Genomic DNA, 140,921 nt, shown 5'->3' with positions numbered 1-140,921 from the left:
GCATGATCAAATGCTAACCTTATACCCTCCTGTTACCTCCAATATGAAATCGGTGACTATCATATGGCTACATCCTTTACGGACTAACCTAACCTTCCACTTGTGAGGAGCTACCAGGCCAGAGTTAACTCGCTCGCTTGTGTAATTCAGTTTTTCCAAATACTAACAACCATAGGGTGTTGTACCTCTAATCTAGCCTTCTCATGAATCAATGGAGACTAGTTAGGTTTGAGTCTCTCATAGAATAAGTGAGACAGTCCCGAATCAACTATGAGATAAAGGCTACCTCCAGATTTCAACAGTTAGTGCCAAGACAAGTTTTCAATTCTAATGGTCACTACCAATACTACATGAATTTACCAAATATTTTTCTCCCTAGGCGAACTCTCGTCAATGATCATGATATGCATATGCCATATATAAATGCAAATATGACCCAATTCAAAACCAACACAATTTCATATCTATCTCTCACTTATAATAAGCCACGATCAATATATTGCATATAGAGTATTTTCAAAATATCACATTTATTGCTTTCACTTCACTATACTACTAACCAAATCATCAATCACAATAAATGGCATGCAAAAGATTTCCCTTTCTAAAACCATTTTACAATTTAAACACATTGCTAAATTGCATCATTAATTTAAACTATCAACCATGTTTCACAAATACAATTAATATTCAACTATAAATATTAAATTTTTCCCAATTACTTCAAACTTTTGAGAGGTTAAAGGTTTACCTCTCTAAATACCAACTTTTAAAGCTTCACATAAGCTTGAATGGTATCAGAATGATTCACATTACAATCATAATACAAGGATATCATCATTATCCCATTATGTGAGTTTTCCAACATTAATCTCTACACACTCTATTCTATTAATCTATAAATTATACCTATTTATACCCAATGGGTTCATTAGGTTCTATTGATTTACATTACTGCCACTGAATCTTTAAACCACCAATAATGAGCCTTAACTCTCCCAACGACCATATTAATGGCAATTTTCGCATAAAAATACCTAACCCTAACTAACTCTCGATAAAATCATCAATATAGGGTTTATTTATCACAAATAACTCCCAATATATCCATAGTATTCAATGAAATTGGACACATAACTTCTATGGATCAAAAATCAATCTTATAACTTAAACTCTAACTTAAACCTTCATAAATGAGGGAGAGAAAGGAAGAAGAGAGTATAGATTGCTTATCTTGAGTGTTTGAGAGCTTCAGACTATCACTAATGTGATCTAATAATGTGCCCTAATAAAGCTTAATCGTGTTCTTTACCTCCTCTCTTATGTTCTCACAAGCAAAGATGAATAGATTTAACTAGATTTTTTATCATGTGCCGTGATGCACGCTACTTTTTACCACGGTGCATAGCACATAAAGGCCCGTTACATTTAAATCTACCTTCATGCACCATGGCAAATTGACCACACGCTGTGGCATGTGGCACAAAAGAGTATTCTTTCACTTTTTCTTCCTCTTCCCATGCTCAAGTAGCCCGCCATCAATCTGGACCCATGTTTAGGACTGAAATCATAATTAATTATACTAATTAGATTCTTCTAGCCATATACCTCATTAATTCATTGATCACACTCATTAGGTCTACTAATCAAGCTTAATTTTCTCAAATGTTACAGTTTGGGTGGTCGAGAAACCATTAATGTAAAATTGAAATTTTTAAAAGTTCTGTTAAATGGTTGTAAATAATATGCGTGTTCTACATGTGTGAAATTATTTTGAAAAAATGAAGAACCCTATGTATGATGCATATATGATATTAATGATTAAGTTTGATAGCGTTCATTATAAAAATTGATGAAAATGTGGTAATTGATATGTGGAATATGATGAGTATATGAGTGAGGATTTGGTGAATTCATATGAGATGAATTATTGACTAGATTGCATAATATGTGTAAGTTGTACATAACATGATCCTTAGTAGGAGTTTGTCTAGGGAGAGGAATAGATTGATAAACTCATATAGGTACTAGCAACTTTCTGTTGGAATCATAAGTTTGCTTTGGCACCAACCATTGGAATCAGGAGACAATTCTTGTCCCATGGTTAATTTGAAACTATCCCACTTGTTCTATGAGGAACTCGAACCTAATTAGTCTCCATCAGTTTATAAGGAGGCTAGCTTAGGGGTATGACACCCCATGGTTGTTAGTATTAGAGAAAACCATGGTACATAAGTGAATAAGTTAATTCTAACTTGGTAGCTCCTTATAAGTGGAAGGTTGGGTTAATCCATGTCATGGATATAGCTACTTATAGCCATCGGTTTCATGTTAGAGGTAAGAAGAGGGTACAAGATTGGCATTGATAATGCATTTAGATCTGACCACATGGTTGCTATTATTATGGTCTGACATGTTTTTATTAAGGGGTGCATAGTTGTTATCATTTTGTCCCCAAGATATGCATTTTTGACATAAATGTGATAATATATATTAGTGTCTGATCATATGATTGTTAGTTTTATGGCTGAGGCTATAATTGTAAAATATATATGTGATGCTTGTAAATTTATTTAATTGCCATTTGCATAAATAATTAATTAATATGCAATTGTGTAGGCTAAATTGACCTTGGTTACTAAATAGTTGTACTCACCCCTTTTATTTAACATTTTACAAGTGCTAGCTCTGGTCAGGATAAGGGAAGGGCATATGAGGTTTAAGAATTAAATTTCCTACTATAATGCCTCAATTACTCTTGATTAATGTATAATTGTCATGATATTGCCAACTAAGATGTTCATATTTTATTATACTTGCACCATTGAATATTGAGTATCGAAATGTGTATTTTGGGCCCTAGTGCATGTAATATCTTTTTAATTGAGATATATGTGAAAGGCCAAAATATTTATGTAAGTAGGAGTGAGTATATTTGTAAATGATGGTGATTTAGATGTGGAATTACATATTTTGGCTCCCCTTTATGTTTTTTGTGATCAAAGGATTGAGTAATGAAAATATGATATAGGTATTGTTTGAATGTTGTGGTGTATTGCACGAATCCGTTATAGTCTATTGAGTATGGTCTAAGAGTTGATGTGGGCTTTTAGCACTGACATTGAGTTTTGGACACATTAGCTATGTTTTGAAAATATAGAAGAGTGAGTTTGCTTTTTGGTATCCAACTTTTGATTAAGAAATTATTTGAATGTACAATTCCATTAGTTAGAGCTTAGAGAAAGCTCTCTATAAGCATATAAATTTTCTTAATCGAATGTTGGACAGAGATTTAGTGCATGTCAAAAGTTTGACCAAGAAATCTGCCTTTGCTTTCATGGGTTTTGCAATTTATGCTGCAGCGTAATTGTGCCAAAATTAGTTTTTTGCTATTTTGACCCTAATTTGATATTATTTTACCTTGTAAGATGTCTATGCTTTCGTATACATTTTTTGTTTTAATTTTATTTTTTAAAAATGATTTCATATAATTTTATAGTATTATAAGTTTTGAAAACTTGGGATTCCATTTATATAAATTTTACAAATTTGGTAATTTATTTGGGTTATTCTTATGATTACCTTAATTTTGAGGGTTAATTGTGGATTAGTAAGGGAGACCTTATACTTTTCATCAAGCCTCAACCTCCCTTTTTTGATAGCAAGGGATGCCTAAATGGTACTAAGCTTCTCTCGACCTTAGTCAAAGAAATCGGAGTAGCTCGGGTATATATCAAAGCTACCCAATGTACACCACATGAAGGCAAGTACGTGATCACAGTTCATCTTTATTTTCTCAATTAAACCCACAACCTATAGCCACCTTATAACAATAGAGTCCCAACATATTCAAGATCAAATTACAATTTTCACAAGAAGTATGTCTCAAAATTTTCAACATTTATTATTTTATAGACACTATCAAATTTCATATATTATATCAATTCAAACAACTTGATCAAACTCCAACCAATCAAATTACAATCAATACAAATCTATTCAGTTTTAAAAATTCCAAACAAGCAATTATAAAATTTCCAAGGGTTTCATACTAACCATAGTTTCACATAAAAGTTCTTAAAAATTTACTTTGTTAACCATTAGGCTGAGTTTTCAAAGAATGCTATTATAGGCATGGTATTTAGGTTTAATTCGATATTAATACACAAAAAGATTCAACTATTTACTCACATTAGTATACAAGATAACCTAAAAAAAGTGTTACCTGGGCTTGAGTTCATTCAGAGAACTCAAAGTCTCTCCGTAAGAGATCCTCCAACAAACTCAAATGTCAAAGTAAAAATTAAGGAGTTCCTTAAGAAATTCCTAACTACTCTACAAACGATAATTTAAAAAATTAGAGTCATTAAAAATTTATATTTAATTACTTATTACTCTTGAATTATCCTAAAATATTTGTGGAGGCTATATATAGCTCTAGAATTATTCTCATCAAACCCTTCTCATTTTATTTTACATATTTCTAACCTTAAAGCTTCCTAAAGATTCCAAAAAATAACTCCAAATCATATTAATCATTACTTTTTAACTTTAAAGAATTAAAGTACTCATGATCACATTATATAAGTCCTAAACACCCAATAAGTAAAATTTTCATCCCAAAATAATTAAAATAAATTTCAATTAGTTATAATTTATTTCGTAGATCCACTTTTAACTTATAAGTTGTTCTAAATAGTTTTAAAATAATTTCAACAGCTCTCAAAGTTGCTCAAAATTACCTGGAATTCTCTAAAGCTATTTTCTATTATTTTGAAATTGTCTTAGAGTTCCTACTCAACAACTTTATTCAGTTTCTACTATCTCTCTTCAATTTTAAATCAACTTAAATCTAATAATCTTAGGTATAATAAAAATCTTAGAATACTTACTCAGTCTTAAAAAGATTCAATCCATTCTGAAAATTCCTTAATACGACTAATAAAAAATGTTTCCTAGCTTGCTCTTGCGTTCTCTCGTGATTTCCTTTGGCCCCAGGGACGCCTCGCTTTCCTACGCTCATTGAATTTGGATGAGGGGATTGGGTATTCGTAATTTATATTATTAAAGGTGAACAAAATTGACAAAACAAATCCAATTAAAATCGAAGAAAATCAATCATTATTGAAGTTTGGTTTTATAAATTAAAAAATTGAATGCTTCAGTTCAAGTTTCAATTTTTTTTCCTTTAAAACCTTAACAAAACCCGAACCATACCTTTTTATTTTTTTAAGTGTATTTTTTATAATTAATATTAAACTAGTAATTAGTGTTTATTATTTTTAAATGTTAACCTCAACTAAAGTCCAATCCATGTCCAAAACACTTTAATAGAATTCCTAAGCTTACTTTTAATTTTGCTAATTGTTTTTAGAGTAAAAAATGATCCAGATTAAGGAGAGGTGTATTGCCGTTACTGACTAAGGAGAGTTAAATATTTCACTACATCCTAATTTGTAATGAAATTTAACCAGTGTTATTTATAAAGCACATACTCTAATGTTTATTAATAACAAGTGTGATTATGTTATTCATTTCTATTCATAAAAAATAAAGTTGGGATTGTGACTTGATTTTGGAATATGAAAGGAAAAAAAGAGTCAAAAAATTTTGAAACTTGATTTATGTATAAACCAAACTACCTAAAAACCAAACTAAATCAACCTTAATAAAAACTGATCATCCAAAGCCCACCATGGTTATAATTTTATATATATATATATATATATATATATATTTTGTTTCTTTTTTCCTTTTAAATATAATTATTAATTTTTTATAAACTATTATTATTTCTTTTTCCTACTTATTTCTTTGTCATTTGTTATATTTTTTCTCTCATCTCCTCCTTTTTTTTATCTTGTAGATGCTTTAAGTTCTCTATCATAATTTATTTATAATTAATCAAATTTTTTGTTTTTAAAAAATAAAAATTAGATCTTAACAGTTTCAACATTATTTAAACAATATTTAAGTAAAGGTAATTTTTTCAAAATTTAAGAGCCTATTTGTTTAATATCTCTCAATCTTATAAATTTCTCCTTCAGTGAAAAATATGTCATGAAATTAAATCCTCAAAATATATCATGATGAATTCAAATTATCATGGAATAATTTCTTCCTGGTACAAATTAAGTCCTAGAACTTGAAGAGGTTATGATTTTGTTATAAACTCAAACTGCTTTAAACTATCTTAAACGCAATCTTATTTTTTTTAAGTCTAAAAATAATTTCGGAGGGGATTGATATTACACCTTAGCTGAGAATTCTCTTTCACCATAAGATCAAGAAATGAGTCCAAAATGTCACCACAAACCTTGAAAACTCTTCATTGTATTTGTTCATACACCTCATTGTGGATTTTGGTGAACCACTCCTACACTCGGTCACACCCCTCATGATCTATGTTTCTAAGGGAAAAAAAACAAGGAAGAACAATGACAAACAATCAGAGCTCAACACCCAAAAAGAGGAGAAGACTATACGATTTTGCAAGCAATCTTAAGTCTAGACATGGCGATCTTGTTTTCTACTACAATGTGTGGGCTTGGTGGTACCCTAATGGTGGGGAACAAAAAACAATCTAAGCCAAGTAGGGATAGCTTTAAGGTACTTGCCACACAACATAACATAATTCGTGTCTGTCGCGCTCAATCCGGAATTTTTCAAGAAGGAAACTTGAATAAAAAATAAATGTTTAGGAGTCATCATCAAAATTTTACAGGTAATTTCAAAAAAAATTTTAATGCGTGGTCTACATAAAGAGAAAAGGATAAGAGAGTTAATTGTGTGTAGGGAAGATGTTAGGCACCCCACAACACCCATTCATATGAATGGTTACCTTAAGTTAATTGTATAAATTTAAATGGCTTAAAAAAATATTAATTATGCTTAAAAAATAAGATTAAAAAAATAAAATTTAAAAAGAAAATTTTTTATTTATTTATAAGTTAGATTTGATGTAGGATAAAATTCTAAGGCCTACATACCCTTTTGAGGGATCAAAATCCATGTAATTCAGGGTAAAATTGCTTGTCTATTAGTTGGAAAATTTTTTAAGAAAAAATAATTATTAATTTTTTTATGAAATAATTTTTAGTGTTGGTTTGTAGTTTTTTGTTTGATTTATAAATCTATAAGGACTTTAAAAGTCTCACGCAACTGGTAATTTTTAAACTTTGTACATGCGATAATTCATCGCAATGGAAAATTATAAATTAATAAACTTATAAACTTACATGGACTCTGAAAGCCTTACACAATCAAAAGGATATTAAACACTTTTAATAATACATTGTGATAATTTATCACCACACATGATAAATTAATTAATTTAAATAATTCACGAGGACTCTGAAGGTCTCTCGTGACAAACAGATTAGGAAAAATTTAATAGATGTAATGAGGAATCAATACACATAGATTTGAGATTTAAATCTTAAAATTTCTTTTGAATACCTTCCCCCATTTAATCATGACATTCACATAATTATTTAAAATGTAGAAATTCATCAAAAAAATTATGTTAAAGTTCCACACTCATATGATGTTATTATAACATGAAAGAAGAGAACTTTAAAGAGTAAGGCTCATGTGTAAAGATTCAAGACGAAGAAGAATAAAATAATAGCTATTGGAAATCATCTCTCGCACACTATATTCAATCACAAGAAGACAAAAATTTGCCATTCAATTAGAGGACAGGTCACATATAAAAGCTCAAAAAGATTATAGACTCAATCTTAAGGCTCTTTTATGAAACACTTGATCAATGTGAAAGCATGTTAGGTGAACATACCTTTAAAAATTTCTATTAATTTCTGTCTCCTATCCTCTCTCTTACACAGTTTTCTTGAGTCTTTCTAATTATCTTATATTTTATCTTTGCTTTCTTTTATATAAATCCATTCACTTAGATTTTTTCTAATATCTCAATCATATTGTGATCAATATTAATATTTTATATATTCTTGTATTATTATTATTATCATTACTTAGAGATTGAATATTAATTGTTATCTTTTCTATTATTATATCCTGATTATTATATTATTTTAAAATTTTTAAATCTTAATATTAGATATTAGATTATCTTAAAATTTAAATAAGATTAGACTATATTCTGATTATTTTAATTAGTATGTTGTGATTTAGTTTGAATATTTTTTTTTATTATCTTTGTACCCAACTCATACACACACACATATTTGTTGTAAAATATTATTTTTTTATTCTTATTATTTTTATTTTTTATTTATTTTATAATAAATATTACCTTATTTATTTATTAGGATTCAAATAAAATATGATGTTCACACCGCTAAAGGCGATATAGATCAATCAGGGGAAGATTGCTCGAGGGGTGAACTCAGAGTTCATAGTTACAAAGCTCAAGTCCCGATACCCTTCATTCTTCCATCAATTCTTGTGGCTTTCAACAACCCGTTATGTCTCTAATGGCCATCTTCTCGTGTCCCTTTATGCCTGGGGCACGTGTATTTATGCAGGTGGGTGCTTGAGTGCATGCAACAACCCTCTCTTCTTCTGCATTTTGTGGCTGCTCAAACTCCCAACAAGGTCCGATCACTGTTGTTGCGCGGACTTTGTGCAGAGGTAGTGAAGGACGAGGAGTAGAGAGAGGGAGGGTGAGAAAAGGGGGAGAGAGAAAGTGGGAGAGGAGAGAGAGATAATATTTTCTATATTATTAAAATTATAAAAAATGGTGAGACCTACTATATATATATATTTTGTGATAAAAAATATTAAAAAATTTAAATGTAAGACTCACATAACAAGCAGCGAATCATAAGAGTACCAAACAACAAATTTTTAATGTTAAAAGATAAAATTAATTTATAATTAAATTTAGAATACTCATAAACTCTTTGGATAAAATTGAAGAAAAAATAACACTCAATCTACAAATTTAATATGATGTGAGCCAAATATTCTTTTTTTAGTTACTTATAAATATTTCTCAATTGAAGTCAATTTTATTTGAGATATTGTCAATTATTAAATGTGAGTATTTTTTTTAATGAGAATTCAAATTTCAATATGTTTTAAAAGACTTGCTCCTTTTACCGAATTCAATTTCGGTTGGTGTATCAGATACATTCTCAGCCAAGTAGCCGAAGCTTCTCTTGATATTTTTAAGGCCCTCAAACCATCGGAATTTGGGCCATAACCGCCAACCCTAACCTCTCTACCCTCAAAACATCAGCGATGGAATTGTCGGCCTTTGGAGAGCCTTCAAGAGTGGACACGGACCCAATAATGACGATCAATATCTACAAAATTGACCAATCGGCGTTGCAGGAGATTTGAAGGCTCTCTTCAACTGCTCTATTTCCTGCGTCATTCGTACGGGTCTTCGGAAATGTCCGGTCCGCCCCTTTGAGTGCTTTATGGTTTTGGCCTTGCATTTATAAGATATTAATATCGCACCATATTCCTTAGAATTGTTTAGGATTGATGGTAATATGTGATTCTAGTACATTGTCGAGTATTAACAGAACAACTGCTAGAGCGCTCTCCAGGTCTCCCCATTTTTTCTTTATTAGCTTTCTTACACTCAATTTTTAGCACCTTTGGCCAATTTTTTTTTTTCGACCAACTGTGCTATCCGGTCCTCTTTTTGGTTACGGGATAAATAACGAGGAAACCGCTAGCACAATATGGACAGACATTTTTGATCCTGGCTTTATACCCTCTGGATAAAGTATGACTGTGAAGAGGCACAGAAGACAATACGGCTACCCAAATTTCCTGAAATATTAATCCTATTCCTAACTGAAAAATTACAAAAAAGGCCAAAACCATAATGTTCCTATACTTGGACTACGCTTCTACATATCCTACTAACTCTGGGAAATACCCTCATTACATAAACAAAGGGCAAACCATCTTTACATTGCATAATAAAAATGACTCTAAGAAACTAAGATTAACAAGAAAAATGTTAGCTATACGATGATCTGACTGTGTTATCCTGCTATCTTAATAGTCTTTGTCGCCCCATTTTAAGCAAAAACAGATCCACAAGACAGGGCCATCAAGCAGAAGGCAGCTTGTTCCACTTCCCCTAACTCCCTCCTCCTCCTCTGCCACCTCTGTTTCTTCACCACAGAATTTGACCGTTGCAGCAAAACTTCCTCGCCTAATGCCATCAGCTTCATCTTCACAAGCTCCTTCAAATCATCCCCATCATCACCAACAGCTTCACCACCAACCCGACTCTGTGTTTTCTCCCTCTTCTTTTCCCGTCCTTTGTTCAATCTCAATCCCACTGTTGAAACCCTTCTCTTCCTGTATCTTATCCCGCAAGCATTGCACAGGGTCTGCGTAATTAAATAATTTCCCGTTGACCGAGATAAAGCAACAGAAAAGTAAGACAAGGGAAAAAGCAATGAAGGGTAGCTCATGCTTATAAGAAATTATATTTAAGAATTGAAGGGAACAAAAGGCAAAAATTAAAGATTGTACATGCACGACCTCTGAAAACACTATCACAGTCAACACCACTACTAAGCCGACATGGCGACAATGTACAATAGCACATTAGCACCTGAAAACAGCGACGCTCAAAGAGGGGGTGAGTTTCTCTCTTTTACTTTTTTTTTCCCCAACTTTCTCTTCACTGTAAATTTAAATCATTTAAATTAAATCTATACTTCTAGAAATTATTAAATTTAAAAATTCAAAATTTAATTTAAACGTCCAAATCTGTATTGATTTTTCTATGCTCTCATTTGCTGTGGAGAAAATCCAACTCCCAAAGGGAGCACGTGGTAAATGGGGATCTGCTGGGTATTTGATATTCGCGCAACAGAAAAAAAGTGGGAAAACCAACTCAAATCCCGCAAATTGCAAATGATGAAGGGGAAGCAATGGCAAAAATTGCCCCAAATAAGAGTATAGAATACACGTACAAGATGAAATATACCAAAACGAACTGAAAAGACCGGGCAAGTAGTGAAAAAGCATCGTAAAATCACCAAGGCGAAGAGAGAATTAAAAGATAATGCAGTAGAAGAAGGCGGTGGGGATCACCTTGGGCCCAGCAGGTCCCCCTCTCCAGAGTGGGGTCTTAGTGGTTTTGCAATCAGTGCAGCACTTCTTGTTATCCATCAATTCCTTATAAGACGTGTCCTGAAATAGAATCAAAGCACAGAACCATTTGATGACGCAAAGAATCACCACAAATGAAACAGTAGAAGGCCATAATTTGCTCAGAAGCCCACCTTTTCCTGGAGATCCATCGTGATCATCAACCCACTGAATGAAGGGTTCAAGCAACCAAACAAACCTGGGGGACAGCAACTGACCAATGGGTCGTCTGTAAAATTTTCTCCAGAAGCAAGAAAAGGAGTCGAAAGGCGAAGCCAAACAACAAGGAGCTGAGAATAAAGAAGACTCACCGAATCACGGAGACGAGAATGTCAGTGTGCGCAGGTCGTGGAAAAAAGCAACCCAGCAATCCTCATGCGCATACTGCTGAGAGTACAGTACAGAGCAAAGGAGGTGGATAATAGACGCGAACCAGCGAGCCTGGGAAACCGACAGTGTGAATGTACATAAAACCCTAGCGCGGTGGCATCCAAATGACGATAATGCCCTCGTTCTCCCCAATAATCCAATACACTAACAACCCTTCAATGGCATCAATCTTGCGAAGTTGGAGCACCCACATGTCACTTAGTAAGCATCTAATAATGATCATCATAGCCCCCGGGAGCCTATCAAACGAGCTTAAAGTGGATAAAAGAAAATTATCTCTTCATGTCGTTTTACTAAGCCACAATCCCAATAATCCGACATCATTTTTTTATTAATATTTGTCATCACTTAACAAGTGCCTTACTTAAAGTAGAGGGTTAGATAATTTATTTATTAAAAAAAAATTTTAGAAAATTTTTTTAATTATATATTAAAAAACAAAAAATATCTTATGTTTTAAAAATCTAACTTCAAAAAAAATGTTTTATATTTTTGAATGAATATAATTTTAAGGATAAACTTTTTATCTTTTATGGGACATGTGGAATATTCATTATATTTTTATATATTATTTTTATTTGATATTGTTTTTTTTTTCCAAAATTGCATCACTTGAGTTTAAAATAGAAAGAAAAGTTGAAGCTCCCCCCCCCCCCCCAAGAGAGCGTCAATAAACTTCAAGCTTTTTATTGATTTTGGTGACCGCACTAAATTTTCCTTACAAAAACTAAAAAAAACTGAAAGAATACTCTACTAAATCATATTGATCACTTGGAGGCAGATAGTTACACGAAGAATCAGAAAATAAAATCAAACTAAAGAACAGTAAAAACCAATAGTGTAATATAGCAGACAATGAAGAGTTCGTACATTTCTTGGATTCACAAAAAAGCGTGAGATCTAAGTGTACAATTTAACGATGCATAATTGTTCGCCGTGCAGTTTTGATATTCATTCTCCCGAAAACTCTCGTTTTAATGTACTTATGGCTGTTGGAGTCATCATATTCAGCGAACTAATGTGACGAGAAAACGCTCACCAACGAAAGCACTCTCTCGAGTCTTTGGAAGGAATGCCAGATGAGGTGTGTTTGGTGTCATTGACTAAAAAGAGCTGCACTTACGTAGCAGACAAGAAGTGCTGCCAAAGGAAGGACAGCAAAGCTTCAGGCTCTAATGAGGATCTCTCTTTTTTTTTTCCTGCTCTCCACAATAAAGCAAAACTTTATTCTATTTTTCTCGAACTCAAGATTCAATCACAAAAACCACGAACATCAAAACATGAGAAGGCACCTATGAACTTTGAAAGCATCGTTCCATTTTCCACTGTAAAATAAAATATTGATGTTCCGAGGAATATTATTACATCTGAAACATATACCACTACACCATGACCTTGCAAAGGGTAACTAAATGTCAAAGCAAAAGGGTCAACAACCACACTCAGGCCAATCATGTTGATTGTCTTCAGATATAAATCGAACAATAAATAAATAAATCAAGGGGATGATCAGAGAACCACGGTTCTTGAATGGTAATCTCTGATTAACTAATCATAAAGGTATATTAGCTCAGCTTATGAGTCCCTGAACAGATCACAATAGTAGTTACTAGTGAGTTGGATGTTTGGCCCAATACATAATTGGACTGTAATAGGGACAGTATTGGGAGCTAGATTTTAAGCGGGGACAAGCTTAACTTTTCTTTTGGGTTGAGATAGATACAGCCAGGTCTCTCTAAGAGCACTTCGAATTTGACTCCAAAATGTTGTGCCACTGCCTCTGTTTGTTTTGTACACACTAGAACTTGGCCACGAAGGCTGATAGTTACTATCTCCATCACGAGCAGAAGAGTTGAAGAACTCGGCCAGAAAGTTAAAGTCCATGTCACCCCCTGCATAACTCACTCCCTCTAGTTGTCCAACATGTACTGCTTTCACCGAAATGCGATGTAGAGGCGGACAGGACGCTCAAACCTGAAGACGAAGATAGGTTATGTAAGAGTCAAGACAAGGAATATTGAGAAACACAGAACAAAACTTTGCAATACCTTGGGAAGCGAGAGGTAGAAGTTCATGTTGTGGCAGGCCCTGCCTAGCTTGAAGATTTTCAGCACTCCCCACCAAATGCTGCAGCCCAAAAAACAGGGGACTCAGTCACTTCTAATTCAAAGGTGTCATTATTATTGTAGCATGTTCATATTAATCATGATAATGTGTACATGAACCATGAACGAACCACTAATATGAAGAATCCAAGAATCAATCAACGAAAATAGACACATGCCTGTGGTTCTGAGACAAGAGGACCTGTGGAAAGAAACGGTTGCGTAGCATCGTGTCTGGCACAGGCTTTAGCAGCATGGAGGATAAGCTTTTTCCACGTCTTCTCTCCAATTTTGCCAAGGTCCTATTATTCGAAATGTAATAAAATCAGAAACATAAACGTTAGAAGAGAATTATCAGCAAATTAATATGACCTGTTTCAGTTGATTTGGGTCTGTATTAAGCCGATTCAAGAAAGCCTCGACCGTCGTTACTCCTTTGGATTGCAGCTCATTATGTCTTTTCCCACCTTTTGCTATGCCTTCCAAACGCCAAATCTCATCATTTAATGATGGGATGTCATATTTCTGGTAGCCTGGAATCACAAAATCAGACGTCAGTCTACCCTTACCTTCACCCTTCCTTCACATGAATAAACAAAACAGTGATGATAGACCATCAAAACGCATACTCAGTCCACGGCCATCCTTGACCTTAAAAGGCTGGCTCACACCTTCCCTAACGTTTGCTGCATTGGGATTTGGTTCCGCAACTCTGGCTCCTAATCTGAATTTTCCGGTTCTATCGTATTTCGAGCCATCGGTGACACGAAGGTTGGTGAGAATACCCACTCCATTTTTTAGTCTCAAGAACCTATCCCCATCAAGTAAAAGGCCACCTCTTCTTCTATCTCTTAATATGCTGTCACGGAAATCCTCTGAGCTCCAATCCTCACGACCGTCGGAACCGAAGCTGCCCTGCAAAACGCACAACTCTATCCTTGTGTTGGATAGAGGACCTTCCGTGACTATGCGGTCCTGAACTCCGGCACCATCACACTGATACAGAGCAACTTCAAGTGAAGCCCCGTTCTTGGCCCCAAGCCTAGAGCCTGTATAAGCCTCGCTAGGCGATTCCTTGAAACGCAATTGGAGATCTTTCCGTCTTCCTTCAGGCGCTGCTCTCTGATCAAGATTTTGTCTGCTAAATGTTGGGATATAAAGTTTTAGATGGATACCCTGGAGGGAATTTATATAATGATGTTAGGATAAGAATAAGATAAACAGAAACAAACCTTGGCAATCGGAGAAGGTGCCGCTCCAGTACAGTCGTAACTTCTTCTCCTACCTGATTGAGGAAACACGCACAAATTAAAACAATAGACACTCTAAAGAGTTGCAATGCGAGATGGAATACTGGTCCTTTAGACCATTCCCCTGATGGAGGTGGCAATCAGATCAACCATATAAGCTAAAACGCGTTTTTGTAAAATCTTAACTGGTTTTCATCCTGTAAATACGTGATGCACGGCCCTCCCATTCTACATACTCAGACTGAGACCGGTACCTAATATAATTAAGCACTAGCCAAAAACACCAGACATATATGGCTGAAAAGGGCATTCCTTTTAGTCTTCCACCACTTTCTCAAATTAGGAACAAATAAATGAGGGAACTAAAGCTTGTGTTTTAGTACGCATACTAAAAGCAGGCACACCTGGTAAATAAACAGGGAGTCGCTACAATAAACGGAAAAGGCTCAATTTCTTTCAAAACCATAGCATCGCTCGAAGAGTAATGAGATTGGAATTTCGTTCCTACCATATTCCTAATCCTTGGTTCTAAAATTTTTTTCACCAAGCGGTCTTCTTTGATTGTGTCACCCATGGCTCTGCAAATCAAGCATAACGCAACATTTAGTGCTGTCGAACGACCCAGCAAGCATAAAGAAACAAACAAAAAGTCAACATGTACCCGATCAGTGTTGGAACTGAGCCGCCTGGTCTCCTCTTGGACATGTTACAGGGAGCTTCACCATCCCTGTCGATCCATGGGTTGTGGTGGCCTTTTCGATGCTGCCATCGATACAACACTTGACTATACGGCGACAAGGACTCCTCAAGCTGAACAAGAAGTTGACTATGAAGTATGAACAAAATTTCAGAACTCAGGTTACTGTAACAGGTATCACTCAAGCTTAAAATAAGAAAGCTTCTATCTATAAACAACAACCCAGATGATATAACAATGACCCCTCAAGAAAAAAACAAGAAAGCATGTATCGATAAACAGAGAGATGATATAACACTCTATGACTGCAACAGGGATTAACTCGTTACTGGTAAACTCTAAAGAGAAGTGCCGGGATCTGGCGTTTATATATCACCAGCATCTAAAACGAGAAAGAACGGGGAAAAGTTATTCTCATTACCGAGCAACTGCAATTGGTCGGTCCCACACGCTTAAAACTTGAGTTCATGAAAATTTCCAGAGCGGGTAGCAGAGAGTACGGAATAGTCAAGAAAACGAGTTTGTGTCTATATAACATGAAATTGCATACATGATCTCAAATTTATAGAGAGTGTTGACTTGTATTTTTTATATTTTATATTTATAAGCTATAAATTTACCTCAAAATTCATACAAAATGTGATTTAGTTTTAGTAGAAAGATTGGCGTGTATTTTCACAAAAAGAAAGAAAGAAAGAAAGAAAGATTTGTATGTATTACTTGAAACAACACTAAAAATCAGTATATCAAAATATAATGTAAATTTTACATGAGTTTATAAATTATTACACTAGCATGACTCATCTTAAACTAGTTTTAAAGGGACAACCACACAATAATTTTAGTGCTTCTGATCTTAGGAATGAGAAAAATTCATGCACCCAATTTTCCATGACTTCGCGTTTTGAGGGATCAAGTATTAAAAAAAAGATGAAGAGAAGTCACGACAGTATGTGTGTTGAAAACAGAAACCATTTCACACATTCATTGTGGGGAGAGAGAGAAATCATTCCGGAGTTTTGGTCTTCACTCAAGTCAAGAGCCGGGCAAAAGAAAGCCGAAATCAAGCTAAGGGGTCTGCGTTTGGCTTGATCTCCAAAAACATCCCTTTTCCCAGAATTTTTGTGGAAGTTAGGACTCACGTTCTTGGTAATTAGAAAGAATCTTCCTTCATATTTGTGCCTACGAACAAATTGCAACACGGTAATGGAATCCCATGTGAACTTAAAGTTGTCATTTAAGCGAAGTGTGTTCTTGCAGAGTTTGGGGCACTCTTAATTGTAAATTGTCTAAACTTTTTAAATGCAGCTCACCGTGCGCAAAATATTCCATTGCCTGCAAATAAATAAGGCACTCTCGGTTACATGTTTGCCCGTCCTTTTATTCGTTTGGTTTTTTAAGTAGGTGGCAAAGTAACTGCGCACGGCATTGACATTTTACCAAGAATACCCAGACTACGATATCTGTATCATTAGTTTCGTCAAGAGAAAAGGAAAAAATCATTTGTACCGAACACCGAGACTCTACTTTTTCTACCACGAAACTCCAATTTTTTGGCTCTACTCTTGTTCTCCTCCTCCCACGCTTCAATTATTAGTGGACATTAATATATGTAAGAAGATAGTCTGAATTTCTTGAATGTCAAACTATTGTCATCTTGCGGCATGGATAGTTTTTCCCCCTTTCTAGTTACAATAACTAACACATAAGCAGTTTGCTGTTTGTTTTCTTCATTCTGAAACGATGAGGAGGAGGCGGAGAAAAAAGGAAGAAGATGGGAACAATGAAATTATGAAAAATAAGGGAAACTATGATTTTTGTGTTATTATGATGGAATAGATGATACCAGCAGTATTTCTCTGTATCCGGAACCTCTGCGACAGCATTCCTCTGGTTTTATTTTTAGTATTCTTAAGATTTTGCTTAAATTTTTTTATGAATGCAGCATAGGCGCCTCAGAGAAAAGGGCAGAATCCAAATTCCTTTTCTCTGCATGGCAACAATTTCTCCACTGCAAGTGATAGTAAAAATGAATAAACGGTAATAACAGTAAAATGGGCAAGGCTGCTTTTGAACAACAACAACAAAAAAGAACTTTTTTTCACATTGATGTTTGCGCACGAAAGGCTTTTACAAGAAAAATCATCAGCAAAAACTTTATTCAACGACTTCAGAACTACTCTATTGAGTATTGACAGGACGTACTTACAAGGAGTAAAAGGACAACAATGTGTACACAGATACATTTGACACCATGTATACAAGGACTCCATCCTCTTGGTTCTCTTCCTTGCAATTGACAATGAAAAAATAATAATAAGAAGAATAAAAAGAAGCCAACATAGTTCCAAGACATCCAGGGAACTACAATCAGCCTAATAATTCTAATAGTTATAGTAAATTAGCTTTGCCATCCTCCTAGCAACTGCATCCCTTCTAACTGATATGACCCATTTGAGAGCGGTACGAATCTTGTACCACACTGCTCTTGGTTTCTCACTTCTGGCTATACCCCCGTTAGAAAGACTGCCAAGCTCTGCTCCACCATATGGATTGAAGTGTAACCCATTTTCTTGCCCCCAATTTGTGGATTGAATATGTGGGTTTTCGTATTCTGTCCAAGTTGATCCAATATGGGGCCAACTATGCCCATCAGTTTGCATTCCAGGGAACAATTCACCTTCTGCTGAACTGTTCTGCAGCATCGGAGCCAAGTCTGGAAATGGACTGGCATATACTTGGTCATTTTGCATTCCTTCAACAGCATATGGTTGATAAGAACCTGCCCATGTTTCAATTTGAGCTGCGCCAGCGATCATAAACTTAGAATCACAAAGTGGTAGAGGGAATTAAAGTAAAATGAAACAGTCAAGACCTATGTATACACCTTGCTGTGCAATTGGGAAATTAAGCTGCTGGAGACCTTGATCTGGACCACTAGCCTGCCAAGCTTGTAGATATGTCCGTGACCTTGGAAAATTTAAATGTGTCTGATCACCAACTGATTTCAAATCACCCAAATTTTTGTAAGCATGCTGCTTCATCATTTCCACCAAACCCTGCCAATGGAATAAGAAGGCAACTCACATTTAGGCGTTCAGAGATCAAATACAGCCAAATTAGAATAAGATCGGAATATACCCTCTCATTGGGTGCGAGAGCATCTGGAGAATAATAGTTTTGACCATCAAACGTCACTCCTACAAGGATGTAAATGGAATTGAAGAGCAGGCCCACTGGTTGTTCTGCTGCATGATACATGTAAAGGTTGTAATCATCTATAACACATTCCTTCGCATGTTCAGTAATTGCCACCCATGACTTCGTGGGAATTTTGCCAACTTTCTACAATTCCAGAGCCAAAACTCATATGAAAATACCAATACATGTACGAATACTCTTAAAGCACTACATAAAAGGTTAAACAGGTATTGAAAAGAGAGTGAGAAGGAATACAATCCCTTATTCACTTACCTCATGCAATGAAGATGGGTTAATGATGTAAGACCGCATAAGATCCCCGACCGTCCTTATTCCATGGTCACATAGTCGCCGGTAAATTATACCATTTTTGGCTATCTTCTCTAAACGCCATACATCATCTTCCAAATGCGGGGGGTGATGTTTCTTGTACACTGAAACGACCAACAAAAACCAAAATTTCAGTGTTAAAAACAGTAGTCTTAGTCTTCGTTCAGGTAACAGGTGAAAAGGGAGGTTATGATTATGATTCAAGACTTACGCTCTCCCCTGTTATCTTTTACCACGAAAGGTTTACTTACACCTTCCTTGATGCTTGCTCCACAGGAAGTTAGTTGCAAAGCTTTGGCTCCCAAGCTGAACTTTCTGCTTCTTGTCCAGCTCGAGTTGTCAGTGAACTTAATTTTAGAGATACAACCAACTCCATTTTTAAGAGTTAGGATCCGATCTCCATTCAGCAATGGCTCCTTACCCTCCCTTTGGGTTAGGACATTTGCATTGAATTCTTCTTCAGTACAATCCTCACACCTTTGGGAAAAGAGCTCACCATTGAGGGCGAAGATCTCTACCTTTGTAGAGGACAAAGGACCAGTGCTCACTACAGATTGAGATCTAACATCAAAAAGAGCAATCTGAAGCGGTGTCTCCTCGTCCTCAGCTATTACGTTAGAGAGCGTGAATATTGTTTCAGGCGGTTTGTTAATAAAACGCAACTCTAAGGGTTTGGCTCCAGATGTGCCACCCTGACAAGGCGATGCTCTGTAACAAATTTGACCCAAAATAGAATATAAAATAAATCAAATCATAGGCCAATAATACTTCAAATATCTGACGCCTCCGGAAGTGTAACAAGTTTATTTCTTTGACGAACAGACCAACCTTGGAATCAGGTATTCCCGTATTTTGCGTTCCACCTCTTCTCGCACCTAGCAGGAGAAACACATGAATCATCAAGCAGATAATTAAAGATTTTAATATGCAAGTTCATATATTTATTGAAGCTAGCTTTATCTAAAGCAGTGACAAAACCAGGATTTAACTAAGAGGAGATCATATTAAAAAACATATATACTATCGTAAATTTTAAGAGGAACATAATTATATAATATTATGAAAAATCTAAAAATTTGGAGGGCTGTGGCCCCCGTGTTCCTGTCGACAAGTTTCCTGGAGGAGGAAAGGACAAGATTACGAGAAGCTAAAGACTACGCAAGATTATGGAATTGACAAATAAAGAAGGAAAAGATGAACCGGCGAAAGCTCATATTCTGGAAATATTATATAGCAAGCACAAGGGAAAAATAGAGCGTGGGAATCAGAGGAATGCATTAATGAACACTTGTCGATTGCGGAAACCTGGAGAAGATTGCGGAAGGCATTCTGGATGGGTTGGCAATGGAGCTTGGTTTTGAAAGAAGATGCTCAAAACTAGCTGAGATAAACAAAAAACAAAAACAAAAACAAAAGAATCTTCTTCGACCCCGTATTCCTTTTCAAATTTAATAGAGTAAAAAACAAATGATACCAGTCTTCGCAGGAAAGGTTCCAAGCAGGAATCCAGGTCTTTCTTCAAGAATCCGTTTATAATATTTTCAAGGCCGCTGCACAAAAACCACAAAGCCAAACTTAGACCAACAACCCAAGACACGTGAATTAATGGGAAGGAATAGAATAGCAAGTACCTGATGGGAGGTTGTCTTGAATCACCATTTCTCCCTCGTCTTGACTCTCGAATTGGAACTGGATGATCCCCGCCATTACCCTCCGGCTGATGAGATTTCCTTTGAGATACCATCCAAATAATCAAGAAAATTAATCAATGACAGAGTCGCAGCACTCAAAACCCCCAATAAACTAACTTGACATTCCGTGAGAAGAACCACTCGGCTCAAAAGGCTTTTATAGGGAAAAAGAACGATAACATTGACCATAATGCAAGAAGAAGATGCAAGGAAGCATCGTGGAGCGGCGCTGAGAACCGCTAACCCGAGTCAACGTCATTTTTCACCCGCCCCCGGGGGGGGGGGGGGGAACCTCAGACATACAAATACCTAGAAGTTAAAACAATTTCCTGTGGGGAGAGGAAGGAGTGGAAGAATTGTACAACTTGGAAATTCAAGATAACTAAACGCTATCGTCCATGCGCGTCGTTGTGGAAGAATTGAAAGAAAATGGTAGGGGTCCAACCGTCCAGTTTGGACTTCAGGAATAGTGGTAGACTGGTTGTGAACGCAGAAAAGGAGAGGACAAAATGATTATTGTGGGCTTCGTTTAGATGTGAAATCCGCAATATTTGGATGTAGACGACGCATTTACGATTGGGAGTATCGTGATCCTTTCGTACGGCAGCCAGGGCATCTGAATCACCATACCCCAAAACACGTGTTAGCTTTGAGGAGCTTTCTCTTGATTTTATTGCCAAGAAGTGATACATTTTATGAGAAATAAAGTTAGGAAAAAAAGCTTCATAGCTCTCAAAGTTGATCTTGAAAAGACTTTTGACAGACTTTTTTGAGCTTTCATTGAAGATACTCTCCAAGCCATGGGCATAAATTCTCATTTTAAGAAGATCATCATGGCAGTGGTCTCTTCTCGCATGAAAGTGCTTTGGAATGGTGAACCATCTAAAGAATTCAAACCTACTCGTGGCATTAGATAAGGGGATCCTCTTTCTCCTTATCTTTTTGTACTTTGCATTGAACGCTTAAGTCATTGCATTTATAGTAGTATCGGTGACAAAAATTGGAAGCCCATTAATTTAACAACTAATGGACCTTCTATTTCACATTTATTCTTTGCTGACGATCTGTTGCTTTTTGCATATGCTTCTCTCACTCAAGCTGGGATCATTCGTAAATGTCTTAATGACTTTTGTATTGCTTCTAGACAAAAAATCAACTATGATAAATCTAAACTCTTTTGTTCCAGAAACATCAATATCAATAGAGCCTTACAACTCAGCAATGAATTGGAAATTCCCCTTACCGAAAATCTTGGCAAATATCTTGAGATTCCTAATCTTCATGAAAAAGCTTCTAAGTTAACTTTTGCTCGTTTTATTGAAAAAAAAACTAATTCCCGTTTATCTTCTTGGAAAAGCCGTTATCTCAATATTATAGGAAAATCTGTCCTTATTAAGTCTGTGCTCTATTCTCTTCTAAGTTATATTATGCAAACTATGCTCCTCCCTGATAATGTTCTCTCTGAATTAGACAAAAGCTCCTAAAACTTCCTCTGGGACTCTATCGATGGAGCAAAAAAACCACATCTTCTCTCTTGGGATAAGATCACTAAAGATAAGAAACATGGCGGGCTTGGGTTTAAGAGAATAAAAAACCAGAACATCGCTTTCATCATGAAGCTGTGTTGGGGCATTATTACTAAGACCAACTGTCTTTGGGTTCGAATTCTCCGTGATAAATACAAATGCAACAAACCCCTTATCCCTATGGTTTACAAACCAAATTCATCATCTTACACATGGACTAGTGTTTGTAAAAGTTTGGGATATTTTTAAAGCCAATGTTGGTTGGAGAGTAGGCAAAGGAGATCAAATATCTTTTTGTACGAAAGGTGGTCACCTCTCCCCGAGCCTCTTGTCATATATGCTTATCATAAAGTTGAAGCCATCCTTCATGCCAAAGTCTCTGATTTTCGCGCAGCTTCAGGAGGTTGGCACATTGATAAATTAAAGCATTACCTCCCCTCGGATGTGATTAAATCCATTTTGCTTGTCCAACTGCCTAACCCTCATGGAGATAATGATATTCTCGTTTGGAGATCTTCTTCTGACGGCAACTTCTTTATCAAGTCAGCCTACAAAGCTATTGAAAATCAGGATGGAAATTGCAACAAAAAAATTTGGGATACTATATGGAAATGGCCCACCTACGAGAAGATCAAATACTTTCTATGGAAAGCAACTTGGAATCGACTGCATATAAACTCTAATTCTTCCCATTCTGAATGCCCCTTCGGCTCCAATCTCCCTGATAACTCTATCCACATTCTGCGTGATTGCACTAAATCAAGGAAAGTATGGATGAAACTTGTAACACATTCTAAGCTTAACACTTTCTTTTCTCTTTCCTTTCAGGATTGGATTCTTTGGAATGCGAAAAATAATGTTGGTAATGCTAATACCAGAAGAATCCCTTGGAAGAATCTTTTTGCCCATATTTGTTGGAACATTTGGAAAGAGCGCTGCAAATCTATCTACTCGGAAGACCACACTCTTCAGAAAGACATCATTTTCACTTGCACACAGGACATAATCAATGACCTCTACCTTCAATCTCAAATTGGAATTATGCAGATGAATCAAGATAGATCCTTTACTAGATAGATTCCACCAAAACCTGGTTAGATCAGATTGGATACTGATGGTTTGTTCTCCCCAATAGAGATGCTTCTTGTGGTGGCCTCATTCGTGATGACTCAGGGAACTGGATTAAAGGCTTTACTAAAAGTATGGGCTATCATCCTACCACTGCTGCTGAGCTCTTGGGTATTTTTAAGGGATTAAAGCTTTGTTGGGAAAATAACTTCAAACAAGTTAATGTATACACTGATTCCTTAAAAGCCCTGACACTTGTTCAGAAGGATCATGATCCGAATCATCCTCTTGGCGATATCATTAAGAAGATCAGATGTCTCATCATGAAGGATTGGGCTGTCACCTTCAATCATGTGTTTAGAGAATGTAACAAATGTGCGGATTGGCTTGCTCGACAAGCTACGAGAGAAAATTCAAACACTTTATTTTATGACATTCCAACTCCAGGGTGTCATCGGCTCATGGGTCTTGATTTGACCTAAGTTATCCTTTGCACGGTTCATCCGTGGCCTTGTATTTAAAAAAAATTAATGGTTCAATCATTGTCCAAAAGCTTTACCCTTTTAGCTGGGTAATTTATCAACTGTCTAATAGCCCAACTTGCACACTCCACTGCCATCATCGAGGGGGAGGGGAGTAACAGAATATTCAACTTGCTTTTCTCTTGTAATTTTTCTCAGGGCACCGTTTATCGAGGTTTGCTTTATTTGCATCTAGTTTTATAGAATAACCCAAAAGTTTTGGTGGTAATTAGCACTGGACAAACAGATTACGAGCTAGCTCGCATGGGTTGATATTTTTACAAGTTAGATTAGGCTAGCCCTTCAGATAAAACAGGTTAGAAAACTCAACCTAACCCATTTTTCAGCAGGCTAGCCAACTCGCGGGCTGGCCCGCAAAAATTTATCAATTTTTTTAATAATTTAAAATTTATATAATATAAACATATATTTATTTCACATTTTAAAGTAAATTAGCAATTAAATAACTTGTACATAAATAAAATAAACATAAAATTCAACCAAGCAAATTCATTTTGTTAAATTTTTACTATCAATTATCTTCTCACTTAAGTGTGTTATCTTTCTCAATAAGAAAGAAAATTTGAATGTAAACCCATATTATTTTTTTCAATGAATTTATATTTATATTTCAATCAATAGATCTTATGAGATTAATAAATAATATATATTCAAAATATTTTTATGAAAACTAATAAATTATTGATTTACAAATTATTGTTAAAATTTTATTTACAAATTGTAAAAAGAAGTTACACTATATTTCAAATGTAAAAAATATATTTGGGGGTCATAAATTGTATATTTAAGAAATATTATCACTATTGTAGATTTATAAACAGATATAATGTGATTAAAAAATAAAAAGTTATTTATTAAAAAAATATGCTAGCTCGCAGGCCAGCCTGTTTAACCAGCAGGCTAGCCCATTTTAGCCCGCTAATTTTATGGATTAAGCTAGCCCAGCCCATTTTAAAAAATAGATTAATTTGTTCAATCTAACCCGTCAAATTTTGCGAGTTAAACGGGTTAGCCCGCAGGCTCAATTCATTTGCCCGGATGATAACTGACTAGGCAATATGATGTATTTATTTATTATTAGTTTTGATTTGATTTGGATATTGTTTAATCCGAATCTCTCCTTGGCATAAGTTTCGTTTATTTATTAGGTTTAAATCCATAGTTTACATATATCTTAATAAATACTCTCTTTGTTAAAAAATATAGGACATTTTCAATCATATCTCACTCTCAATAAAGTAATTAACTACTTTTAAACTTATCTTATCTTTTTATATTTATTCTTATTAAATACCCTACAATAAATATAAAGTTATTCATCAATATTTAAAAAAAAGCAATAATTACACCTCAAAAAATTAAAAATGTCTTACATTTTTTAATATTTAACTTCTCAAAATACACCTAACATTTTTTTACGGAGGAAGTAGATGTTAATTTTTTTCCACCACTTTTTCACTTGTTTTCTTATGAATTAGAATAGATTTTGTGTGTTATATAAGTTAGAATTAAAAAAAAAGTATTATAGACAACATTTACAAAATTTCAATTTAAAAAACACTGTTGTCTTATTAGACAAAATGAACTTTTGTTCGATATATTTTCAATTTTAAAAAGAATAAATGTGACTTAAACCATATGCTAGATCATCCATTATAACAATATTTCTAAATTGAAGAAAATTCTAACAATATATTTATTTCTTTTTTGTTCCCTTAACTTGTACTTTCCAAATCTACATCCACAATCAATATTAAAAAAATAAGATTTTATGTAAAACAAAAATCAAGGTGAAATGTTTAAAATAAACTTACTGCAGATGATCATTTTACCACCCCATCACTATCATTTAGAGTTGCACAAAGGATTAGATGAGGCTAGACTTTGACCTAACTTGAAATTTGATCTCTTTCATAAAAATGACTAAGTTTGACAACCGGTAATCCAGCCTAGTTCTGTGATAACCCGAAGATTAACAAAATTAAACTTGGTCCATAAGATTGGGAGACTGATCCTGTTAATCCAATACTCACTTAGTTTTTTCTTTTTCCCTTTTTATCTATGATAAGTAATAATCCATTTCAACCTAATAAACTCAATTAAGATAATAAAAACACTTATAATAATAATAACTCCATAATATTTTAGTTACAGTCCAAGGGATCCAGATTATTAAATTATTAATATTCTTAACTTATTATTATAAATAATTAGTAAATTAATTATAATCATGTTAAATAAATTTAATAGGACCAAATTAGACCAAGTAATTCAAATACCCAGTCTCCTATCCAGTTCAATCCAAAAAAATAGTTTGGTCTTTTTAAGTCTTTTTAGTCCTAAATGACAAATTTTTAACAGGATTGGACAGGACCAAATCTTCTCGGGTTAGACTAGGTTGAATAGGACTAGAGAACTTCTGCGCAGCCCTCCTACCATTCTTGAATATGGCTATGGTAAAAGTATCTGAATGAGAATCTATTAAATTCCTCCATTAATTAAAAAAAAACCAAAATATGATGTATGGTGCAAATGTCTCACATAGATAATGCAAGTTCTAGATCAATAAGGAGAGAATTATTTGAAAAATATTTCCACTCATTAGTGCCTTCAATAATCTCTCCTTCTCGGGCATATATGGAGGATACCTTATGGTTGAATATCCATCAAAACTTCTATATAATACGGACTTCTTATGGCTGAACCCATCAAAAGAGAATTTCCCACAGTATGATCCCATCCTGCTCTCTTCCACTCCTCCAAATCGCAATCCTTGAGTTGCAACTTGCACACATATTATGAATCTTAGATTCTTAGTGTGCACGATAACATCTGATAATGCCACAAAACTCTACCTTGTCACGTTGAAGAGAAAAAAAGAATATTTTCTTTAAAAGATTTAAATTTAGGACAATTACTTGTGGGAGGAAACCTAGACCATAATTACTTTGACAGAAGTTAAAAAATTTATCACCTTCATAAAATTCTAATCCTAGTAGGATTAAGAGCTCTTTGGCAAAGTTGGTTTTTATTTTGGTGTTACAATTAGGTAGTGTCTAGACTAAGTTACTGCCAATACGTTCATCATTCTGATTTATTCAAGACAATTCATTCATGTAGAGGCTAGGAAACAAGAAGGGAAAAAAATCTTGCAATGTGATGAGATTCATCACGATCGCCTATAAATTTTACTTTTAAATAGAATCTATTGCCAAATCAAAAACTTGATTTCCATAAAATATTGATTCTAACGTGATAAAACCCATAGTCAATATGCAAAAAGTGATGAAATTCCATTATAGAAAATGATCGAGATAAACACCTTCACATATGAAGCAAGTATACCTCCTAGTTATAATAACATTATGAGGACTAGAATGACAATGTTCCTCCAATACTATATTAGTGCCAATCATTATTTCTATGATTATTCCTCCAAGCTAACCATACCATACCATATCAGTCCATCCATCTGGCTATCTCTACCTTCACAAAATTTGCATATAATTTAACATTTAGGGTATAGGATAGCAATGCATATTAGAGAAAAAGATTTGCATGCACATTTATGTTGAAACATAGGTATATGCTAACCTGACATAAAAAATCCAATTATAAGGATTACCCCCATGCTCATCATTGTTACAATACATTTTCAATAGATAACTAACTTTAGGATTCAATTTTCTTAATAGTTGATTCCTACCTCCCAGCTGCCTCCACACCACACAAGGTGCATGAGTCTGTAGGTACAATGAAATATTTCTAACGAAGTCACATATAAATCAAATTAACATTCAGGAAGGAAATAAATGATAAGAGTGTGTGGGTAAACACCCGATTTTGAATTCCCTAATTTACTAACATTAATAAGGATAAGTAAGTAAGTTAATGTGGTGTGTGGTTAAAGGAGAGTAATAAATGTTTTTAGTTAGAATTTCATGTATAATTTAGGTCCAAAGTGAAATTGGGTCACTTAGGGACAAAAAAGTCAAGAAAAACAAGCTAAATAGCTTTAATGCCACATGCTGCGATATGTGCACGATGTGCCATGGCACACAGGGCTATCAGGCGAGAGCTTCTTTCTCTGTACCACATGTTGCGGTGCACGGTGCGAATTCTACAGAAATAATGCGTGATCTAATGTGAAAAATAGAAGGGAAGAAAAGGAAAATGAAGGAGACACGCATTTTCTCTGCCAGGGCACGACCTAGGGTGAGAAGGTTTGAAACTCTAAATCATTCAAGGTAAGATTCTTAACCCTTTCTCTCCTTTCCTCTTTCATTTTCTCAATGATTTGAGTTAGGGTTTGAATAAGGATGATGATTTCGGTCCATATAGGTTATGGGTCCAAACCCATTAACTCAAATAGAGTTAATGAGAGTAGATTAAAGTATCTAAACCTAGTATAATAAATTTTTGGTGTCTTAGATTGTTGGGCACCATTAATATTCAAAAATTGCATTAATTCTGAGTAGTTGAAAAATTATGATGCCATTGATGAAAATTTAATGGTTTACTAATATTATTGGAGACTAAAGGTAATTAATAAACCCAAGAGATAGGCTTAAACTCTTGTGGAGTGAATATTGGATGATTTAAAAGTGAAGATTGAGAGTTTAATATTTGAGTTAATGAAATTCAACTTGGTTGATTGTAGTTTTAGCTCTTGGTCACCCATTTGGCTTGAAAATTCAAGTTTGAAAGCTAGTAGATTGAGGGGTAAACTTTTGACCTCTCAAAAGTTTGAAATAATCAAGGCAACCCTACTTTAGGTGGTTATATGTTAATTGATTGTTAAATATGAATTGTAAATGTTACATGCATGGAATTGATTTTTAATGTAAAATTATGTATTAGTTTTAACGAGTGTATGAAAATTTGTATGTGCATAATGCTATTTTTGGCTTGAAATACAAAATGTAAAGTCAAGAGGGTTTTCAAAATATGAACATACTTATGCTTTTGAAAAATTGAATGTGATGTTGCGTAGAGGTAATTATGTGTTGCTGAGAAGTAGATTTTGAGATAAGTGAGAATAATGTTAAGAAAATGATAAGAATACATACTTAGGTAGTGTACGATCGTGAGCCTAACTAGATTATTGTGATAATGAGTAAATGAGAACGAAAATGTGAAAAAGAGTGAATACTGTTTATGACATGATTAATGGGGAAGAGTTCACCTAGAGATTGGGAGTAAAAAAAATTCACATAGTATTTAACTGCCTTTTGGTACACGGGGGTATAATCTTGTCCCACAGTTTGTTAAGGGACTAGAACCTAACTATCTCCACCGATTCAATAAGGAGAATAGTTTAAGGTATGAGACACCCAGAGATTCAAGAATAGAGGAAGTCATGGTCCGAGAGTAAGTCATGTGATTTTTGGCCGAATCACACCTCATGATTGATGAGCTTAAGTAGTCTAGTCACATGAACAGAGCTTTAATCAGTGTTATAGCCCATGGTTTTGGTCTGAGAAAATAAGGAGGGAATAAGGTTGGTTCATTATTGCCTAAATAAATATATTACGGGTCACACGTGTTAAGTTGTGGCAAGTTGTGTGAACAATGGATCATGGTCACATATTTGAGAATATGATGATAATGCACCTAGTATATATGAGATAAAGATGTTGTTAAATGAGAAATAATAAGTTATGATATGTGTAAACATGTTTTACGTACTTGGTTTCTTATGCATGTACTTGATTTATGATTGATATATAACTGCATAGGATAGGTTCTACTTTAGTTACTAAGTGGTTAGACTCACCCCTTTTATTTAACACTTTTTAGGCCCTAACTCTGGTGCAGAGAGGGAGAAGGCTCAAAAGGCTAGAAATTAGCAAATTTCTACTGTATGCCTCTAGTTTAGATTTATTTGTGTAATAGTATATGTTTGCTAATTTTAGGTTGTATGCCATCTTACTTGTTCTATTTTGTTAATTGCAAATATTTGATTTGTATTTTAGACCTTGCATATTTGTGTATGTTGAGATATATATGTTTATAAGGCTAAAATGCTAGTGCAAGTATAAAAATAATGATTTGAACATGTTTTGATTGATTTGGATATAATGCAATGACAAATTGTGTCCCTTTTTATTTTTGGTAAAGGGGGTTGAAGAGTGAATTTCTATTGTACTATGGTTTAAGATTGTGTGACGTATTATACTGGTAGTCTTGAGTCCAATGAATATGGTCCAGGTGTTAGGAAAGACTTTTGGCACTCGTTAAGAGTTTAGAATACTCTTTTTATGTGAAAGTGTGAAAAGTAGTCGAAATGTGTTTGGATGTCCAACTTTTTAGTGTAACTTTGTTTTAGAAGTGAAACTCATGCCACCAATTAGTTCATAGTAAAAGTTTTCCATAGACACCTAAATCATGTCAATCGAACGTTGGACAGAGAATCGAGGCGCGTCGAAAGTTCATTGATTCTGCTATCAAATGATAGCAAGATTAGCTGAATTTTCGTGCAACACGTCACGACACGTAGCGGCTGAGCAACACAACGTGGCACAGCGTGCGCAAGCCGTGGCACACTGCTCTGTCACACATTAAAAGTGTTGTTTTTCACTTGTTTTTTATTTCTTTCACTCCTCCAAGGTATCTCATGCTTCCATAACTTATTTTTACTTTGATATAAAATATCTTATTATTTTAAACTCTTTGTGATTATGAAAAATTTGGGATTCCTTGAATTTAGATTAAAGTTTGGCAATCATCTTTATGTCTTAATCTTTTGATTATCATGAGTTTTAATGTTAATTGTGTTTAGTGGAGTGAGATTTTACACAAATCACTAAGATTTGGATTATGTGATAAATAGGTTCACAGTTATTTTGAAACCTATTCAAGAAATCATACCTAAATAGATTAAAGAACATTTTAGAGCCTGTGTCAATAAAATCCATAGGAATATATAAAGGAGAATGAAAATGTCTTCTCTCTCTTTCCTCCTGACCTCTAGCTCTTTTTTTCTCTTTTTCTATCATCCAGAAAGCTGCACACCTTTGATATGGTCTCAATTCAGGGAGTAATTCTGGTATGTCTTCTTGATGCATTGGTTCTGATCTGTTCAACCAATATCCAGACAAAAAAAAATTCATGTGCTCGATTGAAACATGAAACTTACAGTACTTTGCTTCGTCAACGTGATTATCATTATTGTTAGTTTTTTGCCATCAAATAAATATTAAAACAAAATAAAATGCTAGACTTACTTTGAATGCCTAATGACTTTGTAGAAACCTGCTGGGTCAAAGTTCGTATGTTTCCAATTGTAGCATGCATCCTCCCTGATACTCATCCTTCGCTACTCAATCTTTAATCTACCTCCCATCTCCCAATTATATGTTGCCAAGACCAAACCCACATCTACCAACGCCCCTGAGGAATTGCTCACTTTGTTGCTTATTAGGGTTCTGCCGCGTAAAGAAGAAGAAAGAAGATATATATGTCTCTCTTGCTCCCTTTCTCACTTTGCACCAAATTTGAACTGTCGGGAGAGGCCCGATATTTCTTGAAGAAAGAGAGCATTGAGAGACGTGGAGATACATGGGGAAGGAGTAGCCAATAACCATGGAGCTGTGAAAATAAGCCTACATTGGAATGAAGAAAGAGTAGGCATGGGAAACAGAAGTGGACATAAATGGAGATGGCGGTTGGAGTTGATGCTCGTGTAAAAAATTGGAAGACTAAAACTGAACTTAAACAAAGTATATATATAAAGCTGATTGAGCTAATGGCAGGAAAGAATTAAAATTATACTAAAGTTTATTAACCAATGACATCATGAAAAAAATTCTGGCCAATCATAAGATTTCTACAAGAATTAAAATTATACTAAAATTTATTAACCAATGACATCATGAAAGAAATTTTGACCAATCATAAAATATTTACAAGATTTATTAATATATATTGATATTGATTGATGATTGATTATTGATGATGATATCAATCACATTAGTTGATGCCAGAATATTAGAATTTTAATGCAATTGGTATTAATCACATTGGTTAATTGATAACCCTACATTTTATAGAAAGGATGTCATATTATGTTAAAGGCTAAGAAAGTTGTATTATACCTCAAAAAGAAGGTTAACGTGATCTTTACCTCGTGATTTGAAATATTTTAAATAATAGCTGTGTTGTTTCTTTATAAATCACCTTTAAGTTTGATAAGCGTAGTTGCTTTGTTCTTGTAATACATATTATGTTTTGGTATCTTTTTATAGTGTTTCCATTTTACTTCATTTTACATTAGTTAATAATAATAATAATAATAATAATAATATATAAATTATTAAAAATCACACTGTCCACAGATTGTTTTTATGGACTCAATGAAGACGAAAAGTGGAAGGGTGAGCCAGTAATTTTCTTGTCCTAAGACATATTTCCAGGGAAACGTCGTTGAAATTTCGGGGAACTTTTCCAAATTGAAATTCATACGTAATTGAAATCTATTCCTATAATAAATTAATGATGGTACGGGGAGCGTTCCGAAATATCATGCCGGTGAAAACTTCAACGTTCAAGACATCCAATTTTTCAGACAGAAAAAAAAAAAACATCCAATTTTGAAAAACAAATTCATACACAACACACCATGACTTTCAACTTTGATTGGCTTTTCGAATGGAAAGAAAATAAAAGAAAAGGATAAAAGCCTCGTCGGATGCATGCATCCTGGACGTTGGCTTAAACAGCAGCGCATTCCCAGTTATGCGAAAAAATTGGGCCTCCAAATCTCCTCTCCATATCTTGGTTAAAGGCCTGCCTCGCCTTTACATTCTCATTGTACTAGCATTTTAAGAATCCCTTGGTTTAAAAGACATGCAAAATGACTTAGTAGGTATGACACAGATGATAGGGTGAGCCTCTTAAGCATTGCCTCTTCTGATATTATTTATAGAACATAATTTAAAACATTTATTTGATTTTCACGGTATAACTTTTTAAATAATATTTAATATGTGTTTATAAAATTACATTTCATGATAAAAATAATAATAAATTATCACCTTTTGAATTTATTATATAGGGGTATATTTAAAATTTTATACATTTTTATTCTTTCTACTTTTTAGATATTGATATTGATAAGGTTGATAAGAATTATAAAAAGACCTGAGGAGTATTTTAAAGTTTAATTCTTAAAGATATATATGAAAAGTATCATTTAAAAAAAATAATTCTTTTAAGCTTTGTTTGATTTGAGGTGAGGGGAAAGGAGGTGAGGGGAGAGAGAGAAGGGGGATCTCCTAATTTGGTGGGAGGTTTTGGAGGGAAAGAGGAGAGAAATTTTAACGTAATTAGCACGAATGAAGGTACCAGCGTTTGCTTGGTATGACACTGAGAATAATGAAATTAAATTTAAATTTTAAATTTAATTAAATACAGACAAAAATTACAGCAAGGTCATTTTACTACCACTTTAAGTTACTGAACGACACCGATGATTGTATGAAAGCATTGATATCAAGGATTACCGTTTATCTTCTTGAACTAAGGCGGTAGACATAATACTATTTTCAAAAGTTTGGATTGAGGTAAAATTTAGGTATAATAAAAATTTTAATATATCAAATTTATCTTAATTATCGATTTATTCCTTCAAATTTAATTTTTATTAATATAACTTCTTATATTTTTTAAATAAGTTTTATTAGCATGAAATAGAATACAAGGATGATCCCGTTCAGAAGCATGACAAGGATGCTTCCCAGGCATAGACCCCTTTCAATTGTTTTTTTTAATAAAAAAATACGAATGATCTCCATCCTTATCCATCTACGAAAAATACCAGCAGAAAACAAAATGCGGAGTCACGTCGTGTGATGAGAATGGTGATTTTGGAGTGGACCCAAAAATCCAGCAAAGGTAGTTTACATTCAACACGTGTCCCGTGTCACCAATGGGCGGTAACATTAGACACCGCTCGCTCATTTACCGTTATCACAAGTGTACACTGCCGCGGGCGAAGACCCAACATGGCAACAACTTTTGGCCTTTGCCATTAATGGATGATATTTGGTGGGCCTCCCCCCTCCCACTTTCCGCTTGATTTATTTTTTCCTGAGGCTTACTATATTATTTTTTTTTAAATTTCATTTTCTTTTTTCAAGCAAGCTTCCTAGTTCTTATAAGCTTAAAACAATGGATCAAATCATCGAAAGCACATACCCGGCATGGTGCCCATTTTATTATCAACCTCCATTACCTTTCGTCGCGTCTCTATTCCTGCCAAAACACGCAAACTCGGTATGGCTTCTACCTTTCTCCAACGGCCATTGCTTGAATTAGGAATTGCACTTGTTACTATCAAAAAGCCGGGTTTACGACTTTTCGATTATTATTTTTCTTAACATTTTACTGGCTTTTCGTCTGCTTATGTATATCCAAAATTTATAATTATAATATATATATGTGTGTGTGTGTGCACCTGATCGATAACAATGTGCGCTCCTAGAGCCACGCGGGTCCGAATTGCAGAGCTCGGATGGGAAGAGTGGACACGGGTGATTGGAAAAACTTGTGAAGCTTTCTACCAAATCACTAAATTAGGTAATTTTCCCTCGCCATCTCTTCTTATTGTTTCCCTGCTCCCTTATTATTTGAAGTGGCATACTGTGTTCTTCGAAATGCATGGACTTTTCGATTGTTGAATAGAGGAAAAGAAGTTAATTAATTTTGTTTCTTTTTAAAATTTGTTTTGATAGTTGAGAAATCTGGTTAGTTTTCTGAATGAGTGGAGATCTCAATTATCATGATGGTTTATTCAACTGGAATCAAACAGTATAAGAACCAATTTTCTTTTTGGGTGGGGAGGTAGATTAGCAGGGTCCTTGAAATTTTACTTCTTGAGAAATTTAGATGAAAATATATTTGTGCCGGCATGAATTCTGAAAAATGTATGTGTATTCTCTTAAGCAAGGTCAAGAGTTCAAGGCTTGTAGATAGGAGAAAAAAAAATTACGTTGTGAAAGCTACTTGATTGATGTTCGGTCAAAATTTGGATTAGTTGGTAGTTTTTTGATGCTAGATAGTTTATCAAAATGTATGTGCAGCCTAGTCTAGGAATTTCAGGATGACCCTTTAACTGGTTTTTCTTGAGAAATTAGATTCTCGACATCAACTATCAGTGATGGTTTAATTGCTCTTCGTTCAGCACTTGTGCTATAAGTATCAGGGGGCTTTTTTTTGTCTTGAAGTTTTTCTGTTTATGTTAAACTATTCTGCTTTGTTCTCCGAATGACTGCTTTTATTTTAGATGGATTTTTTTCAAGGTTATAACCTATGACTTCCCCCCTATTTAGCTATTTTCCCTGGGATTATGTTTGGAAGACTTTCAGGCTTCATGTTTCCAGAGAGTTAGTGCAGCAATCACCTGTTTGAATCTATCAGATACTAGCAAGTAGCATGTAACCACTCATACGATCCGACAACAATGGCTATAACATTACTTTTCATTATGAAAGCAAAAATACCAGTACCCAACTTTTTGTAACTTACGCACTTCTGACTGAGTTTTTGTATCATCCTATGCATTAGTTACTTCTTAGAGTACAATTAATGTTATTTGCAAAGGAATGCCTATGCTGATAGTAAACTTTTGGAGCTGAGTTGGTATGATAAATATACCACATAAGAATCATGATGCATGAGATACAGGACCATAACTTTCTTTGGATTAATTATTTAATAAGGGGCTGCTTTCATTGCAGCTTTTACTTTCTTCTTAGGATGAGTTTGGAGGAGAATGCGTTAGAGGTACCTGACAAAAAGGACCATGCTTGCCAAGCGAGCACCTTATGTACGCATGCTTTTTATGATCTAACCCATGTCTCTCCGGTGGTATTCTTATACCTTCTGAAAGAATGCTATTTTTATGGTATGATTTCTCCTCCTTGTACTACTATTATTTGCTGTTTGATTGTCTGCAAGCATGATTAAATGATGAATGCCAAGAGTTTGCTAAAGTGGTTTGAATCCACTTTTTTTAAACAGATAGACATCAATGTTCACATTCAGATAGTTGATAGTTCATTTCCCTCTATATTCTTTATCAGTGTTTGCACTTGGAGAGATTCATTCTGTCCCTCTGGTGCTTGTTGCTGATTCTTGAGGTTTGCCTTAAATGACCAAACTTACACTGATTGGTCAATTGCTCCAAGGATTTGACTGTTCTTCCACTATCCTCCTTGTGTTTTGAAATCTGCATCAGATGAAAAACTCTCTATGGTCGCCAATTTTAATTATAAGCCAGTGTCCATTAATTTGCTTGTTCCTTCACTATCCTCCTAGTGTCCATTAATTTGCTATCCTCTTTTATAAGCCAGTGCTCATTTTTCAAAGGTGGAAAAAGTGATTTTAAGAGAAATTGTGACACCTGTGCTAAAAGAATTGCAGAAAGCGATCGTGCTTAAAATAGCAGAAAGGACATATTTTCAAAAGTTTGTAGCTTACAGTTCTTAAGAGTTTCATTTTTTCATATCATGATAAGAAGTCCTTGATAAAGACAGTCTAGTATTATCTTCAAGTTTAACTTTTTGCCCATCAATAATATCTTCCTTTATTTTAATTGTCCCTGGAAATCTTTGTCAAATAGAGGATCATTTTATTAGACTTGATGTGGCTCTCTTGCAGCAAACTATATGGCATTTATTATTCCTTATGTTTCTTCTTTTCAAATGACATTGCATAGGCACATGTAAGGCAACAGCAAAGTTTCGAGCCCTTCAGCATCAGGTTTATCTTGTGCTGCACAATGATCCTAAACCTGGACCAGCAACTTTTATTGTTCAATGCCTGTATATATCACCTTTGTTTGAAGATCATAGTCGAGGCTTTAGTCACTTGGTTATATCTGCTCTTTGCCGCTTCCATAAAGTAGCAACAACCTCAGAGGACTCCTTGGCGATGAAAGACTTAGCTGCCAATCTATTCCTTGATATTGTTAGGGGGCGGGTTTATCATGACAAAAATATAATTGTGAAAATACTGGAAGTTTTTGATGTTAAACTAACTAATATTCGGAGAGCCATGAGCCATTTGAAAGAAAAGAATGATTCAAGTTTTGGCACAGCGGAAGAATTCATCAGGCAGTATATTTTTGAGTTGGTAGAGTCCCAACTGTATATGAAAGCTGTCACACTAATGGAGCGCTTCTCTATCCGCCAGTCTGGGCAGTCATTTCTCCTTAGCATGATTGATGATAATCAATTCAAAGCAGCAGAGAAGTGGGCTATATTCATGGGGAAGCCAATGTTGTGCACCCTTGTTGAGAAGTACATTCGGAGGAACATGCTAAAGGATGCCTATGAGACTATAAAGAAAAGCAATCTACAGCAAGATTTTCCTGACTTTTACCAGAGTTTTGAAGAAAGGCAATTGACTTCAACTTGTGAATATGTAGTGGATTTTCCTTCTTATTTTTTTGTAAATAAAAAATTTGGTTCCTGAAATATATGCATGCATTTAGTCCTTAGATTTATTCCTTTGTACAAAGTAATCTCTCAAAGTTTGTAACTTGCTGTGAGTGATTCTGATTTAGCCCCTTGAAGTAGAGTAAATATATTATTTGATTCAATGGAAGGACTAACATGTAGTAAGTTACAAATTTTGAGGGATTATCTTTAAGGGACCAAATTATATATTTACTCCTTTTCTTTTTCAGAGGCCCTCATTGTAGTTTGGTGGTCTCTGGAAAATCAGTATATCCACATCCAGCTAGCATGTTCCATCATATAAGTTTTTGCTTACATGAACTTCATTGATTGACAGCTCACTGAAAAAGTTAGCAGAAAAAGGATGTTGGGATGTGGCTGAGGCAAAAGCAAACAATGATAGACAGCTTGTCGAACATCTGGTTAGTAATTCTTTGGCATGATGACCATCTTTATGTGCCCGTGCTGTGAGTTGCATTATATTACATCAATGGAGACCATGTTGAGTAGTAGATCTTTATCTTTTAAACCATCCCCTCTGCAATCATAATGGCATTTGCTGATTTGCTCATACGCACTTGAATTTTAATCACTTTGGTTTGTTAGTTTTCTTGTTTACTAATACAATCCCTTTTCCTCCTCTAGCTTCATTGTGTTTTCAGCAGTACTTTCTGTTAGAGGTAGGTTTTGAGAATTGTTCCCATAATATCCAAATTAACCAGAGATCCTTGTTATTCACAATCAAAACCAGGGCAAACAATTTATCCTTTTATTACTATTGCCTTAATTCAGTGGGTAATATTAGCATTTCAATGGTACAAAAGTTTTGTATCAATATTTAATCACTAATCCAAAGGAATATTTAATGGTTTACATGACCTTGATGTTGTCTGGTTAAGACCATTTTCAGCAATTTTTTGCTGGAAGCATTCCGATGGGTATAGGGAACTTATCCTAAAAACTAACTGTTGAGGTGAGATAATTAACCCACTTAAATATTTCATTGAATATCACATACTACTCAATGTAGGATTTAGTATCTGAAGGGTACCTAAGTGGGATGGGGAACCTTACCCCAAAAGCTAGCCGTTGAAGTGGAAGAACCCACCTACTTATATACCCCATTGAACATCCCATACTACTCAATGTGGGACTTGGTATCTCATACTATCAAGTTTTCATCAATTGGCTCCCCATGAAAAGCCGACAGCCATCAGGTAACCCTATTTGGAACTGCTAACAACAAGGCTCTGATACTAATTGATGGGTACTTAAGTGGGATAGGGAACCCTACCCCAAAAGCTGGTTGTTGAAGTGGAAGAACCCACCCACTTATATACCCCATTGAGCATACCATATTGCTCAACGTGGGACTTGATATCCCATACTATCAAATCTCCATCAATATCTCATACAATCAGGTCTTTGTCAATTGGCCTCCCTTGGAAAGCTGATGTCTTGGCAGTTGCACTCTATGAAACTTACCTCTAGTTTTGCATTCTTTTGAAACGGGAGGTTTTATGAGGGTGGTCATAAATTTTCTTGAGCAATAATTGATCCTTTGTTGTCCTTTTTTTTTTTTTGGGTGGGAAAGGAGGCGGTGATAGATCCTATGCCCCAAGGCAAGTAAACGGTATTATATGTATAATAAAATTTTCATTTGTTTTTATGTATTTAAGGTTTATTTGGCAATGGAGGCTGGTTACATGGAGAAGGTTGATGAATTGTGTGATCGGTACTCCTTAGACGGGTTTTCAGATATCAAAGGTACACCATTGTTCATTGTAACTTGGAACCAACGGAAGTAAACGAGCGTAAATGATGAGCTCCAGTGGACTCAGATTTTATTTATTTGTTAAAATTTGCCGTTCTTTGATAACGGACACTAACGTTTAATGCCCTTGCAGTACCTGAAACAAGCATTAAACATGGGCGTTATTTGCATCTTGATGAACTGTTTGTTGGAGGCATCATCTGGGTTGATGAAGTAGAAGGTTTGGTTGACGCAACAAGTCATATTGAGAGATGTAAACTTATCGGAGTTGATTGTGAATGGAAACCTAATTATGTAAAAGGCGGCAAACCAAACAAGGTAATCTAATGATCCTGGTTTAACATATATGAAATTTGATATGCCAGGATAACAGACTACAATATCTATAACTATAATCTGAATTGATTCTCTGGTTTTTCTTATTCCTGTAGTGCCTGCATGTTCTGTTCTCTGTAAAATGAAAATGACAATTTTTTCCATGTTTCAGGTTTCTATCATGCAACTTGCTACTGAAGAGACAGTTTTTATCTTTGATCTTATAAAATTACATGGAGAGGTTCCTGACATTTTAGACAACTGCCTAGCCCGCATTTTGCAGTCACCTAGAATTTTAAAACTTGGTATGAAAAGTTTAATGCAATATGTGGATGGAATTTGCCAAGTGCTTTGAATAGATTTGAACAAGTTATTCGTGCTGAATAAAACCTTCTATGATTATTCTAACATGACTGAAAATGCTAATGAGGCTAAGATTTATCGTAAATATCACCGGGCAGTAGGTTTGAGGTATATTGGAAGTTGAAACTCATAACTCTTGTTTCCATTTGTTTTGTGATTTCAGGGTATAACTTCGTGTGTGATATAAAGCAGCTTGCTCACTCGTACGGAGAATTATCATGTTTCAAGCATTGTGAAAAGGTTCTGGACATTCAGAACATTTTTAAAGAAACCCGAGGAGGTTTGTCTGGGCTTGCTGAGGTATATCATCTGTAGATAGTTAATTATGTGATTAAAGCTTCTTTTTAATTTCTGTGTTTAAGCTATTCATGACAAAATGTGATTACTGGTATATTAGAAAATATTGGGGGCTGGTTTGAACAAGACGAGGCGAAACAGCAACTGGGAGCAACGGCCATTAACTCGAAATCAAGTAATTTCTCCAATGTCAATTATACATGAAAACTTTTCCTGTAATGTAGTTTTTATCATGTGTTGATTGTTAATTATGGTAGCCAACAGAATATCCAACAGTTTTTATCCAGTTTATGTTGGCTGATTCCTTCAAGTTTTGAGTCTGTGTAGTTCCCTGTTTCGAATGGCACATGCTTTGCAATCTATGTGGAATTATAGAGTTTCCATAATCTGACGTTGTACCGTATGTGAAGCTAGAATATGCTGCCCTGGATGCTGTCGTACTAATTCACATATTCTGCCATCTTCGCTGTCAGTCTCAGCCTCTAGGCGACAAATTTGAGTGGAAGTCTTGCATAGTAAGTAGCAATACCCTCAGTTTTTGCTCGACCATTGATTCTGCCACCCCACCGCCTTGCATTTATTGTTTCTAAAAGTCCATAACCACTTTTTGCGATCATTTTACTGCGATAACAGGTGACCCACACGGAAAATGTCAAGAAAACTAGCCAGCATGCCACAAATTAAAAGGAGGACCAGCAAGCATTGTGCCTCCTCACTCCTTGGCTTTCCATGTTGGAGATTTTTCTGTTGACCATTTCATGAAGTGATGGTCATTTGTTAAAAAAAATAATAATAATAATAGTAGCGTAAAATTAACAATTTACACTTCATTGTGTATATACGTCAAATTACTCAACGAATTGAACGGCGGAAACCTGCTTTCTCATTTGGCATATGAGTTGGAAAACGAGTGCGTGGTCTGGTTTGGAGTTCCGTGATGCCGCGAGACTTTATATCACATATGAAATAATTTAACATAATTATTATTTTGGTTATCATAGATATCTTCCCGTTGGAAATAATTTTTTTTATTTAAAATATTGTTGGGTACTAAATATGAATATATCTCCTAATGAAACTTCAAACCTTGATCCATTAAGTTGTAAGGGATTAATTCCTTATACTAGATCTAACCTCCATAAGTGATTTAAATAAAATTATAATATAATTATAATTACAATATAATTGTTACCAATGGGAGGTTGGGTCTGATAAAATTGTAAAATATGCTAGTATTTCATAATATGATGAATGAAAATTTAAATTTTTCATCATGTTTCATATTGGACTGTTAATAGATGTGCATAATAAAAAAATTATAATCGTTAAAGTATTTATTTATAAACGTCTCCTGCAACTTAGAAAAACCGGGAACCAAAGTTTTCCTCGCTTGAATGACGAGAGGATTGTTTTCAAAGAATCAAATGTAAAGGCGGCTATTTGGGTTAAGTAGTTGTTTTATGCTCCATAATACAAAAGCTGCCATAATTGATGGGGTTGACCAAAAGTCAAAGGTGCCATAAACTCCATCGTCAGTGTCCAATAAAAGGCCTCTACCTCTCCTTCGACATTCCCCAAATTTGGCATGGTTTCTTCATTCTCTCATGCGGGGCCCATAACCCACAGAAAGAAAAATCGAGGAGGGTGCAACACGATGAAGGTGGTCGAGGTCCGACAACGTTCCGATGCCCACTGAAATTGATGCTAACTTACGCGTGGATGTGAGGAAGTTAGAGGACAACAAAATGTGGATTGGCAATCGCAGCACCTCTTCTCCATCTTCCCATTCCGATGACTTTAATCCTCCAAAACGACGTCACAACAAGAAGCCCCACATCTCATCCCGTAATCACCAAAAGTCGTGGTGGATCCTGAGATGAAGAGAAAGTTCAGAGTGGCCAGATACGAGCTTTACGCTTCCCACGGTAGCCTCAAGTCTTCTCTTAAGGCTGGGATTCGCTTCTTCAAGCTATAAACGCATCAGATTCGTCCGCATAACCACTTCTTTCTCTGCAACGATTCATTACATTGAGACGGATACAGGCGATCATGCAAAGTGGTCGCACAAATTCCATCGACCGACAACGATTCACTGTGTCAATTAATTTAGACTTGTTCTTGATTAATCAATCGTCTTCCACATGAAGTCCGAGATGGAATCCGTTTTGAAAGATAATCCGGGCAAATCGGGGAAGCTATGAACATCTGATCAAGGCAGACGTATTCCATTAACTTCCTGCGCTCAGTGACTTCACCTTGGAAAATTATCACATATTTGGATTGGTTGGAATACTATTATTATTTTTTTTTTACTTTCCAAAAAGTTGGGTCAATTTGCTTGTGCGTGCCGTCTGACTCCCTGTTGCAAATTAATGGTTATTTTAAGATTGTAGTTTTGATTCAAAATAATTGTGACTTCGAAATTTCAATCCATTAATTTTTTTTTTTCATTTTTAATCTTTCATTAATTAAAAAATAATAATGCAGGTGCGTAGTGTTCAAGCGATAATCTTAGATTTTTTTTATAAACATACACCATTTTTTTCTGGCTAACTAATTCCCCCCCCCCCCTGAGGGAAAACGGGGAGTACTCGTAATTTGAGAGAGTATTGGATTGTGCGTCATAATAGTTCTTATGAAGCCAAAGCATCACAAATTATGGATGCATTAGTGGTGTCGCATTCAATGCCAGCTGGATGCAATTTCAAAGCCTGGGAATACCCCACACTGTAACAAGTCTGGTGTTAGTGACTGAACTGAAAACACTTGAGCATTGAAGTCCCCTGAATCTTTAGAAGCCCGATTCCTTGAATATAGAGGGGACATGCTCACAAGTGTGTCTCAAATTCATTGCTTCCTCTCTTCCCAGTCACAAACATAACCATTATTGCTCATTTCACGCTCTCACGCCTTATTCCGTTATTCTATCTCTTTGACTTCACTTTTATTCCTAGCCCCAGAAATACGCCCTCTTCCTGGTCCTCTGCTTTCTTTTTCTTCTTTCTCCTCCCCCCTGTCTGTTTCACTCTCTTCTTTCATCAGCGTGACTATCTTCGTGGAGAAACAGAGGTACCTGAGAAGCAGATTAATAGAGCTTGATTGATAAAATCATTAAATTTTAACACCAGAGAGTCTCGGTCCTAGGTGGGTGCGAGTACATGAACCGGAGCGTCGATTAGAATGGAGATCGAGAAAAGACGTTCCAGGGGAAGCTTCCTCAGCTTGTTTGATTGTAATGGAGTATCACGAAAGAAGCTGTTCCTTGACACTCCTAACTTGCCCGGTAATTTTGCGCTGCCCTTTATACTGTTAATTAATCAATCTCCTAGCTTGCCTTGTCCTTCTATTCAATCTTGTTCCAAATACAAGCTGTTCCTTTCCAAGAGTGCTATGCATGTAGTATTCTAAATATTCTGGTTCCTTAACCACAGACGAATTGAAGCAAGCGAAGGAAAATATGGGGAACATGACAGAATCACAGTTGACTACGGTACGCAATTCTTTCACCTTCTTTCAGGTCACTGTTTCTTCGTATAAACTTGACATTTTTGTGGATGTGATACTAGAATTGGCCATTGATTGATTGAATTTGTTTCAGACAAAGGCAGATGAGAGTGGAATAAATCCGAGCAACATCACGAGTTGCGATTTCAACTGTGAGCTATCAGTTAGTAGTGATATAGGATGTGAGAGCAAGGTACCATGCTTAGTAGCGAGACTAATGGGTTTGGATTCATTGCCAACTTCAACACTCAACAAGCTCTCTTTGACTTCGTCGCGTGCCTCTAACTCTCCTGTTTCTTCTCATTGTCATGAGGATGCTGTTGACCCCATGAAATCAAGGGCACATTTAGCGGAAAACAGGACAATTGAAGCAAGACGACTCAAGAATGCAACTATGAGAGTTCTTGATTCGAAACAGAAATCAGAAGCTGCACATCATGCATCCATGCATGAAAACAATGTGGATGCAAATACTTTCGAGGGTTCAAGATACTCAGAAAAGTTTGGTCCTTACAGTCATGGGAGTACAGGAAAATCGACTTTACTTGCAATACAAGCTAAGGTCCGTGTTCAATGCAGAGGTGCATTAACTTCACATGGTAACAGGGGACATAAGCAGAAAGAACAGATTGAGGCTGCATCCAACCAGTTCTTTGGGACCCAGAAACCAATCTGGCGGCAGGTTATGAAGCAGAGAGCTTGTACAAGCCAGAATAGCTGTTACGATGAGCTCGGGCAGGGGGTGCAGATGCATAGTAGTGTTACCAACAAAGTCAGATCAACTTCAATAGTAGAATCCAACAAGTCAACCATACGAAGTTCGACAAGTGGAGCAAAGAAAGTGACAAACAAGAATTTTGTAACTGACAAGGTCAGACCCAACAGTTCTGGCAGAAGAGCAAGTGGTGCCAAAAAGGAGTTTTCACTGATCAAGACAAACAGCAATTCCATGAGGAATAGGTATCCCAAAAGGGATGCTCTACCTGTTAATGTTGTTAATAGCTATGAAGGTAAGTCCATAAAATGCAATATAACAAATGATGGGAGCATGAATCAAGATGCATTAAAAAGGAACACTGGCGAGGATGTTATTTCCTTCACATTTACATCTCCTACGAAGAAAGCGTCACAATCTTCGACTCATACAAACAGCATTGATGTCAATGCTCCTGGTTTACATATGACAGATGGTGATGCTTCAAGTGACCTGTTCAACGGAAAGGCGCGAGATTTGGCATCTAGAACCAACTCACAGGAATGTACTCTGGCAACAAGGGTGCCCTCTGCTGTTTCACTATCCAGTGAGGTTAGCATCGAATCTGGGGAAGGAGACAGAAGATCTCACTCTAATCCGCCTAGCGGTGAACTGCAGGGTATGCATAACCATGGTTGTTCTTCAAGTGATGATCATATGCTTGACATGAATCAAGCTGGGGAACAAGCATACGGGCTTTCAAATTTGGAAGATTATAACAGGCCAAGGAACTTGAAGCTGGAATATGAAAAGGATATGCTTGGCAATGAAAAGTTAATGGAAGGAAATTTTGCAGATAATCAAACAATCAGAAATGATCAGGTTATAAAGACAAACGTGTTTGATATGCTGGAGAAGTGGAGCAGCGGAACAGAAAGCGATGGAGAAGAGCACTTGAAGGTGGAGAGGAATCTTTTGTTTGACTTCGTGAGTGAGTTCATGGAGTTGAGAAGAAGCATGAGGCAAGCTTTTAGTGGGAGGTACAAGGGAAGGGCCCTGGAGAGTCAAGTTTGGTGGGAAGAAGACTTGTGCTCAGAAATCAAGCGTTTTAAAAGCATGCGCGAGGCCATGGTGGATGAGCTCGTGAACATGGACATGAGTTCTCCACATGGCACGTGGCTCCATTTTCAGACTGAACCCTTCCAGCAGATTTTACTTTCAGAGATCGAGTGGGACATCTCAACATCTCTCATCAATGATTTGCTTCTTGATTTGCTGCATCATTAGCCCTCCTGTTGTTGTTTTTTTTTTTTTTGGGACCAGTTTAGCCCTCTTGTGTTTGGCTTCCACTGTTTTCCTATCGTTACATGGGTTTATCTTTCTCAAGCGTTACTGTAGTTTGAGATCACAAGTGTGGGGTGGGAAAAAGAATAAAAGTTGAACTGAAATTGTACACCTGATGATTTCATGGAAAGTAAGTCTGGCAATTTTTGTTAGGCTTTTAATATTTTTACTTCCGTGATTGGGCTGTACGCGGGAGGCTACGTGTGTGATTTAAACATTGATCCGCATCGTCCAAACACCTCACATGCCATATTTTATTCCGAAACTGAATCCACAACATACCATGTGGTTCCTTGTAAAATGATTTTGGCCTTTTCTGGTTAATGTTATTAAGAGGACGAAAAGGTCGATGGTGATAAGTGCTACGTCAATGTTCCCGAGCCAGTTGTCGAGTGTTGATTGGCCCATGTTACGCTTCGTTGCTAAGCAAAAAATGTGCATCCTGCTTCTCGCCTCACCGCAGGCACAACTTACATTCTTTTTTTGTCTCGGGACTGCAGAAAATGACTCAGAACGGACTCTGCTTTCTAGGATGTTCACAGCTAAATATGTTATCTTTGTTCTGAGAATGATTATTAATTTATAATCACTGAATTACCCCTTTACTAAACACTCCATCCTTCCAAAAAAAAAACAAAATAAAATATTTTTAATTAAATTTCATCACTCAATAAAATAATTATTTATTTTTAAATTAATTGTTTTTTTATATTTAATCATATTTAATAAAATATTTTACTCTAAATAAATATAAAATAATTTATTTAATAAAAATATTTTTTAAAAAAAGTAATGATTATTTTTTATAAGACTAAAAATACTTTATATTTTTAAATATTTAACTATTTAAAAAATATTTTATATTTTTAAATAAAAAGAATAACTTGAAGGATCCTATATGTTCGGAATCTTGTCACTACAAAAAAAAATAATTTTTGGTGGCAATCTTTAACAAAGACTAAAAAAATCACTAGTAAAAATAGACTTTTAGCAATTACAAAGGCTTTTGACAGTGATATTTGTCATCAATAAAAATATTTTTATAAAAAAATAATTTATATAATTCACTTTTGGTCACGACATTTGTCGCCGCCAAAAGTATTTTTAAAAAATTAAATATAATTTTAAATTAAATAATATATAGGATCATGAAAAAAAAAAATAATAGTCAAGAAGTGCTAAGTTTAATTATTAAATTATTTTTAATTTTGTATTATTCATCATCTTTTTTTAGACATATATAGCTCATTTTTTTTAAGAATTATGTTATTAAGATAGTATTTTAATATGATAAATTAAAATCTTGATGGATTATTACTTTTAATTATAATTAGGTTAAGTTATACATAAATTATTACTTACATACAAATACATAAATGTCATTGGGATGTTAAAATTGTACAAATGTCACAAGATACAAATGATATTGTAGATTACTTGGCATATTGCGCACTTGATGCTTAGCATGATATGCATATAATGCCTACTTCTTCTACTGAGCTTTAATAGCGTTTGGACAAGGATTCCATGTAATTCCTCCTAGTATATTTAGGTTTTTATTGTTATAAAAAAAAGTTACTAATAACATTTTTATAACTAATTATTACTAAAAACAATATAAATAACTATTCAAATCCACCTTGCTATAAGGCTGAAGATGATTAGATGTTAATTAAATTGATTACGTATGAGATTTCTTGTAATTATCGTATATTGTAAAAGTTATTAGTATTCATTTTAAAAATTGTTCAAAATAACTATTAACAAAATTTATATGGTTAAAATTAATTTGTTAAAATAATTTTTAAGATATTAAAAAATTATCAAAAAAATATATTTTTAATAAAAGAGGGGGAAACATTTAGCTATTTTGAAAGAAGATAAAAATTTAATTATTTAGTTTATCAATTTTTGAAAAAAATATGGAGAAGAAAAAAGTTATTTAATATTTAAAAATTATTTATTTTAAGTTCATCTTCCTAACAAAAATAATATTTACTAGTAAAAATAATATTTTATTAAAATTATAATTTAAATATTCATATAAATCATTTTGTCATATTAATAATTGAAATAAGATATAATATATGTATATCTTTTTAATCATATATTATTTGATATATGTGTATGCAGTTACATGACATATATTTAATTTTATATATAATAACTGCAGATGCATTTCAGTTCAACTGGTAAAGAAAAAAAACTTAAGGCTTGGAGGTGGGAGAGGTCAAGGTTGAAGATTATGCACACGTGACAAAGTGACATGGTATAAAATAAAATATTATTTCTTAAAAAAAATTTGGTGGTGACAAATATGGCCACTAAAAGTATTTTTAGCGGTGATATTTGTTACCACCAAAAATACTTTTAGCAGCCAAAAACCTTCGTCGTCGTCAAAAACTATTGGCGACAATCTTTTAATGGCAAAAAGTCACTGCTAAAAACTAAGTCGCCACCAAAAGTCTATTTTTTTATAGTGTGTTCACGTGCTTCTTGGCTCTACCTGTGCCTGCCTTTAATGCAATTTAAGAGCATGTACGCTAGTCATAGATCTCTCTTCACTCTTCAGATTTGATATTAAAAAGAGTTTTGAACAATACTTCCTTTGTTTCTATTTGTAAGAGAGAAAACTATATTGCACAATTTAAGAAAATGGTTAATTATATTAATTGTGTCTGAAAATAAAAGAGTTAGACTACAATATCCTTTATTATTTGCATTAATCAAACCTTCATTAATTATTTCTTATGACTATGAATAATAAAATTATAAAGGGTAATTTAGAAAGTATGCAATCAAAACTTATTGAAAAATGTGATTTTAATTATATAAAAAAATAAGTTAAAAATAATAATTTCTTTTATAAATAGAAATGAAAGGAATAATATATTAAACAAATTGTTAAATAATTTCTAAAGTCATTAATCTCTAGAATATCGTTAGTTCAACCCTTTATAAAATGAGCAAGTGCATCTTTTTAATCCAATAAAATGTGTGGACGTGACTGGTTTTTCTCATTATTCTATGTTACCATAATGATATCAAGAATAAATGTCGGTATATTTAGCTAACTTAGAGCAATCGACAAGGTATGGAAGAAATATTTAGTTGATTTAGAGATTTTATTCTTTTTTCTTCATTTGATAGTCTTAATTGATACCATCAGCTGTTTTGAACGAGTTTGTTATTTTATTAGGCAATATTTTGCTTACCTCTAATTTAGAAGTACATATGGATCCTCTTGTGCACCCACGGCACCCACAATCAGAAAGCTATTGAGGTTAGGAATGTTCAACTCATACCTGTCCTGATTGATTCGGTATCGTTTCGATCATATCAGGACGGGTCTTGTCACGACTTGAAAATAATCAAGATGAGATAAGAATTACCATCAGGACATCCCATCCTGTCTCAAATATTATATATATTATTATTTTATTGTAAAAATACACATTAAATATATTAATTATATTAATATAATTTATACTTATATTAATTATATCAATTATAATTTCAATACTTGCAATTCTTATATAAGATTAAAGTTTTTTATATTAATAATTTGAATGATATAGAGCAAGCTAGGTGATATCTTTCTTTATAATATATTAATTATATTAATATAATTTATTTTTATATCTATCTATTTAATAACTTTTATTTATATTACATTTCTTGTTTTATTTTCGAAAGAGTAATTAGTTAAGCACATTACAACTAAAGTAGAAGAATAATGGTTTGATGTTATGCTTGGCTTGCCTATTGTCACTGCTCTTATAACCTAGAGATCACTTGTAATTGCTATTATAATGTGTAGTTATGATTAATGTAATTTAATAGTTGACTTTAAATTATTGTGATTTATATACTTGTATTGTTTTTATTTTAAAATTAATAAATTATATAATTTAAAATTTTAATGAATGTTATTATCTAGATCTTTCTCCGACATTGTTCAATTTATCAGGGCCGCTAGATGTCTCGATTCCTAACAGGATGGGATGACTTTCGAGACAGGACGAGACACGGGACAAAAATTTAATCCCGATCTTTTTGTCGAGACAGGACATGGGACAAGGGTATCCTGATGTCGTCCCGTCTCGTGAACACTCCTAATTAGGGTAATGTTAACCTTATTGGTAAGTACTTAACTTAATCCAAACTTGTTATATGTCATATAAAATGAGTTGCTATAATTTTATGACTATCATAATTTAGCAAAGTTTGTTGTAAGGCATATGTAATGTCTTTCTTGGCATTACTAAAAACATAAAATACACTATTATGGTAATTAAGATTGGACAAATTTCTAGCTTAGATTACCATAATAGAAAGGGTTAAACTTAAATCATATTTAGAAAACATTTCAAAAAGTTTAGGATCCCAATAAACTCTTTTTAAAATATGTTTGAGCTCAAAACTTGATTGAAAAAAAGTAAAGTATTTAAATAATATGAAACATGAAAATTATACAAGATAAGATGACAAATCAAATTAGGGTTAAAAAATCCAAAATAGCATATCTGGCATAGTACATCGCGGCATATGGCATAACAAGTATACTTAAGTATTTTTGGCAATATGCCATGGCACACACATTTTAAGCTACAGCATAAAATGCATATTTCATGATAGCAACATACTGTCATAATAGCTTTTTTGGCCAAACTTCTAATAAGCTTGAAATCTCTACCTGATATTTAATTGTTGTGATCTAGGTGTCTATGAAAAGTTCATTTAGTAAACTAGCTAATGGCATTGGTCTCATTTTTTAAATTCTATCATATCAAAATGTTGGACGTTAAAACTACTATTTTCTCGCATTTTTCAAATTTCAAAGTGTCCAAAACCCAACTAAAATGACATTAGCCCACACAACCACTCAAGAGACTCAAGATGTAATATCTAGGAAATTTAAGTGTGATTAATTAACCTAATGAGTGTGATTAGTGAATTAATGAGGTGTATGGTCATGGTGTAATTAATTGTTATTTGAACCCTAGAAGTGGGTTCAGATTAATGGTAGGCCACCCAGGTAAGGAAAGAGGAAGAAAAAGTAAGGAGGAGTCCTTTGTGCCACATGTCACGGCATATGGTCAATCCATTGTGACGCACAAAGGCAGATTTAAATGCAATAGACCTTTCTGTGCCATGTGTCATGATGGGAGGCTGTGTGCGCCGCGACACATGGTCAAAAACTAGACTTTGTCAGTTACGTTTTATGTATGAAATCAGAGAAGAGTAAAGGGAGAAATCAAAGAGCACGTTTGAGGTTCTTCTAGGGCATGATACTAGATCTCATTGGTGACATTTTAAGGCTCTCAAATACCCAAGGTGAGTAGTTCATGCCTTTTTCTTCTCATCTCTCCCACATTTATGAAGGTTTAAGTTATGGTTTGAGTTGGGAAGTTAATTTTTGATCTATAAGAGCTATGGATCTGAACCCATTGACTAAAATAGATATAATACAAGTGGTTTAAAGTGTTTTAACTTTATGTTGATGATTTTGTGTATGGTTAGTTGGGTAGAGTAGTTAATATCTAAAAATTGCCATTAATATGGTTGTTAGGAGAGTCAAGGCTCATTAATGATGGTTTAATAACTTAATGGTGATAATGTGAGTCAATGAAACCTAATGAACCCATTAAGTATAAATGGGTAGTAAATTATGGGATTGATAGAATAGAGAATGTGGAGTTTGGTATTGATAGATCCTCAAAATTAGGATATTGATGATATCCTTGTGTTATAATTCTAATGTGAATCATTGTGGCACCATTCAAGCTTGTGAAAAGTTTTAGAAGTTAGTATTATGAGGAGTAAACTTTTAACCTCTCAAAGATTTAAGGTAATCGAAAAAACCTACTTTTTATAGTTGAATATTAATTATTTTTGTGTAACATGGTTGATAGTTTAAGCTAATGATACAATTTGGAAATACGTTTAACTTATGAAATGATTTTGAAAAGGAAAATCTCTTGCATGCCATTTATTGTGATTAATGTTTTGGGTAATGGCATGTTAAAGTAAAAGTGATAAATATGATATTTTAAAAATGCTCTACATATGATATATTAGTTGTGGTTTATTAGGAGTAAGAGATAGATATGAATTTGTGTTAGTTGTGAATTGGGTCACATTTACAATTATATGTGACATGTGCATATCATGATCATTAGCAGGGGTTCACCTAGGGAGAGAAGTAGTTGGTAAATCCACGTGATATTGGCAGTGACTGTTGGAATTGGAAACTTGTCCTAGCATGATCATTAAAATCGAGAGGTAGTGGTGTCCTATGATTAATTCAGGATTGTCTCACTTGTTTCATAAGGGATTTGAACCTAACTAGTCACCATCGGTTTATGAGGAGACTAGATTAGGATACGATGCCCCATAGTTATTAATATTAGGAAAAACTAAATTATATAAGTAAGTGAGTTAACCCTAACTTGATAGCTCTTTATAAGTGGAAGGCTGGGTTAATCTATAAGCAAGTAGTTACGTGATAGCCACCAGTTTCATGTCGAAAGTAACATGAAGATATAAGGTTGACATTTAATCACCATATGAATCTGGCCACATAATTGTTAGTATTATAGTTTGGTATGTGTTAGGGGCGCATGGTTGATATTATTGTGACCCTATGATATGCATTGTCATCATGTGGATATATGTGTGTGTGCCTTGGGCCCGGTTATATAGTTGTTAATATTATGAACTGTGACCAAGCTTACCATATGTGTTGTGTTTGTGTGTTCTTGCCTAAATTGCATATGTTTACAATTGATATGCAATTATATAAATTAGGTGAAACTTGATTACTGAGTGGTTGTACTCATCCCTCAATTCTCAATATTTTTATGGCCTAACTCATCGAATGCAGTTCAGGGAAAGTGTTTTGAGGCATAGGATTGTGATGAAAATCCTACTTTCATGCCTCTCTACTCTAATTTCATGTATTAATATTGTATAATTGCCAACTAAATCACATGTCATCATTTTGTACTACTTGTATTATTATAGTGTACAATTTGTGTATTTTGTACCTTGAGTTAGTGAGTTTTAGTTATAAATTCATGGATAGGGCTAAAATATTTGTGCAAGTAGGAACATATATATTTCAAATGATTTAGAATGAAATTGGTGGTTGTGTGTAAAATTTTCCTCCCCTTTTTATTTTATAAATTTGGGGTTGAATGGTGAATTTGGGTTATATGTGTTTTTGATTGTGTATAGTGCATTGCATGGGTCTGTTAAAGTTCATTAGTGTGGTTGAGGAGTCAGTGTAGGCTTTTGATACTTGTGGTTAATTGGGACACCAATGTTGTGTGTTTTGTGTGAAAAAGTGGTAAAATAGGTTTTAGTGTTCAACTTTTTGTAAAAAATGAATTTGAATATGAAACTTATGCCATTCGCTAGAGCTAGGAGAAAGTTTCATGTAGACACCGAAACCACCTCAATAGAACATTGGATGGAGATTTGGAACATGTTTGAAGTTCACTCCCTGTGCTGCCATATTGATAACTGATAACTATCAAATTCATGCAATAGATCGCGGCGCATGGCACAGAGGTGAGTAAGCCGTGACGCATGTCACATTTTCTACACAAAATACAGATTTGAGTTTAAATCTCAATGTTTTGGGTCTAAATTAATTTTTAAGCTTCCACATTGTTTTAAAACTATGATTTGAGCCTAATAAGTGTTTGATAAAGATTTTAAATATTGAGTTTTGAGACCTCATGGTAAATGATTTAGGATTTGCTCAGTTTTATAATTTTACAAACTTGGCAATCCTTTGAGGGTTTAGTCCCTTGATTACCTTAATTTTAAAGTTAATTATGGCTTAGTAAGGAAAAACCTTACACAAGACGACACGTGCAACACATTACAACTTACAAATACAATGCATAACTTATTTTCACTACTTAACCCCAATTTCATCAAAAAGTAAAGGGGAGGTAACCATAACTTAAATAATCATTTACAATCATCAATTTATTATAAAAGTATTTACACTTGTATTTTGACCCTAACCATACTTTAACAACACATACATTTTGACTTAGGGCACAAAATATAACCAACCAATTACAAAATCATGTAAATGGTGCAAGTAACATAATGTTTCTAATTGGCATTTTCATAATAATTATACATTATCCAAAAGAATAACAAGACATTATAATAGGAAATCAATTCCTTAACCTCAGGAGCCTTTCCCTTGTCCTGTCCAAAGCTAGTGTCAATAAAATGTTAAATAAAAAGTGAGTATAATCACTCAGTAACCAACATAGTTTAAAACATGCTTATATAAGTCAAATAATCTTATATATGCAAAGTGGGCGATTGTTAGAGATAACAAAACATCACCAATCATAAATTACTCAATACAATGCATGATCATCAAACTTCACCGATCCTCTATCACTATTAACTGAATTCATGGGCTATGCAATAATCAGGAGCTAGATCTATGTGACTAAGCTAGTCTAAATTCTCTAATCATAAGGGGTGACTCGACTAAGGCCTCGCACTCTTTCTTGAACTATGGATTCTCCCATCTTGAACACAAGGGTGTCATAAAACCCTACGACCAACTTTGCTAGTTGAGGTTTAAGGTGAGCCCTATTACCATCTTCGATAGGTAGGTTTTAAGGGGAAAATATAATTCAAACACCAAGGCCTCACGATATTTGTTTGATCTACATAGACACAAGTCACTACTTTACTAAGGCAAACTACCGCTATTAATACAATCATGCAAACATATCACATGCTAACTTACATAGCATATCCAATTTTCATCATCATGCTCATTTTTATCAATAACTTTTCCCAATTCAAAGAGTTTAAATCATTATTTTAATATTTTAAACAATATGTAAATTTATAAAGTTATACATATAGAAAACATAAATTCAAGTTCGCAAACACCTACACTTTCTTTAACAAGTAATAACATGAATTAGATTAGCCATGGTTACATTAAATCTTTGAAGACTCAAATGTTACCCTTAATAACTGCTTGCTTCCTTGCTAAATTCAAGCTCTTAAGTGCTTCACGAAGTTAGTTTACAAATAACATTAACCACCATCACTAATAAACATCAAAATCAACACTTCCAACTTCTAATTTCATACTTTAATAATCAAATTTCCTAACCACAAGCTTGATCTCACAATCAATAAATTTATTAACTCCCATTAATTTTATTTAGCTTAAATAATTATTAATATAACAACTAACAATCTAAAGTTATCTTTTAAAGGCCTGGGGTTCATCCAAATTGGATGACTCAAACTCACAACCTTGTAAAAACTTATAAAGTAATTGTAGAATACATAAACAATTCCTACTAGTCCCATTTAAACCAATAAATTTAGACCATAGTCTTAGGTCTGAAAATTATAATCTCCCAATCTCTAATCTTACCTCTAAAATGTGTGGAGAGAAGAAGAAGATATAAAGAAGGAATGCCTAGGTGAAATTAAGCTCTAATCACCTCCAAAATGTCCAAAAATTGATGTCATAATAAAGCAAATACTCTCTATCACCCTTTCTTTGATTCTTGTTTCTCATTCTGTCTCAATCATTTTTTACATTTTTTAAAAATCTAAATTCTAACGTCACACCATAGTATAAATATATTATGCTGCAGTGTAATGCATAGTAGATCAAATTCCATTTCTCTCCCCTCAATTTGAGCTTAGGTGACCCAATTAACTTTTGGACCCAATTTAAAGGCTAAAAAGCCAAATCTAATGGGCCTATTAGCCATATCTAATTACTCTCATGCAAATTAATACTTAATTTTACCTAATTATCCTTAGTCAATTCACTTAATCCAAGCATTAAATTTAGGATGTTACATCATAGAATTGAATTGCACATCTCAATCTACTTTGAGGTGGTTTATCATTGAAACTACAATTCAAGCAGACAAACATGGCATTTATTAATGAATATAAGTTGAAATCATTTGAGCACATGTCCTCTTTGCGTTAAGTCCTTTCCTAACATCCCAAAAAAAGATAGGAAACCTTTTCTTCCCTATTGAGTTTTAGCCTAGTAGTATGAGATGCTCCTGAGTATGTGCTTTGCATGGTTATGCATTAAATAGTATTTGAAATTGAGAGAATGTTTTGCTAAACCTGTAAGGATATTATCAACTTTTTATTGCCCAAACACTTCAATAAGTGCTTGACGCTCATGATGTTTCAAACTTTTAGTAAGGTTAGATCCATTGGTAATGTTTTTGCATGGCTTGTTTATATTTCAAGAGAACATTGATATGCTTCTATTCAACAATCAACAAATTTTTCTTACTGTGATGGTTAAAAATATAAGGCTTTATAAATGTGTTTGATAGGCATGTTATTTGTTTGCTTTTACTTCTCATATAATCTTATATTTCTTATAGTGGAGATCTATTCACAGTCCATTAACTAGGAGCACAAACTCACAATTTTTGCTATGTCTTTGATGTGGTATGTTTAAAATATAAAAAAATTTTCATTGTGTTTTGTTATATTGGGTTACTATTATTGATTTGACTAAAGTACAATGCTTGAAATCTACAAGGTTGATGGTCTCATCTGTCTCATTGAAGGGGAAAACACTGGTCTAATCAACCCTGGAACCCAGGTTAATTTCCTGTGCCAAGACCTTTGTTATCTTTTTCCTACATCTGTTACTTAAGAGTTTCTTGTTTAATTTTTAGGTGAATTTACAATGTTAGAGCTTGTTAAAATGGTGAAAAAGGTGAGTTATGAACCGTTTCACTTATGTGTTAGGTTGTTTATGTTCTTTTTTGTAGAAGCATGAAGTTTCAAAACTCCAAGATTGTGTTTGTTCAATATCAATTCACAAAATTCCTATAGTGGAGTAGTTAGTGAAACATTTATAGTTAATGTTTTATGTGTGGTTTCATAGCTTATTAATTTAGCCATGGAAATCAAGATGGTGGAAAACACAATTAAATATATGTATGTGATATATCTATTCACAAAAGATATTAAAAAAATGGAAAGTGATATATATATATATATATATATATCACTTGCATCTCTATGTGTTAATGCTCTTAATTACAATGCTTGAGCCATATAAGCACATTTTTTAATATCTTTTTCTTCCAATCTTGCCTTTTTAGCCTATTTATATGATTATGAAGTTATTGTATACTTGGTGTAATTCTAGCTTTCTAGTATAATATATTATAGAAGTTGGCTATCCTCTTATTTAGATTCAAAAATCAAAACCTACTAGTAGATCTTTAGTCAAGATCACCTGCTTTTATGTCCCTTTCATTCATGTTTGTCTCCCATAGAAGAGAAGAGGTTTGTGGTCACTCCCTATTCTTCTGATTATTGACTTAGTTATTAATGTGAAGCTAAATATTTCCTTGCATGCATTCAAGAGTTCTTAAGGAATGAGATGATAATGAAAGCCCATTTTTGGTTGTGTAGGTGTCGAGATTTATTAGTGATATGTATCTTAAGAGATTTGACTTTTAAAAAGACACAGCTTTTCAACAATTTGGAAACTCAATTACTTTGAAGTGTCATATAATAAAGCATAGGGTTTTGTCTAAAGATGAGAAAAAAATAAGTTTAAATCAAGAAGCTCTTACATGCATATCAAATTCAAGTGAGCTACAAGGAAATGTTGATCAAGATATTTTCCTAAGAGATCGAATGAAATTGTGATTATATTTTAAAATGTATTTATGGCCATCTCCCTTATTTATTTTTTGTATAGGGTAAGATGTAGCTTAACATGTGAATGATGTTGTTCTTACCCCTTATGTATATTTTTTAATATAAGATGCCTCATGCTTTTTTTTTATATAGTTTTGTTTGAACTTAGTAGGAAGACAGACCAAAACTATGAGAACTAATGGTCTTTTATTTAAATTATTGTTGTTCATTCTCCCTTTTCACATTCACTTATTTTTTAAGGATAATTTAGTTGTCCTCTATGATGCATTGTTGAATCCACATCATTTATAGGTTATGTGATACTTAAAAAAGACAAAACTTGTTGTGGGTGTTCCCAATATTTTATGATAATTATCAATAATTACATGTAATTATAAACAATTACATGATAATTATAGACAATTACATGTAATTCTAACAAATAAAGTGCACACCTATGAGAGTGACTATAGATTTCATAATAATTGTAAACAATTACATGTAATTTGAAAATACAAATGGCATGTAAATTATTGTGCAAAAATTACATGGAAGATCTAACTGATTCCATGTAAAATAAACACATAAAGACCTTGCCACCATCATTGTCCCTAAATTCCATGGAAATGACCACTCATTCTGTGTAAAACAAATCTATAAAGAGATTCACAAAAATGCCTCAGCAAAAATTACATGTAAGGTGAAACTAATTCCATGTAAAAACAAACATAGAGAGCATGCCACCCTAAGTTAAAACCCTTGCACCTTGCATTCTAAGTCAAAACCCTTACACCTTGCACCCTGAGCAAAAACCATTGCACCTTACACCCCAAGCGAAGACTTTTGTGCCTAAACCCAATCTCTTTACACCTTGCACTCAAAGTCAATTCCTTTACACCTTGCATCCTAAGCTAAAACTCTTGCACCTAAAGTCAATCCCTTTGCACCTCGCACCCTAAGCTAAAAAAGCTTGCATCCTAAGTCAATTCCTCTACAACTTACACCTTAAGCCAATTCCCTTGCACTCGAAGCCAATCCCCTTGCACTTTACACCCTATAATAAAATTCTTGCACCCTAAGTCAATCCTCTTACACCCAAAGCCAATCTCCTTGAACCTTACACTGTAAGCCAAAACACTTGCACCTCTAATTGTTGAGTTTTCATGTAATCGTTAATAATTACATGTAATCAAGAGGTAATTACTTTTTCCAATGACTCTTCACCACTCAATCAGAGCTTTCGAGGCGCATCGTCACTTGCCAAAGGAAGGGCTAGAACTTTAACGACTAGAGCTTCGGTACATAGGGGCATTTCGATGAGTTGTACATATTATTTTATAAATAAAATATTCAGTGGTCATTCAATTACACTTGGTCTTTGCGTACAATTTCTGTTTCAACTAGAAGTTTATTAGCAATTCTTCCTTATTATTTTTCAAAAAATATTTCTTTTTTTAAAAAATAAGGGTTAAGACTTATTCATTCACGTTTCTCCCTGCTTCTCAGATAAGAATACATAGGTCCAATTTCTAATTACTATTTTTTTTGCTATATTCAAAAGGTTTGGAACCTCCCACGCTTTATCAGCTTATGTTATACTTACAGTTATCACCATATAATCTAGCCCTGTGAGGTAAAAATCTAAAGCAACATTAATCATGAAAATAAATTAAAGGCGTCTTAAGAAGGTAGACTAGAAGGAGAACATAATAACTATATCCTTGATTCATATATTAAAACCTTACATTGGAAATAAAAAGAAGCACGGTAGGAATTTTGTTTGGTAATCATTGCCTTTTAAAATTAAATTAAAACCAGTTGCATAACATTAATAAAAACATTCTTATTATGCATGGAATTGGGTTATTGTTCTGATGATATCACAAATCACTACCAAGCAATAACATTGTTAATGAATGCATTTGGGAACATACTTTAATTAATGAGGGTTAACTTTCCAAACTAAACAAGGTTAAAAGGAAAATGGAAAAAAGAGTGTGTAAGGATAAATGATACAACGGCCTGAGAAAGAGCAACCTGAGAAAATTCAGGAATTTCGGCTGATTAGCCTTTGTAACGTTATTTACAAAGCTTTTACTAAAATTGTACCTAATAGAATCAAGCAATTTTTGCCTGATATTATTTCCCTCAATCAAAGTAGTTTTATCCTTAGCATACTTAGCTCTGATGGTATTATTGCTACCCAAGAAGTCATCAATTCTATGCATACTATGAATGGTAAGAAGGGATTTGTAATCACACAGAGCATATATAATACAATGTCTATAGATGCACAATACGATATTCATACATTATCAACATAATGTTCATAAATTCTCAATACAAAGTCCATGCTGTTAAGTAGATCAGTAGATTTAATAAAATATACAAGTTACGCAGACAATATATGATATAATGTTCATGAATGCATAACATGATATTCATGCATTCTCAATCAAATGTCCGTGCATGTCAAGTTGATCATTCCATTACTTTTAGTTTGTTTCTTTCATTTTAATTAAGGGTAAAATTGTACTTTTGCTTTTAAGAAAAATTGTAAAAAAAGCTCTTGGACCTACAATGTGTTATCATAATTTATTAGGCCTAAAGCGTAATTTTTTATTTTTTAAGTGCAGTACGATTATTCCTTTTTTTGGCTAAACAAAGATAATCCAATATAATGCCTAGCATTTCAACTATAACCTTTGTCACACTCAAAAAATGCGACACGGACGGCACACGAACAAAGGTTTCGGCCTTTAGGGTGGGAACCGGCTAAACGGGAAGTCGCCATCTAACTTTTGAAGGAAATCTTGAAAAATCAATTAAAGGAGAATAAGGATAGTCTGTGAAAACAAAAAATAAGTTCGGGAGTCTATTGAGTATGGGGAAGGTGTTAGACACCTCACAACACCCGTTCATCAGAACGGTTATATGAAGTTTGTTATGTTATATTAATATGGTTTCAAATTTATTTTAATTATTTTTTTTATTTATGTGTTTGATATAAAAATGATAAGAATTAAGTGAGAAATATTTATTTACTTACAAGGAAGGACTTGACTCAAAATCAAACTCTGAGGCCTACGTACCTTGCGATGAAGATCAAAGTCCATGTAGTTTGGGCTTAAAAATTATTGATGAAAATATTTTTTTGAAGAGAGATTAATTAGAAATAATTTTTAATTTTGCAAATAAAATAATTTTTAAAATTTTGATATGTATGTTTTAAATTACAAAAAGTAATTTAATTTTAATTATTTTTTTAATTTTTGAATTTTTGAAATAAAGAAAAGAAAAGAGCTTAAAAATATATTTTTTTTATATTTTATGATTGGGAATTTAATCGCTATACCTATAGAACCTTATTGGTTTATACGGTAATGTAATTATTCTAAATATCTGCAGAGATTTTGAAATCTCACACGATAAAAGAATTTAGCAACTTAATTAATTTATTTATATTCTTATGTATATTTTTAAGTATTAATAATTTTTTAAGTATGAACGTACATATACACTTTTTTCAAAAAAATATTAATCATCATACCTGTAAAGCCTTATTGACTTATATGGTAATATAATTATCCTAAATATTTGTGGAGATTCTAAAATCTCACACGATAAAAGAATTAAATTTATTTAAATATATTTTTATTAATTTACTAGATTTATTATAAATGTATATAATTTACATGAAATCTTAATCATTATACCTACAGAGCTTTATTAACTCACGTGGTAATGTGATTATTTTAGAAATCTATGAAAATTTAAAAATCTCACATGACTTGAAGATCTCATTAGTAAATGTGATTATAATTCAAAATACATTAATTTAATTTTATTAAAAAATGTTTATTATTTTATTTATAAAAATAATTTATTTATTTAATATGTACAAATTAATAATTGCAACATCTATTAGGAATTGTTATCCCACACGATGGTGTGATTAATTTAAATTTTTACAAAGATTCTTAAAATCTCACATGGGACTTACATATTATTTATAAAAAAGAGTTAATTTTAATAATGGACCTTTAAAACTCATATCAATATATACAAGTTAGATCATCATACCTGCGAAACCTTATTGATTTACATGGTATGTGATCAATTTGAATGCTATGGTGACTTTTAGAATTTCACATGGTAAATAAATAAATAAAACATTTTGTTATTTTTATTCTTTATTATATAATTGGCGGCGAGCATTTATCCAAAGCATGTAACCCCTGTTTGAGAGTAAAACTTCTCTAAATTTCAAATACTCCAAAAGTAAAAGGCATATGGTGTTTGTTTTAATGAGTTTCGTTTTATCAATGAAACATTAAGGAGTCTAATGCTTTAGAGAATTACATATTTGGGCAAACAAAAATAGTGAGATCAAAGAAACACCTAACCATCTAAACTCATCATAGCTTAGAATAACCTAAGAGATCTAATGCAACTAGACTAAATCATGATAAACATCACAAATACTCAAACCATAGAACAAGTAGATTAGATTAGATGCTTCGAATGCCTAAGTTCATAATAAAGGATTGAAAATTTCACAATCATAAATCCAAATGTCTAACTTTCTGTATCATTTTTTTTTGAATTGATATATTATACACCTATAAACACGCTCAGTACATCAACGTATGGAGAAGAATGAACCCAATATCCTTCTTAAAGCAATCATCAACCTATAGTAAGAAATTTGGTAAATGTCAAACAGAATGTTTTCAGCCTTTTAATCCATACATCCATTTAAATTCATGATCGAAAAGAACAAAGAGATTTTTATAATTAAGCTATACAAGAACATATGTAAAATCTTTGTAATGTTCATACACAAGAATGCTCCTAGAAACACAAAATAGAACTAGGAATTCTAACAAAGTGCAAGCCAAAATCAAATGTAAAACATTCCAAATCCAAAAGCAAACAGGTTAGAGAACCTGTGCAATGCCTCTTCCTCCTTGATATCTCCAATCTGCCTTTCTTCTTCTGCTCGAATCACACTTGGTTTCAGAGACTTCCTCAATTCTCTCAGTTTTACTCTAAAAAAAACGTAGAGCTCTTTTAAAAACCCAAAAATTTCCTCTGAACCTCTCAGTCCCTTCTCTAAATCTCTATTGCTTAAAGCCTCTTTCGGTCTAAGCTCTCTCTCTCTAAATTTCTCTCGTCCTCTGTCCTCTCTTTTATCTCCAGATCACTTTCTTCTCCTAGAAATCCTCTCAATACTTTAGTTTTAACTCTCCAAATCCCCTCAATTTTTCTCCAGAAAATCCCCCTTTCAAACTCTCAGTTGCCAGCTTTATATAGATGTAAAGTGTGATTAATAAATCTAAAATCTTACTAGATTCAACTTTAAAAGTTTGCGTTGGAGATGGAAAACTAATTGTATGCTTCACTCCTCTCTGATTACTGCATTCAGCGGCATTCTTGTGCCTGCATTTTTGCTCTGTTCGCTCGTGTGTGTGACTTCCATCTGTGTGCTCTTTGTTTCTAGGTTCCTCTGAATCAGCCGAAGCTTTTGTTGTCTTTCTCTTTTCTTCTTCGTGTGGCTGAGTCTCTCTCTATGCCTTCTCTTTGTGCACTTGCTCTAGTTTTCTTTCTCTCTTCTATCTTTTCCGTCTGCTCCCTCTACTTTCTTTTTGTGCCTAGCCAAGATGCCTTTTAGGGGTGTGGTGAAACGCTGATGATTCAGCATTTCGCCCACCCTTATTTATTTATTTTTATTTTTTTAATGCTCTTTTTTTAGAATTAGATTAACAAAAATATATATTCTTTTAATGAAAAACAAGATTTAAGGAGAAAAAAGTTAACTCTCAAAAGTTGACTCTCAATATTTTTGAATGGTTGGGATAATTTGAGAAAGATTTTTCAAGATCAAAGCATGATATATATATATTTTTGATTTTGTTAAATTATTATATTTTTTAAAATATAATTCTAAAAAGCATTAAATTTTTTTATTTTTTTATTTTAATGAACTAGAAAAAATAAAATCTTGACCAACAAAAGATTATCTAGATTAAAATAAAATTAAACCTATTAATTAAGAATTTTTTTGATTTTAAAAATATAATCTTAAAAAGGATTAAATTTTATTTTTATATTTTTATATTTTTTAGTTAAATTTATTATTATTTTTATTGAATGTAAAATATGTCCGGACAAAATATAGTGTTCACAACTTTAATGTAATACTTTATAAATATTAATAGCTTAAAGTATCCTTTCGATTTTTTTAGTTTTATGTAAAGTTGTTGTTTAATTATTTAATATTTAATTTTATAAATTATTTTTTAGTCCTCTAATTATAATACTATTATTTTCATTGATTATTTTTTGTGTCATTTGTTATTTTTAAAAAATTAAACTTAATATTTTTATTTACAAATTATTTTATAAAATTGGAAAAATAATTAATGCTTTTAATAATTTGTTTAGTGTGAATATTTCTAATGAAAAATTGCGGTCAAGAAGAGAATGGAGAGAAATGCTTGAAATTGGATTTAAATTTATTATATATTTCATTAGAAATATTTGTAAAAAGACATGGTAATTTTAAAAATAATAACTAATTTGAACTAACTTTGTTTAAAATCTATATGAATTAATTAAACATGGGGACATTCTAATGTTAGTCTCATCAATGACCATACCGAATAGAGTTCCTTTTGCTGGGGAAAACCTTCCATTCTCAAAAAGATGGCCTAAGCATTTCGGTAATACGATCGTACCAATATCGTGAAGATGCTCATTTATTTCGTACGATGACTTTGCGGGGATGAATGGCACTGTCGTAATAAATTGCAGAGGGGAGGGCAATTGCACTTAATCTCCCCTCGCATCCACATTTTCCCCACTCTTTACATACTCTGTCTTCTCCTTCAGCCTCGTCACTTCCAACTTCCACAACAATGGAGCTTCAAACTCCGAGCAATAATGGCGGAAGCGCAGAAGCCTGCAACCCCAACAATGGCGAGCTCCACTCCCTCCCTCCCCACGATTCTCAAGGCCTATACGAAGACTATGACAGCACCTGTTCTACTCCTTACGTAAGCGCTCCTTCTAGCCCCGGCCGCCCACCCATTAGCGGCTTCTTCTACAGCGCTCCGGCGAGCCCAATGCACTTCGCTATTACTGCTTCTTCCTTGTCTTCGGTTCGCTCTTCTTCCTATGAAAATAGCACTTCTTCTGTGCCCCTAGGCTACGAGTTTGAATTCTCGGCAAGGTTTGGCTCGAACGGGTCGGGTACCTGGGGTTCCATGAGCTCGGCGGACGAGTTGTTCCTGAACGGGCAGATCCGACCCATGAAGCTTTCGACCCACCTGGAGCGCCCTCAGGTTCTCGCTCCCTTGCTGGATCTGGAAGGAGAAGAGGACGAAGAAGAGGCAGAGGTTGTTGAGTCGCACGTAAGAGGCAGAGATCTAAGGCTGAGGGATAAGTCTGTGCGCAGAAGAACCAGATCTATGTCGCCTCTCAGAAACACGCCTTCCGAGTGGGCTGAAAATGAGGACGGATCGCTAGAGGATTCAAGCTTAGGAAAGCAAGCAGACAAAAGTAGTTCCCTGGAGATTGAAGAAAACGAAAGGGAGAAGATGGATGGGTTGGCTTCAGAGGCTACCCCTTCGTCGTCCAGATCTTCCTCGGCTGGAAGGAGCTCCAAGAGGTGGGTTTTCTTGAAAGATTTTCTCTACAGAAGCAAGAGCGAAGGCCGGAGTAACAACAAGTTCTGGTCCACTATTTCCTTCTCCCCCACGAAAGACAAGAAACCAAACAATCAAAATCAAAATCAAAACCTACCCTCAAAGGACAAGCCGTCTGGTGAAACACAGAAATCGAAAGCAAAGAAGGCGACCGGCAGGCCTGCAAACGGAGTTGGAAAGAGGCGAGTGCCTCCGTCGCCGCACGAGTTGCATTACAAGGCGCATAGAGCTCAGGCCGAGGAACTTCGAAAGAAGACGTTCTTGCCCTACAGGCAGGGTCTGCTCGGGTGTCTGGGTTTTAGTTCTAAGGGATATGGGGCTATGAACGGCTTCGCTAGAGCGTTGAACCCTGTGTCCTCCAGGTAAATTACATTGATATTCATATTATTACTCATGGGGTTTTATACAATTGTACAGATCCATTATTGTCGTCGTCGTCCGCCGCCATCACTTTAAGTATAATCTTTCTGGAACACGGCTGTAATATTTAGAAGGATGTTAGATCAGGCAGCCCAGATATGTACTGATTTCTGGGTCTGCTCTTTCTGGGTTGAAAGGGGTAATGGTATTTCTTCATTTCCCATCATGTATCCTTGTAGATGCAGAGAAACCATGAACCGATATTGAGGTGCACTCGCAGCATTTTACTCTTTTACAGTTAGCTGTGGAGTGACCGTAGCTCACATATATCTACATTATTAACTTCATTTCATAGATCTTGTGTTTACTTTGAAACCCTGTAAATCCTCAATCATTCTCTAATATGAAGAATTTATGTTTCATTTAGGGTTATGCATGCTACTTAATATAATAGTATCAGGAATGGAGATGCTTAATTATCAAGTTATTCTCCGTATGTTTGGCCCTCTGCCTTCAAAGTTGTGAAGTCTTTTTTTGTGGTGAATAAATTCCGCAAATTTTTCGTAAACTATACGAAATCAACGTATTATTGTTGGTATTCTTTTATTGGAGGGCGCATGGCATTAAACGAACCGGAGCCTCTCTTCAAAGTTGGAAGCCAGTGATTTAAAATTAATTAATTGTAAAGAAGTGAATAAAATGTTTTGCCAAATAAAAAAAAAAAACGGGGGAAAATTCAAAGCGTGAGGTTGCATTTGCATGGGATGGAGAATAATCAATAATGGCAATCACGGAGCAGGGTGATTGTTTGGCCATTAGAATTTGATTAAGCAAACAAATTTTGGGGGGCCATACAGTGTTGGACATAGATAGAAGCATGGCCATAATTAAGGCATGATGGATGACAGATCCCTTTGGATTTTGTTAAAAAGGAGGCTTTTGCTAGACTGCATGCGACGACATGGTGTCCTCCAAGACGTTGACATAAAGTTAGGTTTCAGATTATTTGACATTGACTCGCTCCTTCAATAATATTAATATACATCCCATCTCTTGTAATCCCCACTTAACATGTTTCTTCTCCTTTTCGCTTCCTTTCCTTTTCTCATGTTTTTTCTCCTTGCTTTTAGTTTAGTTTTATCCAATCTGCTTTCTTCATTCAGAATTACACTTTATATTATCCTAAATTAGTACACTCAATAGATTTTTTTTTAAAAAAAGTAATGTACATGATAGTTTTGTTTCTAGTTCAGATGTTTGCGAGTCAGATAAATTGAACATTTGAAACTGAGTGTTACACACACACACGCACACACATACTAGACTGATATTTATGGAAACTCATGGAAAATCTACAACAATTGAATTTAAACTAGTTATAAACATGATTCATCTATAGCGTTACCCACGGCACCTTCAATTGTTCTCTCCAAGGACCCCACTTCTGATTGTTAGTAGCAGTTGCCAGTTGTGGGAACTAGTTGGCAGAAAAATTCCACAAAGGATCCGTTACCTACAAGGCACTTGAATGAGGCTCCTTCTCCTTTAGTATGTTCGGGCACTTCAGTTTCGGCGTAAACCACATTCAACTCTGTTACTGAGGCTGTTACACTGGCAGCTAGCTTTGTAAAAAAAAAAAAAGGTGCCATGGTTAATGTTGTTCGATTTACTGTTCAATTAACTATTTTTTTTCATCTGGTTAATAATAAATTCATTGTGTTCAAGTCGGAAAAAAAGAAAATCCCTGAAAGTGGACGGCTTCCAAAAAATTCAACCATATGACAATATATTAATAACAGATTTCACTGGTTGTTCTTGGAATTCCCATCCCTACAATTGCACTCTGCATTCAGATTTCAACGGTGAAGTTATTTATTACCGAGAATCATTGGTTCCTTTTAATGGCTTATGTTATTTATGAGCAGCTCAATACTGTTAAGGTACTAACAAAACATGGGTTCCTTTTAGTAATGCTAGAGTTGGCCACCATAAAACATTCACAACAGTCACAGATGGAAGATATTAAATCCATTCACAATAAGGCAGCGTTTAAACAACACAAAAGAAAAGGAGGGGAATTTCTATATATGAAACACACACACACACACACACACGGAGACACACTAGGTCCTTTGCATGAATGCATTCGTGGATTTGAAAAGAAAGACAAAATAATGTGACATTATCTATTTTTTCTCTCTCTCTATCTTTCTTTGAATATATATCATATACCAGCATGTTTGGAAGATAAGCAGAAATACTTTCCCCCAGGCGTGACAAATTGTTGGATCTTAAGAAAGAACGCTTTCCTTTGTTGCCAATCGTGGGGAAATGCACTATCGTGAGATAACCAAACTTCTTGTATGTTTACTTTTATGAATGTAAATATGTATAAATAAATACACACACACAGAGTTATCATTTCTTTCCCTTTACTCTCTCTCTCTCTAGATATATATACATATATATTTTTGGGTTTTGGCATGTTAAACCAACTGCTTGACCACTAACATATAAATAAATTTTACCAAAAAAAAAACATGAAAATAAAGTCAATGAACGGATCAAAGAAAAGCTAACTCACTGCCTCCTTAGATTGGCTCAAATGGTAAGGGTGGGATGAAATGTAAGCAGACATCAAGAGTTCAAATCCCTTAATGTATATTAAAAAAAAAAAGGTTAAACTTACAAGTGGCCCCACCAATTTGGCGGAAAAGCTATATGGTATGGAGTTACTTCCCTTATTTATAATTTTTTGAAAGGAGGGGGATGGGATAAACATCACATCTCATGCTCTAAGGCCATTTTGGTACAGTGGAATATAGGAAAATGGAATAGGAACGGGGACAAAAATGTTTTATTATGGGAGTAGCCATTCCAATGGAATAGCCCATTATCTCATTTGAGGTAACCCCAATTCTATCAACAAACTTCAACTGTAACCAACATTTCTCTCCCTTCTTATTTTGCTATCAAATCTGGGTTCAAAATTTCAACAACCTCAAAATCGTTCAATAGCTCACCACAAGACCTCCACCTCTCCATCATCGGACCTTCTTTCGCGCACCCTCCGCCGTCTTTCTGTTAACCTTTGTCATCTAACCCTCTGCTTTGCTCTCGAGCTTATTCATTCACCTTCCTCTATCATGGGATCTGGTTTTGGATATCTGTCTTTTGTTGATCTATTGAAATTTGTGAATCTGGCTTTATGTTCAGTTTTTGAATCATATAGGATATGTGTTCAGTTTAAATGAATCATTTGGATCTAGTTCGAGTTTGACAACCTCAAAGCTTTTGATTTTAAATTCGTGAGCCTATTGTATTTGATTTTTTTTAAGAATTTAAATATGGAATTCAAATGTTCTATTCTTTTGGAATTGTTTGCTATAGAATATAAATTTGGTTTGACTTCTATTTGCTTTAGAATTTCTTTAGGATTTGCTATGATTTGTTGCATTCCGAGGAGGAAGAGAATGATGATGGGTATTTAGGGATATTTTAGTATTTTAGTAATATAATTACCTATATAAAACAAAAAATATATAATCATTCCATCCCCATACCTAACACATTTTTTAAGCTCACTCTCTTATACCTATTCTTATACCTATTCCCATTCCATCAAAAGTCATTTCACTATATCAAACAGGGCCTAAACTAAAAGTTCATTTCAATAGAGATCCCATGCCGGTACCAGTAAGCCCAGAATGGAAAATTGTACAAAACCATCTCCGTTTTAACCTCAAGTCATCCTAACAAGTTTGTAATACGATTTCCCAGATGGAAGATCTGTTGTTTTGCTTCACTTTCTATAACTCAATACATGTTCACTGCGAACAACTTGCATAAACAATGTGAATTTGGTATAAATTGGACCAAAAAGGCCCAACTACTCAGGAACTAAAAAAAAAAAAAAAACCTCTAAGCAGAAATTCAGTCAATAGCTCTTCCAACTTTTAACACCAGATCAAGCAACAAACGTAGACAAGACGTTCTTCTTGAGAGTGAGCTCATCTGCCTTGGCAGGGCTGACTGACTGCATCAAGAAACCAACAAAGTTCAAACATACTTTGAAAAAAAATCCAAATTAAGACGTCAAAATTGATCACTTATCGTCAAATGCCAGTTAATGAAAAAAATTTACAGTCCAAACTATTTCCCCTACTTGAGAATTCGTTGCTGCTTTCGTATTATTGACAATTCTTAGCTAAACCTCTCTCATCTATAATTTGTGCTTAGTTGATTACTATAATCACCAGATCCTTGCCTCTAACTTCCAACAAACAAATATGACAAAAACAGCACTATAATGTAACTAGCAAGTAGGAGGATATTTAGCAGCTCCAAATTCCAATATTTGCCACGGGTGTTTTCACCGCAGCGTGACATAACCCAGAATTCAAGCGGATAGTACAGGAAAAGTTGGTTGGTTAAAATGACTAAAGGTCATTACGAGTTCCACTATAAATTTCTTTGGACCGAGCTCCAAAACCCAAAAAAAAAAAAAAAAAGTCCTGTGAAATTCAAAAATCATAATTAAGTACCTTGAGACTTCAGTGAAATTTAAAATTGAGGTAAAAAAACAATAATACATCTATTAAACATATATACATTATATCAAGTCAAATAATTTACAAATACTTCATCAGCAATTTATAATTATAACTTCAACTTTTTACAACTGTAACTTCACATATCTCATAATTAAACTAATCAGTTTAACTATTAAATATATGAAGTTATAGCTGTAAAAATTTAAAATTATAGTTGTAAATTACTGATGAAGTAATCATAATATCAAACTTTGTTAGTAATTCATAAATGTTTCACTATTGGATATGTGAGGTTACCGTTGTAAAAAGTTGAAATTATAGTTATAAATTATTGATGAAGTAGTAAAAAGTTGAAATTATAGTTGTAAATTATTGATGAAGTAGTAAAAAGTTGAAATTATAGTTGTAAATTGTTGATGAAATAGTTGTAAATTAATTATTGAGAAAACATATCTTTTGATTCCTGCACTTTGTTCGTGTTTTGTTATAGGTCCCTACATTTTTTTTTTGAGTCCCTACGCTTTCATTTTCCAGTATTTTAGGTCACTAAATGAACAAAATGAACAAAGTATAGAAACCTTAGATAAACGTAAAACACCAAAAGAAGGTGCAAAAACCTATAGCAAAATACGAGTAAAGTGCAAGGACTAAAAGGCATGTTTTTTCTTAATTATTTGATTGATGTAATGTATGTTTTATAAGGATATCATTGTCTTTATAGCTTAATTTCAAATTACACTCAGATCCCAAAAGACTTAACTGTGGTTTTCAAATTTTATGAGACTTAGTAAATAAGTCTACTCTACAGAATCTATGCATAATTTTCCAAAAAAAAAGCATCGATTTTAACATAACATTATTATTTCTGGTGTGGTTACCGCTAGTTGGAAATAACATTATATCCATTAGTCAGGAAGAAGAACCCTATCCAACATGATAAGATGAAAGCCAAGCATGCATTCAATGTGTTCAGTGTTGGGCAAACTATTTTTATGAAATTGCAATGCACATAGGAACAGGAAAAAAAAGAAGCAGCAGCAGACCTTGTCAAGTATGCGCTCAAGTCTTTGAATCTCCTTGGATGCATAGTCAACTCCTTTTTCAATGCAGTTTTTAGCAGCTTTTAAGTAGATATTGCCATATCTGGGGAAACAAACAAAAGGACAAATTTAGAGGATAAAACGCAACTTCACATTACAAGAATAGCTAGCCCCTAGTTGAACGCCACAAAGGCTTCCAAGTCAAAAATAAAATGAGGCCAAAACTTTGCAACTGGAATAAATAAAATCATAGGATTGTTCAAATGACCTTGCAGCAGAACCCTCAAGTTTCTTGGCTTCTTCCTCAAGCCGAGAATAAACCTCTTTCTTTTCATCACTAGAAGCACTCACAAAATCCTTCACCAAGCCATCCAGAGTTGGTACTATACCAGCCTATACCAAGAACAATCCAGTATTAGAAACAGAATATAATCCCCGATATATCTATCAGTAAGCATAATAGCGTATAATGTTCACCAACTTTAGAAGTAAGCTGCCCTTTCCCATCACGGCTGGTGCCACTTTTCTCATTGATAAAAGTTACAAAGTCATCCAAGTCTCGGCCACCATCATAATCTTCACCAGCTTTATTGCTCCTTGGGAAAAATTTTAGAGTTGGATAGCCACTTACACCATACCTGCAATGGATGCATCTCCAATTAGGCACATAACTCTTAAATATGATATAAACCTAGTTTAATTATGACAAACATTGAATCACACTACTGGACTCACTTCTCAGCAATATCTTTGTGTTGATCAGCGTCAATATTTGCTATTACGACATTTTCCTCTAGTTTGAATGCTGTAGCGACCTTTTCATAAGTCTGCAGAAATAGTGAGATAATTTATCACAATTGACCTGGATATTAATATAAGCAGGAGTATTCAATAATAATAATATAGAGATAGCAAATTTGCTTACAGGGGCGAGGCCTTTACAATGACCACACCTGAAACAAATCATTGTGAAATGATATTAAAATAGACAGTCTTCAAATTTCAAGTTTTTTCAGTCAATACAAGCAAAAGGATTATCCCAATTCCAAAACATTATCGCAGATCATAGCATGCTCTTTTTTCCCCCTGATTGTATTGAAATGGTCTCATCAAGGAAGACACTAAACCTATCCTTACCATGGAGCATAGAACTCAACCAGAACGTCTTTTGTTTCATCCAAAACAACCTGATCAAAGTTATCTGGAGTGAGAACCACCACACTGGATGGGACAGAAGCTATTTTCACATTGGTACCTGCATTAATAAGACCATTTGGACGTCAAAGACAGATCGAGTGCATGTCAGAAGATAAGTTGAAAAAACAAGAGATGTCATGCAGAAGTAAGAATGAAAGACAAACAACCAAGGTCTCTGAAGAATCAAACTAGACTAGAGATGTTTAAAAGGATGCAAATAAAATTTAATAACAATAATCCTTATAACATCAACATGCAGCAAATAGCAATAATCATTAGACAAAAAGTCAGAGGTTGATGCACAGTCCGCATAAAAGTGAGTCAAAATTGATGATAATTAACATTTCAATTAAAAAAAAAATCAATTTCAAGCAATTAGTTATGCTTGAACGCAACAAATTAAGTGTCTCTTTTTAAGTAGTAGCAAAAGACAAACGTAACCATCTTTAACTACCACAAAAGTAGCATGAGGTCCAAACTGCAAAAGATTGAGAGTTTACAAATTTTCTCCTCACCCCATTAACTAGGCAATTATTTGAAACTAGGTAAAAGTTTCAGCTAGAACTTATTAATTGAATGCATAAGCAGTATGCAGAATGACAACCTTGTTTTAGTGTACATGTGATATCAAGCATATAAGCCGTGAAACATAAAAGATAAACATCCAACAACAGCATAGTTCAACAAACTGGCACATATTTTAGATGAATACCTCCTTCTTTGTTTACAAAATCAGCAAGGGCTTCTGCAGTACGTGCACCTTCATACCTAAATCACAGAGAATTTGATCGTGTGGATGATCAATTCTATGAAGAATTTCAAGTTCTATGAACATAAGTTGATGAAATTCAAAGAATAGACAAAAGAGGACTCTAGCATTATTTCACATTTCATAATGAAAAAAGTTTGAGGTGACAAAAATTGCCAAGCACTCACTTCTTTGGTTCCAATGACCCATTAGGAAACCATTGAATTGTGGGATAACCAGAGACACCATATTTGCTGCAAAGGCTTTTTTGATCATCACAGTCTACCTGCAATAGGAGCCATCAATGGGTGAAACTGTGAAATCCCATTCAAACAAGAAAGGATGGGCAGCATGAGATCTAAGGACATCACCAACCTTCGCAATCAAAATGGATTTGGCTTTTTTAAAACTTGCTCCCAGTTTTTCATACTCTGGTGCGAGCCTTTTACAATGTCCACACCTGCCATGGGAAATGTTATGAGCATAGCTTCCAAAGCACCCTGAAGTATGTGCATGAAAAGCGTGGTAACAAATGGTTTGTTGAAAGAAAGGGGCAAAACCGTCTCTTCTGGTCTACATAAGAAATAAGAATGACTAAGAAGTTATATTTTACAGCTGACAGACGAGAAAAAATTTGTTTAGTTTAAGAATCAGCACAAAGCAGACGCATAGGATGCCAAAAACCACAAAATCAATTGATAGTACGTTTATGGTCCAAGAAAATGAAATTTGCAATCCCCCCAGGGGGATCAGGACAGCATAACAAGAATTAACGAGGCAAGGATTTATATTTCTGAAAAGAGCTAAAATTATCAACAATTCGTTCCTGTTATGATCACAGCACCCCTGAAATGCAGTGTGAGCGACAAGAACGTAAAAAGGGGGAAAAAAACAACGACAACGACATAAATACCATACTATGCAATAAGAATCGTAGAAAATTGCATTATTCCCTGATATCACTTGAAGACTAATTAATCATGTACTTGAACCGCATTAAACAATTACGTAGAGATCACAATCCACTAGTTGCGATTCGAGCATACTCAATCTTATTAGCTACAGATCTCCCGTGAAATAAACGCGACCCACAAACTAATCAAATTCTAAATCCATCAGCTCAGCATCAAGACGTTAAAAAACGAAAATAAAAAACAAATCCTTGATAATATTCAGGGATAAGATAAAAACCGTCAACCGAAATACAATAAATTCCAGAAACAAAAACAGCGATTTAGACATAATTGAAGTACAGCTCAATTTATTGGGAGAGATATTTGCATACCACGGAGCGTAGAACTCGACAAGAGCGGCGCGATCTTGGCCAACTTCTTGATCGAAGTTGGCCTCCGTCAGCACGACGACGTCGTCGGCCGAAACCGATGAGACGAATACAAGAGCTAGTGCCCCCAGAGCAAACCAAATGCTGAAGCTCGACATTGTTACCTGCTCCCTCTTCGATGAATGCAAGTGTGATCTGTCCTTTGTGCCTCTGGCTCTCAGGTCTTACGTTTCCGATTTATACTTTTTTTTTTTCAAAAAAACATTATTGCCTAATGACGTACTCCTCCTAATACTATCAATAATTTCACACATTTCAATAAAAATTAATTTTTTATATTATAAAAAATTGATATATATTTTTATTTTTATCATTCAATTGATTTTAACCATAATAGTAGCAAGAATCGGATTCTAACCCATAAACATGTAAGACTAGATTTGAAGGTCTATATTGTAAAATCCAAAAACAAAAAGTTTTCAGCATGGCCTGGTTCTTCATCAAGGTTTGAAGGCAATATTTTGTTGATTTTTATGTTGATAAGGAGAAGAACATTGTTATCAAAAGTAGTTACACCAACACTAAATATGTAACCATGACCTTTGAACTAAAACCCTAGCATCTTCGAACTTCTTTACCTATGACCTTCAAACTCAGACAAAGAAATTGATATGCAACTCACATGATGATCAACAACACTAATAAGGTTGTGACATGCAATGAGGGATGACGTTTGACAGATGATGGAGCTCAACAGAAGTTGTCAGTGATGTTAGAGATAACAAGTAAGATTAGTGACAATGAGAAGGAACGTCTAAAAATAAAGTTAAGATAAAAAAAATTTAGAAAAATAAAATTTTCCTTATCCTCATCGAAAGAATTCAAATTCCACTCTCTTCTTTGAAATTTGATATCCAAGCAATTAAATTCTTGCCAACCAAACCAAAGAATTTTCTCTTTCCCCTACCTTTTCCTAAGTCTAAATTCTAACCAACCAAACGAGCCCTAACAGTAATTGTAGAAAAATCATCCATGACCGTGCAGGCGATGGAGAGCTGAAAGTGAAACTGAAAATAAGGGAACTAATTAAGATAAAAATAATGGCTTAAAAGGGGGCGTTGCGAGAATCGAACTCGCGGCCTCTCGCACCCGAAGCGAGAATCATACCACTAGACCAAACGCCCGATCATTGAAGGGGTAATTTATTATTAATATAACATCATCGTCAACGTGGTGGTTGATCGTACCAGTAATATTTGCCCAAATATTTAATCTTCGAGAAAGTGAATATTGTATGCCTCAAACTGCAACAAAAGTTTGTAAAATAGTGGTGATGAACAGGATTTTCGTTCTTTTTTCAAATTTCCTTGTGATTTGTATTTTTTTTTTCAACTTACATATACAGTAAACAAGGTTAAATTACTTTGAAAAGTTAATGAATTGTTTAATATACTAAAAAAAATTAAGAAGTTATCCTGGATTGTAAAATGAAGTTCATGAATAAACGGTACACAAATTAGGAAATGAAATATTAAATTAGCTAATAAATCAAATACTGCCTTCAGAATCTACTTCTTATTATATGACGCTTACTCTAAAGGTTCTTTATTTTATAATATAGGACACTTGATGAAACTATTATTTTTTTAATATTATATATATATATATATATATTTAAACTTATTAATTATTAAAAAGAATGTAATGTATATGTAAAAAAAAATTCATTTAAACAAAGAAAAAAATAAAAATTTATTCTATTTTTAAACAAGCTAATAAATGTAACCATATCTCTTTGATTTTGATAAAATAATTAAAAGTGTTTTATAATAAAAATTGGATAGAGTAAATAGTTAACAACAACTTAACAGGAACCAAAATCAGCATAAGTTCTTGGGCTCTGTAGCAGTAATAATTAGAATAGTTTTTCATAATTCATTGTAGGCCGTTTATAATTAACCCGAGGCAATTGCGTATCAGGGACCCGCAAAATTGTGGCGCAGTACAATCTTTAAGCAAGAGGCACGAGATGGAAACCCAGCCTTGCTTTGTTAGTACGTTTGGAAGTTTATGATTAACTGAAAAAAATGATAATTAATGAAATGAAACTAAATAAAATAAAATAAAATTTTTCATTGTTTGAAAAAATTTTTCGGTAAAACATTGTTTGGAAGTTTTAAAATACAAAAGAAATAGTTGTTCATTACCATTATTTGAAAATTATTATAAAATGAATAAAACGAAGCGGTTTAAAATTCTTTTTTTCAAATATTATCTATATGACTAAATTTAAATGCCCATTAAATAATTATAATATTTATGTAACAAAAAATAATAATAATTAAAATTAACGATTAAACAATATATTCAAAAATTAAAAATAAAAAGAGAAACAAATAACATAGCTATTTAAGTAAATATTTTTATTGCACATGAAAAAAACACAACAATTGTAGTGTTAAAAGGCACGACAGAGAGAGATATGACGAGGAGGACGGGATAGCTATATACTATGACTGAATGTCCAATCAATTCAATCTTGCCCAAAGCGTTTGGGCACATGAGGACAAACATTGACAAGGTCAAACCTTGTCTTCTGCCCCTGTACAAATTTTTTTATTTTTTAAATTTTTTGTTAATAATATTTATCTTATTGCATTGTTTTTTATTAAAAATTAACATGAATTATATTATTTTTATGATGTTTTAAACACTTTTTATCATTACAATTTTTTTAAAATTCTTTCAAAATTTAACACTTATTTTTAACTTATTATTATGTAAAAATAATTGACAATTGTTGCTCATTTGAACTTTTAAAAAAATATTTTTGATTTTAATATTAATTTTATGAAGAATATATTTTAAATAACAATAATAAATTTTCAAAGAAAACTCTTTTATATATTTTTTAAAAAAAATACTTGTAAAAATTTTTTTGAATCAATCAGTTTAGCCTAGGGCCCAAGTACACATTGGGTTGAAGTAATGTCTGACCCAACCCTACTCATATGTAACCTTAGCAAGAGACGAGAGAGATGGCCAGACAATGGAAATAACATGAATATTTTTTTTATTATAATAGGAGGGTGGAAAAAATTTTATAAATAAAATAATTATACAGTGCCACTCCATCCTTCACCTCCCAATTTGAGGAGACAAAAAATATTAAGTTATGAATGACCAAAGAAGGCTTTAAAAGCCCTTCCTTACCATTTCATCATTCTTTAAAAAAAAAAAACTCACAACCAATAACTTATGTCATTTAACCATTAATTCCATTCCTCCTTAAAAAAAATTTCCAAGCATAGTGTATCCGCCAAATTGCATAATACTTTCAATTTTAAAAAAGAAAAGACCAAGATAGCAACTAGAGTTTTTATATAGATAGATTGTACTAAATCTTAAATCTGCCTCATCTCACTTTCTCTCTCATTACATTAACATTTAAAATGAATTATTATGAAAAACGTTTTGGGTTACTTGGAAAAAATATCCAAAATTTTTCTTTGGGATTCATCGAGTATGAATAAAAAATCTTACCTTCTATCTTAGAATTGCATTACTTCAGATAAAAAAGATGATGGTTTTACACAACAAATATCAATGTAATAAACCCATTATTTTCATGGTTGTTAAACCTAATTCTTGTTCTGACACCTGGAATAACATATGTAAAGTTGGGAATAAGTTTATGTCCCAGGCTAATTAAAAAGTGGCTAGAGATGACTAGATATCATTCTAGTATGATAAATGTTCCCCCCTCCCTAACCCTCTTATTAGATATACTTTCCATAGTGATAGTCCCAACTCTATTCTTCACACTTGAGTCTCGAATTCCAAAATATCATAGGTGGTTGGAACTTTGATCTTTTAAAACGCTATCTCTATTTCCATGTCATTAGATAGATTGTACTTATACAACCTCCAAGCCTCTTCTAACAGTAACTTCTCTATTAAATCTATAGAGTCCCCAAAGGATCAAAATCAATCTGAAATGTGGTCCAAAATTTAAAAATGGCCCACCTATGAACAAATTGAATTCTTCCTCTAGAAAGCTGGTTGAGAGCGTCTTTAAACAAACTACATGTGTACTAATAGAAATGCTCTATAACAACAACCTTGCCTTATGAGTTGTAACTCCATTGACTCTTCTATTTATATTTTTCATGATTGTAAGGAAGCTAAAGAGATATAAAAAAATTCAGTGAATCCTACAAAATTTAATACTTTTTTCTATCTTGATATGCTTTTTCTCTCATGATGTGTAAAACTAGATAACTTAGAATGCTAAGAACGAAACTAGTAGTTTGATTACAAGAAAAATTCCTTGATAGAGACTTTTTCCCGAGCATGTTAGAATATATGGAAAGCCAGATGTCAAAACATCTATTCTAAAAATGATATTCTGAAAAGTGACATTACCTTATCCACTCAACAGATAATCAATGATATGAAGCTTCAATCTAAAATCAACCAATTGAACAAAAAAGGCAACAGATTCGAAGCTGAATGGAACCCTCTTAAACTTGGTTGGATAAGACTTAGACATTATTGGCTCTGTTACTACTTGGTGCTACCACTTGTGAGGATATTATTAGAGATGACAAAGGAAATTAGAGCAAGGAATTTTCCAAGAACTTTGGATACTATCTCAGTACAATAGCTGAACTCTTGAGAATTTTAAAAGGCCTCAATCTATGTTGGAATAAGAATCTATTTAAAATTAACGTCTACTCAGATTCCATAGAGTTTATCACTTATTAACAATATCAACTATGATAACCATCCTCTCTCCCCAATTATCAAAGATATCAGGGATTTCATTATGAAAAACTGGGTGATAACTTTTGACCATATTTATAGGAAAGCCAACAAATGTGCTAATCCTTTAACCCATAAGAAGTTTTATCATCATTTTAATATTTGTATCTTTGATAAACCACCCCTCAACTCTAACAGCCTCATGATATAGACCTCACTAGATATTAGTTTCTTGCACAGTTGTACCGTAGTCTCGTATTAAAAAAAATATTATTATAATATGCTAAAACTGGCTCTTAATGTACTGAGTTATAAATGTTTAAAATGCCCATACCCAAATAGTATTTTTATATGTTTTCCAAAAAAAAAAAAAAAACAGTAGCAGACAAAAGTAAAGCCATACCGCTCCTACTCTACAGCAGCGACAAGCTACCAGCCAACCATGTGTTTACTGCAAAGCACAATGAGTTCATCAATTAAGGCTTAATGGGCCCCACGCATTCTTTCATGAATCATACAGAGGTGGTCTTTGTCTCTTTTTCCCCCCGCCAAAGATAAACTTTGTACGACACTGCAATTTCTTTTGTTAAGGGCAATTTTGTAGGAACACCACCTCCAACTGACGACAAGAGAAAAACAAGGCAGTAAAAACAGGATACCGAGGCCAGCCCTTCTGATCTGACAGCAGCGGATGGACTCATTTGATGTACTGAGAAAGCCATTTGAAGCCATCTCCGTAACCCATTTTCCTCACAATACTGCACATGAAAACCTCCATGGGACGCACATTTGAGTCCGCCATGCTAACCTTACCCTTGCCGGTGGTGAAGTTGGACAGCCCTAAGTGGTAACGCAGCTCATCTTCTGAGGCAGCATATGGTATATCAATCTTGTTTCCAAGAATAAGGAATGGCACGTTCGCCAATGCCTCGTCCGACAGCAGAGCATCCAATTCTTTTTTTGACTCGGCAAATCTTTCCTTGTCAAATGCATCCACCAAATATACCACTGCATCCACCTACAATATCAGACAATGATCACACTTTTGATATCATTAAACTCATAACGGATGCGTAAGAAAGCAAAAGAGTCAGGCTACTAAGCACAATTATCAGGAGAGAACTAAAAAAGGAAACATCCGGCTAATCGCAAAGACTGGTGAATGACGTCTGCCTCCCATGAGTCATTATCAGAAAGAAATGACGTTTTATTTAGCTGGGGATAAAAGAGATGCTTTACCTTTAGAAGAGTAGGACAAATGCAAAACTCCATGAAAAAAATGTAAAACAAACCAGAAAATCAGATAAACATGATAAACGCCATCAGCAAACTCAAACATACTATGTCTGCCTCCCATGGACCAGGTAGATATAGATGTTCATACAATGTTTAGCTAGGACTCGGAAGGTAGAGTTTCAGAACTGCATTTAACTATTTAAATAGACGCCATTTTTACAACATTTTATGGAAAAATTTAAAACTTACATAGCTTAATCCTAAACTTGGTAACTCCAGTATTGAATATAGGAAGATGACTTTATCCCTAGCAAACAGCTAGACCTAAAAGTTCACAAATTCAGAGTGTTTTTTCGGCCTGAAACAAATTCAGAGTAAAGCATCTGGACCAGCTATAAATTGCCTGTGCAATGAATAGTGAGACGGCGACTGCAAATTCATAAAATAAAATGTCCAAAAGAACAATACATCAAGGCCCTTTCTTTCTGGTCTGAAATTCAAAGCCATATTTTAATAATATTTTTTCACCAAAACATTATATTCGTGCACCTTGGCATAGTAATCTTTCCAGACTCTCCGAGCAATCTGGTGACCCCCAAGATCAAAAGCTTTGAACTTGATCTTCCCAATACTCAACTCTTCCGATGTGGGATACTGTGTTGGCTGATGCTGGACTAATCTCTGCCACAGAAATTCTCATAATAAAGATGTTATGTCAAGACATCAATAGCAGGAATACAGACATAGAACATGGTAATGCCCGGAAGCCACCAACTGTGAAATATATATTTGATGTCATAATGAAGACAAAACATTTCATGAACTATGGTAAAGTAGAGAAGCTACCAGCTTGAAATAAAAGCATAGCTACGTTTCTTCCCTTTTGGGCAAATAAAAATATTTATTTGATATAACTAGAAAGCGTATCTACCAAATGTTCCCAGTGGTACTACTCAGAAGGGAAAATCTTTTCTCAGAAAAATACAATAGAAAATGGGATTAATTTCCACCAACAGATAATATTGTCGCAAGTTCTTTTGGGAAAAATTATCGCTATATGTGCCTAGGGCATTATACGGAATGGGGGAAAAAACAATGACAATTCCATCTAAAAACCTTAATGTCTTCTGAAGGCTTTCCTGAACCGAACATTTCCCGGCCAAAAGCCCTGACTACAGGGGCATGATACTTAAAAGAAGCGCGGTTATATTTTACAATAAACAAATTGTGGGGCAGATTTCAAACATAACATATAATTTGCTAGGATTGCCCTATCTCTTTCGTCTCCTTCTTCACGAACTGAATAGCATCTCCAGAGAGAGAGAAAAGGAAAGCAAGAAAGAAAAAGACTCAACCCTAATCCCTATTGACGAATAAACATAAAATAACGGAAGAGATTTCAAAAGTCGAAAGCAGGGATTGAATGGAACCAGAAATGAACAAACCTCGTCTTTGAGCATATGAAGTAATGTGGTTTTGCCTGCATTGTCGAGCCCCAAGAATAAGATCTTGGCCTCCTTCTGCCACAATCCAAGCGATGCTAGAATGCCATAAAACCAATCGAAAATGAACATGGCCTCTATCGATTTATTGAATCGATCTCACTACAATTCAGCCCCAATAAATATCACCGCCTGATGGCTGAAGCAAAGGGCAAGTTTTCAGAAAGAGAACAAGATCTAACCCCAAAAACAGAGTCTAGATAGGGAGCGAGCGAGGGATGGATGGAGAAGTTACACTAGGGTCTGGTTGCTGAAGCAAAGTGGCATCTGGCCAATTCGGATCCTAAATTGTAAAATCTGGACCGTCCATGTATGAATGGACAGCTTTTTAATAACGAAATATTTTTATAAAACGAACATATTAATGTAATGGACATAATTTATTCATGGTAAAAAAAAGGGACGTAATTTATCGTTAAAAAAAAACCTGTAGACATATAATTCATAAAAAATATGTTCGCTTTTAGACTCTGTACAATGCATATATAATAAGTATCTATAGTTTGTAATAAAAAATTATTATATTATATTATAGTTTGTAATTAAACCAAACACCCAGTAGCCACGCGCTTCCAACCCCTCTCCTAGCCATTCACTCCTTTGGATCTATAGTTTTTGGCAAAATCACCGAAATTTCTTTTATCTAGCTTGGTGACTTGGTGTTAAAACTCAGCAAATGAAATTCATTTCCTCCATGTCACTGTACTGTTCATCAAGATATAAAATAGATACTCCAATAGTTTACTCATGTTTCTTTTTAAAAACGTGAATTGTCTTATTCTACTTCTGTTTTTACTGTTAAGTTTTGAACCTTCAATTTTGTATTTCTGTTTTATTTGTTAATATAATTGCTCTTTTATATAAAAAAAAAAAAAGAGTAAAGCGAGGGAGTAATGCTATTATATTGTTTAATATTGATGTTTTTAATAATTAATAATTTACTTTTAAAAAAGATTGTAAATGTAACGAATTGAATAATAAATATTGGACGTAGGATTATTTGATCTGGATCAATGTGCATGCTATCAAATAACAAAAATAAAATATGCATATTTAAAATGAAGTGTTTGTTTGTGAATATTTAAATTTAAATTGAATACATATTTGTATACTAATTGCCATAGAAATGTTCATGCAATCTGGACAAGAAAAGCATCCTGACTTTTTTTTTTTTAAAATATAAACAAGCATCCTGACTTCAATGATGACAAAACCAAATCTTGTGGACAAACTAATTTTCCTAATTTACTCGACTACGTTTTTGTTTTTTTTTTTTGGGTTCGGCCTCAGTCAAAACTCAAAAGGCCCACTGGGTTGAAAGACCGGAAACCAGCCTGCCAACAGGTTTTAGACAAATACGAAAACTAGAATCACCTTCTTAAATGCCACTGGTCCGTTCTGAACAATCACGTCAAAACGAAGAAATGGCAGAAAAGGAGCGGCGAATCCTGGTGGCCGTGGACGAAGGAGAGGAGAGCATGTACACCCTCTCCTGGTGCATCCACAATCTCGTTTTCCCAAATTCCAACGATATACTCATTCTCCTCCACTGCAAGCCCCCTCGTCCTGTTTTTCCCGCCTTAGATGGCACCGGTTCGTATTGATCAAATCGCTCCCATGCCTTGTCTTTGCCTGTTTGTTCTTTTTTATTTTTCTGCTCCCCAGTCATATCCCGTCAGAGCTTAACCATGTGGTATTATTGTCAGGATATCTGTTCTCTTCTGATATATCGGTGACAGCGGAGAGGTGCAGCGACCGAGTGGAGAATGGTGTCGTCGAGAGAGCCCAGAAATTGTGCGTGAATCTGCAACAGGTGCGTTAGAGGTTTGATTTTGTTGTGGTTAGCGACAAAGGTGGAAACGGGAAGAAATAAGAATGCAGGAATGATGGAGTGGTAACTGGTAATGGTGGATGAAATAGGTGAAGGTGGAGACGAGAGTGGAGAACGGGGATCCGAGGGACGTGATCTGTGAGATGGCGGAGAAGCTGGGGGCTGATGTGCTGGTGATGGGAAGCCATGGGTATGGCCTCATCAAGAGGGCTCTCCTCGGGAGTGTCAGCAACCACTGTGCTCAGAACGTCAAGTGCCCTGTCCTCATTGTCAAGAAGCCTAAAACTTCGCTTCCCCCTTCCCACTCCTGATTCATTCGCTTCCTTCCTTCTTTCTCCCTCCTGTGCTGTCCTGTTTACGTTGTAATGTTTGTTTATGTTTTCCAATCCAGTTTCATTTTGAAAATAAAGCACACTCATTGTTGCTGATAGGCTGTATAAAGGGTTGGATAAAATTAAACTTTACCAAACTTAAAATCTGACCTCTTTCTTTAATATAGGCTATAAAAAAAGAAAAAAAAATTGGGTTAGCCAACTTATCTTATAATTCAGTAGGTTCAATTATAATTTAAAAATTAATAAAATCAAACTTGATTCATAAATTAAAAAATTAGTCTCATAGTTTAATACTCATTTAGTATTTTTTTAAAAGAGAGATAACAATTCATTTCATTTTGATAAATTCAATTATGATAATAAAAATAATTATAATTATAAAAAATTTATAACAATATCTAACAACAGTAAAAATTCAATTACAATTTAAAAGATTTGAATTTATAATTTCAACAACAGTAACAACAACATTCAATAAACTTCAATAATATGTTTAATGTACATTATAACAATTCAGTAACAAGTTGAATTAAAATTATATTAATAGAAGGGCGAAATGTAAATAAAAAAATAGTGTATTTAAATTTTAAACTATTTAAATACATTAAAAATAGTTAAAATTATAGTAAAATAATTTTATAAGATTTGTTCGAACAAAGTGGTCGGAGAGCTTAGTCTCCTATTTGGTCTAATCTGAAAATTTAGTCTAATCTTTATTCAAGTTGGATTGAGTAAGACAATACAATCAAATATTTGCACAAGGTTAATCACTCAGCATTAACTTACTCTCTCCATTTTTATTTATAAAAAAAAACTATCATTTTTAGCTTGTTTTTTTTCATATAAACAAAATTATATTTTTCAATAGACATTTATTGCAAGCTTTTTAAATTACTCCTTATAATTTTATCATTTAAAATTATAAAAAATAATTAATGAAAGATTAATCAATACAATTAATAAAAAATATTATAATTTAATTTATTTATTTTTAAATATAATTAATATAGTTAATTAATTTTATTAAACCGAAGGGAGTATTATTTATTAGTTAAAGCCATGAGCCTATGAGCATGCCTTGCGCACCTAATCATCCACTTTGCCTCGAGGGACAAGCAGGAGATGATGATACTCCTCGGATACTTACCCTTTTTTGTTTAATCATGATTGCGTGTTAGAATTCTTCAAGATGCTTCTCGTATCTCCTGCCCTTTTTGTCAGCCGACTCGATGAGTGACGGCATTGCCATTTCTAGGAATTTACATTACAGCCGGGCATTTTTTTTTTTTTTAATGGAATGGACAGCCGTGCAATTTAGAAGAAATATATATACGGCGATTTTTTTTTCTGATAAACAAAAGTTCGTTTGGATTTTAGTTGGGTATAATAGATTATGAAAATAATTGATTAAGTGGTAGATTTTAATCATAATTGATTATGTTATAACGCAATCTGTTTGAATATTATTTTTCTAAAATTGATTTTAACAGAATTAAAGATGTTTGGATAATTTAAGTAGAATCAATTTTAGTTATATAAATTACTATATAATTTAATTTTTAAATACCAAATATCAATTTTTTGAAGATGCAAAGTTCAAATTTTATTAAGAAAAAAAAAAGAGAAAAGAAGAGAGTTTGGTTTTATTTTTATTAAATTGTGTGCTTTTTTTATAATTTTTGCTTGGGCCTGTCTTTGTAATTTTCCCCAATATTTTGGACAAGCTTCTCCGCAGAAGCTCTGATTCTTAGCTTCGGAAATAATCGATTTTTGGCCTGAAAATCGATTCTCCAAAAAAGTGGGTGTTTGGATAATTTTTTGGAGAATCGATTTTTTAGGTCAAAAATCGATTATATTTACTATCCAAACACACTGAAAGTACTCAAATAACTTTTAAAATATAAAATAATTTAAAAATATTAAAATTTTATTAAATAAATGTATTTTAATATTGTCTTTTTTCTCTCTATTTAATTTTTATCCTTCTTTCTTTAGCATATTAAATAAAATATATTTTTTAAATTTTAAATTTCTGTTTTGAAAAAATAGATTGTTAAACATATTTTATGAGATTTAATGATTTATTGATATGTGAGATTTTATCTAAAAATGTGTTATAATATATAATGAAGGGAATGTAATATTAACACGCAAATCATTATGACAAAGCATTAGAGTTTAAAACCGTTAAAAGTGGTGAAATTTTAAAGCCAAGGTTTCTATTATAACGAGTTAAAAACTAGCGAAAACGAATACACGATTTCAGTTTTTTTTCTTTTCTTTTTTTTTTAAGCTCACGGCGTGGCAATATGGATGAGGTTCAACTTCACATTAATGCTACCAAGTTAGCATTACTTACTCTTTTCATTTAAAAATATAAAATATTTTTAATTGAATATCACTTCTTAATAAAGTAATTACATATTTTTTAACTAATCTTATCTTTTTATATTTACCGTTATTAAATACCTTACAATAAATATAAAGTCATTATTAATAAGAGCACTTTTAAAAAAAATAATAATATCTCAAAAGATTAAAAATGTCTTATATTTTTTAACATTTAACTCTTTCTTCTTCCTTTTTAAACCTAAATTCCAAATACATTTTAAACTAAAATTTTACAAATTAAAGTGTATAAAACTTGAACTTTGAGACCATCTCACTTTTAAATATTTAAAATTAATTTTCTTAACTTTTAACTTTTTGTCAAAACCCTCTATCATAAATTAATTTTGTTATATTATTAATAGAGTTTCTTATGTCATATTAAGAAAAATCATATAAAGCTTACATGATTATTTATGTAAGCAAATAATTAATGTATAAAAATTATATTATTTTTAAATATTTAATTTTGTATTAGTTTTATTCATTTTTTTGTTACGAATGGTTTATAGTTTTTTATATTAAAAAATAAATTTTTATTTATATAATTTTATGAACGACAGCTTTTAATGTTTTTTTTCATTTGTTTAATATAAAAATATATTTTAAATAATAAAAAATAATAAAATTATAATTTTTTTAAATTATATTAAGAGTGAATAATGAGAATAAAATCACTCAACTAAAAAAATAAAAATATTATCATATGCATTAAAAGTAAAAGATTTATTTTCCTGACATTTTTTAAAAAATTTAATATTAAAAAACATAAGACATTTCGAAATTCTTAAAATGTAATTTTTATTTTTTAAAAAATACTCATATTAAATAAATTACTTTATAAAATTTTAGGACAAAATATTTTATTAAATAAAAATAAATATAAAAAAATAAAATTAATTTAAAAATAAATAATTATTTTATTAGGGATAAAATTTAATTAAAAATGTTTTATATTTTTAAATAAAAAAAAGTATATAGTGTTGTCTCACCTTAAATTAAATTAAAAATTAATAAAAATATTTTTTCACGTCACGTGCTATCAGTATTTTACTAATCTGATGTGACAAATTTTACTAATAACAAAATGATATGAGGCTTTAAAAAATAAATTTTAAAAGTGATAAATAACAACCCCAAAATTTATAACTTCTTTCTTTCCTTTTTTACATTTTGTCAACTTTTTATCACTTGCAAATGGCGCTCGATCGAGTTTTCTCATAAATAATAATCACAGGTCCGCTAACAATAACAGGTAGTTTTGAAAGTTTAAATTAATTGCTCCAATACTTGTAATGATACTTTTTTAAAAATTTTGAAATTATTCATATTTTCAGAAAAATATAAATATAAAAAATTCGTACAATATTAGATCAATCAACTCAACCAATCAAATTATAATTTAAAAAATAATAACTTCAATTCTGAGGTGCGCGCCCAGGCATTCAATGAAGCAATACTACTTTCATTTGAGGACACTATGGCATGCTAAACCCGATTCGTTTCAACAGCAGAAACTCATGGAGTTCCCCAACTTCCAAACCACAGCCAAACTCGTCATCAGTTAGCTTTATCTTCAAGCTTTTGCTTGCCAATGTAAGGAATAAAAAAAGAAAGGGGGGGGGAGATTATCGAAGAAATCAATTAGAACTCAGAGAGACGTTTTTACCCTGTTCTAATATGCTGACAAAGTTAAACAGGACAGAAGATAAACCTCAACCCTTTTTTGCTTACAAGTTGCAGCGTTCCAAGGTTTGCCCCAAAAACAGAAATTCCTACCCTTAAAATCGATATGGGAAAAAAAAAACGACAATAATGAAGCACTCATGCCCTATCCTGGGAATATTGGTCGCTTGCAAACTCCTTAAAGCTCATCCTGCAAAGGCAACCCCCGAACAGAACTTATTAAAGAAATAGCAGTAAAGCATGTTTTAGAAGGGTGACATTGCTAGCAAAAAACTTACATGCGCATCCTCTTTCTTATCTTCAGCATCTTCGCCAGCTTCCGCCTCATCTCCTGCTTCATCAGTATCAGCATCCTCTTCATCTTCGTCGGCCTACAAAGGATGCAAAATTTATCAGGACCAATATAAGTGCCGATGGACTACAAATTTGAAAACCAAATATTGGGCTTACATCAGAATCGACTGGATCATCCTTTGATTCCTGGTACAACATTCAAAAGACAGGACAGCTATGTGAGGATAGAGTTCATGCTCATTCACATTAAGATCAATTTCATAAATGTTCACTTTTCTCGCGAAGCTCCTTATTAATTGAAAAATAGAAGGGAAACAATTACCTCTTCCTCTCTCTTCTTTTCAGCCTCTTCAAATGCTGCCTTCTCAGCCTGCAAAAGAAAAATCAGGCGTCAAAAAGATTCAACAATAAATTCTCCCTAGATCACAAAAGATTGAGTGAGTTAAAACTGCTTACATCCTTCTGCTTGCCCCATGTTTCTTCAGCCAATTGTTTAGCATATTCCGGATCATCAGTAATTAAGACATTGTCAAACAGCGTACCAGATTTCACCTGACAATAGAAGCAGCTCGTGTATCAAAGACTGGCTTTCATATAACTAACTCCAAAAAGAAAACACAAGTTTACTTGAAAAGTAAAGAAATTACCTGCCACAATTCAATGCCCACATACTTCAAGTTGGGGAAAACATAGAGCTCAGGATCATCCTTGAAATCTGATAAAATGTGAATTTTCAAATGTTACTACTTACTATGACCTCAAATCCACAACTGAATTATACTAGTTTGCCAAGTATCTTATGCCACTAATTAGTTTACATGATTATTACAATGGTAAAATAATGATAAAAACAGACCTGGGTTGTCAATCATTGGAGCCTTCCACTTTCCTTTGTAATTGGGGTTCTTAATTTTCTGCAGAGTTGAAGCAGCAAGGTCAGCAAACATGTCGATTCCCATGCAAACTAGATATATTAAAATTATAACAAACCTTTGGCTTCCATGGGCCCTTGTACTCAGGGTTCGCAATGGTTGGTGGTGTCCACTCACCATCTTCCTCATCATCCCAGTCCTCGGGCTGAAACAACAATTAGTCTCATCAGTAACTACACCAACAAGTGAGATATAAATAGTAGTAAACGACAGAGACAAGGACCTTCTTGGCATCAGGATCTGGAATCTCTTTTGGGATGTCATCATAACCCTGCAAACATATGGAGTCAGCATACACAACACTAGCAAGCGTAGGAAAATATCATAAGCTTTACGGAGAAGTACTACCTCTGGTTTCTTATCCTCAGGATCAGGAATATACTCTTTGTCGTCCCAATCTTCTGGCTGCAAGGATATTACAAGAAGGAATTTTCAACACCTCAAAGACCAATCTAGCAATTAAAAATGAAACACCAAACCAAGAGGCGGAAACATAGTTACTTTTTTGGCAGAAGGATCCTTGATTTTCTTCGGAGGGAGAAGATCCCAATCAGAATAGAGACTACCAGTTTGCTTCTCCACGTTATCAATAAGGATGCTATAGGTTGCATCTGGACGGAGGACAAATGTGTACACGTGAGTTAGTTGGTCAGTCTCACATGGTACATCCTTCTTTATCAAGTGATTTGTGTCATTGTATGTCAAAATAGCATGCACTTTCTTGGTGCTGTAACCACATATATCTGGACCAAACATGATACTGCCATGAAAAAGAGTTAGCAACGAAATCAGCTGAGCCAATGAACATGCAAAGAACATGCTACAGGGTATATGTCAATCACCTGTATGGAGTTTCCCCACCAAATTTCTTCTGATCAACTTCCCCACTAAGTAATTTCATGTAACCACCACCACAGTCAAGCTTCTGCTCGTGCTTAACAGAAAATTGGAAGACCAGTGTCTGATCCTTATTGCTAAATTCAGGGAACTGAGCAGAAATAGCATAAAATCTGTAGTCTTCACTTGTTTGGATACCTATGGAGAAATTAAAACAAAAGTCAAGTATCTCACTCCAGATTCTAAATCAATTAATGGAAAATTGAAGAGCACCAGAATTGATTTACAAAGATAAACTAGCTTACCTTTGTCATCAGGATCACCATTCCATTTACCAGAGGTGAAGTTCCACTCCCCAGCCAAGTTCTCATCTTTCTTCCAATCAGATTTTACCCAGCGATTTTCCCATCCATCTTTAACATTCACCCGTTAGCAAATACAAATGAAACATAGAAGTCAGAAAACAGGATATGTTGTTACCGAAAAACTAAGAAAGAAAACGAGATAGGCTCATGTACAGGAAAAAAGAATACAGATTAACCATTAGAATAAGTCGTCCTTAAAAGTATATGAATTAGATTGCATAGATTGAAATAAAGGAAAACCAAAACAACGTCAAGATAATGTGCCACCCAGATGTGTAAAGACGCATTAACAGTTAAAAATAAGTCTTACTAATAGCAGATTTAAGAAATAAACTCCTGATAGATGCATGAACCTCCGATCACATTTAATCTTTGGAGAAAAAACTACCGTCACTTATCCCATAAACGATGTTTTATGCTAAACAGTCTTCAACTTCCCACTTCAAAGTTATATAAGTCGAGTAAGGACGTGTTCCAACTTTGCAATGGTTAAAAAAAAAAACGGGGGGAAAATCGAATTAGCAATTGACAAACAACTCCTTTGAACACCCGACCAGCCCTTGATGAAATGCACACATAACCAAAAGTAGTGAGATAAAATCCAGGCTACAGTGCCCTCAAGAGCTGTTGAGTTCCTATGGAAGTGATGCTGGGGAGAATGCTTGAATACAATTTTATAAAAATTTCCCACGGACACATGAATTATATGTTAGAACCACATCAGGAGACTTCTTTAAAAAAGGACCACTTAAAGAAACGTCAGGTTACGTACAAACGAAAAGCAGACTAAAATAAAGAGACGAAACAGTCAAGATTAAATAGATCTGCAGCAAACTACCACATTTCCAGATGGACTTAAATGTCCAGTCAAGCACAAACCAAAGGCATCAGACAGATCGGCGCGAAAACAAATTAAAGTGACGGTCATGGACAGAAATAACGAAATTCGACAATTACGAAATCCGCAATAAAAAATCTAAGATCCTTAATTTTCTGGAAACGCAGGGAAAAATCAACTTCCATTCCATGATCTGCTGGGAGGAAACGGAACATAAATTAGAGTGTTTGAGTACAACTGTTACAGATAGAACATCGGAAAGGGGAACATTACCGTCAAACCGTTCCTCGAAAAAGACCTTCGCGGAAGCGATCGCCAATAAAGAAAGAAAAAGCAGAAACTGCAAATTAGGGTTACGCGCTCGGAGCGCCATGGCTGCTGATTTAAGAAATCCCGAGACAGAAGCACTGGCTTGGAGTGAGCTCCTGGGACTAATATAGGGCTCCTTTGTTCTTTCGGCCGAGTTTGAGGTGGACAATGGGGGGCGCATTGGACCAGTCGTGATGTGCCACGTAGCTTGGAATTGTCATTGGGATGATGTGGCGAACTATTATTGGTAAACTTAGTCGTTAGAATTATATGGGATCCGTAGGCTTGAAAATGGTTAATTGTTCGCGAGGATTTTAAACTTTCACCCGCGGGTCTCGTTCGATGTTAACCAATTTAGTCAGTGCATTAATGATGAAACGTTAAAATTTAAGCTAAATTCATTATTATTATTATTATTATTATTATTATTATTATTATAAACGATGGTCTGTAATTATCCAGTATATGCGTGTGTATTGAAGAACTCACATCCCATCGATACAATGTATTTAAAAAAATAAATTAATAGTTCATCACCGAAGACATCTATAGAAGTTCAGGATTTCATGAAAAAAAAAAAAAAAAAACTAGCGTTATCCCCGTGCATTGTATGAGCAAGGAATTAGTTAATTAGAGGAACTGAAATAAATTAATGATATGTTTGATTAATGAGAATAGGAATTTGAAATTAGAATTAGACCAAATTTTTTATTTAGATACATAAAAAATTTTAAATTCAGATTTAATTCGAATTGAAATCCTTTGCAAATCATAATTTTTTTATAATTTAAAATTTTCTCCATATTATAATCATTTAAAATTGTAATCATTTTAAACATTTTGTTTCCTTTACACTTGCAATGTATAATTCAATAAACTATCATTTCCTGTTTTTTCACTGACATTTGAGTTCTACTTGCAAAAGTAACAACTTCAGCTTCAAGGCAATTATATACAGCTGCACTTTGATCAGCATTCACAAATTACAAGGCCTTCCTTGTGTCGCATGGAAATAATTTTAATTTACTCTATAACAGATTGAATGTGTAAAATCATGAACACAAAAAAAAAATGGAGAAACTTAACTATAAGTCAAATGGAACGTGAAAGATGATTTTTGGAATTTAATAATTCTGGTGAAGAAAGAAAGAAAAATATACACTTCTAAAGACAACCTAATATATTAGTGATCATCTTAAAAACACTAAAAATCTCAAGACTTACAGTAGGTCATATGATGCAAATCTATGTAGCCAAATTACCAACAGACAACATGTGTCATTGAATATGAGTAAATTATTCAATAATTTTATAGTATCTGGTGGTATTAATATACTGATGTCACATACATACATACATACATACATACATACATATATGGAGCATTAAGAACGGATTAGATACATCATATTGTAAAAAAAACAGAGAGAGTTGTTGAATATAATGAAATGATATTCCAGAAAAGAACATAAACAAAGCAAATACAACTAGGCAGTGAAAGAGCTTTGGAGTATTTCATCTAACGGTGCACCAACTCCGCAATGCTTGGCTTCTGTCGCATTGCCATTGGCAGTGTTTTTTTCTATAATGTGTCCCTGCAAATAGAAACAATGCCCTATAAGTAAACAATTTGAAGGATATATACATCACCGTGAAATTGAAAGGAAACGTAGGGGGAAAAAAGAGTGAGAAAAATGAATAGTTAAATAAGAAATGCCTAGATAGGCAATCTTCTCCCACTTGGCTATCTTATCTAATTCAATTAATAAAAGAAATTGTTCTCAGTTAACAAATAACAGGCGTGCCAGAGATATTGAGCTTCAATTGATAACAAAATAGTCCCGAACTCCCTTATTACAGTTCAGTTGAATGTAAAAAATATATAAAGCTTTGATAGAATAAGTGTTTTGATTTTTATTAAAATGCGAAAAGGTTACAAATCTTGATTGAAAGTAAAAACTAACTGATAAAAGTAAAAGCTAAAAGTGTAAAATGTGAGTCTTTAATTGAGTGTTGACTGTCTCTCTTCTATATCTTCATCTTCTATTTATAATGTCAGGATGGTGGTAGCCTCTCTATTAAGACCTAGAATGTTTTGTCGAAGAATCGAAGATCCTGCAAAACTCATGATACGGTCTTTACTCAGTGTTCTTCACTTTGGGTAATTATCCCGTCTCATCGAAATACTTGAGCACAATATTCGTAAATTCCAAAATCACTCGAGATCGTGTATTCATGTGCCAATGGTCCAGTGTTCATAATTGGTGGAATTTTAGCATATTCATTCTATCATGGCTTTCGATTGAGTTCAGGGCCAGCCCATTTGTTTAAATTGGGTCTTACTCTTCAGTTACTTAGCCAAATAGTTTTATAATCTATTTGCGCGATGTTTCATATTTTAACACAAATAAAAATATTTATCAACAAAACATGTAGAGGAATAATAGAAAAAAAGGACAGTAATAGAGAAGTCATGTGATGGGTAGTAGGAAGAGGTAAGGTAAGGAAGCAGGGGAAAATATCAAGTGCATGGCTGCCAAAATGCAACTTGAAAATTGCATAAAATTCTAATTAATCCATGTGCAGCTTGAAAAACAATTAGATAACCACAAAATTGAATAAGGTGTCAGCATATAACAAAACAACCACTAATAGTTCCAGTTAATCCATGTGTAACTTGAAAATTGCATTTAATGCTGGGATTCAAACTCATTAGAGACAATGAAGAAGAAGAAGAATGCGAGATAAAGTGAAATTAAAACCGAAACTGAAATTCAAACCCATTATTTTGATTGCGGCTGATTTTTATGCTCTTCGTAAAATAAGGTTGTTATAGCTAACATTACCAATACAGCCACAATAATGCTTAGCGACAACAATGTTTTTCAAGTATAAATGTAAAAAGAAATGCATCAAGAAGGGGGGGATACCAGGGTCAACACCTCTTTCTTTACCATAATCAACAACAAAACCATGATGTGAATCTAGGGTTGCTCCACCAACTTCTCCAAAGGAGTTTGCAGAATAATCTAATTAATTAATTGACATCAAGAATGAAATTTTTAATAGAGGATGTTAAGCTTCTTCTAGCAAACATAAAAAAAGTTCTTTCACCTTTAGATACAGGGCGAATAAAACCTCCATAAGCTTGTCAAGCACTGTTTCAAGGCCAAAATCATCAAGTACGGTACTGTATTAATTCATTGTGTAAGGATGCATTATTCGAAATTTTGTTTCATTCACCCACTTCTAAAAAATTTCAATCCAAAGAGACAAAGACAATTAAACACATCCAACTAACATCTACAAGGATATGCATGTGAAAATTTAAAATTAAAAGAAGAATATGACTGCTTATACCACTTCTAAGTGATAGTCAAAATGATAAAGTACCTCAAATAATGATAACTCAGAGAAGCGAGGCTGAAGCATTTCAAACGTGAAAATTCTCAGAATAGGTTCAGACACTCTACTTCTAAAGCTTGGCTATGTATTATCACTAAATAGTAAATACTTTCAAAAATGCTTGGATGAAGAACACTGCAGAGTTCAAAGTGTATAGCTCATGGTGTAAAAGCTGCACAATGTCATAGAAAACTAGCAACTCTTACTTAGAAATAACAAAATACAGGAGATAGTGTAAGATAGTCATCATATATCAGCATATCTGAAATATAAACATAAACCATATGTTCAAAGAGTCTTCTGCTTCAAATAAAGTTATAGTATTGCAACAGCAACATAATGCATGTTTAGAGATAAATCACATCTAAGGAGATATAAAGTTCTTCTCCCAGGTAAATTGCATAATAAAAACTTTAAATTTGAACTTTTCCCTCCAGGTTTACATGTTGACTTACAATGTAATCCTTTTGCACTTCAAATGTTCCTTGCTCGCTGTTTCAGCAACCTTTTTACTCAAATCTCTCCCAACTTTTGCAATCCAATTTAATATTGATCTTTTTATTTTTTATAAATACTATTTGATTGTACTTTCAAGTCTTGACGGTTTATAGCTAATGTTAATTTTTTTATAATTTTTTATTTTGATGAATATAATATTAAAAATAAAGATAATATTTCTAGCACTTTTCAAAAAATATTTTTTAAAAAATTATTATTTAAAAATTTTAAATATGAATTAAAATCAAATTTAAACTATCCAAAACACACTTAAATAATTAATTTATAAAAAATAAAAAATTAATATTAAATTAAATCATTTAACTAAATCTGTATTGTCTAAGTTAATTATTAATAGATTTATTAAAAATATTATATTTTTATAAATTTTTATTTTAAATAAAATGTAATTGGGTGTTTGTAAATGAAAGATTTTTTTATATATCTATTTTTTATTAATCATTAAATAAAAATTTATGATTAAGATTTTTTTTTCTTCTTACGACACAGTTTTCACGGCACATGATTCGTATCCATCGAACGATGGTAATAAGCCAGAAATGAGAATACAGGGCCAACTCCCTTGGATGGTTTCAATGAGAGGACCGCCATCCAAGTCATTGCTTTTCCATGGCATTAATTATCTATTCTGGATGCTTCCGTTGGAAGCGTCGGCTTTCACCACCTGCTTCCGTATCCTCAACTAACAATCATCACCGGTTTCCGTGACAGGCACCTCCCACCCACGTCATGTATGTCATGTGTCTATCCCTATTTGCCTGCCTGGCGCCCTCTTGTTTAATTAATTTCTCACTCAAACTTTACTAAAAGCTACTACTCCGTTTTTATTTTTTTAAAAAATTATTACTTATTTATTTATTTTTTTATATAAATAAAATTACATATTTCAATAAACAGCTATTACACATTTACTAAATCATCTTTCATAATTTATATTAATAAAAAATAATTAATAAATATTTATATTGATTAATATAAAACGTTTTAATTCAATTTTTTTATTTTTAAATATAATTATTATAATTAATTAATTTTTTTAAATTGTATAATATAATTTTTTTTATATATAAAAATGGAGAGAGTACTCTAGAAAAACAATGAAATTAATGAATATTATAATGTACTCTCAACCCAACCGGAATAATAATAATACTGATGGGCTATCTTCCGCGCCAGATCCAGATCCCTCATGGTCTCCCATCCCCACAAGGTTCAACGCCTGAGGATTTACCCAATCTATAAGCAAATGCCACTAATCAAATATTTGAGACTGTTTCCACTAATCCCTGTAGCGGGCATCTCCCACCTTTAACTCAGCTTAATTTCATGCTTTACCCATCAATCATTGAAGCCATTTAACTTTGAAAAGTTGCATCACAACCTTTTTAAGTCCCACCCAACAAAAAAATTAAAAAAAAGGACAATCTTCAAGAGAAACTATAACGGAGATTTCCCAGGCGGCATTGGCGTCTCAAGACTCAGCTTATACACCTGCTGCAGCTCCACGACCTCAATCACAAGATTGTTGCCGCTTGCCACTCTATTGTTTTTTTCATCCCCGTTTTCTAAAAATTATGCCTCTCTGATCAAACATGAAGACACGAAATCGACCAATTTCTCCAACCACATATACCTCGTTCATTAAATTTTAAAAAAAAAAATTGAACAGTTGTCTTGCTTCACAAGAACATCATACATTCATTGATTTTAGAAAGACATGAGACTATTTTTCTGTTTAAAAGAAAAACCCTCATTCATGAGAGGCCGAGAGGACTTGCTTAAACATCATGTATTATTATCATTATCATCTTCCCAGCCCGAAAAATACCCCCGCCTAAAGCTGCAATGCTTGGTTGACCCACAACGGCAGGGGTGCAAGGAGAACAATCCGGTTACCAATAACAGGATGCTCAAAACACATGCTTTCTGCATGAAGTTGATGGGCATCATAAGTTTTGTCCTGCCACTCATGGACTCCCTCGTATTTCACATCCCCTTTTATAGAAATTCCAAGATATTGGCAGTGCAGGCGGATCTGATGAGTCCTTCCGCTTCGAGGATATGCTCTCACCAATATCTCATCTTCCATAACATCTTTTCTGTCAGCTCTTTGTTCCACAACCATAATAGATCCTTCATCGTTTGAAAATTCACAGGCCTCCTTGAAACTCCCTTTTCCATTTATTGATAATACTTCGAATGAAGTTTCCATATCTCGGACTACTGACCCACCTGGCAACGTCCGACCAACATCTGATGCAGCATACACCCGCCAGGCACCGAACTTGGACCTGCCGTGACCTGATCTTACAGTGATCTTTCTCCAATGTGGGGCTGAACCAACGCAGAGGGCAATATATGTTTTCCTGACCTTGTGATCAGTGAATGCTTTGACTAGTTTAGCGGCCACCTTGTGGGACTTTGTTATGACCATGACACCACTTGTGTCACGGTCAAGTCGATTAGCAAGATGAAGCTCTGGCTCTGGCAAGCTGCTTTTAATTCCTGAATCGAAAATAACTGCCCTCAGTGCCATACTAAAGAAGAACTACGCGCTTCAAACTTGAAGTGTTAATATGATATGATTTGACGAGCCAAGCCAGCCCTTCAACTAGTTTCATAAGTTAACTCTAGAGCGATATCAAACACCTGTACATTAACCAAAGCCTACCTGGAAATTGCATTCCGAGTTTCCTCACAGGTTCAACTAATAGAGGTCCTGTAGGTGGACGAGAGAGAGAGAGAGGAGAAACTAATCCTGGTGCTTTGCTTTTAAAAGCAGTAGTAATTCAGCTGAGTGGTAACAATTGTCATGAAAATCGTTCGTATAAAAAGGAACCGCTCAAGGCATTGTAATGCATTATTTTCATATTTACTCATGATTTTTACTCATTCCGATGTTTTTAAAAGAAGTCGTTCATAAACAGAAAACCAAACGGGATAAGCATACTAAGAAAACCGGGTGAACTCAAACCCAACAAATGAGTCAAATAAAGCATTAAGTTACCGCATTCAACAAATGCTTAGATGGAACAGCAACAGACCTTCAGTGAGTCCATCCGAGGGAGAGGGTAGAGCGAGAGCTGAAGCGACGGAGGAAAGCACACTCTCGCTGTAAATACCCTGAGGCTTATTGATAGCAAGGACCCATTCGTCATCGTACAGAATGTCCGCTCTTGAAAGAACAAAGAGGCTGGATTTTGAAGAAGCAGACATGGCCCTCCTAATCTCAATTTGCTTTGAAATGGGGGGCAGCTGAGGGGACAGTGGCACGGGGTAATTTTGAGGGGTTATAGGATCAATTCGGGAATGAGCTTCGTCAACCATGGCGATGGTTGATTTGAGGAAAAGAACAATTTTGATTTCGAGAACCCGGTCGCAGACGACGACGATTTGGGGTTGAAAGAGTACCGATCGAATAGAAGGCATCTGGCTTTGTTGTTAACACGAATTTAGTTGTTAAAAAAAAAATTCTTCAACGGGCCCGAGACAACCCAAGGCCTAGGTCTGTAAAACGACATCGCCAGGGTGAAGGCCCAACGCCACCGGCATGCATCAATCACGGTAGTCTTTGAGGTGAAAGTAGATCAAGTCGTTGTTAGAGGCCTACTTCCGATTATGTTAAGCTTATTTATTAAATGAGTCAGTTCAGGTTTAAACCTTTGATTTGGAACATTTAAATACATAGGTCAGACCTATTTTTACAAATTCTAACTTATAAACCTTATAAACCATCATATTTACACGTATATTATTTTATAATATATTATATAGATATAATATATAATATATAATATTTAATTTAAATTTAACATTTTGAATATAATCAACTCCACCGCTTTCTTTAACTCTTTCTCATTCTTTTTTTATATCAAAACTCGAGAGCACCATATGGTTCTTCCTTAACTATTTTTTTATTATATTTTGTATGATATTTGTATAATATACAGATTTTCACCATTTTCTTTTAAAGCAATGTGTTCTTTTTCATTTTCAATTTATTGGTTGTGTTTTCAATTATATTGGATGTATACATGTATTGATTTCAAATGTGTTAGTGTTATAGTTGATAAGTCTTCTTGTTTATTATGTATTTTAGTTGACAGATCAGGTTTCATGTATATATAACCTTTAATAATCTCATAAGTCATATGAGACCTTTAAAGCTTGTTATGTTAGTATTGGATCCCATGGCACGAATGACATAGCATTAATGGCAACAAAGTTTGAAGATGGCAAGCATCGGCATGGTTTACAACACGTGGGAGATTCAGTGATAAGAGCTCGAATTAAAACCATGAAACAAGTCTTATTCAGTTTTGTCTAAGAAGTCTAAGAACTTGAAAAGCATTGGTGCACTCCTTTCAAGTTCAAGGGAGAGCGTTGAAGTATGTATAATGTGTTTAAAATTTAAATTCATAAAGAGTCTAGCTTAAAAGGTGCAAACCTTAAGCTAATGTAATGACGACTACAAGCAGAGCCTTTTGCAATCAAGAAGGTATGGAACTCTAGTGAAGAGGTCAATAATGGTGTGATTTTGAGTTTCTTATGATCCCTTAATTGTCTCCTTAATTATTTCCTAATTTAACGATCATTTGACTTGACTCCATTTTTTAAGGATGAAAACTAATTATAGTTTTTGATCTTGAGTATAGTCAAATATTAGAATTAATTATATTATTTTTTAAGCTTTGTAATCTCATAATTTTAAGACCACATCTCTTAAATTATGTGGCTAAATATTTTCTTATTTTTCTATTGTTTTTGTTTCCCTTTTAATATCAGAAAATTAGAGTTTTAATTTTAGAATATAGTTTTCTTTATTAGTCTATATGTATTAGGTATGCTCTCTCTTGTAAATAGAAGAGAAGTTGAAAGAAATTATTCATTTTAAAGTTTATAACTTTTATGAGCCCTAGTGCTTTGTGATAACATTTTATGTGAGTAATATACGTGATCAAAAGTGTGATCAACTTTTGTAATGTTTTTAAAGGTTGAGGTTCATAGGGACGGTTGATATTTTCCTTGATCATTATCTCATTATTTATTTTTTTATTTTCATCATAAATTTTGTCCATTTCTTTTTGTTATTATGTTTTTATTATGTTTCAGAGTTCTGTCTTTAAACTAGTACGATTCTGCTTTCGTGTTTTCTATTAGCAAGCTTATTTAAAAGGTTTATATTTAAATAAACTTCTAGACCAAGTTAAGTTTTAAATAGGGTTGAGGCTTGAGTTCAAAAAAATCATTATATATATAAAAGTAGGATTAAAGGCTGTGAGAGAATGCCACGTGTTCATTTTTAGGTTTATTGTAATTCTATACTTCGGGATGTGTTTCTTACAATTCTCTTGTCTCGAATCAGGTTTTGGGTTAGGTTCGAGATAGTTTATTATTTTTTTAATTTATACAAAATATATTATTTAGATTTGGAGTTGAATGTAGGATAAATTATTATTTTTTATATGTATTAAAAAATAAATTTTATCTATTTCAAATCCAAATCTAATCATATTTGAATTTAAATTAATACTTATGTATTTAAAATTTAGCAAAAAAATACATGTTTAAAATTTTCTGTCTATCCTCATGATTTTTGAAAATTTCAAAACACCCTAAATATTTGCCAAAAATTAAGGTTCATGCAATCAATCATATAATAAATTTGAATAAAAAATTATAGATATATCTTGGGTGATTTTTCAAAATTTCAATGATGTAACAAAGTGTATATATACCTATTTGAAATTCAAATAAATAATTTTTAGTTATGGGATAAAATATTACTAAATACTAAAATTTAAAATTTCTCAAAATAATTATTTATGCTAAATATGATTCAATTTTTTGAATAAATGAGTTAAAGGCTGCAAGAGAATGTCATGTATTTATTTTTAAGTTTGTCATAATTTTATGTTTTGGGATGCGTTTCTTACAATCCTGTGCTCTAAAATTAGGTTTGGGGTTAGTTTTGAGATGATTTATTATTTTTTTAATATATATAAAATATATTATTTAGATTTGGAGTTAGGTGTAGGATGAATTATTATTTTTTAGATGTATTAAAAAATAAATTTTATCTATTTCTAATCCAAATTTGATCATGTTTAAATTTAAATTAATACTTATTTATTTAAAATTTACAAAAAAGAATATGTATTTAAAATTTCCTATCTGTCCTCATGAGACCCTAAATATTTGCTAAAAATTAAGGTTCATGTGATCAATCATATAATAAAATTTGAATAAAAAATTATTAATATATCTTGGTGATTTTCCAAAATTTTAATCATATAATATAGTGTATATATATATCCATTTGAAATTCAAATATATAGTTTTTAGTTATGGGATAAAATATTACTAAATACTAAAATTTAAAATTTCTCAAAATAATTATTTATGCTAAATGGTACTTTAATTTAAAGCTTGATTCTATTTTGAATTTTAAATTTAAAATTACTCATGATAATTATTTATGATAACTATTGGTTATATTATATTAGCAATTTAAATTCAAATTTCTTCTAACACATATATTATACCAATTATAAATAAATGTGTTTGGTTATGATCTCATTTCACATTTCCAGCTTCAACTAATTCATGTATAATTCATGCTCCTTTTTATAAGGTAAACAAATTTTTGTGATTCATGAGACTATCTATTTGTTCATTGGTTATTCCTCATTGTTATAAATTTTTTTTGGCTTCTCCAATTTTTCAAGTAAATTGTTTGGTATACCACACCTATCCACAAGCATCTAACTCCAACATCTACACACTACTTGGTGATTATAAAGCTGACGCCGCTACAATTGGTAATTACACAACATTTTCCCTTACCTCTAAATTTTAGTCTCAATTTTGCTACAACTTTTCTTTGGTAATTGTCTCTAATTGGCATACATGAAAGGAGCCTAGAGATGAATTTGCTAAATAGGTGAATAATCTAACCCTGTCTTTAACTTTCATTATGGTTTGTATTAAATCTTAGTTAGCTCAAATTTTGTATTTTTCCTGACTATCTATATTTTTTTTTAGAATAATATCTAAGCCCATTAGGATATTGTAGTTCACATGATGGTAATAATATTCCATTGCAATATAGGTTTGCATCTCAATCCCTACAAACTAATATATAGCTACTAATTTTCTATTACCAAAATATGACATAGTTGGATGACAATTAATCTTTGGACTAAGACTCACCTAAAATTAACTACACTTGAAGGACCAAGAAGGCTCTATCAAGCAAGGATGCTCATGTAATTAGTCGAACAAGGAGCAAGGAGAAAGCAAAAGGCATAAGAAACAGCACAAAATCACTTTGGAGGCAACTTTGACCATTTGCTGCAACAAGAAGGGCAAGGCAAGAATGTTGACAATTTCATTACATGTTAAAGTCACCACTTGAGAGGTGGAAGGTCAAGCCACTAGATTAATGTTGTCATTTATATAACAAATGAAACTAATCTCGATCATACCTAATGACTAATTTGAAGGCAAATTAGGTGACAAACATTCAACCTCATGAGTGTTAATTGAAACATTCATGTCGTTGAATAACAGTATTTTTAGTTGTTTATAAATGAGGCAAAGGTGAATTTCAAGTCAAAGTAATTTCTCTAATGTTTTGGGTGTCTTTGCAATTTTTTACTTCGAAAGATAGTTTGTTTATTAATTTTTGAATTAGTTCAAGATGATATTTTAAATATATATATATATATATATATATATAATAGAGCAGTTAAAAGATACGTAGTTTCTAATTTTTAATTTTTAATTTTGAAAGATATGTAAAAAATGTAAATAACATTTTCTATTTAAATGGCAATATTTTTTAATTAGACAAAATGAGACAGGGTTAGATTTGATATTCTTCCTTGATTTTTATTTTTTAGGGTTCTTTTTTAGTGATTGCTTTTAAATTGAATTGAGGATTATGTGATTGATTAAAAAAATTAACCTAGGTAATTTGTTTTGATTTTATCGTAATTGCCTAAAACAATAATAACATCATCCTATATCAATCTAAAATAATTGATTATTTTGCATAAGTATAATCAATTAAGGTGTTACAAATATTAATATTAAAATTTAAATCTAAATATATTAGGTAATCAATTAAGATTTTTTTAATATTTTGAATTTTTTATTTCTATAATATGATTATGTGGTTTCAACGTTAATAATATACTATTTTTAAATTTAATTTTTTTAAAAAAATCTTTAAATAGTATAATCTAATATGTTGGGTTGGTTTCGATTTAATTTTTATATAATATAATTAATTTTTTATTTTTAAAAATTATATTTCTAATTATCTTCAAAAATCTAATTGTATAATCTAATTATTATTCATCTTGGGTTTAAGATTAGTAAATATTTTGATGTAAAATTTAAAGAAAAAATTAATCTTTTAATCTTTCAACTTTTATCTCACTTGTAACTCAGTCTCTCAACTATGACTCGTTGCGACTCAATCCTTCGACTATAACTCACTGCGACTCAATCCCTCAACTTTTGATTCATCTATAACCCGGTCTTTATTTTTTAATTTTTTTAAAAAATTTCTTATCAAATAAGAGGGATAAAAAATGCTCATATATTATTTTAAAATACCCTCCTCTTACTCATTGATGTAAGATATAAGCTAATATAAAAAAATTAATAAAAATTAAGGGATAAATTGTAAGTGATTTAAAAGTTGAATGACTGAGTCACAGTGAGTAATGATTGAGGGACTGAGTTACAAGTAAAAGTTAGAGGACTAAAAATTAATTTTTTTAAATTTAAATATTTAATCGAGATCAGTTAATATGCAAAACATTATCACAGTCATGTATCATTGGTAAAATGATTTTTCCAAATTAATCATATCTTCTAGAAGTATTTAAAATTTAGGTAAAACTGTAATCTGAGTATAGGATATTTTTTTATGAGATAATTTGAGTAGAATATGTTAATAATCATTTTGATCAACGTATTCAGTTATTTTAGATTTTCAACATAATGTATTTAACAATAAAAAGATTTTAGGTTTAAATTTTAAATTTTAAGATGGAGCAGTTAATAAACAATGATTAGATAAAATTTTTAATTTTAATTTAAATTTTTTTCTGTATAAATATTATCCTTGTTATGATTAAATGGTATGTTAGCTGCTATTTTATTCAAGCCAAAATTGTTAGAACGGTGAGTTTTCATAAACTTGTGTGGAGAGAGACGTGTTAATAAAATTTTAATAGTCAATAAATAAAGTATGTGGTAAATATGTTATCTTAAATTAAATAGTCAATAAAAATAATAAAATAAAAAATAATTATAAATAAAACATTTAAAATCAAGCATTCTTATATTAATTCTAATTCCATGCATTTCATTTTGAAAGTATGTTGAAAAAAATGATATTTTAAAATCTACTATGTTAAAACTAATTGCACAAAATCATATGAGAATTAAGAATAAGAGCAGTATTTAAAATTTCCTCCTTACATGTCTAGGTATACATAAAAGAAAATAACTTGTGACAATTTACAATATATAAAATATCAGAATAATAATAATTTATCCAACTAAATTCATAACCTCATGTGTTGTTCATAAGCAAAACTAATTTGAGGGAAAATCACTACGTATTTTTTTTTCCTAATATTAAGTAACTGAATAGAGGTTAATTTTAGAGAGAATTATCTTAAAATCCTCCATAAAAAAATTAATTATCACAAGGCCCATTAACAACTGAATTAAGGTCATTAACAACACAATAGCCTTAACTTAGTTATTAATGAACTTTGTGATAATTAATTTTATTGTTTAAGACTTGGATGTAATTTCTCCTTATTTTTATTACTTTCATGAATGGATGAGACCGAACATGGGGTTTATTTGACAGTTAAAAGTCAAAATAAAATCATTTGAAAATTGACTATGTGGATTGATAAAATACAATATGAATTATATTATGTAGTAAAAAAACAAAAATATAAAAAATAGGTACAAATCATTCATCATCGTACAATAGCTAGACTTGTAAGTAGGCTATTACACTCATGATAGTACGATAAGTTTGCAATTTTACTCATACTCACTACATACATACATACATACATACATACATACATAGATACATATATACATATATATATATATTCACATCTTCTAGAGTTTGTCACTGAATCAACATATAAAGAAGAGGTGCAACCACAAGTATATATATTTTTAGGTGTCAAAACAAGAATTTACCAACAATAATTCTAATCATATAGTATATCAATTAAATATTATTATTTCTATTATATGTTTAAATAGTGTTTTTTATATTAGCTGATCAAATAATATATTCATTAATTTAATGATAATTCTTGTTAATTAATAATTTTATTTAATTAATAAATATTGTGATTTGAAATTCAAATATTGATTCAAGATTAGTTAACAGTGGAAAAAATGGCCTATTAAATATGTGAAAAATTCTCAAAGTTGTGTATCTTTGAAAAAAAAAATGAATTTTCCAAAATTAATCATATCTTTTAGAAGTATTTAAAAATTTTGAAATACTATAATTTGAATAAGATAAGTTAATAATATCAATCAATATACTCAACTATTTGGATGGTCAACCTAAGGTAATCAATAATAAAAATGCTTCAGTTTTAAGTTCCAATTTTTAAGTACAATAACTTAAAAGAAAGATGACAATAAAATTCCTTTAAATTATGTAAATGATATTTTGAGTCTCTCAAAATATTATAATTCTCTTAAAGTTTTTAGAGACTTTTTTGTCCTTAAAGAATTAATGTAAATAACCACATTGCTCTTAATTCGAATATCAATTATCATTCACAAGTTTTGTTTGAAGATTCAAAACTTTTTTTTTAAATCACAAGAATTCAACAATAATTTAAGTTTGAATTAAAGACAATTTAGTCGTTTATGTTAATTTCTTAATGATAGAAAATGCCCTTAGAACTTCAAGGAAATTATGACATTTTGAGGGATCAAAATCTCATTTACATAATTCAAGAGATTTTGTTATTATTTTTCCTAACGTAAAATTTTAATATTTAGTTATTCGATATTATTGATAGTATTAATTCAAAGTTTCCTCTTGCATAGATATTACACCAATTATAAATAGATGGTATGGGTCTATCTATATCATTTCACACTTTCAGCTTTGATTAACATCTATAACATTAACAAATCTATTTTGTCTATGCACTTTCGCTGATGCTTGTACTATTTTGTATTTATCCATCTTTCTTTTTATAAGCCTTTAGTTATATATAGGATGTAATGTTTCACGTGTATAATTAGACGTTGGTATTATGGGGGTGGCACTCTTTTAAAGGTCAATAGCTCAAAAACATGTTCAAGACTAAATAGGTGGTTATGATTTTTCCACAATGTGACAATGTGCATGATCATGCAATCAACAACTCAATTGAGGTAAAGAATTTGTGTAGTATGGCATTTGCTTTAGATGGCAGTGATGGTAAACTTATATCGAACATAGTGAAACATGTGATGATGAAAAAATAAACATGCATGATGTGTAGTTTGTTTATGTTGTGTTTCAATTAAATGTCTTCTTAGATTCATCTATTAGTGTTTTTCATGATATGTTTTCTTCATTATTTTTAAGTACGTGACCAAAGAACATGATAGGGTTACAGTTGCATTTTATATTTATTCATGTGATCTAACTATTAGAAGAATCCATGATGATAAACATATATCCTGAATTTTCTTAACAATGTCTACAATTCTTATATTTTAAAAACAAGGCTATCTTAGCCCTAATATTTGTTATAGTTGAAGACATAAATAAGTACATGTTGTCTCTTTTCCCTAAAGAAAAAGTTGTATACTTGAGTTCTTATAGTGTTGTAAAAGATGATTGGGATATGAATTTACTTAATGACTTGTACCCTATAGACTTTTTTAATTCAATTATAATGACAAACCTTTTAAATCATGAAACAAGGCTGAAAGTTGGTGCCGCAATTATTTTAATATAGAATAGTGATAAGTTTATGGGATTACATAAATGTACATGTCTCATAGTTTTACAAATTGGAAAACATGTTATTGAGGCTCAATAATGTCTAGGTCAACTGCAGGGACAGAAGTATACATACCACATATTGCTATGTGTTCATTTGATTTAGGTTACTATTTACTATAAGGAAGCTATTTTCCATTATGTTGGCATTTGTAACCATCACTAATAAAAGCCATGGCTAGAACTTGTGCCATGTCAATTTGTACCCAATTCGTCTTACTTTCATCCATGACCAGTTATATTTTGCTATTTCTTGTGTTTAAAGTAAGGAGGGTTTAAAAATATTGGTTTTTGATAAAGGTGATTGATCCATGGATAGAACTTCTAATGTTATTTATAGGAAAGTTTTTGAGAATTTGATAGTTAACCTACTTTTCATTGAATCCATTCGCATTGTTTATATTTATTTTTTACCATCCATTTTCTTAACCTTAATATGCATATTTAAAATTAAAGACAGTAATTATATATCCTTATTATGTATAAGATGATATGGAAAGGTATTTGTTATAAGTTATTTTTTTTAAGATTCTTATAAAATTAACAATATAAAAGTTACAGTATAAAGATCCGTGCATTGCACCGATACTTTGCTAATTCTTACGTAAGTTAGGCTAAAGTTTTTGACATACCGTACAGACTCACCCATTTTACCGCAACTTAGATCGTCTGGCCATTTTCCACGTCTTCAATCTTTATCGGGCAGAAGAGAACACGGAGAACACGATAAACCCTGACAAACCCCTTGAATACAGAAGCAGCATGTGTATATGAAGTCTATTTCCATACAGGAAAGCCCCCTAGTCGCCTTACTTTCACTTCGATCTTGGACGAAGTTATGTCCAATTTCCTCCAAATTTCGTTGAGAAAGTCCAAATTCAGTGCTCGAAGACCGCGAATTTTGCACCTCTTTTCTCCTGAGTTTTCAGCGTTCCTACACAAATTTGCGGGGAACCCATCCCACTCGCATCAAATTATCTCTCCTTCAAGCTGGTTCTGGGTCGGTTCTAATTCGTTTCGAAATGCCAATTCCTCTTATCGGAGCCACCATGGCCTGGTCTTCGCCTCACGGATTCATTTCTGGGGTTCCCAAGCGGCTTCTGAACAGTCAACTTCAGATGGGCTAACGGTGGATGGAATTCTAGCTAATAATTGGACGATTCTAGACGAGAATGAAGGTGATTGGAAGAGTCATGCGGCTGCGGTGGCTCAATCTATTCATTTGATTAAACGGCGCCTACAGGTGAGGTTTCAAATTCGATCCCCAAATTCCAATTTTCGTTCTATATAACAAGCTCATTCTAGTTTTCTTTTCCTCCGGCGGAAATTAGGTAATAACTTATTGATTGTTGTTTAGGGGCTGTCATCTCACTGAGATCATACTTGGGATACCATTATGTGATTGAAAGACCTTGATTATATGTTATTTGTTGCACGCTACAACCTGTGTAAATTAATTTCTGTTTGTTCTGGCAGTGGAGAAAATTGATGGTCAGGTTGGATTTCTTATCTGCCGAGCTTAATAAGCCTGATCTTTGGGATGATCCTGTGCATGCAAGTAAAATAAGCCGTGAGCATGGTTCACTCATAGGAAAAATGAAAGAGGTGAATGCATTGGAGCAAGAACTACTAGAGAATATTGACATGATAAAACTTGCTAGAGAGGAGAATGACGAAGATTTGGAATCGGTGGGCACTTGCTTCTACTCGTAGGCATGTATACATCTGCTTTACCACTGCCACCGGAGTCTTGCATGTGTGTGCTACACTTAATAATCTGAATCATAATTACATTTCATCCTGTGTACCAAGTGTTGTGAAAAATAGAGAATAATGACTAAAAAGTAAGCTTATGAATGACAGTGACGACTCATCAAGTCATAGCGTGTAATTTTGTAATTTGTTTATGAGATGTGCAAGAAGAAACTGGATATTGAACATTATATTAGAGTTTTGGAGGATTCATTTAACTGAGTTATGTAAGTTGAAGGAAACAGGCATCATTGTCATATATTTCAAATACAAATGTGAGGTTTTTTATGTGTTGCATGGGCCCTTTCTCACTAGTAAATGCCGTTCTTTTAATTCATGCAGAGGCTCCCTCCTTTTGCAGGAATCAATGAAAGCACTCCTTAACATGAGAAGAAATTCAAAAGAAAAGGAGCTCAAGGCATTGCTTGCTGGGGAGCAGGATTTATGCTCTTGTTACATTGAGGTTGTTCTCTAAGAACACGATAATAAGTCATCTTTTTCCATCACCAGCATCAGTAGTTCAAGGAACATGAGCTGTGCAGACTGGTTAATGCATTCCTATTAAAGTTTGTTGTTTTATCTTTTAATATAGGTTCAGGCTGGAGCTGGTGGTACTGAGAGCATGGACTGGGCTGCAATGGTCATGCAGATGTATAAGTCCTGGGCCCAGGGACGTGGATATAAAGTAACTGCGGTAGAAGAAATGCCTGGTGAGATTGCAGGAATCAAGGTTCTCCTTCTTGCCATCATTCATGAACTCAAACAAATTTTGCGCTCAGTTGTTGCATGCTTGTGATGTCTCAAAGCAACTTTTAAGTAATTATGGTTTTTGATTTCTGAAGACCTAGTGTAACTTCTTATCGAGCTGCATCGAAGGCTAACCTGGGGTTTTATTTTCTATTCAGGGACCGCTAATATTTCTCCCTCTTAGGCCTGTAGTCTGTTGCCTTCCTTTCACATGAATACAGTTTCTTTTCTTTTTTAAAATGGACACACATATTACCCACGCGCCTATAGGTGGGAATTGAGCCCGCAACCTTCCTTCTATCAAGAAGGATTTAGTGCCATTATGACATCAAGCTTTTGGCACAAAAATACAGTTTATACTGTTCAGAACCGTTATTGAATCCATGTAATTTGATTTTTCAGCGAGCAACAATTAAAGTAGATGGTGACTATGCATTTGGGTATGCCAAAGCAGAAGTAGGAGTGCACAGGCTGGTGCGCATATCACCTTTTGACAGCAACAAGCGGCGGCATACTTCATTCGCTGCTGTAGCAGTGACCCCAATCCTGGGTGATGCATCTGCTCATGTGCAAATTAATGAATCTGATCTTCGAATTGAACGATTTCGTTCTGGGGGTCCTGGTGGTCAGCATGCTAATACAACTGAAAGTGCTGTAAGAATAGTTCATATTCCTTCAGGAATTGCTGCCGTTTGTCAGAATGAAAGGTAAGTAGAATTTGTGCACGCTTAATTGATGCTCATACAATGCTTATGGAAGTGTCACTCTTGCATTTTTAAGCCTGATTATGGTTCACAAACAGATCACAACATCAGAATAAGGCTTCAGCGATGGCTGTGCTTCAGTCTCGATTAGATCAACTGGAGATGGCACGCCAGGCACAGTTGAATGCCCAGCATTCACAGTCCCTTACAGATATAACTTGGGGCAACCAGATACGCAGTTTTGTGCTCCATGTACGGTTTGGAATAGCATCTGCCTTCTATTTAATTTACGTATCAGAATTTGATGACCTGAGCAGTTTGCTCAATTTGTTCTATTATGATACAGCCTTACCGCATGGTGAAAGATCTTAGGACGAATTATGAGGTTTCAGATCCCGATTCTGTGCTTGAGGGGGACCTTGATGGCTTCATTTTGAGCTATTTATCAGCCTGCTTGGATAAAGATGAGGATCGTGCTTGAGTCGATTTCCTACATTTTGGCGGCACCGTCCGCCTTTATGTATTTAGTGTTGAAACATGTCATGGTTAGGCAATTTTCAGAGGAGATTTCAGTTGTCATCAAGGGTTATCACGGATGACGTACTGGACAAGAAGCAAGCGTTTCTTCTTTATTTTTGGTACTTGCCTAAACTTTATTTATTCATGAATGAATGGAAACATTTACTTTTCTATCCAACACTGCATATTATATCCGAAGTTCAAAAGCTTGTTTATCATTGACTCGCACGGCTATTACAATATCCGGATTTCTGTTCGCCCATTATAAAGCTTCTTTTTAGAAAGAAAATAACTGGAGCTTTTCCTCTGGCATATATTTCATTCCATATGACAGATTCTAAACTACATCTGGTCCTCTTTTTCTTTTGAAATTTAAATGGCTAGTGTAGCACATACTCCCTTCGTTTATATATGTATTACATATATATAAAACTATACCATACAATTTAAAAAAATTAATTAATCATAACAATTATATTTAAAAATAAAAAAGTTAGATTAAAATGCTTTATATTAATTAATATAAATATATATTAATTATTTTTTGTTAATGTAAATAATGAGAGATGATATAAAAAATGTATAATAAATGTTTATTAAAATGAGTGATTTTATTTATATAAAAAATAAGTAAAAAGTGATAATTAAAATTTAAATCGGATATATATTATCAACCACTGTCCGGTTGAAGTTATGGAGTTGCTTTACATATTTGTATTTTTAATAGAGTTTAGCTAAATTCAACATTTTTAAATTTTAATAATCATATTAAATCATGTTAACTTTTTAATAATGAACTGTTTCAAGTAAAATAATATGAACTAGAAACAAATTTTTGTCACCATTATAGCTAAATCATACCTATTCTTTCATGCATTGTACAGAATTTTAAAAATAAATCGTTCATAATTTATGAAGACATCAAAATATATGACCAAGATATATTTTTTTATGGCACAGCTTTTTTGGCCAGAAATTTTCTTACGGCATTATTAGAATGTTTCTCTTTAAACATACTAACAGAGGAAACACATTCCTATTTCCTCAAATAAATACATTCTTGTTACAATTGAATATATCAGTTGGAAAAAAAATGTGCTTCATACAATCCCAGAACAGAAAAGTCAGCAAAATATTGAGAGCTGATGGAGTCCAAAAATCAGGCTGAATCCTGCAGCAGAGTAAAGAATTTTTATCTGACGAACCTTCAGTTGTGAGACTTAACGTTCTATCTCCGGCAAGAGTAGCATCACTTGCTAGCTCTGCTCATGGCCAAAAGCCAAGTCAAATATCTGCATGTAATCATCAACAAAATGAACATCGAGGCCTTCTCTCACATTAGGAGCCAGCTCATCAAAATCTCTCCGGTTAGCTGAAGGGAATACGATGGTTTTAACTTCACTCCTTCTAGCCGCGATAGTTTTCTCCTTAACCTGGAATTTTCACAGAATGAGTTTCAAATTCGGAAAAACATGAAAGGAAGAAGTAACCATCTCAAAATACAAGGGGGAAAGAAAAGCTTCGAGAGACTTTCCATATCTCGAACACTAGTGACAGCTAAAAAATGTCCAGAAAGTTACTGAAACAAAAGGGCAAGAATATGGCCGTATTGTTTTCCTCAACATACCCCGCCAATTGGGAGGATCTTTCCAGTAAGCGTCACCTCCCCAGTCATTGCTAGATCCTTCCTCACGGGCTTTCTCATGGCAAGGGATAAAAGTGAAGTAATCATTGTGCAACCCGCACTTGGTCCATCCTTTGGGGTGGACCCAGAAGGAACATGGAGATGAAGCTTTGCATTTGCAAAGAATGAGTTCTCTGGCTCTTTTTCCGCTAATATGGCTCTGGCAACTGTGTGAGCAATCTGAGCACTTTCTTTCATGACATCTCCTAATTGACCAGTGAGATGCAGCGCACCTTTTCCCTCCCCTTCCTCAACGCGAGTAGTCTCTATATACAGCGTGGAACCACCCATTGCAGTCCAGGCAAGACCCATGACAACCCCGATGGGTGTCTGGTCATAGATGCGTTCAGCATGGAAGACAGGTTTGCCAACAAAGTCCGGTAAATTGCATTTATCAACCAAGACCTTTTGAGCTGTCACGGTTGATTCACTTTCCTGATCTTTCTCACTTTCTTTTTTTCCCTGTATAATCCCATGAAATTCAAATGAGAATCAGTGACTGTTGAATTCTGGAGAAAATTTGCTCAACTTATGGAATAAAGTCTTCTGCGAGGAAAAGCATCATATCAGAGAACGAAGTAGTGCACAAACGGTATTACAAGAACAGAAGAGACAACTGACAAGAAAGAGATCATTGTATGATTGTCACTTTTCACCAATACGTGGTGGGTCTCTGTTTCTGGCAGAGCCAACTTCATAATTGGTGGATGAATTAAAGAAACAAATCCAGTTATGACTCTCAAATTTTAACAGTACCTCTAGGTCTGCAGCTTGATTGGAAGGGCATTCAGAGTGATCAGCTGGTGGTTCTGTTTGCTCCTTGTCAACCTCTATAGAGGTTTCACTCATTTGTTCTTGACCACAATTCTCTACTAACCCAGCATTTTGATTTCCAGCTGCATTTTTATTCAAATCCTGAACATCAACTTTGGCTTCTTTAGGTTCAATATCCTGAGCACTAGCTGCAGCAGGTTCAAGTTTTGCTCCCTGCCTCACGATTTGCAGTGCTATCTGTCATAAGATTAATATCTGATATAGTCATGACTGAAAGCACCAGGTCTAAGAACAAAGAGAAGCTCGATTCCAATGAACAAAGCTACAAAATCTATCTACAAAACCATTCATGAGATGGGTCACTTTGTAATAGCTAGAAGTTCACAATATTGACCTAAAAATAAATATTTTTAGACCTTCCGGTATATTTTCTCAATATGCTTTTGGAGATTCCTGACCCCTGCTTCCCTGCAGTAATTCTCTATCAAGGCAAGAAGAGCAGCATCAGTAACTTCCACCTGGAGCAAAATTGTTTTTGCAGTTAATTCTCAGTAAATGAAACTGATATCATCAAGCTTTCTATGACTAAACTTCAATATAATCTATTCCTTTGCAAGGAAAGAGGGACAAAGTGGGTGAAGAAATATACTTGTTCAGGTTTTATTCCACATGCTTCACGTGTAGTCTTCTCCAAATAATCTCTTGCAATGTGCATTTTCTCATCAGTAATATATCCAGCAATTGCAACCACCTCCATTCTATCTAACAAAGGATTAGGTATCATTTCCACTACATTTGCAGTACAAACAAAGAGAACCTGCAGTGAGTTTTCCAATGCATGAGTCATTATGGTCAAAACATTTGCAATATGCCCAAATTCTCATCATCAGTAACACCTGAATCCCTTGTAAAATACACAAGTAAAACCATGCACAAATGTTGAATCTTCTATAACCTAAATACTCAGGCTCCAACACATCGAATACTGACCTTTGATAGATCAATTGGAACATCAAGATAGTGATCTAGAAAATTAGCATTCTGCTCTGGATCCAGAAGCTCTAACAGTGCACTTGCTGGATCACCAGCATGTCCCCGGCCCAACTGCCAATCAAGCAAGACAATTGAATTACCAAAACCATCTTGCTTTTAGACACAAATAATTAATGAAACTGAAATTTCTGAGATTTTTAAGGGTCAAATTCGACCAAATCCAAATGGCGAATAGAACTGACATACTTAAAACTAATCAAACGAAATCAACTGGCTGCAAACAAAATGAGCCTAATAGCAACATATTACTTTGTCAATCTCATCAATCAAAACTAGAGGGTTGGCTGTTCCCACATTCTTAAGGCACTGCACCATCTTCCCTGGCATAGCACCAATATAGGTTCGACGATGGCCCTGTCAGATAAAATAATTAGTGAAAAGGACCATACGCCACTACCACAGAACAGAGTTGTAGGGTATAAAGAGACATTAGCTACCTTGATCTCAGCCACATCTGCTAATCCTCCCACAGAGAATCGGAAAAACTTACGATTCAAGGCACGTGCAATTGAACGACCAATACTTGTTTTACCCACTCCTGGTGGCCCAGAAAGGCAGATGATTTTCCCTGCATATATAGGAGAAAGATCAGGGGCATGTTGTTACCAAAGGCCCTCTACATAAGTGAGCTTAAAATGAAACTCCTATCAGTGTTAAAAAAAAAAAAACCACTTGTAAGAAGCAGCAGCAGAATAGGCACTCTGTGCAAAAAGTCTGATGCCCCAAGTTCTAATACTGGACCATCATCACAGAGCAATGGCCAACCGAATTAATTAAGCAAATTATATGCTCACTCTACACTACACATCAGCACAAAAGCATTATTTTGTTCAGTCAAAAAATTATTTATACTCCATATCAACAATTCCTGACATAAGCATCAAACATCAAGATATATAGTGATCTAATTCCACCATTTGAAACTAGAAAGCACATAAACATGTTTCAAGAGGAATTTGCAAGTGCTAATACCATGCACACCCAACTTAAGGATGAAGTAATCAATGTTTAGCATAGCATTAGGTAGACAATTGGGGATGGACCAAGAACCTGGTAGAATTTTTTTTTTTTTTTGGTTTGGGTGTGGTGCACGAAAGACAACATGAAACTTTGGGGGGGGGGGCCTAAAATAACCTGAGAAGCATGCCCATCTTAAGAGAAAAAAATCTGCTCAAGATTAAGACATGAGCTAAATTCATGCTCCCTGGATCAGGTTCGAGCCTGCCTGGCATGACCAGATTATTTTAAAAATACAGCCCCGTGGGGGGCTAGGGACACAGTTCATATTTTACTGGAACATAGAAACCTCAACATTAACCCCTTCATCCACAAAATAAGAAACACATGGTTCAATAGTATGAAAACAAACAATGATTTACCTTGTGAAGTCCCTCTTAGCTTGCCAACAGCAATGAATTCCAATATCCTTTCCTTCACATCAGATAATCCGTAATGGTCTTCGTCGAGAATCATTTGTGCCCCAATTACATCAAAGTTTTCATCACTTGATTTGCAAATTAACAAATTGAAAATCGGATTAATGGGAACTTTTAGTGACCATAAAAAGCCATAACCTTCCAAAACTTAACAACTGAAATAAAACATTAAGAGTAAAAATAATGTACAAAAAATAATGCAGAGAGCAGGAGGATACCAAAACTCAATCAAGAAAAACCAGAAAAATAAATAAATAAAGTGGAAAAACATCTTATGTTGCCACTGATAATACACAGCTTTTTTCACGCAACCAATAAGGGTTTACTGCATGTCATCCAATTTGTAAAAAGGAAAAAGCTTATCATTCGCATATGTTCATATTCAGTTCAATTTCAAGAAAAATGTGCCATACAAAGAACAAAAATGTACTCCCTTAACACCCCCCCCAAAAAAAAGAGGGGGGTGGTTTCCAAATTTTAACAGATTTCAGACTGGAGATACTTTTGTAGGTTGATAAATTACATAAAGCTGTATGATTAAAATAAAAGAGGCCATCTCATCAGTTTGGCAGCCAGTTATATACATGCACAATAAAGCAGAATCTTATTCATGATATCAGGTTCGACAAAAATCCGCCAACTTGGCCCAAATGTTCGATTCGCCATGAAAGATGGCCAATATGGCAGTGAAAGCACAAGTAATGAGAGCTATGTGTCAGGAAATGAATGCACATGAACAATTTGGGGGGACAGTCAATTTAGTTAAGCCTTTTAGGGAAAAAAAAGGGGGGGCACGTTTTTGTTTAAAATGTAATTTCTATAGAAGCTACAAAATTTCTAAGGAGGAGTTTGTGCACGTGAGATACACACACACACACACACACACACACACACACACACACAGAGTTTGATCAATTAAATTTTAATCCCTGAAGGTTAAAATACTTAAATTTTTCCTTTTAAAAAAATTAAGAATTTTTATATTTTTATTAGATGAACATACAACATTAGAATTAACTGCATAATTTTTATAACTCAGAATTTATATAATTAGACTGTCTACTAAATATTTTTTATACATATATAATTTTCATTAAATTTATTAAACAATGTATTAAATCAATTTTTCTTTTTTCAATTTTGGCTAAAAGTATTAAATTAAATTTCCTGTAAACTCCAAGAGTATTTTTATTTTGTGAAATTTAATAATTCATTACTAATTTTAATCTTTAGGGGTTAACATTATACTAGATCAAACTATAAGGACTTGATAAAACAAATAAATTACAAGGACCTAATTCAAAATTGAGCAAAACTATAAGGATATGCAGATTAATTTTCCCTTAAAATAAAGGTGAAAAATCATGTCTTCAAACAAAATTATCCGTTGGTAATATCAGATCACACATATCAACTACCACTCACAACAATGAAATAGCAATTTCAAATTTGCATTTCCAGGTTGTTGTATTTACAACCAAGTTCTTCCAAAAGCCTCCGAGAATGATATTTATGAAGCTTCTGACCTTCTAAAGCTCAATCTTATAAACCTGTTCTATAATTGTCCTCAATCAACAGGCTGTCAAACACCAGTCCCACATTAAGGTCATTGGCGATGGCACTAAAAGAATTTATTTAACTCTTCAAAAGATTAGATATGCCGCAACTAATATAATACACCAAGTTCAAGGAGTACAAACCTGTATTCACCCCAAGGCAGTGCAGTCAACCAGTCCAAGTAGTTACGGGTTACACTGAATTCACTTGAACTAGCCTCCAACAGCTGTAGTTTTGTGAGCTCTTCATCTATAACTTGCAAGACATGAGATGGACATTTCTCTCGCTTTGGTTCAATCCTTTCCCTGAATTTTCCTGCAATGAATTTAATAGAAAGTAAAGCAAACTTCAGCAAACTAGTTAACTAGAAAGTACACTCCATCTGACATATAAGAGCAGAAGACTGCTGTGAGTTCGAACCTTTAACTAGATAAGGCTATAAAAAGACCGACCCGCATGCAAACGACAGTGCACAATATTAAGTACAAACATCCTCAAGCTCACTATACAATGAAAGCATTTTAAAAAAGAATACTACCACTTTGGTCCTCAAAAGAAACTGTCAGCAACAATTTAGTCCTAATATTTTAAAAAACATATCATTTTACGCTTGACATTGGACAAAATTAACGGTGATGGAATTTTCAAGGGACTAAATTGAGAGCAGCAGACTTCTTGGAAAGAATTAACAATGGAGAAACGAGTCAACACTTTTAGGAATTAGAAAAATAGGCTTCGATTGCTCCATTATATATCACAAACACAATAACTTGATCACTTAAGCAGGATAGAAAGAAAAATAAATCTACCATTGTGTATCAAAAAACAGATGGTAGAGATCAAAACCAACCAGTAAGAGCAGTTTTGTCATCTGTCTCCAGTCCCAGTTCCTGCGATAGAAATAATTATAAATCAAAGCAAATTAGTTTACAAGCATATAAGCAATGGAGCTTTTCAGCAACAACGCCCACAAATTGCACTATTATTGTACGTACCAATAAGATCAAGAAGCTACGGTGGAGCACTATAAACATTTTATAACCCAGGATATAATAGGTCCTGATGAAATCAAATTACCTCACATACGTTTGTTCCTAACATCTTTAATATAGCTAATGAATCAAATAAAATTCCTTAATTAAGCAGGGCAAGAAAGTGGAAAACACAATTTTCTAGGAGTAGGGGCAGACTATGCCATGAGGCTCAGGCTTGTGAGCAATATTCACAAGTTCTGAACTTCAATACTGAAAAAGGGAATTTATTTATCCATTGAAACAAACACCATGGAGCAGAGGGAAAGAGAGGGCTTTGTACCTTTTTTATCGCCTTAAGTTGCTCATTCAACAAGTAACGACGCTGCTCACCACTTATCTTTTCTTCAATTGCTTTCGCAATTGACTCCTGATAAGAATACAGATGGGGCTCAACATATAAAAAATTAAGCACCAAACGAAGAGGGGGAGAGCACTATACCTGAATCTTGCTGATCTCCATCTCTTTCTTTACTAACTCCAAAGTAAGTTTCAATCGTTTATAAACCTATCCAAGAAAAGAGCATGCATAACTCCACATGTAAGATTTTCAGAACATGTTCCTGATTCGAATTTCTTTAAATGTTAAATACTAATTTGACATCAAATATACTAGCAAATCTTGCTCAAGAAATTAAAAATGATCAAAGCTTTGCAAACAAGAAATATGAAGTATGCAATGCATCAGGCTAGAGCTTCTCGTTCTCATTTACCAAAATTTACTCACATCTAGCTCTTCAAGCACTTGCTGGCATTGCAACTTATTTGCCCCAGATATTGCAGCTCCAAAGTCTGCAAGCCTTGGTAAAGTAAAATCACCTATATGCTGCGGAATTTTAAGGAAAGAATCAACAGGACATAATAGGTAAAAATAAAAAAGTATTAAACCATGCAGCCTATAGTCAACTAATCAAACATTTCAACATACAAACACTATCACGAGGTACTTTTAGATACACCGGTGTTTTATTTGGTCAAAACAATAAAAACCAGGATAAGGGGTCTGAGAAACGAAATATGGTTGAAATGATGATGTGTAATAGTCATGATCTAGTTAGTGCTTGTGCACTGTTTAATAATTTATTATTTAGCACAGTTGTGACCCACTGAATACTTTGTTTTATACCCTAAAGGATCAATTGAATCAGATAATAAAAATTTAATATCTTGTGATGCAAAAGGCCTAGTGAAAGTCCTCAAGCACAAGTTCTGCCAAGGCAGATTGATGGAGAAGATAAACATCATTAATTGGCAGCTGCAGCTTGTCAAATAAAATTACAGTACAGTCAAAGATACCTCTAGGAATTCATAAGTAATCTTAGTTAGATGGGATAAGTCAGTCATAATACACTTATAGGCATGATTTATACCTTAGTGTAAGTCTGAACATGATCTCTCCAAAGTGAGCTAGTTTTGAGAACATCTCTTAGGGTTGATATAACCTCAAATGAAGTAGCCTTTATAATATCATCATCTTTGTCATAAGGTTTATCCTGCAGTGTCAAGAACACAATTAAGAAAATGAGTTATATAAAAATGCTGTTCATTGAATAATAGAAGCAGAAGAAATTTTCAGTCTATTAAAAAATTGGCACATAGGAAACAACAGATAGATGGCATACCTTGAGATGATCAACTTTTACGGTAAGTGGATCCTCATTAACCTGTAGAAAAGATATAAATTGTTTATGTCATTGACATAGTAACTGACCAGTAAAATAATAATTAACATAGTAACTTAGACTTTAGCCACACATGCAAACGACAAACTGTCAAACACACAGAAGCAATAATGAGAATATTGAAATCTTTGTGAATGAAACAAAAGCACATGATGAATAACATGCCAAAAGTTAAATTAAAAACACAGTTATCAGTAGATCTTCACATGTTCATCACTAACCATCTCAGTAATACGTAGTCGCCTGTGACCAATAAGGATTACCTGGTCCCCTGCAATGCTTGAAATCTGGTAGAGAATAGTTAGCAGAGAATGAGGTGCCAACCTAAGCAATAAATCATAAAGCATAAGCTAACAAGTTGCAAACAAACACACCTGAGCAAGCGTACCAACTTCATGAAGACGATTAAACAACTCTTTTCCTTTTAAATCATATACATTCTTCTCTGTTTCAGAGCCAGAAGCCACACTTGAATCAGCCTCCGTCTCATCCTTAAGGAGGAAAGCACCTGCATAAGGGGCTTGCCGTTTTCGACTTTCATGTAAAGCTGCCAATAATTTGGGATCCTGGATGTATAGAAAAATAATCATTAGACAATTACAGTATCAAGCTACATTTGAAGCAATTAGTTAAAACCAGTCAGGCAATGTTACAGTTCTGATATGATTCAGCCAGCTTTATGTAAGGAGCAAAAAAGGATGCTTAATTCTCATTCTTGACATCCCACCACACCTTAACATAGATTGGCATGTAAAATCCTGGAAAAAGTGGTCTGTGTGGCAATGGAAGGGCCAAAACCTGTCTTGAAGGAAACGAAGAAGAAGAAAAATCAGAAAAACATGATATATGCAAGCAAGGTTGATGCTAAGAAAGCAGTGCAAAATAGGATAACAATTCATAAGCTCCTAATACATTTTAGTAGGCCAACTCCAAATGCATCATTTTGTAAGCCATATTAAAAATGAAAAAACAGTATAACGCTAATAGAATCCTCCATTTACTTCCACAGCATGAAAACAGCATAAAGCATCCCATATATGCCAACGACTGCCTCAGCAGAGCCCGGAAATGAAGTAGAAACACAATACCAGAAGAAACTTCCAAGAAACAAAACACAAAACTTGAATACTTGCAAAAACTTATTTCCGGTTAATTAAATATCTTGAAGGATCAAAGATATTCACCCTCTCTGGATCAGCTTTACATTATAGCAACAAGAAACGGCATGTTAAGCTTCTGACACTACATTCACATCAATCTCGTATTTACATTTTGTTTACTGAAACTTTTTAGAGGATGAACAAATTACGGGCAATATCAACAGTAACCACTTTTTGCTACTAGGGAGTTATAACATTGCAGGTATTATAGATATATGCTCCCGTTCAAAGATGTCTAGGTTACATTTCAGTTATGAGAATCATATCTCCCCCTCAATGGCTGTCTGCAACCAGAGAAAAATGAGTAAATATCATCTGTCACTAATCATGCGTTTCCAGTTGCTTCTTATTTTTAAGGATGACGATAAGCTGCAATTTTTCCGTCACACGTTTTTCAATGATCAAGTTCAATATGTCTAATTATATAAGAAAACTAAATAGCGATGGAAGGATGGGACAAAAGGAAACGGAACCAAGTTCTAGTTCGAAATTAATATTAGTATTTCAATAACAAGGTGCGCGTGAGTAACGCTTATTGAAACGAAGGACACTCTGATAGCGTACCCAAATTACCGCAATTGCCTCAAGTTGCGAACTTTGATTTCTAAATGACAATTACACTGCATCATTTGGATTGTTTGGCAATTTCTTAAACACTTAACTTCCAAGCTGGTTGGCTATAAAATTACTGCCAAGCAGATGAAAATCTCCAAAACTAACCGTGAGATAATCTTCCGGTCTGGGACTAGTGGGCACGATAGCTGAAGCAGCCCTGGAGTCGGCCTCGTCGGCGCTGGACTCGGCTGCCTTGACCTGGGCCTCGACTACCTGATCGGACCCATCATTAGAATCCGAACAGAAAAATACCCTGCCACCTAAATTAGGATTCCTAAAACTTAGCCGCCTCAGTGAACTCAATACATTAAGCCAAGGCGGGGTAGACTCGATTGTGGGCCGGAGAGCCGTTATCGAACTCGGAGCAAGGTGGTGGGTACGGCTTCGGACGCATGAGGAGGAAATGAGCTTCAACATTATGCGGTAATAGATGAAGGAATATGATGAGACAATATTTCTGAAATTGAAGTTGGCTCAAGCCCTAAAATGGATGCTTGAGTTGGCCGAAAACCGCCATTGATGTTGGCTGGAATGAATAGAAGAGTTGCATACAATACGAATATACACTCCAAGATTTGTTGAAGGCGTAAAGCCCACCATAAACCCTCGTGTTTCTATTTGACGAAATTAACACTTTTGTTCCCTCCAAAGTACCGCTGTGTCCTCGGCATGGAGTTCGCCCTTGTTTTTGGGATTTTTTCCCTCGAGATTGGGAAGGTTTGAAACCCAAAATTCTAATTACAGCCAACCCCACCTCATCTTTTTATTTGTTTAGCATGTTTTTATGTAGTCTGTTGCGCCTCTGTTTAATTTTCTTCATCTTTTAATTATATGTTTTTCAGAGGGAAAATTTTTTACCTTGTGAAGTGTGTTAATATATGCAAGCAAGACCTGTGTTTTGTATACGTACGTGTGAGAGCCTCATGCATTGTATGTAACAATGAGACGCCTTTGTTTATGTATATATATACAAGGATAAGAGGGTCTCGGTATATATTATTTATCCGATTTTTATTTTCATTTATTCTTTTTTTTTTTAATGAAATCGATAGTCCCAAGTCCGAACGGCTAAAATCAATCCTTTTCGGGATACAAAAAGGCAAAAAGCATATATATCCGTACGTAAAAACTGCAAAATCACAATTATACGCTTTTAAGGGAACATGAGTTGATTACCCTTTACAACTATTTTATCTCCCAAACCTGTGGGCAGGAGCAAATAATTCCAGAAGGGTAGCCCCGACATTTCCATTTTAAGATCAAAAAGAGATCTCCAATATAGGAGGTCCTTGTCTCTTCTTCGACCTCGGTAACATGTTAAGATTGGAATGACTTGCACGCGAAGAGATGGCAAGAGGAAGGGGGAAAAAAGTGAGTTCCTTCATAAAAACACGAACTGAAAAAAGAACAACAAAACAAAAGGAATGAACACCGGAACTACGAGCGTCAGATGAAAATCAATTTTGGTATTTGAAGCATTCATAGGGTTAAGGCTTAGGTCTGTGTCATTTAAAGAGCAGAGCCATGGAACTCGGAAAAAAGAGGATCCGGGTCCTCTTCTTCGTTGTTGGCATCATTCTGCTCAGCAAAATAGGTACTTCTATGCACATACATACCAATTTCGTTAGCTTCTCAATAGTATTCTATCTATTCATTGTATCTTGTAATTGAATTTCCCTTTTCGGCTATTTGCTATCAATTTTAGATAATTTGCATTGCATGATCATCATCGATAAACACCAATGGCAGCCGTCACGGTACGATTTGCTTTGTTCTGAAATCACAGATTCAGGTTTTTCTGTAATATATCTTTCTCTCTATCTAAAGCTGATAATTTTAGTTAAGTTTGAACTTGCCAAAAAAAAATTTAAAATTGAACTTTAAAAAACATATTTTTTTATGTTCAGACCCATTAGAGCCTATCCAAATAGGCTTGAAAAAATTCAGAACAAGCCCGATTGAGTTTGTGTTTGGCCCGAATGTTCAAATAAAAAAATTTATTTTAAAAAATATATAATAAATATTAATTATTTAAGATCAGGTCATTTTATATTAAAATATCATATATTCAAGTCTTATACATTATTTAACTATAAAAAAATATATTTTATATTTTTTATAAAATAAAATAATTAATTTTAAAGTAAACAAATTAATTAAAAATAATTTTAAAAATAAAATTCAGGTATTTGGGCCACTTGAAGCTTGAAGGAATTCGGACTGAGCTTGATTATTTGAGATTTTTAGGGAGCCATGCTTGTTGGGGTTTGGTTCGAAGAGTAGGCTTGATCTGCCCAAATTTCCAGCTCTATCTCGCTGCATTCTTCTGCGCGCTTCTTTAATCCATTCATCTGCAAGAGGATTTATTGGCGTTGAATTTGACACATGTTCTGATAAAAACCAGAGCAGTTATTCTCAGTGATGCCTAGCTAGAATGATTTATAACTTGTAAAATGGATGGATGGGTGTAAGGTATACAAGACAGCATACGTATTTCTTTGTATTATTGTATACTTTTGCGCACCAAAACGCGGTGAGGACGGGCACGTGAGAATGATTGTAGTGGGTCGTTTCGGCTGATAAATGCAGAGAGCTAGCCGGGCAGGAGGGTTCATCCCGATGTGGGAAGTTTACAGTTTTAGATTGCTTTGACGTGGGTGCTGGAAGTCTGGGATGCTCTATGAAGGAAGCTGCGAAACTCTTCTCCTACAACATTGAAACTGCTCGTGTGGTGAAAGCACGGGATGAAGCCATTGAGACTGCCCTTTTCCAAGCAGGTTCAAAGGGAATGTCACAAAAGAGTCTTCAGACTTGCTGGGAGACGTGGGAAGAAGGCAGCAAAGATGGCGTCCCGTGAAGCAAAGCGCGTTATAGGTACCATCATGTCTTCAGGATGGGAGTTTTTTGAAGCCATGTACTATGGTGCTACCATGGCAGAAGCGTTCCTCAGAAGCATAGGAACGTTGTTTGGTACTTATACTGGAGCTTTCTTTGGGCAGCGGAGTCTTGCGAGACTTTGGTTATCTTGTGGGAAGTCAAATAGGACGTTGGGTTGGAGGTAGAATTGGACTCATGGTATATGATGCGGTCAATGCAGTGCATTTCCTGTCCTTGAAATTCTAGCTCCAATGCCCATTTCTCCTACCTATCAGAGCCACCAATACAACTTGTTCAGCTCATCATTTCGCCCCAGATTTTTTTATCTGATATTAGATGAACATGGCTTTGATATGTGGGGATAACGCCCAAGTTTTGTAACAAATGTACACGTTTTAATTAATATTTCATTCGCAATTTTACTTTTTAATGTTGCAGATGTTTCCCTAGGAAAGGGTCCGTAGAGATTTGTGTGTACCTCCATTTGGTCTTATATCTCAGGGTTCTAAGTCAACCAATTAGATAGCATTTCCAACAGATGAGGTGATTGTAACAGATAGTGAAATGCTTGAGATGGACTTGCTAAGCAATCTCATTTTAACCTCGGGGAGCCAGGCATGCGTGGGATATGGTAGAGACAGAGAAAAAGCAGTATAGAATATGTGTATGAATAAGCCCTCCAAAATAGGCGCTCTTATAGAGGTTTTTTGTAGTAGTGAATAGATAGCATGACAGCAAGTATAGATGAGGACGACAAGGAATCCTATTAAATTCAGAAATATATCACCTGTTTGAGCGTTCCTGCCATGTGTAGCTACATGTTAGAAGAATGAGCAGAGAAGAGGAGGGCATCAATCTCGCAGGAACAGGTATGGTTATCAGGAATGGTCAAAGGAGTGAGACTTAGCTTCATTGATGGCCAACCAACATGGATGCCATTATCCATGGGCCATCATGATGGCTATAGCTCTTTCCTGACAAGAGTATTCTAATACTTGTGATGCTTTAATGGTGTAGCAATGCGGAGCATTAGGGAATAATTGGAGATGGTGCGACCGAAAGGGTAGGAGGAGCACAGGATGAGTGCATATTGGCAACACACTGCATTTTCCCAAAGTGGACTCAACAGGCTGCAACACTGTTGTTGCTTTCAGCGTCGAGTAGTCGCATTTTGGAGGGGTGAAAGTGGCCAAATTGACTAATAAACAAATATGCAATCGCTGCCCTGCCCCTACAAGAAGTAGCTTTTGCTTTTCATCCACTAATCAAGTAATAATTGGCGCCCACTGCTAATCTCTCTCTTTTCCAACCATACTTCTGTGCCTGCGTCATCGCAAATGCCTCCTTTAGTGCACCTTTATATCATCCAATTCTAATGGAAACCAGTCTTCATTATGTCACTTCTCGCCAATCCGGTTATTAGTGCTTTATGTGTGTGTATATATATATATATATATTGATGCGACCAATTAATTTTCTCTTTTTTGGTCAACTAAATCTTCTTTTGACTCTACTAAAGTTACTTCAAATTTTTCGAATATTTGAGGAATGAATTTCCTCAATACTTTCTCTCCATGCTTATCTTGTAAAGATAGATGATTTATTCAGTCACCACCCATAAACAAGATTTACGATGCTGTTTTTTGAGAGAATTCAAGTGACAAATATAATTTAGTCACCCCCCATAAATAGAATTCATGAGTTGAACTCAAGTGTGTATATCTCTGATACTCTGATTTATATAAAATTTTAATTTAGTTCATTGATTTTATAAAATATTTTTTTAGTTTTTCTACCCATATTATCATTGATTTCAAATACTCTTTCCATGCTAGTGATTATTATTTTGAAAAATTAATTTGTTTATATTTAAAAGTTTAATGTATGAATTTTTTTTGTTAATGAAAGTGTCAAAGTTAAAAGATTGAATGACTAAGATGCGTCTATAATTAAGTTAGCGTTGGATGATTTAACTTGCGTTCTGAAATCGGTGAAATAAAAAATAGCATAATTTGTTGGACATGGATTTTGCTAGGGGGGGAATATATATGAGAACGAGAAAAAATAGATGAAAAAGAGGAAAACCTAGAACCGTACAAGGCGTCAAATGGTCATAACTTTCGGAAAAATAATTAAAGGAGATGGCATGGAGTCATCTGCACCATCGAAGTTGAAGGAATCAAAGTAAAGGATAACAAATGTTTTTTTAATACAGGAAAGGGTTGAAGTGGAACAAGAGGGGCAACTTGTTCAATGTCAACACGATGAGGATCCACATATCCTTTCATCGTTACCCATACACTGTATTTCCCACCTTTTCTAAAGACAAATTCTGTACCAGCGGCCTCTCATAGATTTTGTCACAACAAACAAAATAATACACCCACCAATTTACAAGGATATCCGAGTTTTTCACGTAATAATCTTTTCTATATTTGAATTTTTTGAAAAGTTTCCTTTTTTTCCTTATTTTCCTTCACTGTTATTTTTTATATAAAATAAAAAATCTTCTTTGACCTACTTTTTAAAAAATTACAAAATTGGCGAATTCCTAACTTAAAAAAAAATCAATTCATTGTATTATATGTCTGGAGTCTTTTTTTTGGTCTTGAGATGAAATTTTTCTTTGCACTTGCAGAGGTGATCAGTGTAATAGATTTTGCGATGCGATAATATTTAAAATAAATTGAGGAGAGAGGGGAAAGAGAATTAATTTCAGGAAAGAAACAAAAGGGAGAGCGATCCAGTTGGGAAGTAGTATGCGGCCACTGGAAAAAGAAAAAGAAAAGGTAGTAGTATGCGGCCGAAGATGAAGGGAATCCGAGAATTCAAACGCATTCTGCAGAACAACGAACTTTGTCTCCTATCATTATAGTGGACTGCTCCATCAAGGCCAGACGCACCGAATCTTGTTCAGTAATAATCCCAATCAACAATATTATTAATGAGTTATTAGTAAATCATGTATCTACGATGTGTGAGAGAAAATTCCTCGATCGAGAGCGTTCATTAAATTATGTTTATCGGGTAAAAGCGGGGAATAGAAAGGATGTATTTGGATGCACTGGGTTTTCGTTTTCATTTAAAACCGGCAATGTATAGTCTATCCCGTGTGAACTGAATCGATGCTGATAGTAGCTTACACAGCACTCAACAAACATGTTCCATTTATTTATCACTTCACAAATTGGACTCTGACATATATTCTGATATTCACAATACAACTACGTACCTTAACGGCGAGTAGCTGTAGATGAAAACAAAAAAGAACAAAAACTAATTATATATTGTCAATTCTTTGGTACATTCAAATACAATTGAAACTTCTCACGATAAATTACAATACAGTGAAGATACTTTTATTTTTTTAACGGTCTCATGTTGGACCATGAGCTTCATGAATGACAAAGATGTACTGTTCTCCCCCGTTGGAGCGTTGATGTGATCCCTTTTCGTCAGAACGCCCATGTTTTGTTGCTGAAATAAATAATGAAACAACAAGAGGTCGGGTGATCATTGTCCAATTGATAGCAAAATCTAATTATTTGTTGTAATTCAAGGTTTTACTGGGAAGCATCAAGGCCCGATCGAGGAAGAGAGAGAGGGGAGGAGAAATTAATGCAAGAGCATCTAGTAAATCACATTGCATCCACCGCCAATAACTTTGATATTGACTCTGAGATTCTCCATCACACTTCTTACCTGAAATGTTACCACACTTTTGACCCCGAAAGCCCCTTGCGATGTGGACGTTCATTCTCCCACTTTCCTTCATGCCCTTTTCTCAACCTTTACTGGTCCTTGGATTTCTTTCACCTAATTAAAGAGACACACATATATTCCCTTCCTCATATTTATTACTTATTATACGCATACATGTGCAATCCATGAGCATGGGATCTCTGGGGAATTCATCACGATGCATCCCAAAACCCTAATTCCATTACATGCCAATACCAGCACATATTTATCGAATAAAAATGAATTAGTTGTTATCAATGACACAGCCAGAACATTGTTGTCTGTGGTTTTATATATATATATATATATATTTTTTTTTTTTTTTTGGCACGGGGAAAGGCGATAATATTTTAGATTCTAATCCATGTATGGCGGAACAAAATGAACAGCACACGCCTTCACCCAATAGCAATAAGCCAATGATCGTAAAGTGTCGGGGGCCCGCGTGGGGCCCGGCAATGGGCATAAATACAGATCCCGCCCTCCCCAGGGGTTCAGCGTCTCCTTAACATAGTGTTCCGTTCAAAGAGCATTTTCTCTTTAGGGACACAGGGTCTGTCAAAAAAGACAGAGCAGCCTCCTCATAGTGTCGACATGGTGAGCCAGGAAGATTTGTTGATTGGAAAGATCTGCGACCTCTACGACGAGATCTCCAGCCTCAATAGTCTCAAACCCTGCGAGAATGTCGACACCCTTTTTACCCAACTCGTCCTCACATGCATACCACCCAGCCCTATTGATGTCACCAAGCTCCCCAAAAGCCTTCAAGAGATTCGATCCAAACTCATTCGACTCTGTGGCCAGGCCGAAGGCCTTCTCGAGAGCCACTACTCCACCATCCTCGGCTCCTTCGACAACCCTCTCCGCCACCTCCACATCTTCCCTTACTACTCCAACTACCTCAAGCTCGGCCTCCTTGAGTTCACCATCCTCACCCAGCACTGCACTCGCGTCCCTTCCACCATAGCCTTCGTCGGCTCGGGTCCTCTCCCTTTCACTTCCATCGTCCTGGCCTCCAATCACCTCCCCACCACCACCTTCCACAACTATGACATCGACCCACAGGCCAATTCCATGGCCCTCCGCTTGTTTTCTTCTGATAATGATTTGTCCAAGCGCATGGTCTTTCACACCAGCGATATCTTGGACGTGACCAAGGACTTGGAAGAGTATGATATTGTTTATTTGGCGGCTCTCGTGGGGATGGACAAGGCGGAGAAGAATCGGATCATCGATCATCTGGCCGAGTACATGGCTCCGGGAGCGCTTCTGATGCTGAGGAGCGCCCATGGGGCTCGTGCTTTCCTGTACCCTGTGGTTGAGCCCGGCGATCTTCGAGGCTTCGAGGTGCTCTCCGTGTTTCATCCGACGGATGAGGTTATCAATTCCGTGGTCATAGCACGGAAGTATCCCCTGCCTCTACACGGCTCGCATGATCAGCAAAGTCTTCCGAACATGATATTACCCAACAAGTGTTCTGAAATACAGGTCTTTAATCCCCTCATCAACCATGGCAATATGATTGAGGAGTTGACCGTTGAGGAACAGCTATCGTGACTCTACGTCTCTCTCTCTCTCTCTCACTGCCTTCATTTCTCTGGCTATATGTCATTGGAGTCTCTCTACATGGAATTATTGGGTCATGTGGTGGCTAGCCAGAAGCTTAGTTTAATTTTCCTGCAACATATGATATCTGTATCATCTGGTAATGATAATTTTCGCGATGCTGTTCTAAAATTTTCAAGAAATAAAAAGGGGGCTTATATGTGTTTTCCTGATGAGCCACACTCTTAAAGGGTTTCTTCTTTCAATTTAATTCCTTGTTATCAGGATGTTGTCATTGGTGCAAGCTTCAAGTTGATCATCACATCCCTTTGAGATACTAGCATCACCGTAACCTGATGAAGGAAGTGGTAAAAAATTATCTTCTTGTTTTCACTGTAATGGTTCATCAAATCATCAGTGTCGTGCCTGGAATAAAATGCAAGTCGACTTGTCTAATACGAAGTTATTTATATTTTTAGGGTTATGCGATGCAATTTCTAATTAGATTAAATGTGTAATTGTTCGATAAAATCATAAAAAGCATCCTAGTTTTACAGACAATTGTATGAATATTCTTTGATTAAATTATACGCGCGCATATTATACTATTTATTAAATTTCATGCAAATAAGAAAGAAAGAAGGGAGATTGGATTTTTGCTGGGTTTTATTATCATGTGTATGTGGGCGTGACTTTTAATCGGTTCAGTTTAGGACAGCGAGATTTAGTAGATTCTGTTAGCCTTGCTCCCTGTATTAACGTGGTCCCTGCGCAGTAACTATTTTTATTTTCTTCGTTCATTTTTTTTTTTGTTGGCTGACGATATTGCAAAAGTAACTGCTTGGTCTAGCAGAACATATAATCCTCAAGTACACATGTGCTCAGTTCAAAGAGGGATCCTTGTAATTATGTGCCCCAACAACTTATGAATGTCTCGGTTTGAGCTTTTAATCAGAGCCAAATGTACTTTCTGACTTCTGTGGTGCATGTGCTTGCAAAATGACATTCTTTTCCTTGGTGATGTCTCCCCACAGTTTAACTAGCTTGATTTGAGGGGAAAACGTAACCGAAAACCTAATAGGTGTTAAGGCTTGCTAAGTTAGTTTAATTTGAATGCAAATACATGTGGTATTTGTTGGTCCTTGGTTAATAGATGCACGGAAGAGGCGTTTAATTCATCAAAAAGCTGGTGACTTGTGAACATTGAAACTAGCCATGAATGAAATTATTTTCCAGTACGATCTACTTACAAGGCTGTGTCGCTTTAAGAAAAATCCTTTTTCCAGCAAGATATCATCTATTTATGATTTGATTCAGAAAACTGATTTTTATATAAGCTGCAACAGTACAAGAATTGAGGTGGGCATTGAGTTGAAAATTCAGCCAAAAAATTACAGAGACATATGGTCATTATCATATGTGCAGAAACGGGTTGCATTGTTGCAAGCTTCCTTGCTCCAATGCCTTCACTTGTCATCTAGGAAAAAGTATAGAGTCTAAGGGAAAAACAAGCCATGTGAGGCCATTGACATGATAGTGCAGAAGAAACTCGGCGTTGAATCGTTCTTTCAAACTCAGGGCATCAAGTGGATGGAACTTTAATTACGAAGTCATCGAAGGAAGTGACATTAGGGACAAATCCTTGTTACATTGTTTGAGTGTTACTGATCCAGCTAGCTAGTAAGATGACAATATCTTTGTCTAGATCAATTGGAGACCCTCGATATTCAAAATCTATAAGCAGGTTCTATACGAAATCTCACATCATTACGTGCATGCCACAGCATGCGCTTGTGGGGATTATAAATTTAGTAAGCTACGTAACCTTTTGTTTTCTATGTAATGTCCATAATCGTCAGGGTACCCAAAAAAAAGAAGAAGAAGAAGAAGAAACCTAGCCGGAGTTGCCTTGTTATCTAGTTTATAGACCTCGATCGAAAACTAATAATTGACAGGATCCAAAGCGAAAATATGCTAATATATGTCGTAAATTTGAAATTACGAAGCAAATATGTGTGTGTGTGTGTGTGTGTGTGTGTGTGTGTGTGTGCGTGCGTGCGTACGTGTGTTGGGGGGCTGACATATATACGAGAAATCCGATACTTGTTTTGTTTTTTTTTTTTTTTTATAATAAACCCGATACTTTCTTGTTGCGAGCCTACTAGGGCGCCCGGGGTTCTCTTCGACTTTGAAGCCTCAAAGGAAAGGGCCGACCAACAGCGTTTTTCATTTCATTTTGCAAGCCAGAAGCACGAAGCATTTTTCGACTAGGTGATTTTTCAGCTTTCGCAGTAGCGTGATTTAAGTTTAAATCTAACTACGCATATGAAATGAATTACATTTTTTTATAATTTATAAATATAATGTCTCTATATAAATTTTATATAAATGTATGTTGACTGATGCATCGTGCATGTTGAAATCAGCTTTGTTGTCTGTGGGCATGCTGCATTCCATGCCTAATTGATGCTTCCCTTCTCCAATATGAACAACATTTATAAGAAATATTTAATTAATATCAAAGATAAAAAAGCTTAACAAGACACTATTCTATATCTTATAAAGTACAATAAATAACGCCGCGGAGTCTTCAAACTCCGCGTTTCGTCCATGCGTAGAACTATATATACTTTTGTTTTTGTACCAGCTCTGTATACGTTTATTTAAATTTTACCTTGCCTCCGCAATCTCTGAAAAATGATAGAGTGACATTATTATTTTAAACAAATAATTTTTAAAACGAAAGAAATAATGCTTCACCGTAGACACAATAGCCAGTGGCATGACACTATAGATTAAGAAGGCGCACTGAAATGAGGATTGAGGAAGACGGGAGTTCGACACTCCATGATTTGGAAGCGATGGTGTTCCACACGGAAGTTGCTGTCCTGTGGACACGCATCAAGTTATTCGACAAAACTGTACTGCGTTTCCTTTCATTATTGCGCCATCACTCGAACCCATCACAATCAATTCACTTCAAAATTATACACCCCAAAAAAATACATTTTCGAGGGATAACAACTTCACAATTTCCTGAAGCCTGCACCCTTTTTTCTAAAATCTCAATTTTATTGGAATACAAGGGAACATGATGATGATAATTATACGAAACTCAATAAAAAGGATAAAAATAGATTGAAATAAAAAAAGTAGTACACGAGAAAAAAAGTCGTGCTCTTGTAAATAATATAAGTCCCTATAAATTTCTTGGCAGGTGAAAAAACTCCCCATAAATACTGTATTTTACATTCTCATCAATCACGTTCCTCCTGCCAAGCTCCAAGCTTTATATATATATAGAAAAGAAATTGATTGAAGAAGGCCGAGCGGCACTCGTTTACCTCTTAGCCTGGCCCAAAACATGGGAATTGCCCGTATGGAATTTTTTCGATGTTGTAAATTCTTTACAAATTGAGACCATACCATATCGTAATTTTCTTTTATCCAGTTTCCGGTCTGAATTTGTTAAGAATATGCAGACATGATTAATAATTTCATTTCTCCAATAGACTTGGAGTTTAGTGCTCAAATACGGAGAATCCTTAACTGAAAAACAACCATTTGAAATACATAAAAACATTGAATTAATGGAATTTTAATACCAAGAATAATATAGTTAAATAAAAAGGCATATTGAATTTAGAAGCGTGGAACCGTGACCATGAATGAGATCTCGAAGCTGTGTTAAAAAACTCGAGCCCGGCCCAAAGCCTCTTAACAAAGTTTTTGTTGGAGGATTATCTTTCGGATTTACCATTTCTTCAAAGCTTGGGTTAATTAGAAAATCAAGTCCAAAAGATAATTAATGACCATTGTGAATGTGAATAGGTGCAGACGTGCAGTGCAGCTTGGTCGAGTAGAGAAGGGTAGGGACGAAGTACAGTAGACACCAACGAAATTCCTGCACCAGCTAAACGAAGCAGCAGCAGCCGACCGGTCACAAATTGAGATGAGACGAAACCTCGTTGCTATTTCCACTTGCACGGAGCAGAAAATCTTCTCCCCGATCCACCCACTTACAAATATCATCTTCCTCTATCCAAAGCAAATATACTACGCGCGACGTTTAACATGCTTTCCATTTTCCAGCTCTCATACAGGCTCTAAATGCAAACAAAATCCATCGCAGACGTTCAATCCTGGCACATATAAACTTAATTGACGAGATCGCAGCACGTCGATCACAGAGAACAATCAAGTACAGAGAGTATAGCAAGTATAGAACTGTTTCAGCGTCGATGATTAGGCGGGTCGTTCCCGGTGGAATTCCAGGAATCCCATATATGATACACAAACACGCTGCTCCCACACACACACACGTATCTATGTATATATATAAACAAGCAAATATTTGAGAGGTAGCTCATACATTTGTGTGGAGGTCCCAAAGATTGATCTCCTGGAACACACGTGCGCGTGTGTGCAAGATGTGAGAGAAGAAAGGAATATCAATGAGGCGGAGGCGGAGGAGCAGAATAGCAGAAAGGGGGTCCAAAGGCAGCCCCACTTACACCCTCCAACACGGCAATTCGCATATCATCAGATGGCTTCCAGTGCCGTTTCCTCTGATTGATAAACCAGTTATTGATCTGCTTTTGACTCAGTCCACTCATTTCCGATAGCCTCACTTTCTCCTCCTCCTGCATGTCTCACCATTTTCAGATTTTATTACCCTTGCATTCACAAATAAATACCCACTTGGCTTACAGCCAGCACATCATAATTAATTTCTAGTGTCACTACTATTCTCTATCCTCGCAGGTCCTAAATTCAAAATCACAATCAGCTGTATACGGTGCAAGCTAGCTTCTATCATATGGCGCTTGCTAGCTTCTTTTCATACAACCACCAAATGAAACTATACAAGGACAAATGTTCAAGTGCTTACCAAATTTGCATTGGTAAAGCCAAAACTCAGCCGGGAGACTATAATGCCAAGGTAAAAAACATCAGCATCCACCATAGTTTATTGTATAACGTGGAGAAAACAAGAAAACGCTAATCCAACATCACTTTGGAATGAAATGAGTGTTGATGAACATTAGAGAATGTAACACCCGCTATGTTAGATAATGAATAAGTAATGGACTTAATTAATTATATTACCGTGGGATAAGGCCATCTGTAATGGGTGTTCCACCAATTGAGTAGCGTCATCCTTGCATCTTTTGGAAGCTTGCCGCTTTTCCTTTTCTTTAAGAACTCCTTCCGCAGATTGCTAAGATAGCCACTGTACTTACGAAGAAGCATTTCTTTGATCTCTTTATCAGCTTGGCAACTGCCACAAGATCCGTCACCTTCAACAGCTTCAACCTCACCACAACCCAGTTCCTCTTCTGAAGTCACACCTGCCTCCTCTGCGCATTAATGCAACCCCAAGTTTATCAAGATTTCTAATTCCAAAAATAAAAAATAAGGATATTAAAGCCTACTATATTTGACAATAAAAGCAATTTGCTCCATTTCTCCCAGTTAATTTACCATCTATTTCTTTTTAGTTACCAGGGCCTATAATGAATGGCTAATAAATTTTAATAGGAAGTTGTGTGAACGACAATTTGGCGCCCCCAATTTAAGTCATGGCATTCGATAAAAAATGGTCCCCAGCCCAGCACTTGCCTATTTGGTACTTCCCAATCCGTTCTTTTCTTTCGTAAGCTAAGAACGAACTTGCCCCTTTTAGTTGTGAAAGAGAAAGAGGATCAGTAGAAAGGCTCATACTTAAAAAGGAAATGTGTTGATGACCTCTCCATTTTGTCAGACTATAAACCCAATTACAAGATGTGGAACATCGAAACTTTATCTATATATTTCAATTAAATATCATCAATGACATGCCAATTAAAGACATTAACAACATCCAGCCAGAGCCGAAAGTTAATTTTTCTATGCAATTCACTTCGGTCAGGAAAACAATAAACTTCTCAAATACACTAGCACACCTGAAAATAGGGTTTAACGCAAGTAGCAGGGTCTGTGAGGTGCCTAAATGTAATGAAAAACCATCTATCTGAAATTCATGCATGTCATAGGTTTATTGAAACGCTAAGCTTATCGATGGGTGAACATCGAGGGATGTTCAGAAAGTGATCAGAAGCTCATTTCTCCCGTCAAATTTACTTGGTATTTAACTCTCACCAATCATCCTACATAAAATAAAACCTAAGTAATCACAACGAAAACCAGAGACAACCTAGTTAAACTGTACTGAACTAGTAGGGCAAGCCAATTCCAATCCAGACTTTCTGAATTAGATACTAATTTTCATCAGTTGTCCATCGAGAAAGATATCATATCCATGTACTTCGCCGAAGTAAAAGTGGGGAAAACACTTGCACAGTTCATGTTTATAAGAAGAAATTAGAACCACGCATGGCAAACGAATGGACCCAAGTTTTACCCGAATTTAATACCCCACTCGTGGCACGGGCCTCGCCGTAACGATTCTAATTAATGTTCAAATGATCTAAGGTTGTCTGCGTATTTTATCGAACATAGGGCCACTCAAGCTCAGTAAAAGAAATATGAAAGAAAGAAAAGGATTATCCGATTAATTTCGATTAACGCTCCAGGGTCTCTTCTACATGATTATCGACATACGTGTCAAAAAATACACAGCAACGCGTTCTTCGAGAGAATAGCTCGCGGTATAAATACCGAATTGGGCATAGAAACAAAACACGAAAAAGGGTTTGTCAACGCAAGTATATACCGGATCGACATCCCGTTGAATTTGTCAATGTTCCCTTGCAAAGGTTGCGGAGCTGGGACTCGATATTGCTCAAAAACAAGGTCGCTTCGTTGAAGGGCCTGGACAACTCGTCTTTGTATCTACCAAGAACTTCGCAGTAGGATTCCTTGCAGCATCAACAATTCAAATTTCCATTCAGAAACAATATACACGCACAGTTAAAACGAAAGGGATGCATGTATCGATTTGAATTCCGGAAAACTAAACAAACTCGAGAGCTTTATTTTTATCTCTAGGGACCCCCTCCAACTTATTGGGAAAAAACAAAACTGAGAATCGAAGAAATCAAATGCCCTAAGTGGATTTGAATACCATGAAATCGTCAAGTTGAGGATCGTCCCCTATCTGACGCTGAGCACTGCTGGGGTGATTTTCACGGTTCATTTCTTCCAGGAGGGACGCCAGTTCTGGTGGAGCTCCGACCTTTAAGTACATTAAGCCGTCGCTAAATTAGTGATTGTAAATCAAACACTGATCACGGCAAGCATAATTTCGTTCTTATCGTTTTCCACATAAAGAAAGTAATTCAAGAATATTTAGAAACAGTAGGGAAGACCTTTTGGCATTCAATGTAAGCAGATAATAAATTAGGATAAAGAGGATGACTGGCAATTTGGGTCTTGATGAACTGATCCGGCACGTCAGACACGGTTCTTTCCGAATCATCAGGCACTTCCTGCCGTACGTGCGTATTGGCTACCGGACCACGATGCAACTGATCTGAAGACGAAGAGACGTCACCAACTCTGACATCTCCAGAACGGGGAGATTCCTTGGTGTTTAACCTGTAGGCATGGTCCATGATGACTACCCGAGCAACTGTTGTGGTCGTCTGGATTGAAATCCCGCAAGCAATAAGCAAGCATCGAGGTGCAGGAGGCACGGAAGATAAGGAGAGAGATAGGAAAGGGAAAGCTTTAGCTCAAACAAAATGACGAAAGACCCATTTACTTGAAGTCGAAGAATCGTGGAGCTACCAGTGAAAGAGCTGAAGTCGACAACGTTATACTGAATACTCTATACGGACGGAAAGATTGACGGAGAGGAGAGGGTGGGGAAGGGAGAGGAACAGGAAGACGGCACCTGGGAAAAGGCCAAAGGTGGGAAAATTTCTTTTCCGAGCAAAAGGAGAGTGTGGGGAATGAAAAGCAAAGGACGGAAGCAGTGGAAGGATTGACAAGGTTGCGGAGGTGAGCTCTTGAAGGTTAATGCTGTTACCTGTAGTGTATTGGCCGTATTTAAAGAGAGTCCAGTCTTGGTTTTCACTTTGACGTCAAACACTGTGCTTCAAATCCTATCCTTCTCCCTTTTTCATTGGTTCCCCCGCTTCTGTGTGGGTCCCCTCTCCACGCCTTCTATCTCCAGGTATCTTCTCGTCTCCCACCTCTTCGAACTTAACCATCCTTTCCCCAACAATGACTTTATTCCTATTTTTATATTCGCCGGTGATGGAATGTGGGGATGATCTCATCAAAGGACTACCCACCCATATAATTTATTTGTAAGCTGGGCTCTAACAATTCTAATAACTCACTGCATGATTTTTTTAGAGTGAAGTGAAATTTAATATTATGGCCAAAAGATCATTTTATTGCGTTACTCGTTAATTATATTTAGTAACTTTACAAGACACACGTGGCCTTTATCATTTAGTTTTACTCTCTGTCACTTTATCATTTAGTTTTAGTCTCTGTCACTCCTACTAGCGGCTATTAGAGCCTAATTTACTCCCCCCCCCCCCTCTTAAGCTTTGCTTTGCCATCTTGTGTGGTAAAAAAATATAAGTGCTTATTCCATGACTTTACTTGTCAGTTATTTCATATTACTTGTCAAGTTATGTGCTATATCAATTAAATTACTCCTTTTAAATCAAAATATAAGATGATGGTAACTAATTTATAATTCTTAAAAGATGTTAGTTAAAATTTAATTTAAAAAAATTATATCTTTTAAATTTTTTTATTAAATATCTTATGTAAGTGCTTTGATATTGATAATTAAAATTTTAATCAAATATTTTTTTAAAAAAATAGTCATAAATTAAGTGGAAGTATAACTGAAAAAAATTATAAAAACTATTTAATATCTTATATTTTAAACCAAGCATATTTTTTAAAAGAGAAAGGTATTATAGTGTTGAACAAGTAATGTTATTTATTAATTCTTATCGTTGTTTGTTCAACATCAAACTTATAATAAATTCATTATCCAAATTTTTTATTAATAATTTTTGACTTATGGTTGCATAAAGATCGGGCTAGACCGAATTAAGCATTAGCCTAAAGTCTAATTTGAAAGCACTCTGGGTTAGATTTTTTAGTCTGAAATTTGGTCTAAGTTGATTGGACCTGAGACTAAGACCGGACTAGAGTTACTACTCCTCCCAACCTCCAAGTCTTTGCTAGCTCCCGCTTCCTCCTTGCTTCACAACATATCACCACTGACATTGCCACTCCATCCTTCTTCATTCTGCCTCCTTTTCACTCCTTTCAATAATCAGATCAACAGGACCTATAACTCATTAAAAAAAAACAAGACCCTCTTGTCCATAAATCAAATCAGAACTATAAATTAAAAGAAAAATAAAATAATGAGAAACTCAATGGAGAGAGATAAAAAAAAAAACAATCAAATTCACCTTGTAAATAAAGATAAATGTTTTGAGAAAGATGCAAATTTCAGGAGTGGAGAGCAGAGCCAAAGACATAGCCCTAAAATAATGCTAATCACTACTGGAAAATAGGTGATTTGCGACATATTAAAAAGTGTCCTAAAAATGTCACACATCTGTCCTAAAATCCATCCCAAATTTTTGTGACAGAATTTTCCATCCCAAAGATTTGCGACGGATTATTTTGTCCCGAAATTTAGTCTCGGATGTTGGAATGGAATTTACTGTCGCAAATATTTGGGACTAATAATTCCATCTCAAACTATTGGGACAAATTTTTTTGCCACAAATTTTTGCGTCCCAATTGTGTGACAAAGGCATCACAAAATATCTAATTACAAATTTTATCATAATTGCAATATATATAAAATTAAATTTTATAAAATTTATTAATTTTAATGCATATATTAAATTTTAATTATTATTAGAAATAAAATAGAATAATACTTTTGTGTTGAATTATACAATTAAAAATTAATTATTATAATTAAAAAATATTATATGTTTATAATATTATATAGATAATACTCCTTTCATCCCAAATTATAGGGCACCAATAAAGGAGTTTTTTCATCACAAAATATAAGATACTTTAAATAAATTAAAGTTTTATTAAATGCATCAATTTCAATATTATTATTTTTCTCTCTTTAATTAATTTTCGTCCCTTTTATTTTTTATATTAAATAATAAATATTTTTAAAAATTTATATTTTTATTTTAAAAAGATAAAATTATTAAATATATTTGATAAGGTCTATTGATATAAAAATAGTTATGATTAATATTGTGCGTGATATATTTTGTAACTATTTTATAGGATATTCACGGATTTCTATTTTAAAAAATAATTTATTTTTATTTTTTTTAAATTTATGACATTCTTACATATCTTCACATAATATCAAATTATTTTTAAAAACTATTCAAAGTAGTTCCTCAAAATAATTAGAAATATATATTTTTTAGATTCTAATTATTTTTATTTCAACTAATTAAGTACAAAATATTTTTTCACTATCTTTTTAATTATATTTCAGTCAATATAGGTAA

The 140,921-nt window shown here is 34.1% G+C and overlaps 15 protein-coding genes, 1 long non-coding RNA gene, 1 other non-coding gene and 1 pseudogene across 28 annotated transcripts; 7 read left to right on the top strand and 11 right to left on the bottom strand.

Moving 5' to 3' along the window:
- Positions 1-9,756: 9,756 nt before the first annotated feature.
- On the bottom strand, positions 9,757-11,607 carry LOC129290797 (GATA transcription factor 16-like). 2 transcript variants are annotated; one of them, XM_054927805.1, is made up of 4 exons: positions 11,421-11,607; positions 11,244-11,322; positions 11,053-11,151; positions 9,757-10,340 (listed from the first exon to the last, which is right to left on the bottom strand). In XM_054927805.1, the coding sequence occupies exons 2-4, from the start codon at positions 11,268-11,270 to the stop codon at positions 10,023-10,025; spliced, it is 444 nt and encodes a 147-aa protein (XP_054783780.1). In that variant the 5' UTR covers positions 11,271-11,322; positions 11,421-11,607; the 3' UTR covers positions 9,757-10,022. The 2 variants fall into 2 exon arrangements, with proteins under 2 accessions (XP_054783780.1, XP_054783787.1); XM_054927812.1 differs by having other exon boundaries at positions 11,244-11,308.
- Positions 11,608-12,794: 1,187 nt separating this feature from the next.
- On the bottom strand, positions 12,795-16,107 carry LOC129307776 (calmodulin-binding protein 60 B-like). Of its 3 annotated transcripts, none has more exons than XM_054948681.1 (9): positions 15,973-16,107; positions 15,516-15,664; positions 15,363-15,432; positions 14,837-14,889; positions 14,234-14,745; positions 13,977-14,137; positions 13,784-13,906; positions 13,548-13,626; positions 12,795-13,473 (listed from the first exon to the last, which is right to left on the bottom strand). In XM_054948681.1, exons 1-9 carry the CDS (start codon positions 16,087-16,089, stop codon positions 13,385-13,387), a joined length of 1,353 nt encoding a protein of 450 aa, XP_054804656.1. In that variant the 5' UTR covers positions 16,090-16,107; the 3' UTR covers positions 12,795-13,384. The 3 variants fall into 3 exon arrangements, with proteins under 3 accessions (XP_054804656.1, XP_054804665.1, XP_054804671.1); XM_054948690.1 differs by having other exon boundaries at positions 14,234-14,742; XM_054948696.1 differs by having other exon boundaries at positions 15,516-15,680; positions 15,973-16,069.
- A 1,530-nt stretch (positions 16,108-17,637) lies between these two features.
- On the bottom strand, positions 17,638-21,306 carry LOC129304464 (calmodulin-binding protein 60 B-like). Of its 3 annotated transcripts, none has more exons than XM_054944145.1 (8): positions 20,714-21,306; positions 20,557-20,632; positions 19,911-19,957; positions 19,294-19,790; positions 19,026-19,186; positions 18,693-18,896; positions 18,427-18,610; positions 17,638-18,333 (listed from the first exon to the last, which is right to left on the bottom strand). In XM_054944145.1, exons 1-8 carry the CDS (start codon positions 20,824-20,826, stop codon positions 17,936-17,938), a joined length of 1,680 nt encoding a protein of 559 aa, XP_054800120.1. In that variant the 5' UTR covers positions 20,827-21,306; the 3' UTR covers positions 17,638-17,935. The 3 variants fall into 3 exon arrangements, with proteins under 3 accessions (XP_054800120.1, XP_054800128.1, XP_054800113.1); XM_054944153.1 differs by having other exon boundaries at positions 18,439-18,610; XM_054944138.1 differs by having other exon boundaries at positions 17,638-18,354; positions 18,439-18,610; positions 20,714-21,301.
- Positions 21,307-34,046: 12,740 nt separating this feature from the next.
- LOC129314350 (uncharacterized) lies at positions 34,047-41,011 on the top strand. Of its 3 annotated transcripts, XM_054957771.1 has the most exons (12): positions 34,047-34,184; positions 34,393-34,487; positions 35,648-35,814; positions 36,628-37,309; positions 37,707-37,791; positions 39,049-39,136; positions 39,277-39,461; positions 39,631-39,763; positions 39,985-40,121; positions 40,219-40,293; positions 40,529-40,633; positions 40,752-41,011. In XM_054957771.1, the coding sequence occupies exons 3-12, from the start codon at positions 35,667-35,669 to the stop codon at positions 40,800-40,802; spliced, it is 1,689 nt and encodes a 562-aa protein (XP_054813746.1). In that variant the 5' UTR covers positions 34,047-34,184; positions 34,393-34,487; positions 35,648-35,666; the 3' UTR covers positions 40,803-41,011. The 3 variants fall into 3 exon arrangements, 2 of the variants coding, with proteins under 2 accessions (XP_054813746.1, XP_054813756.1); XR_008594088.1 differs by having other exon boundaries at positions 34,095-34,487; positions 40,533-40,633; XM_054957781.1 differs by lacking the exon at positions 40,752-41,011 and having other exon boundaries at positions 34,094-34,487; positions 40,446-40,585.
- Positions 41,012-42,610: 1,599 nt separating this feature from the next.
- LOC129314363 (uncharacterized) lies at positions 42,611-45,352 on the bottom strand. Its single transcript, XR_008594092.1, has 2 exons — positions 45,214-45,352; positions 42,611-45,114 (listed from the first exon to the last, which is right to left on the bottom strand). It is a non-coding gene; the product is annotated as an uncharacterized LOC129314363 (long non-coding RNA).
- LOC129314340 (uncharacterized) lies at positions 43,263-45,790 on the top strand. The gene is made up of 3 exons (XM_054957765.1): positions 43,263-43,401; positions 43,550-43,608; positions 43,717-45,790. The coding sequence occupies exons 1-3, from the start codon at positions 43,299-43,301 to the stop codon at positions 45,601-45,603; spliced, it is 2,049 nt and encodes a 682-aa protein (XP_054813740.1). The 5' UTR covers positions 43,263-43,298; the 3' UTR covers positions 45,604-45,790.
- An 18,426-nt stretch (positions 45,791-64,216) lies between these two features.
- LOC129321738 (uncharacterized) lies at positions 64,217-65,861 on the top strand. Its single transcript, XM_054967635.1, has one exon. The coding sequence runs from the start codon at positions 64,287-64,289 to the stop codon at positions 65,439-65,441; it is 1,155 nt and encodes a 384-aa protein (XP_054823610.1). The 5' UTR covers positions 64,217-64,286; the 3' UTR covers positions 65,442-65,861.
- Positions 65,862-69,088: 3,227 nt separating this feature from the next.
- Positions 69,089-74,476, bottom strand: LOC129295981 (protein disulfide-isomerase like 2-1-like). Its single transcript, XM_054934583.1, has 11 exons — positions 74,259-74,476; positions 73,349-73,433; positions 73,162-73,259; positions 72,938-72,993; positions 72,166-72,283; positions 71,954-71,981; positions 71,764-71,855; positions 71,510-71,666; positions 71,297-71,421; positions 71,032-71,131; positions 69,089-69,471 (listed from the first exon to the last, which is right to left on the bottom strand). Exons 1-11 carry the CDS (start codon positions 74,411-74,413, stop codon positions 69,403-69,405), a joined length of 1,083 nt encoding a protein of 360 aa, XP_054790558.1. The 5' UTR covers positions 74,414-74,476; the 3' UTR covers positions 69,089-69,402.
- Positions 74,477-75,367: 891 nt separating this feature from the next.
- On the bottom strand, positions 75,368-75,439 carry TRNAP-CGG (transfer RNA proline (anticodon CGG)). The gene has a single exon. It is a non-coding gene; the product is annotated as a tRNA-Pro (tRNA).
- A 3,861-nt stretch (positions 75,440-79,300) lies between these two features.
- Positions 79,301-82,032, bottom strand: LOC129292130 (GTP-binding protein SAR1A-like). Of its 2 annotated transcripts, XM_054929664.1 has the most exons (4): positions 81,701-82,032; positions 80,805-80,936; positions 79,679-80,037; positions 79,301-79,590 (listed from the first exon to the last, which is right to left on the bottom strand). In XM_054929664.1, the coding sequence occupies exons 1-3, from the start codon at positions 81,827-81,829 to the stop codon at positions 79,717-79,719; spliced, it is 582 nt and encodes a 193-aa protein (XP_054785639.1). In that variant the 5' UTR covers positions 81,830-82,032; the 3' UTR covers positions 79,301-79,590; positions 79,679-79,716. The 2 variants fall into 2 exon arrangements, with proteins under 2 accessions (XP_054785639.1, XP_054785631.1); XM_054929656.1 differs by having other exon boundaries at positions 79,484-80,037.
- A 1,126-nt stretch (positions 82,033-83,158) lies between these two features.
- On the top strand, positions 83,159-84,016 carry LOC129291669 (universal stress protein PHOS32-like). Its single transcript, XM_054929151.1, has 3 exons — positions 83,159-83,350; positions 83,464-83,570; positions 83,678-84,016. The coding sequence occupies exons 1-3, from the start codon at positions 83,182-83,184 to the stop codon at positions 83,897-83,899; spliced, it is 498 nt and encodes a 165-aa protein (XP_054785126.1). The 5' UTR covers positions 83,159-83,181; the 3' UTR covers positions 83,900-84,016.
- Positions 84,017-87,939: 3,923 nt separating this feature from the next.
- Positions 87,940-91,768, bottom strand: LOC129285982 (calreticulin). Its single transcript, XM_054922008.1, has 14 exons — positions 91,537-91,768; positions 90,366-90,473; positions 90,066-90,258; positions 89,725-89,983; positions 89,572-89,628; positions 89,447-89,494; positions 89,282-89,368; positions 89,148-89,205; positions 88,939-89,006; positions 88,748-88,843; positions 88,614-88,661; positions 88,448-88,477; positions 88,276-88,368; positions 87,940-88,187 (listed from the first exon to the last, which is right to left on the bottom strand). The coding sequence occupies exons 1-14, from the start codon at positions 91,751-91,753 to the stop codon at positions 88,176-88,178; spliced, it is 1,374 nt and encodes a 457-aa protein (XP_054777983.1). The 5' UTR covers positions 91,754-91,768; the 3' UTR covers positions 87,940-88,175.
- Positions 91,769-97,174: 5,406 nt separating this feature from the next.
- On the bottom strand, positions 97,175-98,917 carry LOC129288397 (RNA pseudouridine synthase 1). Its single transcript, XM_054924945.1, has 2 exons — positions 98,541-98,917; positions 97,175-98,001 (listed from the first exon to the last, which is right to left on the bottom strand). Exons 1-2 carry the CDS (start codon positions 98,821-98,823, stop codon positions 97,331-97,333), a joined length of 954 nt encoding a protein of 317 aa, XP_054780920.1. The 5' UTR covers positions 98,824-98,917; the 3' UTR covers positions 97,175-97,330.
- A 9,322-nt stretch (positions 98,918-108,239) lies between these two features.
- On the top strand, positions 108,240-111,466 carry LOC129321657 (peptide chain release factor PrfB2, chloroplastic). Its single transcript, XM_054967514.1, has 7 exons — positions 108,240-108,809; positions 109,043-109,255; positions 109,680-109,781; positions 109,911-110,048; positions 110,468-110,772; positions 110,868-111,021; positions 111,116-111,466. The coding sequence occupies exons 1-7, from the start codon at positions 108,405-108,407 to the stop codon at positions 111,248-111,250; spliced, it is 1,452 nt and encodes a 483-aa protein (XP_054823489.1). The 5' UTR covers positions 108,240-108,404; the 3' UTR covers positions 111,251-111,466.
- Positions 111,467-112,217: 751 nt separating this feature from the next.
- Positions 112,218-125,980, bottom strand: LOC129316325 (lon protease homolog, mitochondrial-like). 2 transcript variants are annotated; one of them, XM_054960695.1, is made up of 20 exons: positions 125,945-125,980; positions 121,238-121,303; positions 120,880-121,071; positions 120,727-120,792; positions 120,446-120,487; positions 120,194-120,316; positions 119,551-119,649; positions 119,266-119,331; positions 119,107-119,193; positions 118,643-118,682; positions 117,936-118,107; positions 116,179-116,303; positions 115,237-115,367; positions 115,049-115,153; positions 114,737-114,850; positions 114,396-114,563; positions 114,163-114,264; positions 113,729-113,983; positions 112,916-113,434; positions 112,218-112,721 (listed from the first exon to the last, which is right to left on the bottom strand). In XM_054960695.1, the coding sequence occupies exons 1-20, from the start codon at positions 125,963-125,965 to the stop codon at positions 112,545-112,547; spliced, it is 2,670 nt and encodes an 889-aa protein (XP_054816670.1). In that variant the 5' UTR covers positions 125,966-125,980; the 3' UTR covers positions 112,218-112,544. The 2 variants fall into 2 exon arrangements, with proteins under 2 accessions (XP_054816670.1, XP_054816662.1); XM_054960687.1 differs by lacking the exon at positions 125,945-125,980 and adding an exon at positions 122,386-122,983.
- Positions 123,805-126,577, top strand: LOC129310652 (uncharacterized; annotated as a pseudogene).
- Positions 126,578-129,392: 2,815 nt separating this feature from the next.
- Positions 129,393-130,919, top strand: LOC129317812 (nicotianamine synthase-like). The gene is made up of 2 exons (XM_054962202.1): positions 129,393-130,603; positions 130,729-130,919. The coding sequence occupies exon 1, from the start codon at positions 129,493-129,495 to the stop codon at positions 130,453-130,455; it is 963 nt and encodes a 320-aa protein (XP_054818177.1). The 5' UTR covers positions 129,393-129,492; the 3' UTR covers positions 130,456-130,603; positions 130,729-130,919.
- Positions 130,920-133,963: 3,044 nt separating this feature from the next.
- Positions 133,964-138,588, bottom strand: LOC129317820 (homeobox protein knotted-1-like 1). Of its 3 annotated transcripts, XM_054962226.1 has the most exons (6): positions 137,754-138,588; positions 137,510-137,620; positions 137,159-137,303; positions 135,553-135,803; positions 135,335-135,372; positions 134,970-135,086 (listed from the first exon to the last, which is right to left on the bottom strand). In XM_054962226.1, the coding sequence occupies exons 1-5, from the start codon at positions 137,997-137,999 to the stop codon at positions 135,361-135,363; spliced, it is 765 nt and encodes a 254-aa protein (XP_054818201.1). In that variant the 5' UTR covers positions 138,000-138,588; the 3' UTR covers positions 134,970-135,086; positions 135,335-135,360. The 3 variants fall into 3 exon arrangements, with proteins under 3 accessions (XP_054818191.1, XP_054818185.1, XP_054818201.1); XM_054962216.1 differs by lacking the exon at positions 135,335-135,372 and having other exon boundaries at positions 133,964-135,086; positions 135,553-135,794; positions 137,754-138,569; XM_054962210.1 differs by lacking the exon at positions 135,335-135,372 and having other exon boundaries at positions 133,964-135,086; positions 137,754-138,561.
- Positions 138,589-140,921: the final 2,333 nt, after the last annotated feature.

The sequence above is a fragment of the Prosopis cineraria genome, unplaced genomic scaffold (assembly GCF_029017545.1).
Source record: "Prosopis cineraria cultivar Desert tree isolate PC_DT_omini unplaced genomic scaffold, ASM2901754v1 PC1, whole genome shotgun sequence".
Classification (NCBI taxonomy): Eukaryota; Viridiplantae; Streptophyta; class Magnoliopsida; order Fabales; family Fabaceae; genus Prosopis; species Prosopis cineraria.
This window is presented reverse-complemented; position numbering and strand designations above follow the sequence as displayed.

Bases quoted from the DNA above. Each gene is read 5' to 3' on its own strand.
- LOC129290797 (XM_054927805.1), bottom strand. From the start codon at position 11,270: ATGATCACGATGGATCTCCAGGAAAAG. The intron at 11,152-11,243 runs GTGGGCTTCTGA...ATTCTATTTCAG, and splicing joins CGATGGATCTCCAGGAAAAG to GACACGTCTTATAAGGAATT. The intron at 10,341-11,052 runs GTGATCCCCACC...TTAATTACGCAG, and splicing joins GGGGACCTGCTGGGCCCAAG to ACCCTGTGCAATGCTTGCGG.
- LOC129307776 (XM_054948681.1), bottom strand. From the start codon at position 16,089: ATGTTATATAGACACAAACTCGTTTTCTTGACTATTCCGTACTCTCTG. The intron at 14,890-15,362 runs GTAGGAACGAAA...TTCCTCAATCAG, and splicing joins AACCAAGGATTAGGAATATG to GTAGGAGAAGAAGTTACGAC. The intron at 13,474-13,547 runs GTATTGCAAAGT...CTTCGTCTTCAG, and splicing joins TCTACCTCTCGCTTCCCAAG to GTTTGAGCGTCCTGTCCGCC.
- LOC129304464 (XM_054944138.1), bottom strand. From the start codon at position 20,826: ATGGTATCTCAAAGGAAATCTCATCAGCCGGAGGGTAATGGCGGGGAT. The intron at 20,633-20,713 runs GTACTTGCTATT...GTTTTTGTGCAG, and splicing joins TCAAGACAACCTCCCATCAG to CGGCCTTGAAAATATTATAA. The intron at 19,187-19,293 runs GTAAGTCTTGAA...TGGTCGTTTCAG, and splicing joins AAAAGATAACAGGGGAGAGC to TGTACAAGAAACATCACCCC.
- LOC129314350 (XM_054957771.1), top strand. From the start codon at position 35,667: ATGAGTTTGGAGGAGAATGCGTTAGAGGTACCTGACAAAAAGGACCAT. The intron at 40,294-40,528 runs GTAATTTCTCCA...CCGTATGTGAAG, and splicing joins GGCCATTAACTCGAAATCAA to CTAGAATATGCTGCCCTGGA. The intron at 40,634-40,751 runs GTAAGTAGCAAT...CTGCGATAACAG, and splicing joins TTGAGTGGAAGTCTTGCATA to GTGACCCACACGGAAAATGT.
- LOC129314340 (XM_054957765.1), top strand. From the start codon at position 43,299: ATGGAGATCGAGAAAAGACGTTCCAGGGGAAGCTTCCTCAGCTTGTTT. The intron at 43,402-43,549 runs GTAATTTTGCGC...CCTTAACCACAG, and splicing joins TGACACTCCTAACTTGCCCG to ACGAATTGAAGCAAGCGAAG. The intron at 43,609-43,716 runs GTACGCAATTCT...AATTTGTTTCAG, and splicing joins CAGAATCACAGTTGACTACG to ACAAAGGCAGATGAGAGTGG.
- LOC129321738 (XM_054967635.1), top strand. From the start codon at position 64,287: ATGGAGCTTCAAACTCCGAGCAATAATGGCGGAAGCGCAGAAGCCTGC.
- LOC129295981 (XM_054934583.1), bottom strand. From the start codon at position 74,413: ATGTCGAGCTTCAGCATTTGGTTTGCTCTGGGGGCACTAGCTCTTGTA. The intron at 72,994-73,161 runs GTGAGTGCTTGG...TCTGTGATTTAG, and splicing joins GGGTCATTGGAACCAAAGAA to GTATGAAGGTGCACGTACTG. The intron at 71,856-71,953 runs GTAAGCAAATTT...CTATTTCTGCAG, and splicing joins ATTGTAAAGGCCTCGCCCCT to ACTTATGAAAAGGTCGCTAC.
- LOC129292130 (XM_054929664.1), bottom strand. From the start codon at position 81,829: ATGTTCATTTTCGATTGGTTTTATGGCATTCTAGCATCGCTTGGATTG. The intron at 80,937-81,700 runs GTTTGTTCATTT...TTTCTGTGGCAG, and splicing joins TTCATATGCTCAAAGACGAG to AGATTAGTCCAGCATCAGCC. The intron at 80,038-80,804 runs GTGCACGAATAT...CTGATATTGTAG, and splicing joins GGAAAGATTACTATGCCAAG to GTGGATGCAGTGGTATATTT.
- LOC129291669 (XM_054929151.1), top strand. From the start codon at position 83,182: ATGGCAGAAAAGGAGCGGCGAATCCTGGTGGCCGTGGACGAAGGAGAG. The intron at 83,351-83,463 runs GTTCGTATTGAT...TATTATTGTCAG, and splicing joins TCCCGCCTTAGATGGCACCG to GATATCTGTTCTCTTCTGAT. The intron at 83,571-83,677 runs GTGCGTTAGAGG...TGGATGAAATAG, and splicing joins TGTGCGTGAATCTGCAACAG to GTGAAGGTGGAGACGAGAGT.
- LOC129285982 (XM_054922008.1), bottom strand. From the start codon at position 91,753: ATGCGCCCCCCATTGTCCACCTCAAACTCGGCCGAAAGAACAAAGGAG. The intron at 90,474-91,536 runs GTAATGTTCCCC...TGAATGTTAAAG, and splicing joins TTTCGAGGAACGGTTTGACG to ATGGATGGGAAAATCGCTGG. The intron at 88,662-88,747 runs GTAAGCAGTTTT...TTTCTTTTGCAG, and splicing joins CATGGGGCAAGCAGAAGGAT to GCTGAGAAGGCAGCATTTGA.
- LOC129288397 (XM_054924945.1), bottom strand. From the start codon at position 98,823: ATGGTTGACGAAGCTCATTCCCGAATTGATCCTATAACCCCTCAAAAT. The intron at 98,002-98,540 runs GTCTGTTGCTGT...TTTTCGATTCAG, and splicing joins CTCGGATGGACTCACTGAAG to GAATTAAAAGCAGCTTGCCA.
- LOC129321657 (XM_054967514.1), top strand. From the start codon at position 108,405: ATGTCCAATTTCCTCCAAATTTCGTTGAGAAAGTCCAAATTCAGTGCT. The intron at 109,782-109,910 runs GTTGTTCTCTAA...CTTTTAATATAG, and splicing joins TATGCTCTTGTTACATTGAG to GTTCAGGCTGGAGCTGGTGG. The intron at 110,049-110,467 runs GTTCTCCTTCTT...TTGATTTTTCAG, and splicing joins GTGAGATTGCAGGAATCAAG to CGAGCAACAATTAAAGTAGA.
- LOC129316325 (XM_054960687.1), bottom strand. From the start codon at position 122,697: ATGTTGAAGCTCATTTCCTCCTCATGCGTCCGAAGCCGTACCCACCAC. The intron at 119,332-119,550 runs GTGAGTAAATTT...TTTCTTGGATAG, and splicing joins AAGTGCTTGAAGAGCTAGAT to GTTTATAAACGATTGAAACT. The intron at 114,851-115,048 runs GTAATATGTTGC...CTTGATTGGCAG, and splicing joins TGATTGATGAGATTGACAAA to TTGGGCCGGGGACATGCTGG.
- LOC129317812 (XM_054962202.1), top strand. From the start codon at position 129,493: ATGGTGAGCCAGGAAGATTTGTTGATTGGAAAGATCTGCGACCTCTAC.
- LOC129317820 (XM_054962210.1), bottom strand. From the start codon at position 137,999: ATGGACCATGCCTACAGGTTAAACACCAAGGAATCTCCCCGTTCTGGA. The intron at 135,804-137,158 runs GTATATACTTGC...ATTAATGCGCAG, and splicing joins TTCAACGGGATGTCGATCCG to AGGAGGCAGGTGTGACTTCA. The intron at 135,087-135,552 runs GTAATATAATTA...TGAGACATGCAG, and splicing joins ACAGATGGCCTTATCCCACG to GAGGAGGAGAAAGTGAGGCT.